The sequence below is a fragment of the Miniopterus schreibersii genome (genome assembly GCF_964146895.1).
Source record: "Miniopterus schreibersii genome assembly, chromosome: 12".
Classification (NCBI taxonomy): domain Eukaryota; kingdom Metazoa; phylum Chordata; class Mammalia; order Chiroptera; family Miniopteridae; genus Miniopterus; species Miniopterus schreibersii.
In genome coordinates this window covers 71,287,434-71,427,970 of record NC_138112.1, presented here as the reverse complement: position 1 = coordinate 71,427,970, position 140,537 = coordinate 71,287,434, and the positions used below count along the sequence as shown (strand labels likewise).

The following is a 140,537-nucleotide window of genomic DNA, read 5'->3' as shown; positions in this document are numbered from 1 at the left end:
AGCGACCGACATCGGAGGCTGACGGAAGGTGACGGTCACGGATCCCACGGTCCATGAAACGGTGTCACGAGCGTCTTTAGCCCAACAAGTTCGACAACTTCAACGGACACGTTTGCGGAAAAATCAAACCTGCGTGTTGCCTCCTGGCTGCAAGGTGGCTGCCACAGCTCCGGGCATCACCTCCACCTTCGGAGTAGAGAGAAAAAGGAAGGACCCTGCTGGTCGTATTTTTAATATCAAGTAAGTTAAAAAAACCAAACCTTCCCCAAAGCTCCCACAACATTTCTGCTTATGGACAGAAATGGGTCCCCTGGCCGCCCCCAGGGGTACGGAGGCTGGGAAGAAGGGTGAGGGGGGGCAGTTCTCTCTTTACTAGAAGGTGGTGGGTCAAAAAGGCCAGCAGTGCCATTGGGTCAGGCAGCCAGCAGGGCCTGGGCCAGCCCAGGAACTCACAGCTCATTTCAGAATCACCCCAGTTGTCTCTTTGTACTTCTCGAGCCTCAGGAAGGGCCCACGGAGCTGCACCACGGTGCTCAGCCCCTCCCCAAAAGCACCCCACACTCCTCTGCCCCCACCCTCACCCCCTCCCTCTCCAAAGCACTTTTCCATCCTGAATCTGCACCCCCAGGAGGACCAACACTGTGATGGCGCCTTCCTGGGGCCCACGAGGAGACTCCCACACGCGAGTTCGCGGGAGCAGAAAAAAACAGGAGAAAAAATCTCTGTGAGGTTGCATTAGGCCAAGATTTTAAAAATACAACCCCAAATGGAAAACATGATAAATTGGATTTCATCAAAATGAAGACACCCTGCTTTTTAAAAAAAATATATCTTTATTGCCCGGCCTGGCGTGGCTCAGGGGTTGAGCGTCGACCTAGGATCCAGGCGACCAGGGTTCGATTCCCGGTCAGGGCACATGCCCGGGTTGCGGGCTTGATCAATGACTCTCTCATCATTGATGTTTCTGTCTCTGTCTCTCCCTCTCCTTTCCTCTCTCTGAAATCAATAAAGATATATTTAAAAATATATTATATATCTTTATTAATTTCAGAGAGAGGGAGAGAGAGAAACATCAATGATGAGTCATTGATAGGCCGCCTCCTGCACACCCCCTGCTGGGGATCGAGCCCTCAACCTGGGCATGTGCCCCGACCGGAATTGAACCCCGATCTCCTGGATCCTAGGTCGACGCTCAACGGCCGAGCCCCGGCCGGCGGGCAGAGACACCTGCTGTTTGAAATACACTAAGAGGGTGAAAAGTGACGTCACAGGCTGGGGAAAACACCTGCAAATCGCTCTCTGATAAGACTTGCGCCGGAATATACGAATACACTTGCACCCGGAACACACGGAGCCAATGCTAAGAAAGTAAACAACCCGATCAAAATGCACAAAAGACTCGAGCAGACACTTTACTCGAGAAAGTCCAGGGATGGCAGGCGAGCCCCTGGAAGGACGCTCGGCGTCCTGTGTCACCAGGAAATGCGAAGTAAAACCGCGACGAGGCGTCGCAGGCACCGTCAGGGCGTCTGCATCGGAGGCCCGCGGTGCCCGGGGTTGGCCAGGACGCGGGACGCTGGGCTCCGTGCCCCGCGGGTGGGAGCGCGGCCACGTCGCCCAGGCTCGGGCATCCCCGGCCTGCGGGGCGCAGTCCTCCCGCTCCCGGGTGTTTACCGAAGAGAAACGAGGGCGTGCGTTTGCGCAAAACCTGCACCCACACAGTCACTTTTATCTGAAACAGCCCAACACCGGGAGCCCTCCAAACGCCCATCGCGGGCGCCCACCCGCAGGCGCAGCGCCGCTGGGCACCGGGAGAGGGAGCTGCGGATGCGGGCACCGCGTAGGTGCACCCCGGGGTCGACACGCGAGCAGGGTGCAGGCGCAGGGAGAGCGCACGCTTAGGACGCTCTGCATAAAAACCCGAGAAAACGCACGCTCGGGGCGGCAGGGAGCAGACGCCTTTCCTCAAAGCAAAACGCCCGCCCCTGAAGGGGCCCGTGCGGAGCAGGGGGCCGATCCCAGTCCCCGCCTGGCCCTCGAGCTGTGTGGCTGTTGTCTAGTCGCTTCCCTTCCCTGGGCCGCGGTTTCCTCCTCTGAGCGGGATGGGGAGAGGCGAGAACCCCGGGCCTGCAGCACTCGGACCCTCTCCGGCTGGACGAACGCAAGGTGCCTTCGGCGTGGGAACAGGCCCAGCGTCCCCCGGGTTCCTGGGCTCAGAGGACCCGGGGCCAGCCCCTATAGCCAGGGGCCAAGCCTGCCTGGGCACTCGGCCTGGCCCGGTGCCAGCGGGACCTGCTGTCCCCCCGACAGGCACGCAGTGTCCCAGCGGTGTGGCTGGGGGCCTGGAAGCCAGCCCCGGAAATAGAAGTAGGTGACCGTCCCCGCTTGCCCCAGCGGGGGGGCTTCCCAGGATGGGGGTTGTCAGTGAAAAAGCCAACCAGGACCGTCGAACGGAGCCACCACCTGCCGTCTCAAAGAGGAGGGTGGGCTGGACTGAGCACGAGGAGGCCGCAGCTCCTAAAAGCGGGGCCTTCTCGTCGGCTTTTCTCTCCCGTCCAAAAATGGTTTCTTTTGGGCTGAACAAAACCCATCGTTGTCATCAATGTGGGGCTTGGGGCCTTCCTCCACGTGAAGCCCCCACTCCGTGGGGACCCTTGAGCAGAACGCTTCCCATGTCTTTAAAATACTGATATTCTAGCCCTGGCCAGTGTTGCTCAGTGGTTAGAGCGTCGGCCTGCGCACCAAAGGGTTTCGGGTTCGCCTCCCGGTCAAGGGCACGTACCTGGGCGGTGTGGTCGCTCCCTGCCCCCCGTCGGGGCACATGTGGGAGGCAAGCGGTCGGTGTTTCCCTCCCTCCCTTCCACTCTCTCCAAAAAGCAATGGAAAAAATATCCTCAGGTGAGGATTTAAAAATATATGAATATTCTTTGACTCGGAGATTCCCTTCCCAGAACCGCCCCCACTGAAGTTACCGGCCATGTGGGAAAACTGAACTTACACTGAAGTGGTTTTTAAAATAGTAAAAAACGGGCAACCGCCTAAATACGCCTCCCTGGGGATGGAACGAACTGAGGGGACACACGTCCCGTGTCCAAAAGGTTCTGGGATACGCTGGCGCCTGGACAAAACCCCCAAACAACGAGTGGTCATTTTCCTGCCAGGACACGGGACGTCTGTACCCGGGAGACGGGGCGAGGGACTGGGCGCCAGGCATCTCCGGAGGCCGGGGCGGCTGTCGGGGGGGTGGCAGTTCTCTCATGCTCCCCTCTGCCGGGGGTGGTTCGGACGAGGCGTTCACATAACCAGTGAAAGCAGCCGCGGCCACTGACGGTTTATAACAGGGGGTCCTTCATAGGGTTGGGATTGGGGCCCCCTGGGGACGTGGTGGCAGCCGCAGATCTCTGTCCCCTGATATTCGGGAGCTGGGTCAGTCCCAGTCTGTTCCCTGGAAGGAGGGGACAATGGAGCCAGATTTGGGTCTGGCAAGACGGGAGCCTTTGTCATCAACCTCGGCAGTCAGCCCTGCCGTGAGTTTCGCCTTCTTGGAAAGGTTCTGGGGGATTCTAGAGACTGAGGGGTTGGAGGTACCGGGAAGGAAGGATGCTTCGGTTTGCAAAATACAGACGCGCAGCTCTTACTGCCTGAGGTTGGTCTGTGGCCTGCATAACTCGGAGGTTCGGGAGTGGACGCGCCATCGTCAGGTACAGCTCGATCCAGGTGCTTAAACAAAGTCCCCTGGGTTGTCTGCCACCGGCACTTTCTCCCTCTGCCCCTCTCTCCCTCTCCTTCTTTCACTTCTCTCTGCGTCTCCTGGTCTGCCATCCTTAGGCTTCCCTTTGCCCACAGGTACCCTTCGTGGGCAATGAAAAATGGCAGCAGGTGACCCCAGGCAGCTTTGTGAGTTGGGAGCCAAATACCAGTGCCCCCCGCTGGGAAGGCTCCAGGGAGACCTCTGTTTGCCCCAGCCTGAGCCACGTGCCCAGCCCTGTGACCGGGGCACACGGGGTTCCAGGAATGCCAGCCCCCTCCGAGCCACATTCGGGGAGAGTGTGCTGCTGGCTTAAAAGGAAGGGAGCCCTGCTCCGCAGAAAACCATGGCGGGGCAGCCAGGTCACGGCGGCCGCGCTCGGCAGGCTGCGTGTCCGCACGGCTCACACGTGCCCAGAGCCTCCCAGCTCCCAGCCCCGGGATGCCCACGCGACCACGGCATCCCCGGGCCGGGCCGCTCTGACCCCCGCCCGGTGCAGAAAGGGGGAGCTTCGTGCCCCTTCACTGGTGAGGAACAGGTTCCGAGGGCCGGGCGTCCCCCAGCTCACCAGGTCGTCGGCGGCAGAACTGGGACTAGCGGTCCGGCTCCCTGAGTTCGGATCTTCGGTGCCCACCACCTGCTCCGGGGCCCAGGCTGTGAGTTCGGATCTTCGGTGCCCACCACCCGCTCCGGGGCCCAGGCTGTGAGGCGTCCACACCGCCCTCCTCAACCCCCCGCCGCCACGAACAACCCACCACCACGGGCGTCGCCACCACCACACTACCCGCACCACCGTCAGCGCTCTCTCCACAACCAGCACCACCCTCACCGTCGGCAACCACCCACCGTCACCACCGGCAGCATCGCCATCCCCACTCTCACCTCTCCCACCACCATTATTTCCACCGTCGCCAAACCCCCACTCCCACCATCCGCCAGGCGGCCCGTCACGGAGCCCTCGTGCCGGGCCGTGGACCCGGCCAGGGCGCCGGGAAGCTGACCGAGGACAACTGGCTGCCTGCGGCTTTCCCGGTGGGCACTCTTTGCCTGGCAGCTCTCCTGGGGCCGGACCCCCGCGCTCCACTCACGGCCCTGCGATGTCTCCCCGAGGTGCTGATCTGATCCCAAAGGCCCCTCTGCCCCAGACACATGTGAGCGTCTCCGGGGGAGAAACACACGTGAGTCACTGGGGATGACATTCTTTGGGATCTGACAAGGTTTCCACTTTGGGAACCTACTAACCATGACTCAGCAGCGATTCGCCCAGGAGCAGGCCGGGGAAGCGGGGGGTGGCCACAGGCACTGCTGAGGCCGCCGGGCGCTGGGGTCGGCGCTTGGGGCTGCGCCTGTCTCCTGTGGAGCCCATCACGGGTCTCAGGCTGAAACTGCAGTGCAGAGAGAGGAAGCTGTGCCCCCCGAGGTCACACAGTGAGTAGCAGGAAGAGGCAGGACTTGAGCCCAAATCCATGTGACTCTAGAGCCCACGGATGTCATTGTCCCGTGCAGTTGCCATGCTGTGACCAGCCTGGGCGTGTGGCTCTGCTGTCGCTCGTGGCCCGGGGAGCCCTGTTCCCAGTGAGGTCTCTCTGGCTCTCACCCACCTTCCTGGGAGAATGGCTCGGTGGTCCTGGGTGGTGCCACGGGGGAAGCCGTCCAAGCCGGCCCTGGGAGCAGCGGCACAGCAGGAGGGAGGCCAGGCTGGGAACTAGATTGACTGAAAGTCATCAGCGTGGAGATGAGAATAGATGAGCTCACACCAAGGCCGTGGAGAGAGAGCCAAAGCCTTCACTCCCCTTGGGGAGGCGAGACAGACAGAAAACAACGCGGAGCCCTAGAGGGGGTAAGTGACTGCGAAGAGCACAGTTTTCAATTCCTCTTCTCAGAGGACTTGGCCCCCAGGCAGAGCTCACCCAGCCTTGTCCCTTTTGATGCACAGCTGCCAACTGCAAGCTCCTCGGGGAGCAGAGAGGGGCCGCGGGGTGCTTCTCTGCCAATCAGCTGCTTTGGGAAAACCACCATCAACAGGGCTTCCCCTGGGTTCCAGGCAGGTGGGTCCTGCTCTCTCCCAGTCTTGCAAAATGTGCTCTGTGATCCTGCTCCATTCTGGAGGCAGCAGGGCCCTGATGGATGCCCCATACCCCTAGGAGGGGAGTAGAGGGAGTGGCAGCTGTGGGGGGCCTGTTGGAATAAGGAATCAGAGGAGGGCTGCTGGGGTGAGAGTGAGGAGCTCCCCATCCAGTGAGCAGGTGGCGATTAATAGTCTTTTTCTGAGCTCTTACCTGGTGCAGGCACTGTGCTGATCTTGTTACATTAATCGCCATAACATCCCCATGAAGTGACAAGCCCTATTTTCCAGGTGACAATGCAGAGACTCCGAGGAGTTTAGTGACTAACACAAGGGTAAGATAGGAACTGGTAGGACTAGGAGTGAAACCCAGGTCTCTATGACTCCAGAGCCCGTGTATTTAGACTGAGGTGTGTGCCCATCTGTTCTTCGAACCTATTTCTTCCAGAGTTATCCTGGTCTCTGCAAAGGATTCATCGTTTTTTCAGTTGCTCCGGATAAACACCTGGGAATCAGGGTGGGTAGGTGGGTGGATGGTGGATGGTTAAATGGATAGACGAATGGACCAATGTGTGGGCAGATGAATGAATGGAAGGGTAAATGGGAGGATAAGTAGAAGGGATGAGGGATGGGTGGATGGATGGATGGATGGTGGGTGAATGGATGATGGATGATGGGTGGGTGGATGGATGGATGGATGGATGGATGATGGATGGATGATGGGTGGATGGTGGATGGATGATGGGTGGATGGACGGATGGATGATAGGTGGATGGATGGATGATGGGTGGATGGATGGATGGATGGATGGATGATAGATGGATGGATGGATGGATGGATGGATGGATGGATGGATGATGGGTGGATGGATGGATGATGGGTGGATGGATGGATGGATGGATGGATGATGGGTGGATGGATGGACGGATGGATGGATGATGGGTGGATGGATGGATGATGGGTGGATGGATGGATGGATGGATGGATGATGGGTGGATGGATGGATGGATGGATGATGGATGGATGGATGATGGGTGGATGGATGGATGGATGGATGGATGATGGATGGATGGATGATGGGTGGATGGATGGATGGATGGATGATGGGTGGATGGATGGATAGATGATGGATGGATGGATGATGGGTGGATGGATGGATGGATGGATGATGGGTGGATGGATGGATGGATGGATGGATGATGGGTGGATGGATGGATGGATGGATGATGGATGGATGGATGAATGGATGGAAGAGTGGGTAGATAATTGGTTGGATGGATAGATGGGTTGATAAGTGGAAGGGTTGATGGGTGGATAGATGGTTGTGTATGGGAAAGGTCCCCACACCTTCTTGTCCCTCTAAAATGATTAGTTTTGAGGCTCCCTTAGTGTCACCCATTGAAGGGTGGCCCTTCTGTGTGCCAGGGAGAGCAGGAGGCCTAGAGGACAGACCCAGCCTCTCCCATCTTATCCAGGCACATTCTTCTTTCCTTTATGATCACTTCCCAATTGGGCCTCACACCCTGGTACCCACTTGAGGGGCTCAGCTTTCCAGGAGGCTCCGCTGAACCAAATCTTCATGATCCTCGCTCACCCACCCACTCCGGAGATGCTGCTGGCTTCGGCCTCCCCCTCCTTAGCTCCCAAATCCAGTCCTCCAGCCGCCCCCCCCTCCCAGCGCAGAGCCAGCCCCGTCACCGCAGCTGTCCACACTACAAAGCCTGACTGTTTGATAAGCTGTGCCAGCTGGAACGGACACTTCCCGTCCGACTGGAGCTTCTGCACGGAGCCCAGGGGCAGCTGTCGGCTGGGGGAGCACAGAGCCGGATCTGGGGCTGCTCCTGGCCTGCACCCTCTCCGGCCCCAGCCCCCTGCAGTGGCTCCATGGGGGGCCTGGAACTGGGGGCTGGCTTTCCCTCTCTGGACCCTCTGAGACCCCATGCTCCAGACCCTTAAAAGACCTGCCCTTTTAGGAGGCACAGGGGCCTGTTTCTATGACAGGGGCTCGGGGCTGGTGGAATGTGGGCCCCTCCCAGGGTGGCACTGTTTTCCTTGGTCATCAGACTCCAGTGACAGGAGCAGGTTCTGAGGGAAGAAGTGAAGGTCAGTCTGTGTAACCGGCAGCAGGGCATGGTCACCACAGCCAGGATGGGCACCGGTGGTGGCCCCGAGGGAGGCAAGAGCAGTGTGCTCTGGCCGAGTCCAGCCTGAGTTCAGCAAGAAGCCACCGCGGCTCTGGAAAACTCTCTGCTGAGAATCTCCAGGGCAGCCGACACAGCCACTCCCCGGGTCCTCTAGCTGGTCACTGGCCACTAGGCACTCATTCCACACGATTTCCTGAGCACCTACTACATTCCAGGCATGAGGACACCAACAGGCCCAGACCCCTGCCCTCACAGCACCTGTGTCCTCAGAGCACAGCCCCCTCTGACTGGGGCCAGTCCTGCCCACTCACCTGGCCCAGACCCAGGCCCGGACCCCAGACCCAGGCCCAATCCAGATCCCAGATCCCAGATCCCAGACCCAGGCCCAGACCCCAGGCCGACCCAGACCCCAGACCGAGACCCTAGGCCCAGACCCCAGACCCAGGACCAGACCCCAGACCAGACCTCAGGACCACACCCCAGAACCAGATCTAGACCCAGAACCCAGAGCCCAGACCCAAGCCCAGGCCCCAGGCCCCAGGCCCCAGGCGCCAGACCCAGGCCCAGATCCCAGGACCAGACCTCAGGACCAGACCCCAAAACCAGATCCAGACCCAGAGCCCAGATCCCAGACCTCAAGCCTAGACCCCAGGCCCATACCCCAGGCCCATACTCCAGACCCCAGGACCAGATCCAGTCCCAGACATAGACCCAGGCCCAGACCCCAGGCCCAGGCCCCAGGCCCAGGCCCAGACACAGGCCCAGCAGAGCCAGCCGCTTTTTCTGGCTTTGATTCCTTTAAAAGTCTCTAATTACATCCTGGGAGAAACAATTAGAGTGAAACTAAGGGGTTTTTTCTCTCTCTCCCACAGGCTGGGCCTGTTTAATAACTTAATTAAATACACAGAATTATAATTATAATGTTAATATTTCCTCTCTGTAAAGCCGGCTCATTCTGCTGGAAGGAGCCTCTCTCGGGAATGGGAGCTTCCCACAGTCCCCAGCGCCTCCCGGGTCCGAGGCTGGCGGCCCACCCTCCCTGCTGGTGCCCCCACCGGGCCCTCCTGCTCCTGGGGCCCAGCAGAGCTGGCAGGAGCCCCAGCGGGGGAAAGCCATGTCCTCCCCATCCCGAGTGTTTACAGTGGAGCTCAAACCGCGATGGAAATTACTCTGAAGCTCCTAATTGCGCATTTCCTTCCTCCAACCATTTTCTTTTGACAGTCGACTTTGAAAACGCTCACCACTTAATTCTCTCCAGGCAGGAGGGGGAGAGAAAGGAGGCTGGTGGAATGGGACCAGCTCCCCTGGAGGGGCCCCCACTTCTCTGGCATCTCCAACGGGGACTCTGGGGTCCCACGCCAGTGAATCTTGCCTCCCCACCTCCCACCCCCACTAGCTGACCTGGAGCAAGTAAACTTTGTCTCCTGGAGTCTCATTTCCTGTCCGTAAAATGTGATTGAGAATATTCACCTTGCAGCCCCGGCCGGTTTGGCTCAGTGGTGAGAGCATCAGCCTGCAGACTGAAGGGTCCCGGGTTCGATTCTGGCCAAGGGCACATACCTCGGTTGCAGGCTCGATCACTGGGATACATGCTGGAGGCAACCAATCGATGTGTCTCTCTCACATCAATCTCTCTCTCTCTCTCTCTCTTCCACTGTCTCTGAAAAGCAACAGAAAAAATATCCTCGTGCGAGGATTTAAAAAAAGAATATTCACCTTACAAAGTGATGGTATGAGATGGGCCAGCATGTAGTAGGTGCTCAGTAAATGCCGGGCTCTTTCCTCTTGGCTCTGTGGAGGAAATGCGGACAGGAGGACCGACTTCCAGCTCTGGTCCCCTCTCCGCACACGGCGCAGGATTGGCTGGGCGGGCTGCCGGCTCACCTGCCAGCTTGGGCCTGGGGCATGGCCCGCCTTCCTGTGACTCGGTTTCCAGGTCCCTAACTAAGAGGAATGATAACAGTGCTACATCCCTGGGTCACCCTGAGGACTGTGGGGCTTCACCCTCTTAGGGGAACAGAGGGAAGCTTAGCCAGTGCTGGCAGCGATCCCTGAGGGTCACTCTGGAGGTGGCTGGACTTGGGGTCCAGTCCTGGGTGTACACGTACTTGGGGAAGTCAGCTGGTTTCACAGGCCCCTGTATCTCTCGCTGTGAAACGGGTGTTAACATGCGGTTGCTGCAAGGTGTGAGGCAGGCAGTGGGCGTGAAGGGCTCAGCAGGGAGCCGTCAGCACTCCTACTCCGAGGCTGGGGCTCCCAGGGGGACTGTCCCAGGGGTGATGAAGGGAGGAGGCTGCAGGGTCAGGAGAGACACTCTGCTGGTGCTGGAGCTACTGCCAAGTGAGCGCCTGGGACATCAGAGTCCCACCCTCCAAAAGACCCTGGCCCCCTCCATCCATGCCTGGGCCCTGGAGCCAAGCAGCCTGGCTTCAGCTCTTACTCGCTGTGTGGCCTTGAGCAAGTCACAGGACCTCTCTGAGCCTCTGTTTCTACCTCTGCAAACTGGTGGTCATAACTGGGTTGCTGGGCCCACTGGTGAGTTCATGCCTGTCAAGTGTTGCCCAGGGCTTGGCACACAGTAGGCACTCAATAAATGTGAGTCTAACATCCTCGGTGTTATCCTCAGTCCTGGAGCTGACGGAGACCCAGCCACCTCCCCAAGCATCATCCCAGACAGAGCTCAGGATGCACTTTCCCTGCCAGGGGTTCCTCTCCCACCCCCACGGCCCGACTCCCATGTCCCAAGTCCCAGCTCTAACATCACCCTCCTTTGGGGGGCTTTCCCCAGGCTCAGGTCCCCAGGGCTGGACCCCATACTCTCCCTCGGGTGTTATGCTTATGCTAATATCCCTTCCTGGGAAGTCACTCTGTCCAGCTCTCTCTCCCTGCCAGGGTCCCAGGGGCCAGACCTTGGCCTGTCCAGCTGGGGCAGGCAGAGTGCCCCCCCCCCCGCCTCCCCACGCTTGGCAACTGCCCGAAGAGATCCCAGGGAGGTGGCCTTAAGAATGAGACATTGTATGAATGGAGGAATGTGTGGTAGGAAGTGACAGTGGTGACTCAGGGTGACTCAGCCTGGAGCCTGCCAGGGGCCCGCTGAGCAGCCATCTGTGGCCACAGCAGCCCTCACCCGCTCACCTTGGGCAGGGGCCAGTTCCCTTTCCCCAGGACCCATCTCCCTGGCTTCATGCCCAGATTCTTGGAGAATGTCAGGGAAGGAGGAAATGGCAGGTGCCTAGGCTGAGCCCAGGAATGAAGCTGGGAGAACCTGTGAGCAGGAGGGGAGAGGGGCTGGGCTGCTGCCCCTTCCCCTGGAGCACCTAGGAACCTCCTCCTGCCTTCCTTAGAAGCACATCTCCTCCGGAAATTCTTCACGTTACAGACAAGGAAACTGAGGCCTGAAGTGGAGATGACCAACCAAGGTCAAGGGGCTGAGAGAGCTGAACAAGGAAGAGGACCCAAGTCTCTGGGTTCCCGCTTAGGTCATCGATCCCCCAGGCTGCAGCCCAGTTGGTGGCGGACATGGGCATCATGCCAGGCAAGACGAAATTCTCCTCGAGACCTGCTAGCCCCACCACGGTCCCTGCCAGAGTCAGCTCACCCTGCCTGCAGTCCCTCCTTGAGATGGACTCAGATGTTTATGTTCTGTCTCAGCCCACCAATCCATCTATCCATACGTCCATCTGTCCACCCATTCCTCCAATGTGAACTCTTCCTTGCAGCCTGGCCATGACCTCAGCATCTGGAACACACACACACACATATCTTGTGTTCATTCATGCCCCATTCTCTACATCTATCGCTCCATTCATCCATCCATTAATCCATCTACCCATTTGTTCACCCACCCATCCATCATCTGTCCATTTGTCCATCCATCATCTATCAACCAACCCATCCATTCATCATCAGCCTATCCATCCACTCATCCATCCATCCACTCATCCATCCATCCACTCATCCATCCATCCACTCATCCATCCATCCATCCTACTATCCACTCATCTATCCATCCATCCACCCATCCATCCACTCATCCATCCATCCATCCATCATCCATCCATCCACTCATCCATCCATCCATCCATCATCCATCCATCCATTCATCCATCCATCCATCCATCATCCATCCATCCACTCATCCATCCATCCACTCATCCATCCATCCACTCATCCATCCATCCATCCATCCACTCATCCATCCATCCATCCATCCATCCATCATCCATCCATCCATCCATCCATCCATCCATCCATCCATCTATCCTTCCATCATCCATCTATCATCCATCCACCATCCATCCATCTATCCATTTATCACTCATCCATCCACATGGTCACCAATTCATTCATCCCCCACGCATTTATCTACCACTTCTCTACCCTCCCTTAAACACACACTTGTCTATCCATGTGTCTTTCCACATACCAATCTGACCATCCATCCATTATTTATTCACCAACCCAAGCTTAGTAACCATTAACAAGGTAGCAGGTCCTGTGGCTTTCCTCTGACCCCCCGTCTTCCATGCCCCACGCCTTCCTCTCCAGCTACCAAACCTTGTCCATCTCCACAGCCCGCATGACTCAGGCCATGGCCCATGACTTTCAGCAGCTCACAGTCTCGAGAGACAGACAGGATGTCTAGACTGGGCCAAACTGTCTCTTCTCCCTTCCTCCCACCTTGTCATCTGTGGAGCCCTTGGTCTTTTTCCTGCCGCTACTGACCTTCATCTGTCACCTGGTTGGGGACTGAGAGGCCCCAAGCTCCTCATTGTCCAACCAGCTGGCTGGGAGAAGGCCTGGGCCCCAGACTCTGGGGCAGCCATGAGCATGAACGAGGCCTGTCACCTTCTGCCTGGCCCAGCCCACCCCTCCCCGTGCTTCTGGGGGCAGTCTGTGGTGCTTGGCTGCAGGGCCTGATTAACTCTGGATGGGCCCGGCACTTGAGATGGCTGGATAAGAGGGAATTCCAGATGGCAGCCCGGCCCCATAAAACCATAATTGGCTGTGTTTTTATCATCATAATAATACCTTTCAGCTTTCGCATTTCAAAGTGCTTCGCTTCCATAAGTGAATTCAGTGCCCACAGCGGCCACGGCTGGAGGGTCAGGAGGGCCTTGGCGAGACCACTGGACTGTCCTCTGGAGCCTCGGTTTCCTCAGCGGCGCAGGGGAGGCCATGCCCACCTGGCGGGTGACAGGAGGTCAAAATGAAACCCATGATTGGGGAACCCATTGCAGTGCCCGTGGGCACATGACACACGAGGCTGCAGTCAGTAGGTGAGGGCAGCAGAGCCAATGGACTGTCCCACCTGCCCCTGAGAAACCCCATCCCCTCGAGTGGTCCAGAAGGTGCCACAGACTGGAGGTTCCATGGTGACATCTGAGAGGGGGGCCGGCTGTCCCACCTGGGCCCTGAGACAGACAAATCGGTCCCCATGGAAGACCAAGTCCTCCGCGGCCAGTGCCAGGCTCCCGTCCTTGCCCCAGCCCATGGGCAGGGTGAGCCAGGAGGCTGGAGAGAGGGACGACACTGGCCATGCAGATGCACAAACTCAGGCTTCCTCAACCCTGCCCCCAGCACCCCCACCCGCCCTGCAAACCTGCAAAGGCCACAGCCACAGTTCCAGGGGCCTGGAAACCCAGGCCGCACATGGGAACCAGGCGGGTCCTGTTTTGTGAATGAAGCATGGCCCAGCTTCCTGCCGGCCTCGCCTGACCACTGTGTAACCTCCGGAGAAGAGCTGACAGAACGGGGAACTTCGACACCTAAGTGTGAGTCAGACAGAAGCAAAACGAGAGAAATCCTTCCTGGGTTTCACCAAGGCCTCGAACTGAGACTTGCCCCGGGGTTGGGACTGCAGACCCGGCCCTGCAGGAGCCCCTCGGCTCCAGTAACCTCGGCCTGTCTGCCACACGGGGGTTCTCAGTCCCCACGTACCCCATTTGGGCAGAGAAGGGCCACCTTCCCTGTGGCCCTGGACAGGGGATGGCTACTGAGGAATCCAGAGGGCCCTCCGCCCTTCATTATTCATCCAGCAAATCTGTGTTGAGCACCTACTATGTGCTGTGACGCAGGGTCCCTGCCCTCAGAGGGCCGACGTTCCCCAGTGGGGAACCGGTTAACACACAAGTAAACCGAATAGAGTTCGGGGGTCCCTGTTTGTGCTACAAAGAAGGGACGATCCTGCTTTTACAGGAGCTGGCAGGAGAACCTCGGCGCAGGTGACATGAAGCCGAGCCCTAAAGGAAGGGACAGAACCCCTCAAAGGGCAGGACGCGCACTCCCGGTGGCAGGAGGGGCTGCCCGGGGCGCAGCTCGGGACGTTCTAGGCTGTGGTGAGAATAACGTAGGACAAGGACAGTGGCCTGCACAGTTCTGTTGGCCTCCGGGGCCAGAGCTCGGGCAGGGTGTCCGGCCAAGCAAAAAGCAAGGTCGCCGAATGCCCGGGGGTTCCCGTCCCACAGACGGTCAGTTCTGGGGGAAGTCGCAGGCTTCTCTCCCTGGGACCTGGCAGGAAACCCCCTCCATCCTCGGGGGGGGGGGCTGCCCACTCAGCTCCGGAGGCCCTGCCAGAGACCCCCCGAGCTTCCTCCTAGCCCGTCCCCTCCCCAGGAAGCATCCCCACCGCCTCCCCCTCCTCGCCCAGGCTCATGGGATCTGCTGCCCCTTTAAAGGGCCCTGAGTCAGAGTGAAGAATGGGACTGACTCACGGGTGAGGGGGTGGTCCCGGGGCTGGCGGGGCGCCAGGGCCGCCGCGGAGGAAGCGTGACCGGCGCTGCCATGTGCGCCCCGCGCGGCAGAAACCGCAGGATGCCATTTGAATTCCACGGAGCGGGGCTGCCCCTCACAATGGGGCATTCAGGGCCCGGGCGGGCCTGCACCCGGGCCAGCTGATGCTGACGTCACCTTCCGCCAGGAGTCTCCCCCCTTGATCAAGGGCTTTAAAAAACTGCACCAGGAAACTAGAGCGAGAGCCAAAGTGGAAGTCTTGGTTTTATTTATAGTGGATAACTTATGTCCACCCTGCTCCAGGGGAGGCCCAGCGGGAGGGTAAAGAGCCCCAAGGAAGGGTGACAGAATGCTCCAAGCCCCGGATAACGTGGCATTCCGGGCCAGCTTAGGTCTCTGTGCCGAGCTCCCTAGCGGCCAAAGCAAGAGGGGGAGAGGGTGGGGCAGCCGCCGCAAGGGAGACCGGCCCTCGGGCCTTAGCCTCGCTTTCTCACCCGAAACGGAGAGACGGGTGCTGAATCCGTGGGGGGCCGCGCGGGACCCCGGCACTGCTCGCGCGGTTTAGAGGCTCTGCTGGCCTAGGGCCTACAGGTGGCACGGCTCCCGCTCCCCACACCCGCGCCTGGCGGGGGGCACTCACGGCCTGCGCACGGCTCCCCCACCACAGTCTCCAGGGGCCACCACCAAGGAGTCAGTCGGCCTGGGGGCGAGCCTGCTTGTCACCCAGGCCTGTAACCAGCTGAGGGGAGGCTGAGGAGGGGCTCGGTCATCTGAGGAATTCCCAGCACCTGGTCGGCGCCTGCGCGCTGTGGCGCTGAAGAAGTTCTCTCGTGAAGACGGGAGGGGGAGAAATCGGGGAGAGGCGGAGGGCCAGGCACGTGCAAGTTGTTGGGCGTCTCTGGGCCTTGGTTTCCTCATCTGTTAAATGGGGATTTTTAGCACCTGCCTCATGGAGTGGTCCTGACAACTGAAGGAGGCTGGGCATGTTCGCAGGAAGCCCCCGTGCGTGAGGATGAAGGTGACAGTGATGGGCATCACCCTCATCACTAAGAAGCTCCTGACATTAGAGGTGGGCATGGTGGCCCCGGCCTGGGCAGTCCTCCTAACTCAGCAGGTGCCCAGAGCCCCGGGACAGGCCCCAGGTGGCGCAGCCACCCCTCCGATCGGGGCACCTGGATCCAGCCCACAGGCTGCTGCCCGCCGGACCCCGTGTTCAGGGCCCCTGGGCACCGGTGAGGAGGCCGGGAGGTGTCAGTGGGCGCTGTGTTCATGCGCAGCCAGGTCATTTCCACCGGAGCCTGTGTCTCCTCGCACCGTGAGCCGGCGGCCTCCTCAGCCTCCGCCTGGAAGGCTGCCCTCTGGGCTGAGCAGTGCTCGGCCCGGAGCTCACACCCTCACAGAAGCCAGCTCCCAGAAACCCCGGGCTTGACTCAGCCCTGGGCTCCGGGACACTGGTGGCCTGCCTGAGGCGTGTCCATGTCCCTGCCTCCCGGCTGCAGCCGCACCACCTGGACCCCCTCCTCTCTCTTCCCCCTGCAGCAGCGGCCGGCACCCTGAGTGGCCCTGTCCCCAGAGACACAGCCGTGTCCTCGCAGGGCGGCCAGGCCGGGAGGGAAAGATGGAGCCGGGACCATCCCTGGACCCCTCCATGGACAAGAGGAGCCAGTCCTTGTCCCCAAGGGGAACAGGCAATAAACAAGAGAACAGACAGTAATGAGCCCAGACGCCTGCTGGCTGCATTCGCTGCTGGGGAGGAGGCAGGCACGGCCCGGGTCAGAGAAGCCCCAGCCCTGGCTCGGGGTGGTCAGTAGGTCCTCACCGAGATGACCTTGAAACTGAGAACCAAAGAGAAGAAGGAGTGGGGGGGGGAGACCACCCAGCGGGAAGGGAACAGCACCTGGGGAGGTGGACCAGCAAGGTCTGGAGGCCAGAGTGGGGACAGTGTGTGAGCAGGCCAGGCCTGCGGGACCTCGTGGTGTTGGACATTGTCCTAAGTGCCAGGGGGGTCACAGGAGTCCTCGCCAGTGCCCTGCTGGGGCTACTCCCATTGACACCTGCCTCAGTGCCCCCACTGCCCCTCCCACCTGCCCCAGTGCCACCTACTGGCTGCTCAAGGAGGCCCAGCAGTGTCCCCATTTTACGGGTGGGGGATTCGAGGCCAACAGAGGCCTGTCTGAGGTCATCCAGCAAGGAAGAGATGGAGCTGGCGTGAGACCTCTGGAGTTCCGACTCGTAGCTCCCCTCTCCTTCTGAGGAGCAGATGGAAAGGGCTGGGCGCCAGGAGATGCCTCATTTCACCCTTATCTGCTCTGACACTGTCGATAGTCCAACAATCCCAGATACTTCCGGTGTCCCTCCACTGACCCAAGACAGTCACACATGAGCCTGGATCTGGTTAACAAAGTTCATTCCCTTAGGCCAATGTCTGCTTCTGTGACCTCACCTCCACTCCCAACAGCCCAGCTGGACCCTGCTGGGAGGAGCAGGGTACTGTAGATATTGGTCCAATTCTCTCCTTCTGCCTCCAACACTTGGTACCATCCACCTGTTGAACCAGTGAAGAGATAATGATGGTGATGATGGTGATTTTGATGATGATGGTGATTTTGATGATGATGGTGATGATGATGGTGATGATGGTGATGATGGTGATGATGGTGATGGTGGTGATGATGGTGATGATGGTGATGGTGGTGATGATGGTGATGATGGTGACCCTGATATTTGTTCATGGTGGTGATGGTGGTGGTGGTGATGGTGATGATGGTGATGAGGGTGACCCTGATGCTCATGGTGGTGATGGTGATGATGGTGATGGTGATTTTGATGATGATGGTGATGATGGTGATGATGGTGATGATGATGATGGTGATGATGGTGATGGTGGTGATGGTGGTGATGGTGGTGATGGTGGTGGTGATGATGGTGATGATGGTGATGGTGGTGATGGTGGTGATGGTGGTGATGGTGGTGATGGTGGTGGTGATGATGGTGATGGTGGTGATGATGGTGATGATGGTGACCCTGATGTTCATGGTGGTGATGGTGGTGGTGGTGATGGTGATGATGGTGATGAGGGTGACCCTGATGCTCATGGTGGTGATGGTGATGATGGTGATGGTGATTTTGATGATGATGGTGATGATGGTGATGATGGTGATGGTGGTGATGGTGGTGATGGTGGTGATGGTGGTGATGGTGGTGGTGATGATGGTGACCCTGATGTTCATGGTGGTGATGGTGGTGGTGGTGATGGTGATGATGGTAATGATGGTGGTGGTGGTGATGATGGTGATGATGATAGTGGTGGTGATGGTGATGGTGATCAAGGTGGGGGGCTTGGGTGCTGGAGAGTCAACAGGTGCTGTGGTGGGTGGGAGCCAAGGTGTGAAGAGAGGAGAGGGGACCATGGTGCCAAACCCCACCTTGCACCAGCTCTCTGGGCCTCCCCTTCCTCACCAGTGAAACAGGACTGATGTTAGCAAGTTGTGGGGTAAAACAGACATGCACTGAGAAATGCTTAGCTCAGGGCCTGGAACTTAGTAGGTGTTTAAGAAACCGTGGGTGGTAATAACATGCTAATATTAATAATAATCATATTATGATTCCTATGCAGATGGCAGAGGTGTCCAGGACAAATCCTGAGCAGAAACAGGCTCTGGCATCTCTTCCTCCCTGGCCAGAGCCCCAAGTGGGACTCTCACCCCCAAGGGGCTACAGAGGCAAGCCTGAGGCCACCCCAGCTCCTGGGGAGACAGTACCCTGCCGACCCACACTGGAGGAGCCCACACACTCACGTTCTCATGAACATTTCAGAGGGGTTTAAGAAGGTATTTCTTAAACAAGAATAAAAGGTAGAATTTTAAAGGTTAAGGGCCTTTCTTGTGTCCAGGTACTGAGGGTGAACTGGACACCTAGTCCTCTGTGGACACCATAAGGAACCAAAATGAACCAAATTGCTGTTTACTTGAGCTCTGCTGTCACAAGGCTCAAAAGTGAAAAACTACCCCAGTCATTCTGGAGTAGTTTGGGGATGCCTGTTGTGTGTCACACCGTGGTCGGGACTGTGGAGCCCCTGGGACCCTGGAATCAAGCAGAGGAGAGAGACCTCAGCACACAGGTTGTTCACAATATGGTGTGGTCCGTGTGAAGCCCAGGAGTGTCCAAGAGGCCGCTGGAACTCTGAGAAGAGAGGGTCAGGCGGGGCAGGAGGCTGTGCTGAGTGCCACGGAGCCACGAGTTTTTCATTCTAGGCAGAGGGAACAGCCTGGGCGAAGGTAAAGAGGCTGGAATGAACTCAGTGCATCAGGGAACCGGAAGCTGCTCAGTGTGACAGGTGACTTCCCTTCGAGAGGGAGCTGGGCTTGCTTCTGGACGGGACACATGTCCCAGCTTCTGCTCCTTCCAAGGCTTACTCAGGTGATTGATTCGTTAACTCAGTGCGCTACTTTCCCAGCAAACTTTGCACACTGTGAGCTGGCAGCCAAATGAGACACCCAAGGGAGAGCCCGAAGGGTGAGAGCAGCAGCCACACAACTGGTGACTGTGGGCCAACCAGGTGTAGAAAGTTTAGTCTTCATAGGTGTCTGAGGCCATCAGGTGGCCCTGGGCAACGGGTGGGACCAACGTGAGTTTTTATCTCAGGACATGTCACAAGCTACTCCAGGCCCTGGAGATAGAAAGTTAAACGGCTGTGTGTCATGATTTTTCCTCGCATAAGGCTTCAGTTTAGATTTCGGAGCAGGGTCAAAGTGTGCAGGGCAGGCATACCAGCCCGGATGCTGCACTCTTGGCAGACATGACCAATCGATGGTAGAATCCTCAACCCAGTACTCAGGCAACTAACTGCTCCTTGGGGATGGTCTGTATCTGGGCCACTCTCCGAAGTGAGATGGACACCCAGCTTCGTCATGAAACCACCAGGGTGTGACCCTCCTTCTTGCCCTCTGGCCAACCCCCCCACACACACACACTCACACACACGTAGGAATATACACAGAGCAAGGCCATGTGCACACAAGTTGTCTGAAGCCGAGTGAAGTGTAAAGCCAGATGCTCTGTCTCAGGGTCTAGGACGATGCCTGCACACGGAAGGTGCTCAATTGTTGCCTGAAGGGTGAAGGAACTTTCTGGGTCCAAGCTGTCTTCGGACCAGTCACCTCGGCCCAGCCTGTCTCTTGGCCGTGTCCCACCTCCGGGACCTTGTTGAGGCCTCCTGGTTCTCACCTCTCCCCGGGCGGGGTGGAGGGCAAGGGACAACTTTCCCAGGAAACAGCGGATGAAGTAGGGCCTGGAATGTTTGCCTGGAGACTTTAAATGACTGTTGAGATAAAGTCCCAGATAAATGCAGAGTGGTGACTGGGGGTGGGAGAGCCAGGCTCACCGAGGGCCCTCTGGCAACCCCCCCATCCCTGCCCCTTCCTCAGGGGAATTAATTGGTATCAAGAGAGGGTTTTAGGAAATGACTGTGTTTAAAAGGTTCCTGCTTAATGTTCCCTTAAATTAGAATGGGTTTCACTTGACCCCGTGTCTGCTGACCCTCACGGAGAGGCGGTCCTTGCCCTCGAGAGTGCCCGTTGACCCAGGAATTCCTGTGTCTCAGTTCTGCTCCATCCTGGGCTCACTTAGCCAAGTTCAAAGGAAAATCTTTTCCACAGCAAAACAACAGCCAGGGCTCAGAGTCACTCCCCTCGGTTCAGCCCCCTCTGTGGGAACCTGGATCAGGGACATTCCTCTGAAGAGAATGTGCATGTGGGGGACAGATGGGTCCCTGCCAAGTCCAGTCACTCAACAGGCTCAGCAGGCAGAGCCTGAGCCCCAGGGAAGACAGACTGCAGGCAGGTCCTGGGGATAGAGACTGGGGTCTGCATGCACCTGCCTCTGGGAGAACTTAGGAGGTGGTCCCTGAGCGGGTGGCTTGGCAAGGTGGCACCTGATGGGAAAGGCCAAGGGCTGGGGGTGCCCAGGGGAAGTGTCTGATTCCACCCAAGGCCGAGCAGAATCTTCCCAGGACAGGTCAGGTCGAAGGCGGGAGCTCGAGTTAGTCTGGACGAGTGGGCTGTGCTGCAGTAACAAATAAAGCCAAACACTGGTGTCTGAACACAGCGGAGCTTTGTTCTTTACTCTATCGGGGTCCAGCGAGGGTCTTCTTGGTGCGTCTCCTCCAGGTGGTGACACAGGGATCCAGGCTGCCTCCAACCATGCGGGGGGAGTGAAGGCTGCGGGGAACTCACACCTGCCCTTGACTGCCTCGGGTCGGGAGGGACCTGGAGAAACTGAAGCCCATGGTCTCAGGAGGTAGCCAGGGAAGTGGGGAAGATCCGGGCCCAGGGAACTGTGCAAAGGGCCGGGAGCAAGAGAGGCGAGGCAACGCCCGAGAAGGCCAGCCCCTGGCAGCCACACCCGAGTTTACGTGAAAGAGAGGGTTTTGGTAAACCCCTGGACAGCCTCAGCGTGGGGGCTGGTGGCCGAAGGAACCGACCTGGGACTAAAGGTTGGAACTTTCAGCCCCACCCCCGATGTCCCAGCACAGGAGGGGGCTGGAGGTCGACTTGTGCCTATGTAACGAAGCCTCCATAAAACCCAGAAGTACCAGGGTCAGGAACTGCCCGGTTGGCACACAGGCGAGGTGTGGGGACAGGGCACCTGGAGAGGGCTGTGTCCCACCACCGCCCCTGGCCCCTTTCATAATAAACCAGGAATCTAATGACTGCCCTGCTTTCCTGAGTCTATGAGCCGTCCCAGCAATTCCGAAACCCCTGGACGGGGTCATGGGAACCTGAGTTATAGCCAGTCAGCCAGGAGCACAGGTGACCGCCTGGACCTGGGACTGGCATCTGGAGGGGGGCAGTCATGTGGGACCGAGCCCTGCACCTGTGGGGTCCGGGCTGACTCCAGGCGGGCAGTGTCAGGACTGGGTACAAGGGTAGGCCACCCAGCTGGTGCCTGGAAAATCCGGGAACTGCTCGGCGTGGAGAAGCCCCCACGTTTGGTGGCCGGATGCGCCGTGGAAGGTGCGGGAGGAGAGGAGGAGCCGAGCGGCTGGGTGGCCAGGATGAAGCGCCGAGAGGGGGAGAGAGCAGGGATTGTCCTGTGCGTCCGACACGAGCCTCACTCTGACCCACTGAGGTCACGGGGAGGCCCCCGAGGAGGGAGCCCTGCAGATGAGGCCTCAGGATGAGGCGGAGCCAGCAGTGTGGGGAGTGGGCAGAGGGGCTGTAACCCTCCCCCGGGGCCGTGGGGGCCTGGGGGGCACACGGTGAGTGTGGCTCTGCCAGGGCCCGAGGGGTGCGCCCAGAGAGGTCGTGAGTGGACAGCAGGTGGAACACGAGTGTCCTGGCCCCGGTTCAGCCGGTGAGCGGGACTCTTCCTCCCGCACATGCGGACTAGCCGGAGTCATGCCTCCCGGGTGTGCGGGGGAAGGGCGGGCGCCGCGGCTACTGGGACGCCTGGTTCCTGCAAACAATCTGGACAAATATTTCCCAGCCCGTCTCTCACATTCCAGCAGGAATAGGACACGGAATGTGGAATGCTCCTCCCCGGGACAGCTGACAAAGACACGGCCTGCCTTTATCTCGACTGGAAGTTTTGCTTTTATTTTATCAAAAACACGTTATCGGGGCTGCTTACAGGAGAAAAATGTGTCACTGGAAATGGGAGCGGGGAGGGCCAGTCAGAAAAAGGAAGGCCCGGGGGAGGAAAGCTGCAGAAAGAGACCGTTTTCCATCGGTTTGGCATCCAGGAACCCCAGCAGCTGTCGCCGAGCACAGGCAGGCCCGCCCAGGCCGCGCGCCTCGGTGAGGGAGCGTCGGTTGTGTCCACAATGCGCGGAAGGTGCTGCGGCTCAGCAGGCAGGCGCCGGTGTGGCCCTTCGCCCTCTATGAGACACGGACGGGTCAGTGGACTCCTCTGACGGCGGCCCACGTGTGGCCGTGGCCTGGGGGCCCTGGTCTTCATTTCATCTGCTCCTTTGGAAATGGGCGCTCATGGGCAGTAGCAGTGCCTCAGTTTCCCCAATTTCAAGTGAAACCCTCACCACCCAGGCCGGGGATCACCGGAAGCAACACAAAATCGGGGGACTGAAGGTGGGTTCCCCCAGCGCCTCGCCCATGCTGGGTGCGCTGGCTCACTGCCTTCTAGCAAAATTCTGCAGAGGTCGGCTCAGGGACCCACTGGCCTGTTTTGCAGATGAGACCCTAGGTCACTGTTCATGGTGGACTCACTGTGATGGGGCACCAGGAATCCTATGGGCGTGGACCTCACTGCGTTCCCATCCCGGCCCCTGGCAGCGCGCCTGGCACAGAGCAGAGGCTCGGCAAAGGTTTGCTGAGTGAATACATTGACTGTGACCAGAGGGAAGTCGCTGCGCCTCTCTGGGTCTCAGGTTCCTACCCTGTGAAGTGAAGATCAGTGTTAACTTAGTAGGATGTTTGCAAAATGCAACACGGACTCGGGGCTCAGGGGACGTGCCCGCGGGCCCCTCCCGCAGGCAGCGGGGCTCCTGCCTCACCTGTAGGTGGCCAAGGCCCCACCTTCCTCCAAGCCCCGGGCGGCAGGTGACTGCAGTGGCTCCAGGCGCCAGCCCTGGGAGCGTGGGAACTTCCTGCCGCCCTGTTTGTCTTGGGCGGCTCAGGAGGGGCCGACACCCTCTGTCAGCTTCAGCGGGATCCTGCCAGGTCGCCCAGAGTGAAAGGGGAGAATTGTTCCCGTGACCTCTGCTTTCCTTGTCAAAGGTGATTTCGGCAAGCCCCCCCCCTCCATCCCTGAAGGCCTTGGTCCCCTGTCCCAAAGGGGCTGGGGGGCCACCTGTGCACCAGAGGGAGCCTTAGCCCAGTGTGTCCCTGCCGGCAGGTGTGAGGTCCCATGTCCATTCCACCCCTGAGCCAGTAGCCATCCAGGGTTCCTTCCCTGTCCCAATAACCCCTGGTCCTCATTCCCTTCTCTGGCCCCTAGGACCCGGCCTAGGAGCCAGCCCAGGGTCAGAGGCTCAGGCACTTTGGGTCAATGAAGTGCCCCAGCCCAGGAGATGCTCCCACCCACCCAGAGCAAGGTGCCCTCTCCTACACCCCCCCCCCGCCCCAGTCTGCCCCTGGGGAGGGCATCTCCAGGGCTGGTCTCGCGGGTAGGCCACAGGTCTCCACACCATCGGAAACGCTCTCTCCCCCAAGAGTCCACTGCTGTGCCTCAGCCTCCTCTCCCCCAGGTCACAGGGCCAGCCCACTGCCTACTGCCTGCCAGCCCGCTCTGGCACAGCCGGTGGCCCCAGGGTGTCGCCTTGGAGAGCTCAGCCGCGAGGTGGCCGCTGCGGGCCACTCGGCTGGGGTTAAGCCCTGGGTGGCGGAGGCTTCCCTTCCGGCTCCGCAGAAGATGTTGGCTCTTAATGATCTTTGTTCTTTCCTTCTGGGGCATGAAATACAGGTTCAGCTCACAACCGGAAAAGCAGCCGGTCAGGGTTCCCAGAGGATGAAATGCCAGCCGCCAGCGGCCATGACATTGGCCCAGAGGCTCTAAACACAGCCCTGGAAGCGGACGGCGCCCGGCTCGGGGCGGAGGCCGAAGGGGAGCGCGGGCCGAGCGGCCAGGCGCGCGCTTCGCTCCTGATTTTCTCTTAAGAGACAGAGAGACGGTGGACTTGAGGAGGGGCAGCCCAGAAGGGCTTTGCTCTTTTAAGTGTGACCTTATCACACGTAAAATTCAAATGGAAACAAAACCCGTGACCTGGGGCACGTCTGGGGGGCGGCGGGATTCACCCCGCTGGGCCCCGGGGGCAGGGGGTTCCGTCTCCGTCTCGCAGAACGGGCTGGGGGAGCCTGACCGGGGCCGCACAGTCCCAGAGAACTTCTGTGACGAGGGAAATGTCTGGATCTGCTCCGTTCCACATGGAGCCACCAGCCGCCAGCCACTGGCATCAAGCACTTGCAACGTGGCTACTGCGACTGAGCAATAGAATGATTATTTTTATTTCATTTTAATTGACTTAGATTTAAGTGGCCATATTTCAATGGTGGCTAGTGGCGACCATACAGGGCAGCACAGTTTTAGGCTTCAGGAGAAGGGACACTGCCCTCCATTAGCAATGTCTGCCAGGGGCACGGGGTGGGCAGGGGAGGCACAAATGCCAAGTCACTGAACGGCCAGGGGATGTGGAGCGAGCTGGGTCACCTGAGGCCTCAGCCATTGCTTCTGGAGCCTGCACAGTCTTAGCATTTAGGAGGACATCTGTGAAGTTTAAGGCCACACCCCTGTCCTTTCGTCTCATGGTCTTTATCTAGATAACTTCAGGTCTCCTAACTGGCTCCTGTCCTTGTGGGATCCATCTCTAATACATTTTCTACACAGCAGCCAGAGGGTCCTTCCAAAACACCAGCCCAACCATGTGCTAGCTACCTGCTCGAAACCCTTAGTGTTGGCTCCCCACCAGGGCACCGGGACCCTCCCTGCCAGGCCTCCGCTCATCCCTGTCATTCCTCTCCAACTCCACTCCAGCGCAGACCCCACGGTGCCGGCTGCTTCCTTTCAGGCTCCACTGCTCAGGGAGCCCCAAAGGCAAGGGCTAGCTCTTGCCCTGTCTTGGTGCCCCCCACACCCAAAGCATGGGGCCTGAAGAGCTCCCACTAGAAGCCTCATGTGATTTCTAGGAATCCTCATGTGTATTTTCTTATTGTGTCCTCAAAATAATAAGACAAGTACCATTATTTCCTTGTTTCACAGATGAGTAAACTGAAGCTCAAAGAGAGGGAGGGTTTGGCCAAGGACAGGAGTCAAAATGACAGACCTGAGACTCAGACCTGGGTAGATGACACTCTCAAGCCTGCTTTCTGCATGGAGCTCTCTGCTGTGCTGGGGATAGAAACCAGGTCATGGGGCTTTTAGTCCAGCATTTCCTTTTCTACTAACTTAATACAAGTTAGGTGAAGAAAGGGAGAGATGGGTAGAGGGAGGGAGGGAGGGATGGAGAGAGGGATGGATGGGTGAGCAGATGAGTGGATGGATGGAGGGTGGATGGATGGATAGAGGGGTGGATGGATGGGCAGATGAGTGGATGGATGGATGGAGGTGCGGATGGATGGATGGATGGATGGATGGATGGATGGATGGATGGATGGATGGATGGATGGATGTGTGGATGGATGGATGGATGGATGGATGGATGGATGGATGGATGGATGGATGGATGGATGGATGGATGGATGGATGGGCAGATGAGTGGATGGATGGATGGAGGGGTGGATGGATGGATGGATGGATGGGCAGATGAGTGGATGGATGGATGGAGGGGTGGATGGATGGATGGATGGATGGGCAGATGAGTGGATGGATGGATGGAGGGGTGGATGGATGGATGGATGGCCAGATGAGTGGATGGGCAGATGAGTGGATGGATGGATAGAGGGACAGATGGGCAGATAAGTAGATGTATGGATAGAGGGATGGATGAATAGAGGGGTGGGTGGATGGGCAGATGAGTGGATGGATAACTGGAGGGGGGATGGCTGGGTTGGTATACAGGTGGGTGGGTGGATGGGTGGATGGATGGATGATGGATGGATGGATGGATGGATGGATGGATGGACAAGTGGATGGATAACTGGAGGGGGATGGCTGGGTTGGTGTACAGGGGGGTGGGGGGGGGTGAATGGATGAATGATATATGGGTGGATGGATGGATGGACGGACGAGTGGATGGATAACTGGTGGGATGGCTGGGTTGGTGTACAGGGGGGTGGGGGGGTGAATGGATGAATGATATATGGGTGGATGGGTGGACGGACGAGTGGATGGATAACAGGGGGGATGGCTGGGTTGGTGTACAGGTGGTGGGGGTTGGGGGGATGACGGACGGACGGATGGAGGCACGCATGCATAAATGAATGAATGAAAGGGCAAGAAAACATGGTAAGAAAGTGAAGCGAAAGGTCACAACTGGAAAAGTGGGTGAGATCACGGTCTACCTTTTTCTTAACCATTCCTCAGGTTTGTCAAAAAAAAAATCAGGTCATGCAAAAAAAAAAAATTCTTTGGGACTTTTGTTCGTGAAGAGATAAAGTAAATGGTAGGCTGTGTGTATCTAGAAAGGCCTGGGCTGTGCCAGGGCCTGCTTCCCTGTCTCCTCCTCCCGGCCACCCCCTCGCTGCTGGCTCAGGGAGCTCCTCCCTAATGCCACTTTCCCATGGGAAGGCCGAGGAACAATGGCAGTTTCTTCTGAATGGAACTCTCCCCTGAGCCAAAAAGCAAACACGGGCAGGCGAGGGAGGGGGGAGCCCGAGGTGGTGCAACGGGCTCGGCGGCAATTACATAACCAGGACATACCTGGGAGAGGCGGTGATCTAGGGGATTTTAGCGGGCAGGGGGGCCGAGGCGGGAGGAGGCCAGCACGCCCAGAGCAGGAATGGCTGTGCAGGGACCTGGCCTCGCTGGGACCTGCAGCCAGGTTTGTCCAGAAGGGAGGAGGGCGGGAGGAAATTCAAGGGTCATTTGCTGAAGGCGTCTTACACTAGCTAGGCCCTTGCATGACTGTTGTTTAATCTTCTAGGGGCAGGTACAGTTATGCTCCCTTTTATAGATAAAAAAGTAGAAATGAGGCACAGAGAGGTGCAGTCCTGAGCCAAAGTCACACAGCGGGCATGGACAGCACTGGGACCGCTAGCCCCAGACTGGCTGCAGGGCTGTGGGTTCACCAAGGGCGCCGGGGCCACCTCGCCTTCTCTCTCCAGCCCTCCCTCCTCGCCTCCCTCCCACCATTAAATCACGTGTCCCTGCATTCTTTCAGCTTTCCTTCTATCCAACCCCCATCGCAGCCCCCCGGGGTTTTCCCTGCCCTCGGTACCTGACCAGAGACATGAGACGGAGCTGCTGCCTCGCAGCCTGTTTCTGAGGACGGCCTGAGAGCGGCATCAGTGTCCAGCTGCAATATGATTTTCAAACTGTGAGTGGGGCCCCGTCTGCGTGCGGGGCCCAGGAGGAGTTTCCAATGGATTTCTTGCTTTATCTGTGAGGCAACTCCCAGGTCAGGAGTGCTCTTCCCTGTGGCAGAAGAAGAGACTGAGGTCCACAGAGGCCCTGGAGCCAAGCCCTGGGACTCAGGGTCAGGGAGGGCTCCATGCGGAGACAGCCCGGGTGGGCTTGGGAGGGGCACCCAGGGGTTCCTGGGCAGAGGTGGGAAGTTTGCAGATGTCATGTGATGCTGGGCAGTAGTGGAAGGATGGGGCCCACCAGACGTGGCGACTGTCAGCCTCGGAGCTCCTGGGCCCAGGGGCCTGGGAGAGCCCCAGGGAAACCGGGCAGAGCCTTGGCCCGCTGAGAACAAGCAGCCCAGAGTAGGGACCTCAGCTCTCAAGCACAGTTAAGTCAGACCGGTTAAGTCACAGTTGAGTGACCTTGGACAGGCACCTCTCCGCTCTGAGGGCCAGCAGCCCCATCCGCCAAGTGAGACCAGTGGAGGGTTCCATAGACGTGTGTCCCTCCAGAGGGGCGGCAAGGAGAGCAGGGACCCCCGCCCGCAGGCGAGGCCTTATGCCTGGACATCCTTGCTGCCTGGGCCATCTGGGGCTCCCAGGTCCATACAGGTTACCCCCCCAGGGGCCGGCACCAGGTGCCAGCCACGTTGTGAAGGAGAGACCTCCACTCCTGCAGCACCCAGGGGCCACCAAGAGCCACGCTGCCATCACCTAAGTTGCCACCCTGCCCCCTCAGGCCAGCGGTGCCATGCAAATAGCGTCCTGTAGTTACCTACTGCGGGGAAGGGACAGGCCGCCTGGTGAGGTGGAGAGAGATGAGCCAGGAGGCCTGGGCTCTGATTCACGGTCCACCCTCTATCGCACCCATCCCGCCCTGGCAGCCGGGCGCTGGCGGGGGCGTGTCGGCAGAGGGGGCAGGGGAGAGCTGCATGCCACGTCCTGGGGGCCCGGGCCTTTGGTTTGCGTGCTTGGGCTGCAGCCTTGGTGGGGGTGGGGTGGGGGTGGGGGAGAGCAGGAGGCCAGGGTTCCCTTGTAGGCAGCGGGAGGCCAGGCCAGGATCACATCTGAGTGGCAAGAGCCCAATGGCCCCCGATGGCCCCAAAGCTCTGCCTGCTGTGGGCACCAGTCAGCCACGCTGGATGGACAGTTGGTCATCTGCACAGGGTGGCAAGTTGCTCAGACACTAGAGGAATAAGCCCTGGGCACAGCTGTCCCTGCAGCAGTCATTTCTCCAGGGCATACACTTTCACTAAGCACCTACTAAGTGCAGAAACCTTCCATGTCGTATCTTTATTTCCAGAACAATCTCAGTGTTCACGTTCTTGTTTTACCCAGGAAGAAACTGAGGCTCAGAGAGATCCATGGCCTACCCAAGACCACACGGCTGGTAGAGTTGGGATTTGAACCCAGGTAAAGGATGCTAGGGAGTTATTTTCCATAAATGTGCTGCCCCGATGCCCCCATGTTTCCATCTACCAGGTAGAGATGGTCATACAATTCAGGTGGTGGCATCACTGGGCTCTGTGACCAGTATGGCAGCCCTTGTGGCATTATTTGTTCATGGATACGTGGGTGGGTCAGTGCAGGGACAGGTAACGGACGGCGGGACAGCCAGACAAATAGATGGATAGATGGTTGGAGAAATGAGTGCCATGGTTATGGGGGGCATGAGACGGTGGGTGGATGGTGAGTGGATGGTGAACGGACAGACCTGGGGAGAGGGAGGGGCCAGGAGGGAGTCGGGGCTCGCTGTTCCCAGCACACCCTGCTTGGGACGCCTGCCCCCCACTGATCAGCCGTCAATCCTGTCCCCCGGGAGGCAACGCACAGGCCCTGGACCTTGTCAATCTGCGGAGCATACGAAGCCCGAGCCGGAGCGTTCCCACGCCGTGCCAGCGCCAAGGAGGGGCCCTGAGCGGCGGGATCCCCGCCTGTCACACGCCCAGGGCCCCAGCCCCTCTACACAGAGGCCCCATGTATTCCCATTGCACCGCTCGGCAAACCGAGCCCCCAAACCCTCATGATCGCCCAGTCACAGCGCACGTGGGGCTGTTTCCCGGGGTCCTCCTCACACATACCTGCCCTCTGCCCACCCTGTGGCCAGGGCAGGGGTCCGCCCCAAACCACAGCATCCTCCTTGGCCGGACTAAGGGCCCGAAATCCCCTGAGGGCTGCTCGAGGCCCAATTTCAGACTCGCTCTTTCCAGCTGGCCAATGGAAAACGCAGACATTTTACAGAGGAAACTGGGCTCAGAGAAGTTAAGTGACTTGCCCAAAGTCACAGAACGAGGAAGGGGAAGAGTTCAGATTCAAACCTAGAACAGTGTCTCGCACGTAGTAGGTGCTAAGTGAATGAATGAACGAATGAATGAATGAGATTACAATGGCCATGCTCTTAACCCCCGCCCTACACCGTCTCGGTCTGGCTGAGAGCCTGAGGGCCTGGCTCTGGCTGAAATGCCTCCAGTGTCCGGGTGCTCACTGCTCTGGGTGTGGCCGTCTCCAGGACCTCTGACCACGGTCACACTCCTCCCCACGCCACCAACCATGGTCCCCAGTGGCAGCTCACGCAGACGAATCCCGTCCTCTCCCCAAGACAGCCCCAGACACGTTCCAAGCTGAGCTCCAGAGTGCCTTGACCCCCCAACCCTTCCCAGATCCCCTTGCACCCCGTCTGGCTCCCCAACTCCAAGCTCTCTGAGCCTCTCCCCTGGCCCTGCCCACACACCTAGCCCTCCCCAGGTCACTGGTCAGCCGTGAGTCACAAACCCTGAAGCTGAGGTCCGGGAAGCCCCTCTCTACCCAGCATCTTACCCTGGCCTCCTCTGGGCACGGTCAGCACTGCTAGGCCCAGGAGTCCTCTCTGACCTCCCACCCCTCTCCCTTGCCTGGCAGGCTGGGGGACCCTCCTGCCCGGGAGTCAGCAGCCTGAGAGAGACCCCCGCCCCTTTTCACTGTAGCTACACTGGCTGGGACGGAGCTCACAGCTCTCGGCGGCCGGGCCATTTACCACCGACCTTCCCACCACGCGGGCACTGGGCTCCCACCTGAGGGAGCAGCCCCCCACCCAGCGGACGGTTCCGGAGCATCCCTGACCCCTGGAGGAAGGAGGAGGCGCCTGACGCGCGGAGCAGGGGCAGAAGCTGGCCCTCCCTCCAGACGAAGCCCACTGGCGAGTCCACGGGCAGGGAAGCAGAGCGAAGCCCACTGGCGAGTCCACGGGCAGGGAAGCAGAGCTCACGCTGTCCAACACGGAGAGCGCGGACGCTCAGGGGCATGACCTCCTTCCACGAGACGCCCGTAGGATTTAAACAGGTTGGGACTCATGGGATGATGCCAAGTTTTTACTTGAGACGGGTCAGAGCCTTTGCTTTGCCCCTGCAAGAGGAGGGACCAGAGTTTCGCAGACCAATTTGACTTTAGAAGTCCTTTTTTCAGAGTATCTCATGGGACCAGCGTTCCCTGGAACCCTCTTTGAGCAACACTGCCAAGTTGCTCCCCAAGCCCTGAATGCTAGGTTCCAGCACTCTGCCCAGTCTGTGTGTGGTCGGGGTCGGAGGACAATGCTTAGGGAGCCCCAGGTTCCAAGCGTGGGCTCCTGGCATCCCCCAGGAAGAGATGCTTGGAGTTGCCCTCTTGTTCTGAGGATCACGGGGCCCCAAAGCCCACGAGGCCACCACCAAGGATGAGTGGGAGCCAGATAGCACCCCTGCTGGGGCCTGGAGGCCCAGCACAAGCCCACAGCCCAGCAGGGCCTGCAGCTCACAGCCTGGGGCAGGAGCTTCAGGGGGCCTCTGAAAGGCCCGCGCAGGTGACTTTGTCCCCTGGGGGAAGGGATCAAGCAGGCAGGGCCCACCCCTGGCCCTCTGAAGGCCTCTGTCCACCCTCCCCTCAATGTCTGCTGTGCTGTCCCCCAGCCAGGAGCCTCCGGCTAGCAGTGGCCCCAGGCTCTGGGAGGGCTGGCTGCCACAGGTTGGCAAATACAGGAGCAACTCGAGGGGCCCGAGCAGCCTGTGAGTGGGCTCCGTGGGCGCCCAGGCGGGCACCGTCTGGCCGGGTTCCCAGCCCCTGGGCCTGCACAGCAGGCTCTTCCTCCTCCCAGCCTGACCCTGAATAGCCTCCGCGTTTCCCCAGCAGGGCCTTTGATCCCGGAGCCTCTTCTGTTCCTTCTGAGCCCTATCTGGCTTCCCATCTGATTTGAGAAGGGCCCTCCACGCCTCTTTCCGCTTGGCGTTTCCCTAATCCTCGCGGCACTGCTTACTTAGGCTCCCTCCTGAGCACCAGCCAACTCCCTCCCATCCCCTTGACCTTCCAGCCTCCTGTCCCTCCCCCTCCTCCATGGCTTGGCCACAGGACAGGGCCCCTCGGGGCCTCCTTGAGTCGGGGTGGACTCCTGGAGCGCACACACATCACTCACCCAGCTGCACTCATTTACCCAGTTGTCGCTGAGTGCCCCTCGGAGCCAGGCACAGGGCCACATCTGAGGTCCCCTCCAGACGCAGAGCTTCTCCCTGGGAGCGGAGACTGACTGAGAAGCAAGTCCCCAGTGTTGCTGGGGCGCCCACAAGGCCTCCCAGGACAGTCACTAAACCCCTCACCCACCAGCTGGAGACAGGCGCGGTTACGCCCACTGGGCAGGTGAGCACTAAGGCAGGGAGTTGCTCGGCTCGCACAGCTGTGAGGCCCAGGACAGGAATTGCTGCCCTTGGGACTGACCTATGGAAGGGCCTTTCACCCTCATCAAGTCATCTGTCCCTGACTGGCGAGAGCCTGGGCCCCAGCCATGAGGACACAGAATTCTGAGGGGAGCCCCCATCGGCAGAGTCAGCCGAGGCCCGTGGTCCCCCCACCAGGCTTCCCAGGAAGAGAAGGGGCCTCTGGAGGTGACGGAATTCACAGAACAACAGATGAGAAGTGGGTGGACAAGGGGATCTAGTCCGTGTGGCCCTGTGGTCCACCCACAAAATGCCAGCATGGGAGTGAGGCTGGCCCCATCTGTTACTGCCACCAGCTCCCTTTGTTGGCTTGATTCGAGCCACCTCCCTGTCCAGGAATCATTGTCCTTGTCTCTAAAAAAGAAGACTGGGTCTCAGTGTGGGCAGAGGAGATGTTCTCTACCCACCAGGTCACCGGTGACATCCCTCCCTCCCCGGTACCCACTGCACGTCCAGGAGTGGGGAAGGCAGAGTAAATATGGCATGTCACTTCTGAGCCAAGGCAATGAAAAGCCCCTGCCCCCCCCCCGCAGGACCCTGAGATAAAAACAGCCTGGTTCAGAGAATTCCTGCGAGCAGGGCAGAGGCCCTGAGAGGCTGCCCATTCACCCCACACCCCCTGTGGGATGAAAATAGATCTTTGCAGCATGAAGCCCTTGAGATTTGGAGGCTCACTTGTTATTGCAGCAAAACCTAGCTTATCCTGACTAACACACCGTAGGCAGCAGATAACGTGAATTAGGCACCATCACGAAGAGCCTGGCACCCAGACAGACATTACTAATCCACCTTGGCACTCTCTCTTCCCACCTCAGCGTGTGCCCCTGGCAGCCCACACCAACGGATCCACGAACCATAAGATGTGTCAGGCTCCTTCTAGCTCACGAATTGCCACTCGGGCAGCTGAATGATTTGATTGGTCCCCTTATTGGCCACCCAGTGGTGGGGCTTGGGAGCGAGGGAAGCTGCCCTGGGGAGGGTCTTACACTCACTGTTCAGGCTTGTCAGACCTGCCCCCTCTCTGCCTGCCCTCTAGGTGGGGCTGCAGAGGCCCCCTCGCCCGGCCCCTGCCGCTGCCCCCTGCCCCCTGCCCCCTGCCCCTGCCCCCTGCCCCCCCCTCGGCTCAGGAAGCCTTGGTGAGTGATTTCGGCGTCGGCGACGTGTTCCTCCCCTCGTACAGTTACTTGTAGAACCAAGTAGCAGCTTGTCCCTCGGAGGACGCTGGGGAGGAGTCAGACTGCCCCACACCTTCTCATTCTTTCCCAGGGTGTGCCCAGCCTCAGGCCCAGGAAAGACGAGTCCCCCTTCCAGAAGGAATGCCGGGCGCCCCCGGGAGCCCTGTCTCAGTGGTCAGCTCCCTCCGGAGCGGACCGGGATGAGGGGAGGGCCGTCCCAGGACGACGGCTCCCCGGCGGGGGAACAGAGTGAACATGACTTTTGACAATGGGGCTTTGATCTGCCTAATGTCACAAGACAGGAGGGGACAGACGCCAGGTCCTGGGTGACTCCCGGTTCCCACAGGAGGTGCCCTGTGCAGGTATTCACACGGGGAAATTCTTGGCAGGCCGGCCCCTGGGTCGGTGCCCATCACAGACACAGAGCGGCAATTAGGTTTGGAGAAGCGGCGGGCGAGGCCTGCTTGGCCCAGGCTCAGCCTCCGGCCTGAAGGCAGCTTTCAAGGGGGGGGGGGGGGGGGGGCGGCTGCCCCAGCGGCAGTGGCGCCCTCCTGGTGTGAACGAGGGTCAGCCTGAGAATTCCTGTGGTCAGGGGCAGCCGGCAGGGCTCAAAGGCCGGGCTGGCACCCCTGACAATGCGCACTCTGTCCCCAGCTGACTGTGACCTTCGCCGCGCTCCGTGAATCGGACGTGCTGCTCCCAGGGGTGGCCAGGCCTCCAGGGTCGGAAGCACTGACGAGGCCAGGCCGTGGGGAGCACTCACAGGAGGCTTTGTGACTCGGGCGCTGTGCTCCCAAGGGCTGCCCCGGGGCTCGGGCCGGGCCAGCAGGGCTGCCAGGGGCCCCTCCTCGGGCTGTCAGGATGCATTATCCCCACCTGTGCTCAACGACAAAGGCCTCACCTGTAGCTCACTCCTGCTCCGAAGTGGAGGACACGCCCGCACCTCCTGCCCGGGCTCAGGTTTCCCTGGAAGGGAGGCCGCAGCAGGATGGACCTCGGGCCCCAAAGATAGCGGGGGTGGGGCGGGGGCAGGGCGGGCCCCTCTGCAGACCCACCTCCGCGGACAGGACATCCTGAGGGTCTTCCTGGCCCGGCCTTCCGGACCACCTACACCAAGAGAGGGTCCAGTGTGGGTCGGCTCCCTCCCGGTCCATTTCTCAGAAGTTCTGCCACCCGGGCCCACTAGGGACAGATCCCCATCCACAGCCTGTGTTGTTCTGCATCTGAGCCTCTCGCACGGTGATGTCAGCTCCACAGTGGCGCAGAGAGTCAGGTATTAACAACAGTGAGTCGAGCCGGTGTGGCTCAGCGGTTGAGCGTCGACCCATGAACCCAGAAGCCACTGGTTTGATTCTGGGTCCGGGCACATGCCCGGGTTGCAGGCTCGATCCCCAGCAGGGGCGGGCAGGAGGCAGCCGATCAATGTTTCTCTCTCGTCGGTTTCTATCTCTCCCTCTCTCTCTAAAATCAGTAAAGACATATTTTAAAAACTCAAATAAATAAATAAACACTGAGACGCATTCGTTGACTCTGTGCCGAGCATCGTGCAAACGCTCCTTCAGTCCGAACAGCCAGCCGTGAGCAGCTGCGGTGGCATCGCCTCCATTTCACGTTCGGGGAAACCGAAGCACACGGCTGGCGCCAGAAAGCTCCAGTTGTGAACCCTCCCGGCCACGTCCAGCACCCACCTCCCTGGGGCAGGGACCCCCGCACCCAGGCCAGGGGACGCTGTTAAATTCCTAAGGAAGTAACTGCTGATACAGGCACCACTTCTAGAGCCCGTCTCCGGGCCCAGCGCGTCCTAAGCGCTCCACGCGTGCCCCTGCTTCCTTTCCCGGTGCCCAGCAAGGACGAGCGGGGTGGCCGTCCCCATCCTACAGACGAAGACAGGGGAGGGCGCCCAGGTGGCTGGCTAAGGGCCGCCAGTCAGTGGGGGGTATGGGTCTCACCCCGCCCTGCTGCCCGGGTCCCGAATGAAGGAGACGGTGGGAAGGGGGGCGCGAGAGGGGTGCTGGGCCTTTGGGAGGCATCTCGGTAAAGAGACCCCCATCCTGCCTGTGACCTTTCACCCCACCCTGCCCCCGCCCCCACTCAGGGAGGTCAGGGCCTGGCTCCAGCCCCGCGCCTCGGACCTGGCCAGATGGGTATTTTTGATGACCCCACTGGGAAACCTCAGCCGCAGGTGGCTTTTCCGGTCCGGGGCAGTGTTTGCAGGGGGGATGGAGGGTAAGCAATGTCCCAGGGGAAGGAGATGCAAGCGCCCGCCACCCCCTGCGCGAGCTGTGTGTGCGCACAGGCGCGAACCCGCGTGTTGTCGGCAGGGAAGCGTTCGGACTCCGGAGAGCGAGCTGTCTGCCCACAGCGGGCCCTTTGTGCCGGCGCAGGGGACAGGGTGGCGGGGAACTTGCATTTCTGAAGCATCCTCTGACTGCGGGTGGCAGACACTACCTGCAGCCCGGCGTCCCCCGCGTCTGGGCCACCCTGTGCGGGCGCTCGGCCAAGGCGAGGGCCCGGGAATGGAATTAATTCACCCGGCGGGGCCCCTCCAGGGTCTGGGAAGCTCTCACCTTCTCCGAGGGCAGAGCGATTCCTCGGGGGCGACCTTACACAACTGGCCTGTCAACAGGCCGCATTCGGGAGCCTGGCGAGGGCTCTGGGCTGTGGCGGTGCCTGTGATTCTCACCCTCCTCGCGGGCAGGAGCACCCCGGCTCCCCGCTGTCCCGAGAAGGCACGAACCACCCGAGGGAGCCCGCACTGCAGCCAGAGCGAACTCGGCGGGGGCCGGCTGCGAGGACGCGTGGAGGCCACACAGCCTGACCCCCGGCCCAGGGCGGTCTGCGTGGGATCAGCACCCGCCCTGCAGAGGGGGCGCCGGGGCGCACGCGGCCTGAGGGCCAGCAAAAAGCAGGGCAGAGATGATGGAGCCCGCAGGGCAGCTGAGGACCTGGGCGAAAGGTGCGGCTGGTGGGCTGGGGCTGGGAAATCAAACAATGACAGATCGGCTCCAGCAAAAGCTACACATAAGGAAAGGGAATCCGGCGTGAGGCTTCTGTGTTCAGTGAGGTACTTCCAACCTCACCAGGTGGGGACCCAGCCCTCGACATCCCAGAGGCTCAACCCAGACCCCCTTGTTTGATCACCTGGCATCTCTATAACAGGCTTCCTATACTATTTGGTAAAAAGAAATGAGCGAGGTCAAATGAGTTGTCAAATCATAAAGACAGAACGGAGGTTTCCTGGGCTGGGGTGAAGGGGAGAAAGCCCTGGGCAGGAGGTGTTGTCATCCCATTTCTCAGGTGTATGAGAAATTTAAAGGTGACATTTCCACTGCCACCCATGAAAGAATAACTGGTGTATGGGACTTACCCTCCTTCATTAAAAAAACAAAACTAGAAAATATATAAATCAACTCTTCCCTGGTATCGAACCATAGGCAGCTCAGGACTGTGATCCTAGAGAACAAAGCTGAGCTCTACAGTCCCCTTGGCTTTCTGCCTGGGGGCAATTTCCAGACCACAGGGCAGGGAAGGGTGTCCAGTCATCTCACTGAGTTGGGGAAACACAGGAGTTCGGCTAGCATTTGGGAGGCAGAGTACTAAAAAGGAAGGAACTAGCCAGAGGAAGAATTCCAGAGATATTCATAGGGTCCCCTTGAATCCTTGGTTGAAAATTAAGGAGCACGTAGGTGTGGGGAAACTGCATGAGGCTGGACAAAACACGACTAGAGGGCTGGGAGCTGAACAACCCCCAGGACTCGCCCGAGGCTGAGACACATGCAAGTTCCTGCCAGCTGGAGACAAGAGACCTTGTTGAATGCCTGCAGCATTCACAGAGACCCAGAGGATCGTGCCTCAGCCATAGAGATAAACTAGTCCTACAGTATAGGCTACTCTAGAAATGAACTAACAGAGCTGAACAACAGACTTCAAAGGGATTAAACTGATTCATGAGGAACTTTACTGCCTTCCAAAACGAACTTTATTCCACTGTAAAAGATAAGAACAACATCTAAACGCAGAACAATGTGGCATACAAAATGCTCAGCATACAATCGAAAATTACTAGACATGCCAACAGGCAGCAAAATGTGACCCATGACCAGGAGAAAAAACAGTCAAAAGAAACAGGCTCAGACATGACAGAAATGACAGAATTAGCACACAATGACTTTAAACATCTAGTATAAATATGTTTAAGAATTGAAAGGAAAGCGTGACCATAATGAGAAATAAATGGAAGATATATGTGTGTATATATACATACACACAAATGGAACTTCTGGAAATGGCAAATACATCTGAAGTGAAAAATTCACCACATAAAATTAATAGCAGATTAAATGCTTCAGAACAAAAGATCAGGGAACTAAAAAGCATAGATTGCCAAAGCCATCTAAACTGAGGTAAAAAGAGGAAGAAGACTGAAAGAAACCCAACTGGACAACATCAAGAGGTCTAATGTTCACATTGATGGAGTCCTAGGCAGAAAAAAGGAAAGAACCATAAAAATATTTGAAGAAATAATCGCTAAAAGCTTTCCAAATTTGATGAAAATTAGAAACACACACACATAAGAAGCTCAATAAGAATCACAGAACTAAAAATAAAATATAAAGCTATAAAAAATTACACAAGAAAATAGAGGAGCTAAATCATTGTAACCTTGGGTTAGGCAAAGATTTCTTTGTATGACACCAAAAGCACAATAAAAAAATTTATATTAAAAAATCTGTAAAAAAGAAATTGACAACTTAGACTTCATCAAAACTAAAAACTCCTGCTCTTTGAAAGATACTGTTTTAAAAATGAAAAAGGCAAGCCATAGATTGGGAGAAAATATTTGCAAATCACATTTCTTATAAAGGACTTGTATCCAAAATATTTAAATAACTCTCAAAACCTAATAATAAGAAAACAAACTACACTGTAAAAAATGAATCAAACATTTGAATAAACATCTCACCAAAGAAGATAAATGGTTGCCAAATAAGCACATGGAAATATGTTCAACATATCAGTCATTGAAGAAAGCATATTAAAACCCCACTGAGTACCACTTATCTCTTGGAATGGCAACAGAATAATGAAATATTTATTTATTTGGGAAAAAAAAATCTGACAATACCAAGTGCCTTGAGGTTGCAGAAGAATTGGAACTCTCACACATCGCTGATGGGAATGCAAAATGGTAAGGCCACTTCAGAAAACAGTTTGGCTGTTTCTTATAAAATTATTCACTTACCAAAATCCTACTGCTAGTTATTTACTCAAGAGAAATGAACACTTATCCTCACCCAAAAACCTGTATGTGAGTGTTTTTGGTGGCTTTATTTAAAATTTCCCCCAAATTGAAAATAAGCCAAGTATTCATCAACTAATCAATGGTTAAACAGGCTGTGGTACATCCATGCAATGGAATACTACTCAGCAAAGAAAATAAATTAAATGTGATACACACACTGAAATATTGATACATATTACGTTAAAGAAAAAAGTCAGACTCAAAAGCCTATGTACTGTATAATTCCATTTACATGAAATTCTGAAAAAGATAAAGCATAGGGGCAAAGGATAAGTCAGTGGTATTATGGACTGAATCGTGCCCTCCCCAAATTCATATGTTGAAGCTCTAACTCCCAATGTGACTGTATTTGGCGTTGGGGCCTTTACAGAAGTGACAAAGGTTAAATGAGCATGGATCCTCTCATGTTGCCTTGTTTCTCCCCTGATCTTTCTTCTAACTGGGGCTGAGAGCTACTCAGGACAAAGACCATGCCTGATCACTGTGTCTCCAGCACCCAGCAGTCAGAACTTGTCCCAGCATTATTTGTGGTTCGGTGAGCATTTATTGGTTAAATGGATGGATGGATGGTGGGTGGGTGGGTGGGTGGGTGGATAGATGGATAGATGGATAGATGGATGGGTGGGTGGGTCAATGGGTGGGTGGATGGATGGATGGATGGATGGATGGATGGATGGATGGATGGATAAGTGGATGGATAAGTGGATGGATAAGTGGATGGATGGATGGACAAGTGGGTGGGCGGGGTAGGTGGGTGGGTGGATGGATAGATGGATAGATGGATGGGTGGGTGGGTCAATGGGTGGGTGGATGGATGGATGGATGGATGGATGGATGGATAGGTGGATGGGTGGGTGGGTCAATGGATGGGTGGGTGGATGAATGGATGTGTGGGTGGGTGACTGGATGGATATATGGATCAACAAATGGATGGCTTTTCCTATATTTCTCCTATATAGTAACTGCTTGGGATTCTTAGAAATCCCAAGCCAAGAGAGACTAAATTCATCTAGAGACACATCCCCAGAAGCTGGCGAGACTTGAGAGCTGTATTAAACCAAGTACAGATTCCAGGGCTGCTGAGAAGAGGTCCTTACTCTCATCATGATCTGCCTCCTGTCAATGATACCTCTCCCCCCCCACAACGTACCCTCCCTTCTTGAACATGGGCAAATGCCTGGGCACACGTGCAGTGGGGACACGCCCATAATGGCACACTGCATGCCTTACACAGCAGGGCATTTGTCATCCTAAAGCAGCCTGAGTGCCCTCAAGCTCAGTAGGAGCTGGTCGACTCCCACTGAGGCCACTAACGCCACACACAGTGGCCCCTCTGGCATCTCGTCCTGGACTGGGCATGGGTGGGGCCTGGAGATCCCTGGGGAAGGGGGGAGGGTATCCCTGAGCCCTGCTCACCAGTTCACCTGCTCACTTGCTCACCTGCTCCTGCCATCTGCTCTGACTCAGATCCCGAAGCCCCGCCCCCACCCTCTCAGCTTCCCTCGACTCCTCTTTCAGCAGAGGCCTCCGTAGGGACCCAAGGTCCCCGCAAACCTTGGGATCAGGGAACTGAATACCTTCGACAGCTTTCGCCCTCTTAGAACATTGGGAGGTGCTCCTCTAAGAGGATCTCTGTGGGAAGCGCCATAATGCAAAACCCGGGCCTCACCCTAGACCCCAAGGGGGGGGGCACAAAGAGCAGGGCTGGGGCCGAGCGGGATCTGGGGTCCTGAGCTTGTCCAATCTGGAGGGCATGTTTGAGAAAAAGAACACCAACTTACAAATACAGTTGAGTCCCAAAACAGTCATTTAGAATGAGAGAGAAATCATAACAAATGACATACTTTAACAAGCTGCCCAAACCATATAATCCGCTTAATTTAAGGCCATGTCTGAAACATCCTTTGCAATTTCCTGCAGAGAGAGGTATCTGTCTGGGCATCTCCTGCCCTTTGTTGCCACTCATGCCCCTGATGACCACAGGGGAGCAGCCAGGCAAGCTCTCTAGGCCCTTGTCACCTCTGGTCCAGGTGGGAAGAGGTGGCCTTGAAGCCTAGACACTGTGGCCCTGAGCAGGAAGCTCCACGAGGTCCACTGGGGCAGGTTGTCCTGGGGCCCAGCCCCTAGCCTAGAAGTGAGACCCAGGGCACGGGGACCTGGAGGGTGTGGCAGAGAAGCTCCTGCTGCATCTTGGAGGGTCCCAGGCAAGTGAGGGTCTTGTACTGGTCTTCAACCTTCATCATCGTCACTGTGTGTCTCCACCCCATGATGGCAGGTCTGCCAGCCGGGTCAGGTCCACGTTTGTGTCCCCTGGTGCATCCCAGGGGTCCACTATGCCAATGAGGGGACACTCATGGATTTAAATGTTTTATGACATTTGACTGGAAACCCCATCGGAGGTGTCCTGCCCTCCTGCTTTGTCTGGACCGATGAAGCGTGTCACTCACGGACACGTGGGTGGTTTCCAGGACTAACCCGAGCCAGCTGAGGGTGGCGGGAGGGGCGGGAGCAGATCGGGTGACCTGCGAGAGGGGACCCGCCCCATCCACCCACCTCCAGGCCGAGGCATGGGGGCAGGAGTCCAGATGGGGCCCCAGCGAGCATCGCACTCGGGTGGTCACACCGCCTTTGATACTCGATCCCCGGCCCAGCAGCTCAGTTTCCCTTTTGCTCCATTTCAGCCGCCCGCCGGGCAGAGGCTGTGAGCGGTTCCCGCCCGCAACCAGGTTGTTCTCGCAGCACCGACGGCCTGGAAAGAAGCCGACCAGAGAGACTCCTTTCCTTTTTAACAATAGGCACAAGCTGTGCACTCCTAGGCAAACCCACCTCCTGTGATTTCTGGAAAATTCACTTTGAGATCAAAAGAGAAAATGTACCCTCTGGTTGGCTGGTGAAGTGAGTCCTGGTCAATCTAAGTTGGTTGTAAAATGGCCCGTGAATTCATTTATTTGGGTAGAGACGGGGGACCTCTTCATGGGAAGCTGGAGTGTCCTCCCCGCGCTGTGTGGGCAGGAGAGCTGGTCTCGGGCCAGAGAGTCCTGCCTCAGCCGCTGGGGGGTGGGCCGGGGGCTCCCCCCTCCTGGGTCTCGGGGTCCTCATCTGTGAAGCGAAACCATTCTCCGTGCTGACCACAGAGGACCTACTTGAGTGATGAATGAGAGAGAGACACACTCTGGGGGCCTGGGAGAACGGGACCTGGGACACACGGCAATTTTGACTCAGAGGAACGTATTGAATCACACTCAGAATTCTGCCTGGATATCGTCAGACTGGATAAGATCGTACATATATATTTGCCATATATAAGAAACCCACTTTCGAGGTAAGTACACAAATAGTTTCAAAGTAGAAAGGTGGAAAAAGATACAGGGGACATTTCACAGCGCTGAAAGGTCAGTGACCCGAGATGCGGCCACCCTAAGCGTGTCCACGCTGAGCGAGGGGTCCCCAAGCCGAACGGACGGGACCCAAGCCAGATATGAACACGTCAACCACTACAGCCGAAGGTTTCAACACCCCTCTAATTTAATGGGGGGGGGGGTGATAGACGGAAAATCAAGAGCACAGACGACTTAAACGACGCTGTCAACCAACTTGACCAAATTATCCTTTTAGGGATGAAAAGGGAAAAGTATGAAATAAAATAGTCACTGGATGGGATGAACAACAGATTAGACACACTAGAAGAAAAGATCGGGGACCTTGAAAACACAGCGGTAGAAAGTATACAAAATGAATACAAAGGAAAAAAGGCTGAAGGAACAGAGTGTCAGTGGCCTGGGGGAGGACACCAAGTGGCCCACTGTGCGTATAATCAGAGGCCCAGGGGCAAGGAAAGAGGCGGGAGTGAGGTAGCTGCTGTCCGAGATGGGGCAACAGTCCCCCACCCTCAGGATCCTCACCCTCGGCAGCTCCCGCCCTGCCCCCTGAACGGGCTGATCTGTGTCACCAACCGGCTATTTCAGGACGGGGCCGTGTGACATCTGAGGCGAGGTCCTCAAGACCTTGTGGCTTCTGCCTGTTCTCCCCTGGGCCAGACCCTCTAGAGAAGGCCGACCACCACATCGTGAGAGCACCCAAGGGTTGTACCTTCCTTAGGCGTGTCCCTTCCCTATCTATCAAATGATTTACTCAATAGATTTATTATTATTGTGAAACCTACATAATTTTATTAACCAATGTCACCCAATAAATTCCATTTAAAAAGTAATAAATAAATAAAAGTCTGTCTCTTGTCAACAGTAGTTGGATCTTGCTTTTTTTTTTTTTCCCCTCAAATTGAGTATTGAATTTAATGGCATATATATATATAATTTTAAATGATTTAAATAGTGTGTCTCCCTGTTTTATTTCTCCCTGTGTTCCTCCTTCCTGCCTTTTATGTTTTGTTCTGTGTTTAATTGGATATCTTTTGGAATTCTGTTTCTCTGTTCCCCTTTATATCTGTTCTCTGACAAGTTATTTCTTCTAAGAAAATCAGAGGTTCAATTACATTTCTAGTCAACAACCATCAGAGGCAGATAACATTTAAAACAGCATCAGCTGCTGAACAGCTGGTGATGCTGCGCTGCCTCCATCCGACTGGCAAGGAGGGAGTCGGAGGGTGTCAGACGTGGACAGCGATGGGGGACGGGGTCCCGGCACATCCGAGTTTGGGGCAGAAAGAACAGAGAGACAGCAGAGGGGCCGTGCAGCTGTTCAGGGGTTTTCCCCGAAGCCCTCTTACATGTCACTGGACACCACTGTGTCACATTGTCACCACATGGGTAAAGGAGGCGGGAAAACATCGTTTTCCAGCTAGATCCCCGACTGCCCAAATCACGGTTCTGACACTAAGAAAAATGGAAGGACTGGGTCTCAGCCACACTCCAGGACGCTCTTTCCATGGGACTAGTCCATGGCCAGAGACCCAAGGTTCAAGGACATTGCTCAAACCACTGACCCTCTTGCCCATGTCCCCATGCTCCGGAGCCACCAGGCTGGGCCTCGGATCCGCGGCAAGTCCAGTGAGTGCAGGCTTCAGGACACTAACTCCCTTTCCCGACACCCACAGGCCCGAGCCTGCTCTGGAGAAACGCCAGGGACGCATCAGGAGCCCCTCGGAGGCCGTGCGATGACCACAGGGTGATGGAATCGTGGGCCGAAGCGAAGAAACCCAGCGTGGGGTGTGCAGAGAAAAAGCTCCAGGTTCTCGGGCCTGGGTTCCAGCCTCTGAGCCTCCACCAGCCACAGGGACTGAAGCCCGTGGACACGGCCCCGTGTGGAGACCACAGTGCGTGTCTACTGTTCTGGCCACAGCACCCAATCACCCCTCTTCTGTGCACCGTGACCCACTTTTCCTCTGGGGAGGGCTCCCTGCACCCGGGGGTCTCCTCTGAGTGTGGGTTCACTGTCCTGGCCAAAGGCAGGGAGGGCAGGGGACCCAGGCTGAGCCCAGCAGAGCCAGGCCTTCGCTTGGTCAGGACCGGGCATGGGGCCCAGTCGCAGCCCTTGAGCCCCCTCTGGGGAAGGACTCCTGCTCCGTCCTGCTAGACTTGAACCCGAGGGGACCTGAGGCGCCAGCTGCTGCCAACATTGTGCAACCACTGGGAGGGGGCCTGGGTGGGTTCCCCAGGGGAGAGGGAGAGAGCGGATCAGGACCCGGGGCCGCGGAGCCCGGAGCAAGGACTCCTCCAAGCAGGACGCCCTGTTCGCTCGCGACACTCTGCAGCCCAATCCGCTCCGAGCTGCATTTTCTGTTTTTCTGCATCTGGAAAACTAGGCTCTTCAACAGCTCGAGGCCAGAAGTCCAGGGAGGTGGGTGCACAATGGCCTGGGCCCAGCCTGCCCCTCTTGGGCCTGCGCTGACCCTGCGTCTCCGCCGCAGCCGGGCCGTCCCCTCCCTGGATCACGACCGCGGTGTGATGGGTTTAATTTATTGTAGGAAACCCTTAAAGGCGCAGGAGCTTTGCAGCGCCCGTGACAATAGGCATAAAGCAGGCATTTAACCCGTCTGAATGGAGGCGAGATTTACTGTCTGGGCCAGACGGGATTTTTGTCCCCAAGTCATCTCGGAGTACATTGGCCACTAAAGATCTCTACAGAAGAAGAAGACGGACAAAGGAAGTAAATTTTAAAAGGAACTTTGTCAAGGAGTTTTAGATGCTCGGCAGATAGAAAGCCGCGGCCCTCGCCGCGGCGACTGTCGGAACCGCCGGGCGGCGCAGATCAGAGGGAGGTGCTAATGAAGTAGTTTAAATGCACGTTTGATGGACCCCGAGAAGGCGGCCGATTTCATACAGGCCTGCAGCAAGGTTACCGAATCAAAGAAGGTGGCTGTCGGATTTGCTGCCGGGACAAGGCCCCATTGTCGGGCCGCCTTTCTCAGCCAGGAAGCGTGTTTTTAACGACGGTGTTTACCAGCGCGGACGTCCTCGCCGGGCAGAGCGGGCCGCGGGATTTATGGCCAGGAACAAGCCTCCGAGCGGCTGAAAGGAAACAGCGCCTACCAGCTGGGGAAGGGCCGGTTGCAGGGCCCCCCGCGCGGGCTGGGCCGCGCCGGGCCCCGCGGGGGGTGCGCGGTGCTGCAGATGGAAGGGGTCTTGCCTTTCGTGACATATCAGAGCTGGAATGAGGCTCCCCTGAGGCCTCCTAGTGGGTTTCAATGTGGCTCGTCTCAGTTCTGTCTCAAGACGATCCAGACTTAGCTGGGCCCCTTCCAGCTAAGCTCACCACAAGCCGATGCCAACGGTGGCTGGCAGAGATGTTGAGAAGCCCGCAGGCACCCAGCTTGGCTGACCTATGGACGTTTGTGAACTGGCATCCCCAGTCCTGAGATGGGGTGTTCTCTCTAAACTTCCATGGGGGCAGCCACCACCCCGAGACCCTCAACCCGTGGCCCAGACTCTTGCACTTGGCCCCCAAGCCCCACACTGTCTGCACGTGCCTGGCCCGCACGTGGCTCCTCTCCCCACAAGCAGACCCTGGGCCAGCATCCTGGCCCTGGACACATCCCCTGCACTCCCGGACGTGCGCCTCCCACCTGTAGCTCCACCAGCAGGCCCCTGCAGGTCGGCCTCTTGCTCCATAATGACTGCTGCTTCCAGGACCACACTTCTGTTCCACCCCCTCTTGTCACCCAACCTCAGTCTGAGCTGTTCCCTCTTCCTAGAATCGTCCTGCTCGAGGTGTGGGCCCCGGCCTGGGAGCGTCTACATCACTGAAGCTTGTGTGATGGGTCGGTTCCCGGGCCCCATCTCCCACCTACTGTATTGGAAGCTCTTGGTCCCCAGGGCTGTTCCAAGCTCTCCAGATGATCCATGTGAGGACTGGCATCTGAGAGCACCTGCCTTTCTCTCCTTTTTCTCTCCTCTCTCTCTCTCTCTCCCCCTCTCTCAAGCTGCAGGCCTACAGAGATACCCAGAGTAAGGAACCAAAGCCTCTGCCAACAGCCAGCGAGGACCTACGGTGAATCGACAGTGAGGGAGTGAGCTTGGAAACAGCTCCTCTGGCCCCAGTCTAGCCTTCAGATGATGCCACGCCCGCAGACCACGTGACGGCAGCCTTGCCACGGACCCTGAGCCAGAACCGCCCAGCTAAGCCCCTCCCAGGTTTTGGACCTTCAGAAACAGAGATAAATGGTCACCACTGTTTGAGGTGCTATGTTTGGGGATGATCTGCTGCAATGGGATGGGCCGCTGGCACAGTCCCTTGGGCACACACTGAGTTTGGATTCTAGGGTCATTTCAACAGTGCAGTGATGTTAACCGTGGCTGGTGCAGCCGTCCTCCCGAGGGCTGCAAACAGAGAGACCTCCTCAGGCTGCTTTACACAGGACGGGCTTCTGTAGGAGGGCACGGGGGCGTCTCTCACACCCCAGGACAGGGCCCTCCGCTGCTCTTCATTCCCCTGTGCCCTGCTTCTTGGTGCACTTGCCAGGTGTGACCCATTTCAATTCTCCTGGTCCAGAGACAATATGATGGACACAGGTAAGGTCAGGTGGCCGTCCGGGCTCCATCTCCAGTGGTGGGGGAGGGGCAGAGGTCAGGTGAAGAACGGGGCACCCAAGTGAGGTTCCAGGAGAGGTGACTGTTCTAAACGAAGGCAGACGAGCTAGAGAGGGACACCCGCCACACGTCCCCACTCAGCACATCCTCTCATCCGGCGGCAAATCTGCAGCAGGAGCAGGAGTGAGGCACCCACGTGGAAAAAGGCAGAAGCTGGGCAGGTTGTTTGCTCTTGCCCGAAGCGCTGGGAGAGCTCTGTTTACAAACCTGCCATCCAGGCTGCTCCTCACCTGCCCGGCTTATCTGATCATTCTCACGGTCCCATCTGACCTGAATCGTGTCCCGTATACTTTGCTTGAGCTCCCCAGGGCCTTGGAGAGAGCAGCGCTCCACGTAGGCAGCCTCCGAACACCTCACATCTCCCACAGGCGGCCCCATTTGCCCCGTGCACCTGAGGGCAGCCTCTGTCTCCATGCGCTGAGAGGACTGCCGTCAAGGGATCTGGCGTCCACGCCAGCTCTGCACCCAGGACGCCTGAGGAACCCACATCAAAGCCCAGTGGCTCCTTCTCTGGCTTGACAATTGCCTGGTAAGGGGAGCGGGTGCCACCCACGGCCCCTTCCTCCAGCTCCATGTCACAGCGTGACTGGTCCTTCGCCATCCCCCGAGGATCCTTGCATTGGTCGCATGGTGGGTCTTTCAGCCTCTAGCCAGGTCTCTCCAATGCATCATCCTTCCTCTGTCCTCAGGTATCCTCTGACCATGTCCCTCCCCTGCTGTCACCCCTGCCCTGGCTCCCCACGGCCCCCAAGGTAAAGCCTAAGCTCCATGCCGTGGTTAGTCATGCCCCAGGGACCCATCCCTGCCGAGGTCTCCAGTTCATCGCTGAACGCTCCCCTCCTTGAATCCCCATCCAGCTCCTGCAAAGCTGGGCTGCCAGCAGCACTCGTGGGCTGCGGGATGCTTCTCCGTCCTTGTCTCAGCAGCTGCTGGCCCCTGTCTCTGGCCCAGAGCGTGCTTCTGCGGCCACGCTCTTCTCTTGGACAATTCCTGCCTGGCCTCCATACACTGCTCTGGGGACGTCACCTCCAGAACGCCTTCCCTGCCCCCTGCTCCACTCCAAGCTAGTGTGGGGACCCCTCCTTCAAGCCCCTGTAGTGCAACTAGGAACATCTTCTCCACGGCATGTACCCCTTTTTTCAAGGTTACCTCTTGGTAAGGAATTAAGCCCATGAGGTTCTTAGTTTCTAGCCTGGACTCTGGCATGTCGTTGACACTTTAACAATGAATCATCGAGCCTAGAGCTGACCACATCTGCACAATCACCTGGTTTAGGACACAGGCCCACTGCAGTCCAGGGGAGGAAAAGGTGACCTTTCCATAAACAGTGCCAGGTTGACCAGGTAGCCAATGTGGGGAAATGAACCTTTACCTCTGCTTTCATCACGCACAATAGTTAGTTTTACCTCCACCTGGCAAAATGAGGCAACTTCCCCCCATATCCTGCCAGAGCAGTGTCCAAAGAACACACACACTCACATACACACACACAAAACAACACACAAAAAACAACCAAAAGAGAGAGTCTAAATATGACCCAGAGTCTCAGAACACAATACAGAAAAGTGCAGGTTTCCATCGACCATCATTCCTTGCACCAGGAATCAGGACTGTCTCCAACCGAGTGGGAAATGACAACCAATAAATGCCAACACTGAGGCGGCAGAGATGTTAGAATCACCAGACAAAAGTTCCAAAGCAGCCGTGATCAGTTGCTTCAATAAGCAGCTATGCCTACACTTGAAACTAATGAAAAGCCCGTCGAAAACCTCCGCAAAAATAGAAGACACAGAAGAACCAAACGGAAATGTTAGGACCGAGAAATACAATAATAACAGAAATTTTAAAAAACCATAGATGGACTCAACAGCAGAAGGAAAGGGGCAGAGGAAAGGGTCGGTGAACCGTAATATAGACGCACAGACGTGGCCGAATCTGAACATCGGAGAGAAGACAGACCGAAAGAAAAACGCCGGAGCCTTAGGGACCATGGAACTAAAACAGAGGGCCAACCTTTGGGCCGGCAGAGTCCCAGAAGGAGGGGAGGAAGGGGGCGAGCCCGGAAACGTCCTGAGAGAAATAATGACCGAAAGCTTCCCGAATCTGGGAAGACAGATGCCAAACGTATAGACTCAAGAAGCAGAGCCAACCCTTCACGGGAGAAACCAAGGAAATCCGCGCCCAGGCACATGCTAACTACACGTTTGAAAACTAAGGACTCTGGGAAGGAGCCAAAGAAAAACTGGGATAACTGAAAGGATCCCTAGACAAATACAGAGCCACAGTCGGAGATGTCGCCACCCCTCTGCCGACAGCGCAGGGAAAGGCCAGGCAGAAAGTCGGCGAGGAAACCGCTCGGCAGCCGCCCAGTCTCATCGATGTTCACGGAACGCTCGGCTCGGAACAGCAGGAAACGCCTTCTCGCCAGCGCCTGTGGCGTGCACCCCGAGGTAAAGCGTGTCCCGCCGTGAAAGGAAACCTCGGCGCGTCTGAAAGAACAGAAGTCACGCGGAGTGTGTTCAGCAACCACGGAGCAATCAAGCTGGAAACCAGTCCCGGGAGCAAATGCAAAAGGATCTCTGGGCGCTTGCGAGCTAACGAGACACTTTCAAAGGACTCCTGGGTCGGGCAGGAGGTCTCGGGGAGCCCGAGAAAGGCTTGGGGCTCAAGAAAGGCGAAAAGGCGACACAGCAGCGTCCGGGGGGCGCAGCGAAAGTGGTGCCGAGAGGGGCGCTGGCTACGGCATGTCTGCCGAGGGCGCGACAGAAAAGGGAAACGGTCCCGGGTCGGGGCTCTGAGCCCCTCCTCAGCCCCAGAGAGCAGCGCAAAAGAAACCCCAAGAAAACGGGAAGAAAGACGTAATAAAGGTAAGAGCAGGAATCGATAAAACCGGTAGCAGAGAACAAATTTCAAAAGCAACGAAACAAAGAGCCGGTTCTTTGAAAATCGCGATAAAATTGACAAAACTCTGAGACCGAGGAAGGAAAGAGAGAGAAGACGCCATAGCCGAGGCCAAGAAGGGCGCCGCGACATCAGTCCCGACCAGCGCGTCGGGGACGGAGCGGGCGCTGCGGTCAGCTCGGCGCGGTCCCGCCGGGCGGCGCAGGGGAACCGCTAATTCCTCGGAAAGCCACAGCTCGCCCCGTACGAAAGTGATCGTCGGAGCGGCCTTATTAAGGAAATTGAATTCGTAATTTAAAAAAACACCCCTTCCAAAATCTCCAGGCCTGGATGACCTCCCCGGAGAATCCTGCCCAATGTTTATAAAAGCAGTCACGCCGATTCTACGCCATCTCGCTCGGAAAACAGAAGAGAACGCCTCCCAACCTAGATGAAAACGGCACACACAAGAAAAGAAAGGAAATTACAGACCAGTTTCCCTCCCAAGCACAGGCACAAAAATCACTTTAAAGCAATTAGCAGAGAGCGTTCAGCAGCGTAGGAAGTGAGTTATCCACCACGACCAAATGGAGTTTATTTCAGGGATGCAACGTTTGTCCAGTACCCAGAAATGAGCCAGCGTAACCCACCACAGTAACAGGCCAGAGAAGAAAACACTCACAATTATAGCAATAGGACTTCTTAATTACAGGCCTAATAAGTGAGCTCAGCAGCACCACTGGGTGCAAGACAAATGTACAGAAATTGATTGTGGTTCTATACGCTGGCAAAAAACATGGGGGCATCAACATTTAAAACATAATACCATTTAAATTGCTCAAAAATAGAGGCAAATCTAACAAAACGTGGACAGGACTTACACGCTAAACACGGCACAGCCCCGTGACAGGCATCGAAGGAGATCTAAACACACGGACGTTCGTACCGTGTCCGCGGACTGGGGGAACCATCGCGATAAAGGTGTCAGTTCTCTCTAAGATGTTGGCCGATTCACAGCAAATTCCTTTCAAAACGCCAATGGGAGTTTTGTAGACAGAGATAAGATTATTCTAAAATTTCTATAGAAAGGAAAACGAATTAGAACATCTACGACAGTTTTGAAAAAGAAGACTGGGGCCCGAGAAACTAGCTGAGCTTATTCCAGGCCTCGCCGTACAGGACAGTCAACACTGTGCGGAGGGACAGACACCCGGGGGAGCGACGCAGCGCCGAGGACCCAGAGAAGGGCCACACTGACGCGCCCCCCTCGTTTCTGACGAAAGTCCAAAAGCAACTCGGTAGAGAGAGGACAGCCTTTATGACGAACGATCCTGGAGCGGCTGAGCTGCCACACGCAGCACATTGAGCCTTGACCCAAGCAGCACACGTTTTACAAAAATTAACTCATAATGGATCATGGAAGACAAGTGAAGCTATAAAACTTTTAGGGGGGGAAAAACACACACAAGAGAAGATCTTTAGGATGTTGCGCTAGGCAAAAAGTCCTCCGCTGGGCACCCAAAGCACGATCCAGAAAAGGAAAACTTGATACACGGGACGTCATCCAAAACACAGAGCTGCTCTGCCGAAGACCCTGTTCAAAACAAGCTATAGGCTGGTTTAAAAAAACAATTTGCGACCTAACTGTCCAACGCGGGACAGGTATGCAGGACGCGTAAGGAACCCTTCAAGCTCAACATTAAGACGCTGACAGTCGAGTTAAAACATGGGCAGGAGACACCAAGAGATGTCTGGCAGAGACTCCCAGGCGACAGAGCACACACAGGAAGATGCTGGACGTTAGCCGTTAAGACACAGATTTAAACCAGCTCAGACGGTCACCACAGGCCCATCAGAACGGCGCAAGGGAAACAGCGGTGAGGCCCGTGCAGGTGGGTGTGTAAAAACACCGCGCCTGGCGCCGAGACGCCAACACTCCACTTCACAAACTAATTTTGAGCGGTGTCTCCGTGAACGCGTGCGACACGGGGGGGGGGGGCAGCCGAGGGCACCGTGGGTCGGGAGAAACGGCCCCAGACCAGGAACTGGCGTGACCCTTAAAACTGGCACCTGTTTCCAGAGAAAAGCGAGCACCCTATAGATTTCCAGGCAAAAACCCCGGCTGAGGACATGGTGGGTGGGGCAGCAAGTGCCCGGGCGCGGGCCCAGCCTCCCCACCTGCAGCGGTGCCCAGGCTGCCGCGGTCCCGGCCTGAACTTGCGAGCTCCTGGGCGGGGCGGGGCGGAGCCGGGGCGGGGAGCCGGGGTGGGCACCCGCGGCAGGGGGCTCCGTGGGAAGGCGAGGGACAGCCAGGCCCCGGTGAACGCCCAGCCGCGCCCCAGGCTGCCCCTCTGCTGGCACGGAGCTGGCAGCTCACGTCTGCGGAACTGCGGCGGGTTCCGAGCGCGGAGATCGTCGCGGCTCAGCCCCGCGCCCGGGGAGCTGCTCCAGGAACCGACTCACGATCGAGCCGATCAGCCCTCCTGGGTCAGTTTATAAAGCGCTTTCAACAACTAAAACTCAGGTTACGGGGAGCCGGTTCCCATTCGCCACAGCTGTGTGGCTTCAGGCAAATCACTTAACCTCTCTGTGCCTCCATGTCTTCCACTGAAAACAATGGGAACTGTGGCAGGGTGACCCGGCACACCGCAGGCGTCAGTCACAGGGTCCCACAGGGTCCGGCCGTGCGGGCTGGTCCCGAACCCACCTCTGCCCCCAGAGCCGGGGTCCGCCCGCAACCAGACCCTGGAGGCCGCTCGTCCAGCCTGGGATGTGATGGACTCCGAAGAATTTTTACGAAAAAAGAGTGTGCACTACCTCAGTGGGAATGCTCTGCATTGACGACGCGCTGAAATGATAGCTTCGGGGCTACACGAGCTAAATCACTCCAGTACGTTTCACGCGTGTGCTCTTCCGTTCCTAACGTGACCGAGAACACCCAGCGTCACCCTCGGGGGCTGTGGTCCTGGAGCACTTCATCTCTGACGTTCTCTCAAACGTGAAACGCCTGTCAAAACTCACCCCCAGGAAAGGGGGTTCGTGTGAGCACCACCTTGTGCCAGAGGGGAAGGGGCACCGCCGCCTCCACAGGTGGGGGAGGAAACGGCCACAGGGGCGGCTCTGCGCCCCGAGCCTCGGGGAGAATCCTGGGGGGTCATCGTGTCCATGCTCCTCATTTTCAGGGTGAGCAAACCGAAGCTCACGGGGGGACTCGTATTGCGGTCTCAGCAACCGTCGTAACTGGAGTGAGGGGTGTGGACGTGGGGCGGGGGCCCCCCAGGACACCGGCCACTCAGCGGGCCGTGGCCATCAGGGCTGAGGCCTCACCGGGGCTGGACGGAGGCGGCTGCTCCCAGGCTCACTCGGGATTCGTTTCCTCGTGGCGGGAGGACTGAGGACCCCGGCCTCTGGGGCTCCCACAGCTCCCCTCCATGGGGGTTCCCCACCAGCCAGCAAGGGGAGCCTCTCGAGTGAGGGTGACCAAGTCTCACATGACATAACGCAGTCACAGAAGGGACATCGCCTCACCTTCACCGCCTCAGGGGCAGCGGGTGACGCGGGGTGTGGACACCAGGAGGCTGGGACCGAGGGACCCACCTGGGGTCTGTCCGCCAGCCTCCCTTCCCTCCTCACCCCCACCCCCACCCCATGCCCACTCCAGTGCCCGCTCCCACCCCCCCGTCCAGGTGAAATCTCACCCCCCCACACACAGCTGGGTTCCGAGTGGGAGCCCACTCGGGTGCTGGCGGTCTTAGGGGACCACGCCCTTTCTGAACCCCACCTCTGTGTGCAGGATGGAGGCCTGGGGGGTTAGTGAGCGATTTCCTGCAGCCACTGCACACGCACACACACACACACGTGTTGGGCACATGTGTGCACCAGATCGGGGGATGGAGTGGAGCACAGGGTCCTGTGTAAACAGAGAAACCCCAAATAAAAAGGCAGCAGAGGGGTGCTCCCGGGGCGGTGGGGCGGCTGAGCCCGAGCCCCCGGTCCCCCTTGCCCCAGCTCCCGGTCCCCTCGCTCCCTGGGGGTAGACCTCTCAGCAGAGACCAAACTGGCCCATCTGATGCCCAAGGGCCCCACTCCATCTCCACCCCCACCCCGGCATCCACAGATCTGTGAACAAGGGTTTCTGGGGGCAATGAGATTAGCCAACGGGGGCTTGGAAAGAACACAAGACTCAGCGCGATTCTGCCAGCAACCTGCCCCTTTCCCGCTCTGTGCCTCAGTTTCCCCATCTGTGCAGAGCCGGAGGCCTGACCTGATGCTCTCTGAGGTCCTACACTCACCAAAAGGGTAAAACATGAAAACAAAGAGCCATGGATGGAGGTTGGTGCTTCCCAGGCTGTGGCTGGGCCCTGGGCCAGGGGACACCCGCCGGACTCTATGGGCAAACAGATGGGGACAGTCAAATGGGCTGCTTGGCACAGGCGGGCCAGATGAGGCTGGGCTGGCTGGCACCAGGCAGGATGGCCCCAGGGTCAACTGGCCAGTGGGGAGCCGTCTGCAGGACAGGGTGTGCTGGGGGCCCAGGCCTCACCCCTGAGGTGCCCCCTCCTCCCCTCCTCTCTCTGGGCTCTCCCTCCAGGAATGAGGGCGTAACCACGGGAGGACCCATGGCCCTGAGTCACCCCACCCGCCAAGCCTCAGGACCAGGGCAGCAAGGCGCTGGCAGCTCATGAGAGGGTGTGGCGGGGGACAGGTCTGTGGAGGCCGCAGGCCACCCACGAACCAGCAGCCTCAGACGACACCCTTGATTCTGCATGGCAGCCTGTCCTCCGCAGCTCCGAGCCCGGGCCAGGAGACGGGGGGCCTCGGGGCATGAGAGCCTGGGCGGGACCAGAAGCAGCTTCTACGCAGGGCCACTCGGGCTCACAGCCTGGGTTCCAGTCCCCGCACCTCTCCTCCCAGCTGCATCATGTCTATCAAGCTATTTCCCTTCCTGAGCCTCGATCTTTCCATCTATAAAATGGGTTGATGACGGAATCCTGCTCCGAGGGACAATGTGAGGGCCGCACAGGATGCGAGATGCAAGAGGCTTTCGCTGAAAGGCCGAAATGGGCTGATAAGAAAAGAAAAGATGATCTGTTCTGTCCTGTTCCTTCCAGAACTGTAACCTGCCTAGACACCGGGAATGACGCCGGGGACGGGGCCACGGCTTCTACTGGAAGGGGGGCCTCGACCTGGGCCCGGCGAGGGGAGCCCACGGTCACCCACCGGGCTCTCAGCCCCAACCCTGTTGCCCCCTCCCAGAGGCTGAGCACGTCCCCAGAATCCAGGCGTCTTTCCTGTTCGGAATGTTTTCATTATTTTCTATGTGATTCCGGGGTAGGAAAGTCACAGATGTAGCTTCGGTGACTCATGAGCCAGCGGCAGAGAAGTGTGTTGGGACTTGAAGGAAGGCGGGCGGAGATTTCCAAAGACTGGGGTGGGTTCCTCTAAACCTCTAGAAGGTTCTCATTTCATAACCAGCTGACATGCACATAAAGCAGTGATATTTTTTCCCAAGGAAATGTCTCTCACATCCAGGGCGAGGCAAGTCACCCCACCAGCGCCTTTGATCCCTGCGCCCGGCTGCCGTCAGCCGCCCCGCTGGGAGGGGAAGGCGCCGTCCCCTCCTGGCGACCAAGGTGTTTGTTTCTGTGGGTTCCTACCAACGAGCCATGGGCTGCTGATTTTCTTGGCCATGTCCAAGACCAAGGGTTGTGCCGGTTAGCCTCGGGGACCCAGGCAGGCCAACAGAATTGGGGTGCCAGGTTCCAAAGACCAAGCCCCGCCCCCTGAGGCCACAGGGACCCACTCACAGTCAGCGACAGCCAATGCCTTGCCCTGACCACAAGCCGGCTGCACGCCAGGCTCCCATGTCTGGGGCATGAGATCCAGTTGCATCACCACAAGGACCCCACAAGTACATATTCTTACGTCCATTCTGCAGATGGGGAAACTGAGGCTTGGAGAAATGAAACTCCACGCCCAATATCTCACTTCTACAAAGTGGGGGAGGCAGGATTTGAACCCATGTGTGTCCGGCTCCAGCATCTGTCCCCTGAACAGCTCTTCTGCCTCCTAACCTAAGCCACCAAGAGCTGTTCAGTGTTAGCTGTGCTCGCGGTCACCACAGGGAGCAGGAGGTGAGGGCGGCCAGCTGCTGAGTGCGAGCACGGCGGGTGGGCCAGTGAGCCAGGGGCTCGCCGTCAACTCACCGACGGCGTTTGCTTGTTTGTGATCCCAGTTGCCCTGAACAGGCAGAGTTCCCAAAACCTTCCAAAGTGCTTTGGGATCTGCCTGAGCCTGAGACAGGGGCTTGTGCAAGTGGCATATTTGGGGGGATCGGGCCTAGAAACAAGGACCATGGAGAGTGAGACAGGGCAGGAGGAGAGTGAGACAGTGAGCTCAGACGAGGCCATGTTATCAAGCTGGTGCCACTGCGGGCACCGGGGGCTGCCACCAGCTGGGGACCTCTGCAAAGCCACGTAGCATGCACCTCCCAAGGACAGAAGAGGGGTTTACCCACCAGCCCTCATCACCTATGGTCCAGGGCGGCCATAGAGGGGCTAACTCCTTCACACCTCTAGGTCTGTCCGTGAGTCAGGGGGGCTCTCAAAGCCACCCAGCAGAGGCCCAGGCAGAAAGGATGGGCACAGGCAGCCAGAGGACGTGCCATCTGCTCCACTGGCACACAGCTGGTTGTCACAGGAAGGGCTGCAGTAAAGAAGTGGGGCATGAGAGGTCAGGGACAGGGCCCATTTGTGCAGTGGCTCATTTAGTGTCAACATGAACCCAGACGTTGGGAACACAGGGATGGGTGTTCCCTGAACTTGTTTCACCTCTTCTCTAGGAAACTCTCCTCTCAGCACTGAAGGCGAGTGGACCCAGCACCTGTAGATGCTCAGCAAATAGATGTGGGAGGGTGGATGGATGGATGGACGGACGGACGGACGGACGGACGGATGGATAGGTGGACGGATGGACGGATGGACGGATGGACGGATGGATGGATAGATGGATGGGCGGGTGGATGGATGGATGGATGGATGGATGGATGGATGGATGGATGGATGGGCGGGTGGATAGGCGGGTGGATGGGTGGATGGATGGGTGGATGGATGGGAGGATGGATGGATGGATGGATGGATGGATGGATGGATGATGGATGGATGGGCGTGGATGGATGGATGGATGGATGGATGGATGGATGGATGGATGCGCATGTGAGTAGATGGATGGGTGGGTGAACAGATGGATGGATGGATGGATGGATGGATGGATGGATGGATGGATGGGGTGAATGGATGGATGGATGGATAGATGGGTGGATGGGTGGTTGGGTGGGTGGATGGATAGATGATGGATGGATGGATGGATGGATGGATGGACAGATGATGGACATGTGGGTGAGTGGATGGATGGGTGGTAAAGCCCAGATTTCTTTTGCTGTCAATAGCCCACCCACCTCTGTGCTGGGAATGGATCCAACAAACAAGATGGGATCCTGAGCCAGTTTGGAGCCAGAAAACCAGCCAAATACCCTGAGACAAGCCTTTGTCAGATACAGGGAGGAGGCTGGGAGGTGGGAGGTGGCTCCTGGCCAGGAGACACAAGCTGTCTCCCAGTGGCCTGGCAGAAAAGCCTCCCAGCTCTGGAGTGTGGGCCAGAGTTTTAATCCTGGCTCCCTTCCCTTCAAGCTGACTGAATGACTCTGGGCAAGTCACTCACCTTCTCTAAGTCATGGTTTCCTAGTATATAAATGAGGACAGTAGGAGGTCCCACCTTTGGCCATCTCTGCTCCAATAGGGACCTCCTAGGGAAAAATTGTCATCATGTAGTGAACCCAAAAGCCCCTTCCCTGGGTGAAGACACTGGGCCTCAGAATGGAGACAGTTCTCCCAGGTCCCAGGCAGGGCTAAGACTTCTGATCACGGTGGTGGAATAGAGCCGTGGCCTGAGCCCGGCAGTGCAGTGGGGACCCCCAGCTGTGGTTCCGGCTGTGACGTGGAATGAATGCTCCAGGACGCACAGTCCGTTCCTTCATAGTCAGGTGTTCACTCACTCAGCGAATCCTTACTGCCCCTGAGCAAACATTCTCACAGCAGGAAAGCCCGTGGCCCCCCCCCCAGGGGCAGCACAGGTGCATGTTAATTAACACGTGCTCGGAGGCACAAAGCCAGGTGATGGGAGTTTGGCTCTGGTCCTCTTGTCACTCTAGGGCCTGGAGCCAGTCACACGGGCAGAGACCACAAGCTGGAGCCAACCCAGTGGCCAGGCTCTCCGGCTGTGGTTGTGCACCGCCTCTCTGAGCCTCAGTTTCCCCATCCATGAAAGGGTAATGGCAGCCCTGTGTCCTGTCCCCTAGGGTGGCTGTGAGGGTTAGAGGAGGGGGAGCCGTCAGCGATGGGAGGACAGACCTACTCTGCTCACAGACTGAGAAGACGCCCACCCATGCCCTTCGGAAAGGACTTTTAGTCCCGTGGAGCATCCGGGGGTCTCTGTGACAAATCGCCACACCCTGGGGGGCTTAAAACAAGAGAAATTTACTCTCTCCGGGTTCTGCAGCCAGAAGTCAAAATTGAGGTGTCAGCAGGGCCATGCTCCCTCAGGAGGCTCTGGGGGAGGGTCCCTCCTGCCGCCTCCAGCTTCTGGGGCTCCAGGTGTCCCTGGGCTTGTGGCCGCGTCGCCTCAATGGTTGCCACATCATCACGTGGCCTCTTCCCCCACGCCTATCTTTCCTCTCTGTCTGTCATAGAGACACTCACTGTATTTAGGGCCCACCCTAATCCGGGATAATCTCATCTCGGGGTCTTGAACTGCAGCCACAAAGACTCCATTTCCAAATAAGTTCACACTCTGAGGTCTTGGGTGGATATGAATCTGTGGGGACAGATTCAACCCAGGACAGACACCCAGGAGGGATGGGCAAGTGGCCTGCTCTGCGTGTCATGAGCCAGGAAGGAAGGGCCCCCTGCTCCCCAGCTGGGCGCTGAGGGACCCCCTGCCCCCCCCATCGCCTCCAGCTCCTCGGCTCCCCCTCCCCGGCTGTGGCCCGCACGCACACCACGCCCGGCACCGCTCTTTCCCGCGACGTGTCTCCAGGAAAGGGAGCGAGGAAGCGGGAGGAAGAGCCAGGGCGGCACCGGTGGAAACCAGGGATGGAAAGGGTGCCAGCTACCCGCCCACGGCGCTGGGGTGCAGCGGCTGCCAGGCCTCGGGATGGGAAATCAAGGCAGGCGTCAGTGTGTCGGGAGCCCCGGGCCAACCCGTAAGGAAGAGCAGGGTTCCTCTGGGCGGGCCTGGGGGTGACGGTCACCCCAGGTGCGAAGCCGCCTGGCAACGTGCTCTGGCCTGGGGTGGGGGATGCAGAGTTCACATCGGGGGACCGGCAGGAGGAGACAGTGGAGGTGACAGCCAGGCTGCTGGGGACAGGACCAGGGCTTGATCCTGGAAAGAGGCTCAGAGCCTCTCACACTTCCCCTCGGCGGCCACAATTGGGGGACAGCTCGAGGGGACTGGGCAGGAGGCCACACCTGCGTGAGCCGGCCGTGCGCTGCTCGCTGTCTGGTGGGAGGGGAGGAAAGACACAGCCCTGGGGGACCACGGTCGTCTGCCGCCGGTGAGGCCCTCGAGCCGCGAGGCAGAAGGTGGGCGCGTGGATCATGTCCTGAAGGCAGCCCTGGCGCAGGGACACGGACGAGTCACTCACGGAGCACAGCCCCACAGAGGCTCCACCCGGACACTTCCTCCAGGAGGGGAGAAATGCCCAAAGGTCCCTTTGTCTCCAAACATTAATGTCTAATTTTAAATTGGGTCGGGGGACGGAGGAGGGGAGAGAGGAAGGCGGGGGTGGGAGCCATCACTGGGCATCATTCATAAGCCACACACTGGGCCCTTCATCGGGCCCAAAACTCACCCTTGTGGCTACGCAAAGATTTATTGAAGCCCCAGCGGGGGCTCATTTATTTTCCTCCAAACCGATTTGAAAAGACCATTTGCATCTGCCCTGGATGAAAAAAAAAAAAAGTGCTTATTTGGCAAACTTTGTTTGAAAAATCTGCTTGTCCTCAGAGAAGTGGCCGCGTGTTTGGTCGGGGAAGGGCCGTGGGGGGGGGCGGGGGCTGCCGCCCGGTGCTTCCCTGTCTGCCACCGGCGGGAGCTCCAGAGCGTGGCCCTGGGCACCCCTCCTCGCACCCGGGGCCCGCTAAGCCTGCCACACGGGGGCCCTTCGCTCCAAGGTCAAGCTCTCCTTGGGGCTTTATCCAGCCCCCTCGGGGTGTCTGCACCCACACAGCTGGGAAATGCAAAAAGAAGGATAAACCTGAGGGGGAACAAATAGACAGTGAGAATTTCAAACATCGGCTAACTTTGAGAAAAGGGAGGACATTCTACCTGCCCTCTCCAGGAAAGAGACATGGCATCCATGAGTAAACTCCGGCCCCTCTTCGCATCCGTAATATACAAAGAGCTTTTATGAATCAATAAGAAAGACACACACGATCATAGGAAAAAAGGTCAAAGATACAACTGGGTGATTCATCAGAGGAAAGTACGGTTTGTAAACACAGGGAGCAAAATGTTTAATTTTACCAACGATCAAAGAAGTGCAGCTTCAAGCAAAGAAGACTAAAATGTGGTTTTGCACCTACTGTGCCAAACTGGCAAAGGCGGAGAAGACGGCAACCGCGGGTGACTGAGATGTGGGCAGAGGCTCAGCCGAGGACCCTGGCGCGGGCCCCTTCCTGAAGAGCGCTGTGGCTGCAGGCACCCCCGGGCACACGCGCTCTTTGACCCCGCAGCTCCTCTTTAAGGGTTTCAAGAAGGGCCCAGAGGTTAGGCCCTGAGCGCCCCGGGCGCCGAGCTTTCTCTAAACCGCCAGCAGAAGGGGACGGCCTCCTCCCTGCCGTCTCCCGTCTCTGGCTTGAGTTCGGCCGGGTGGCAGCCCCGTCACACCCGGCACACCGGTCGCATGCTCCCTCTGCATTCCAGGAAGTCGCGACGTGTGCCTCTCCGGGATGGAGCGTGCCTCCTGCTCCGGTGGCCGCAGGGACATGTGTTAGAATCAGTGGGTGGAAGCCACAGGGAACAGACTGGAGCTGAATGTCCAGGAGGAAGCCAACCAGCCAGGACCCGCCCTGGGAAGTAGCGAGGCCCCTGGCTGGGGGAACACAGACACGGGGGCCCACGGTTTCCCTCAAACACTGTGATTGCTCCTTCGAACAGCCTCACCCAAAGCAAACTCCTCTCCAAGAAGACAGCAGCCCCGCCCAGCTAACCCCTGGAGCAACGAGCTCAGAATATCAGGGCTGGAAGGTCCCACGGGGAACGCCCCGGCTGACAGATGGGGAAACTGAGGGCAGCAGCCTTCCAAGGTCATGCCTGCCCAACCCAGACCTGGGACCTGAGAACCCCAGACCCTCACCAGCTAGTTGACAGGCAAGCCCCGGATGACCAGCTCCTGCCACACCGGGGCCCGTCTGTCAATATGAATGTCGTCCAAGACGCCTGTCCTTTGTGCCAACAAGTCCCCAGTGCCGTGGGGGAGCTGGGGACACAGTGGAGGGCGGTGGGGAGTGACTCAACAGACTCCTGCCCACAGAGAGAAGAGGGGGTGACAGTGGGTAGGAGATGGCCAGGGGAGCAGGATAAGGGTCTGTCCCAGTCAGTAAGTCAGGGAGGGCTTCCCTGAGGAGGGGGTGCAGGGGCAACGTTTGAGAATCAAGAAGGAAGGGTGTGGGCGAGCCAGGCTCTGCGTGGGAGCAGTCCGCTTCCCAGGACCCCGCCCAGCTCGCTTTCCCGAGCTCCTGTGAAGGTCCCTGCGTCTAAGGGAGAACGTCTCTGGTCTCCTAATGACCAACATTCTGACTCTGCCCTGGGCACTGGCGACACCTCAGACCCATTTTACAGATGAGGGGACTGAGGCACCGAGAGGTTTGCAGGGTCACAGCTGTAGGTAAGCGAGGAAATGAGGATTTGTCTGGCTCCAAAGGGTGTTCTCACCACCTAACACCTTCCGATCCTTCCAGGCCTAGAGAAGGGGGCCCCCTCCAGAAAGCCCACCCGGATGTCAGCCATGCAGGCCCCCATGGGTAGCGGGTTGAGAATCACCTGGGGCCCTGGGATGACTCACAGGCACCTTGTCAGTCCTGTTCTAGGCTCTTGACTTTTCCCATTGAAGAAGTGGAGGAATCGTGACCATGGGGACCCAGGAGGGCTGGGGAAACACAGCCGGGGAGCGGAGCAGAGGAAAGGGTTTGTGGAAACGGCTGCACCGTGTCCATGCGGGTCTGACCTCAAACGGGCCTCTGCCACGTACGAGCTGTGTGGCTGTGGGCCAGTTACTCCACCTCTCTGTTTCCTGCGCATCACAGCAGTGCCCCCCTCGCAGGCTCCTGGGCAGCTGCCTGAGCAGGTGCGCGCCAGGCACCCACCTTGGCGGACTTGGCTGCACCAGGAAGCAGCGAGTGAACAGTGCCCTGGACCCCGGCTCCCAGGGCCCAGGCCCAGTCCTGACCTCATGTCTTGGGCCGGTCACTCTGCCCCCGTATCTGTCCCAGGACGTCCCACAAGGTCCTGAGGGAGGCAGGAGGTACCTGCTGGTGCCTTTGATGAGAAGCTCCAAGGCCGGGCACGGCGCCTCCCTCGAGGGCCCAGCTCGTTCCGAGAGCGCCCAAGGCCAGAGCCCTCCCAGCAGGAGGCGACCTCACCCTCGCTCATCCGACCTGCTGCCTCCTCCTGGGGCCAGCAGCTCCCGATGGACAGGTAACACCCGACCCCCCTCCGTGTCCCCAGCCCCTGGCGTGCAGCTGGTGCTTAATAAATGCCTGTCGCCTCTTTTAGCTCAACCGTGCTGCCCCCCGACTCAGCCACGCTGTGAGGTCCAGGCGGGAGGCCAGTGCTCCCACAAAGCAGGACCAGCGCGCCGGGAGCGGCCCAAAGAAAATGCGTCGCCTGCCCCCAGCCCCCGCGACGAGCCAAGGAAAGAGCCCTGAGCTTTGCCTGGTTTCCAGATGCTCACCTGGTCAGGGCTCCCGTCCCCTCGACCCCGCAGCACAGAGAAAGGACCCTCTCAGAGAGATTAACCCAAAAATGAAGGCGGGGGAGAGAGACACAGAGAGAGACACAGAGAGAGACAGAGAGAGAAAGGGAGGGAGGGAGGGAGTTAACTAACCAGAATGAGCTAAACGCCCCTCCCACCAACATGTGTTTCCCTGTGTTATTAAAACACTTTGTCTTTACAACTCAGAAAATTTATAAAAACCGCCCCAGACCCGGCCGTCGCATCAATATTCATGACATCTGTCTTTCCCTAAAAGCACCCTGAATGCAGCCTCCCCGGTAGAAACTGACTCTCCTCCTGCCTGCTCCCTCCTTCCCTCCAAACCAGATTGCGAGACAGATGATTGCATTGTTTCCCCGAATTTCCATCTGAAAACTCCGCTCCGCGTTGGCCACTGGGCGCCCCTATTAAGGCCCGGGCACCATGGGGCCACGTGGGGTGGCAGAGCCTCTGTCTCCCGATCCCCGGGGCCCTTCCATCGGAAGAGGTAAAAGGGCCGGCAGACAAAGGTGCGGGACATAAATTAAGCCCCAGCTTTTTAAGTTCAAACCGAATTTTCTTTATTTTTCCACAGCTGTCAGAGGAGCGGGGGAGAAACCCAGTCAGTAATGAATGTTTAATGTATTAAAAAGGAGGGAAAAACCACAAACCGTCCCCTCCGAGTGTCCCGTCCGCCGACTCGCACTGGGGACATTATTTCGGGCCACTGAACTCTGAGCAAGTCAAGTATGGAGACGTGGCCTGGGGCCAGGGACCCCCCACCGGTGGCTGTCATATCTGCTGAAAGCCCACTTGTCATAGGCGGTCTGGGGCGGGAGAGGGACAAATGTCTCACAGAGCAGGAGACCTGCCAGCAAAGAAGACCACTTGTCCAAGGCCGGCTGGCTGGCACTGGCCCGGCTGGACAGACTGCCAGGCGCAGGGACCCGAGGCCCACCCAGGCCACGCTGTGTCTGGCCACCCCTTCTAGGCCTTTCCTCGAGCTGGGGGCCAGCTGATGGAGCGCAAGGCAGGCCCGGCCTGCAAGAGCTGCAGGTCGGTCACCGGGTAGAGGGCCTATCAACGTCCTGGCTACAGATGGGGAAGCTGAGTGAGTAGGAACAAGGGTCCCTGTCCCTGTGCCTCATGGCACACATGCCTGGGGAAGTGTCTTCCTTCCATGTCTGGGGGGACACCCACAGCCAGCCTGTCCTTACCAACCCTCAACCACTGTGCCCCAAATTGAGCCTTTCTCCCAGCAGAGAGAAAGTCACGGGGACCCAGCACCCCTTTAATCATGCGTGCTCACCCTGCCTCCCTAGCCCCATGGATTCAATGGCCCGGCCTTCACCCCACATCACTGCTCAGGAGGGGGCTCCCTCCCACGTTCCAGGCAATTTCCCAGAGCAGACAGGCCCAGTGTCAATAACTCTTCTACGGAGAGAGCTGACATTTGTCACATGCCAGGGCCGGGCACAGCGTGAACTTACGTCCCTCCACGATCGGAGGAAACCGAGGCTGGCCGGCCCTCAGAGCTGGGCCGGACTCTGACCTCCAGCTTGTATTCCGCTCAGCGAGTCAGACAAATGTGCCCTGAGCGTCTGTGCCCCCGAAGTCGACCCGTCCGCTGCCGCCCAGCAGGTGCCAGGGTGCTGCTCTCCCCCGGCCGCTCCCACCACTGGCTCAGGGCCGAGAGGCTGCCTGGAAGCTGGGCCACCCTCCCTCCCATCAGCAGTCGGAGTGGGGGCTCCGGGGACCCAGACAAGACAGCCTGGGTCCAGGCCTCCCCTATGTGCTGGGTGCTCCCCTCCCCTCGGCATCTTCCCACCTGGGGCTCTTTTCAAACCCGCCTGTCCCCCAGCCCGCCCAGACAGAGGGTGATGGTCCTAAAAGACCCCGGACCCCAGCTCTTCCCCTGGCTAATGTGGGGCCGTGAGTAAATCTCCCTTCTGGGTCTCAGTTTCCCCATTTGTAAAGAAGTTAAATGTCCCCTGTACTGCCCACCCCATAGGGTCATTGCGATTCTAAACGAACAGGGGAAGTCCCTAGAGAATCCTCAAGTGTTACCCAGGGACAGAGCAGCACTGTCCCCACACTGACCCCAGGCACCAAGGAGTGAAGTCCTGCTTCCCTGGGCCGGGCATCGTTCCCTATTCTGGGTGCTCCTAGGGCCCAGCTCACGATGACCCTTCTCTCTGGACCCTCTTGTCTGTGCAGAGGGGTTGTTTCTAATGGCCCTTCCAGCTCTAAAATTCCATTTTTCCTCTATTCCAAACCCCGGGACCCCAAAAGAGCTGCTTGCTGCTGACTGGAGTAAGTTCCCATGGGACTGGGGGCCATGGCTGGCTCCACTCAACTTCTATGATGAGTGAGTCTCACGGTGGCTCGTGCTCTTGGGTTGGTCACCCTCAAATGCCCGGTGGTCTCTGCCGGGTGGTTGGGCCAACAACCCAAAATGGGGGGAGAACACCCCAAAGCAAGACCTCCAAGACCCTGAGGGCGTGCACACTCAGAATCTCGGGGAGCTGCCACCTGGATCGGCCGCGTTCCCAATTCCTGGTCGCAGGTGCCGACCCCGGGGCCTCCCCTGTGTGGTCGACCCCATCTCTTCAAAGCATAGAGGTAGGTAAACGGCTCCGTCACATTCCCAGCCTCCGAGCCAGGGGGTGAGGAAGGGAAGGTCCTCCAGGCGATTAGACCAAAAAAAAGACACGAGCCGTGAAGTCCCACCGATCTGACTGGGGCTGAGGGTGTTTGAGCTGTGTGGCCCAGACATGCCTGTCAGAGGCTCCGGGTCAGATAGCGGCCCCTTTCCCCCGCAGGTTCTTAGGACGGTCACCTGAACAAATGTTTGCAGCACCCCCAGCATCCACTGCAATTGAGATACAGCATTATCACCACCAGGATCTCTCTTTTCCACCCATGTTAGTGGCACCCACGGCACCCACCGCACCCACCACCCTGACAATGCTGTTACGTTTGCCAGCTCTCCAGTTTCGTCCCTCAGAGTGTGACAGGTGTGGACCCCTACAGGATGGGACCTTTGGAAATCGGTTTAATTCTCCCAGGCTACCACCTTGAGACCTGCCGTGGGCTGCACGTGTCCCCCAAGGCTTAGGAGTGGGAGTCCTGACCCCCAGTCCTCGGAGTGTGTCTCTGGAGACAGGGTCTTTCCGGAGGTGACTGAGTTGCAATGAGGCTGTCGGGTGGGCACTGGCCCAGCCTCATTTTAACCTGTGTCTTTCAAGAAGGGGAAATCTGGGCACCCAGACAGACACCAGGGATGCACGTGCGCCGAGGAGGGACCAGGTGGGGTCTGCGAGGGGGTGGCCACCCGCAGGGTAAGGAGAGAGACCTCGGAAGAAACCCCCCCCCCGACACCTTGATCTCAGACGCCAGCCTCCACTGAGCTGAGTCTCGGTGGCTCCGGCCCCAGCCCGTGGTGTGATGTCACGGCAGCCGGAGAAACTAGCGTGATCAGTCCACGTCGGTGCGTGGACGGCTCATACTTTTTCCTGCTGACTAGCGTTTCCTGGTGTGTAGGCACCGCATTTTGGTTAACTAGTCACCTACCGGGGAACATTTTGGTTGTTTCCAGCGTGGGGCTCTTACAAATAAAGCTGCTATGAGTATTCACGGGGAAAATCCCAGCGCAATGCAGACGGGTCCACACATGCGCACACATGCTTACACACACACACGCTTACACATGCACACACACACACACACACACGCGTGAGCACTGGTCCCCGCTCCTCCCTCGGGGGGAGGGACTGCTCATGGTCGCTTCCAGCTTCTGCCGCGGTTTTTCCCCACAGGGCAGGACTTTCAGCAAAGAAAGCTCCAGGCTCGCACAGCATCCTCCTAAGTGGACATTCCTCCTGAAAATCCCCCCTGCGCCCCGAGTCCAGAAAGAATGTCATGTCCATGTCAGGCATTTTCTACGGCAGGTCTGGTGGTCAAATCTGACACTCAGAGTCCCGGTGCATTAGAGGCCGGTCCATGGCCATTGCTTTTCCGAAGGATGTTTCTAGAAGCCGAGGGAGGGCTAGGCTGGGCTGTCAGGACCAAATGGGGCCAACGAAGTCAGCTCCTTGGGTCCTCCCTGGACAACAAGAGGGCCTCCAGCCCCAAGCCTGTCCTGCGCCGGGCTGGGAGAGCCCGGGGAAGGCCCCCGTGTCCCCCACACAATAGCAGCACCTGCCAGGCCGTGCCCTCCCTGGGGAGCCCCCGACCTGCGCCGGGGGCCAGGCGCCTGGCATGAGGCCCCCACCGTTCACCTCCCTCTCTGGGGTTCTTCCTCGGAGTGACAGGGCAGCCCAAGAGGTCGCCTCCAGGGCGCCCACAGGGGGCTCCTGGGCATCTGTCTCAGGCCGTGGGCAGCAGGAGAGGGCCCGGCCCAGGCCTATTGTTTGGGGCCCAGCAGCCACCCGACAGGAGAGGGGCCCATTGTCCCAAGGCAATCTGCCACGCTCCTGCCTCCCCAGATTCTCGGAGAAGAGGGGAGGCCCCCGGGACGCAGCCGGGAGACCTCGGCGAGATTTACCGCCGGCCAGCACCCAGGCCCAGCACGCCTTGGTCCCTCCCACGCTGCGTTCACTTTTAAAATTTGAAAACTAAGACCCATGTCTCCTAAGCCTCACAGTGCCTGTTGACAGTGCCCCAGCTGCTGAGCGGGCCTTTCCTAACTTAAATATGTTTGAACAGAGACGCGGTGAAAGCGCGCCTGCTTTATCCCCCGCGTCCAGGTGGCCCCGGGAAGCGCAGCCCGCGACGTCTCCGGCCAGGGTCAAGGCCCCGTGACGGGAACCGCGAGGCTCTTCCCTTGTAAATGTCTTACCCACGTCATTCTTCAAAATTCCATTGCAGCCAAAAAAACCCCAACAAACCTTAACTCTTCACAAGGGTTGCTAACAAGGGGATCAGCCAATCAAGCACCGCATTTAGCCTCGATAAGCCTCAAATGATATCGACCTGGACGGGCTGGTGCCAAGGCTCCAGGCTCTTGGCCACGGACCTCGTCTAGCGTTTCCAACCAACCAGAAAGTCTGGCAGGAGGAGAGCCGAGGCGGGAGACTCCTACTCACGGCTCGCTGGGCCCGGTGCTGTGTCATCGCGCCCCGGAGGGACGGAGCCCCGGACAAGGCCGCGGCTCCGGGTGCTCCCGTCCCTCCAGCTCCGGCTCGCGTGCGTCCTCGCTGGGCACAGCCAGTGGAGGGGGCAGGCACTTCGTCAACGGCAGTTTCGCCGGAGGCAGAGAGCAAGGGCTCAGCTGCACCCTCTGAATCTCCTCACCTGGGGGCTGCGCAGTAATCGCAGGTGAAGCCCTGGGGGGGCGGCGCCTCCTCACTCCGACCAGAAAGCACCTCTGTGGGGTCCTAGGGGACAGGGCCTGGCTCCCCCCTTCTCCCAGGACAGAGCCCAGGGCCTGCCCAGAGCAGCGCCCCGCGGTTACTAGGAAGAGAGGTTGGGGAAGGCAAGCGGGCAAAACCCACACGCCGCTCACCTGCGTCTGAAGAGAAGGCCCGTCCCACCTGAAGCTCAGCAGCGGAAGGGCCTGTCCCAGTCGGCTGGCCCATGTCCCTGTTGTCAGGCGCAGGTGTCCAGAGACACACAGGCCCCCCGCACTCAGGCTGCTCAGGGCGCCCGCCCAGGTCGCCTAGCGGGCTGCGGGCTGCCTGCGAACAGGGGCCCCTCCCTCCTCACAAGCAGGCCCCACGTGCCCAGGTGCCGGCTCCTCTGGGCCTCGTGGGCCCCTTCCCGGCCCCGAGGCCACTTAGTCTTGCTCTCCTGGTGGCAACAGACAGGGGCTTGCGACCCAGCCCTGACCCATGAGATGTGGGGAAGTCTGCTGGGCTTGGGCGGCGCTCCGGGGAGAGTTTTCTCCCTTACAAATGGGAATGCCGTGGACGGTGCCCCTCCCCTGCTTTGGACATGGTCCTGTAGGAGCAAGATGCTGGTCGAGGCCACCGCCATCTCACAGCCAGAGGAGGTGACCACGCCCCGACTCCACAGGGCTCCGGAGGAGCCGGCCCTGGAGCCCCCTTCCTCCACTCCCTGTTGGCTCCCCCGACACATCTGGGTCTCAGACCCGAAGCCGTCCACAGGCCAAACGACCCACATCAGTGCGCTGAGCTCACTGGCTCTGAGCGAGCTCGCGGCTCAGGGTCCCCGTGGGCCCATCCAGCCGTCTTCCCTGAAGCCACCCAGCCTACGAAGGCACCAACCACGTCCCTGTGTGGGTGGATTGCGGGGCAGCAAAGTGGAAGAAGACAGACTCCAAACTCCTCACTGTACGATTCTTGGACGTGACATTCTGAGAAAGGCAAAGTTATGGAGACAGAAAGCAGCCAGTGGGAGCAGGGACCAGTGGGGGGGACTTTTGGGGCGATGGAATATTCTAGAACGAGTATGGGGGTGGCTCTGGGATTGTGCACCTTTGTCAGGACGCGTTGAACCGCACCCCTGGAAGGAATGACTTGTACTGTGTGCAGATTGCACCTCCGGTAACCTGACTCTGACAGAGCAGGGAAAGGCCCCCTTGGCCTGGGGGTTCCTGGGCCTGGCTGGAGACCTTCTAAGGAGACCAGGTCCTCTCCCCACTGGTGCAGGAATCACCCTGAGGTCAGCAAACTGGTTTTGATCAATGAATCTCTTAGGCTGAACTATCAGCACTACCTCCAAAGTGCAAAAGAGAACAAAGCAAAGATGCTTTCTCGTGAAACCAGGGGCCCTCCCGAGAAACCTCAGGGTCCCCGGAGCTCGCAGGCTAGCGCTGTGCTGAGGGACAGTCCATGCAGCCCACGGTGCTGGGCCAGAGGCCTCACCTGCTGGAAGAGGTGACCTGGGTGCAAGGGGGGCCCACTCAGCCAGACATCGAAGGGAGTTGCCTCCTGGCGACCCTGACAGACAGAGATCACAACTTGAGATGGGGGGGACACCACTGAGCTAGGGGCACAGCCTTGGGCCTGTTTTCAGACCCTCAGCTGCGGTCCAGAGAGGCAGCTATGCATCTGGGCTTCTAGGGCTCACACACTCCTCCCACCCTGCCTGGGACCCCGGGCCCGTCACACAGATCTTTTGTGCCCAGGTCCCCTCGAGTGTGAAATGCAGTGGCACCCACACCTCCCTTGGCTTTTGTGACTGTTAAATGACATAACAAACTAGCACGCGCTGGAGCTCACCAAACATCCAAGCGGCGGCTGGACCCCGACTGTTACCTTGTGGCCAGTGCCGAGGCCGCCCATGGGGTGAGCAAGGGGCCACGCAGGCACCCCCGCCCCGAAGGCCTTCGTCTGGTCTGTGTCGGGGGCCTGCATGTGATTGGCTGTGAAAGTTGAGCTCTGATGCTCTGTGAAGTCTGAGAGCCGTGGTCCCCAAGGCCTCCCCGCCGTCGGCCCAGGACTCCGACCACCCCTCACTAGGGGCCTGGAAACAGGCCTAACGCTCTCCAGGCACAAGGAATCAAAGCCCCTCTGTCGAGCACACATTTTCCGAGCATTTGGGGGGTCTGGGAGGTCCTGGGAGGTGGCAAGGACAGGAGGTTATAATTGGCCCTCCCCTGGGCCAATACTACCTCTTAAGAAGGGGCCGCTCAAAGAGGGTTCAGTTTCCCAGCCTGGCGAGGGCATGTGCTTAATTAAGGTCCATAAAAACGGAGCGGGCAAAGCGAGAGAGCTATTTCATCTTTCACAGTCAATACTGGTATGTGTCTTACCTGGAAAAAGTGGTTTATGCAGAAAGAATTTCCCAAATGGGTTCCATATGCCTGGTTCCCCCGAGCAGGGCCTTCCGCCGGGGCTGGGGCAGGGGCCGGAGCTCCAGCCCCCTCCTCCCAGACACTCAGCCTCAGAGCACACCCTTCGCCGGCTGCCGCTGTTTAAACAGAAGACGTCACGGCCAGTGATATACGGTAGATTCCAAAGATTGTTTCATCAGGGGAAATTGCTCCTGGAGCCAGCTCCGTCTCAGGTGAGCCACAGAGAACTGCTGGGAATTGAACTGTTCAACCCTCTCCAGGGGCCCTGACCCAGAGCGGGCCCCTGGTGCTGATCCTTTATTGCCAATTGCTCTGTGGCAGATCAAGGCCATGAGCACAGGCCCAAGACACTTGGGACCCCAGAGATAAAAGAAGCCAAAGGAGTGTCTGGCTGCATCCCACACACACTGTACAGTTGGTACCACCGAGTCCCAGAGAGAGGACACACCAGTCCAAGACTACAGCTCTGGTAAGCCACAACGAGTGTTGTGTGTTCAGGGTCCCAGCTAAGGGGCAAAACACAGACAGAAGAGGCATAGAAAAGAGAGAGAAAGGGGGGCTGCCCCAAACACCCGCCCCTCCTAATGCATCCAAATGTCACCTTCTCCAAGAGGCCTGCTAGTATGTCCCACCCATCCTGTGGCTCTCTAGCTCTTCCCTCTGCAACATAACTTTATCTTTTTCAGTTCACTTGTTCACTGGCTTTACCCCCCTTAGGGCTGATTCCCAGGACTGCAGAGACCACGTTTGTCTTGCTCACTGTGATAACCCTGTGCCTAAGACAGATTTTAACATATAACAAGTGCTTAATTCATCATCACCATCATTGTCACCACCATTACCACCACCATCATCACTGTCACCACCATCACCACCATTACCATCATCACCACCATCATCATCACTGTCACCACCATCACCATTACCATCACCACCACCACCATCATCACTGTCACCACCATCACCACCATTACCATCATCACATCACCACCATCACCACCATCACCACCATCACCACCATCACCATCATCACCATCATCACCACCATCACCATCATCACCACCATCATCATCACCATCATCACCACCATCATCATCACCATCATCACCATCATCACCACTGTCATGATCACCATCACCACCATCACCACCATCACCACCATCACCATCATCATCACCATCACCATCACCACCATCACCATCACCATCACCATCACCATCATCACCATCATCACCATCATCACCATCATCACCATCATCACCATCATACCATCACCATCATCACCATCATCATCATCACCATCATCACCATCATCATCATCACCATCATCATCATCACCATCACATCAACAACATCACCATCAACATCATCCCCATCACCATCATCATCGTCACCAACATCATAATACCATGACGGTTAACTCACATTGAGTGCCAACCAGGTGCTGTTCCAGGTGCTCTACGTGGATTAATCCATCGCACCTCCCAGCTTTCTGAGGTAGGTCGGTTACTGTCCCATTTCACAGGTGAGGACCATGAGACACAAGGCTTTAGAACTGCCCAGAGTCAGACAGCTCACAAAGGGGAAGGCTGGGCTGCCCCTGAATTGACAGCAACGACCCCTGGGTGGATGGACCAGCCTCCCTGAGGTGAGGACAGCCCTCTGCCTCATGCCTCATTTTGTCTGACAGCACCTGACAAAGCAGGCGTGGTCATTTCCACTCTGCAGAGGAAGAAGCCGGGGCTGGGGGAGGTCTCGCCGCTTGCCCACAGTCACCAAGTTGCTGACCACCTGGGGGCTCAGAGCCTGGACCTCTGACCAGCTGCCCCAGGCTACCCCTCTGTCCCTCAGTCCTCCCCTTGACCTCGTCTCTCTTGCACACACATGGCCCTGACTCCACGCTCCAGGTTCTAACTCTAGCCCTGGCACACCAGGTTTCTCCCTGAAGGGAGATGCCCCACCTATGTGGCAGGTAGACCTTCGGGGCCTCTAGGAGTAAGTCTCCCCACCCACCGTCCATCCTTCATTTTCTGCTGGCTTACGCTCACACGCTACAGACTCAGGGATCACCCAGCAGGACCAACGCTATTGGGAGGAATTCGGGATGACACCCCTAAGGACGCCATGGCTTCAGAATTGGGGGAGAAGACGTAAGGCGAGTATTCAGTGTGGTCCTCACAGAGACGTCCTCAATGAACACCTGGAGGCCTGCGCTGAACGGAACTGAACGCTCTCTCCACCTCTGCACTGCCTCAGTTTCCCCATCTACACAACGTGGTGGGGTTTATACAGCCACACGGCACACACCCCAGGGCTCAGGGCTGGCATAGCTTGGCTTCGGGTCGGTGCTTTTAATTCTCAAACGGTACCAAGACCTCCTTCAGGGATTTGAAACAGAAATATAAGTGAAGGTGTGTGGCGAGGTCTTAAAAACAGGTCCACTCGGTGCCTTTCTTCAGGATTTCCGGGCAGGCCGCCAGCTTCTCCTTCCAATTAAACGCCCCATTTGGCCAGCTGGCGGGCCCCGGGCTGCAAGGGAGAGGTGCCTGCTACCACCGCTGTCTGGATGCAATTTGGGGGGCAGGAGATTTCATAAGCGGGGGCAGGGAACCCGTCTGAGATGTGATCCCAGCAGAAGCACCCTCGTCGGCTCCCCAGAGGGGAAGAGAACCCTCGTATCCGGCCCCACACAGGTTCTCGTGGGAGGACACGCTCCGCTCCGGGAACAGCCAGGGGCTGGCGGCTGGGGGCTGGGGGCTGGGGTCTGGGGGAGGGATGGGTACACCAGGGGATCAAGGAGATGGTGGCCGCTCCAGCGCCAGGCGCCTCTCCCCAGGCCCAAGTCGGGTGACGCTGGAGTGGGCACCGTAACGAGACGATCGGAACAAGTAACACTGCGGAGCTCGCCGGACGCAGAACCCTCCTGGCTGCTTTACGTGGCTGGGCTACAGCCCCGAGGAGAAGGCGCCGCTACGCAGAAGGGGAAACTGAGTCTCAGGGGAACTGAATGAGCCGACCAGTCACAGGCTGCCGGGCAGCAGGGGACCTGGCTCAGGAGGGGAAACGGGTGCCCCCCGGGGCCTGCCTTCAACATGGAGCCCCAGGCTTCTGCCCGGCTGGCGAGCCCCGGGGAGTCCAGAAGCAGCAGCGAGGTGGCGGGACGTGGCCGAGGCGGCCAGCGAGGGAGGCTGTGGGCACTACTGCGCACACACACACGTGCAAGGGCTTGTGGACGTTTGCACATATTTGCACAAGTTGGAAAGAGCCTTTGAAGAAAAAAAAAGTAATGAAATGACTGTGAGCAAAGCCAGGTGCCCGGAAAGGAAGTGGAGGGAAGATGAAAGGCAGGGGCGCCCCCCCAGAAGCTTCCGCGGAGCAGGGGGCCTCCTGATGGCTCCCATTTGTGGAGGCCGGGCGCCGGAGCCGCCGCGACGCGGGCGAGTGGCTGAAGGGACACGTCGAGTGGGGGGCCGGTGACCCGGAGGCCGCTATCTCGGCCGCGATCTGATCACCAGATGGACCCTCTCCCGCTCCCTAAAAAACAGGAAACCCATCTGAAAGGAAGACAAATCGCATCCCCGCCGTCCCCCATCTGCTGAGATTCGCGAACACGGCGGCCGTGGCCCGCTGACTAGCTCTGGGTATTTACGGCCCAGGGTCTGTTATCAGCTGGGCTGTCAAAGGCTGAGCTGGCGGTGCTGACCCCACCGGCTACTTCAATCTGTCACCCTCGGAGGCATGCCCAACTCTTCAGTTCAAGGTGACAGCCATACTATTTCATGTCAGGCCCAAAGAGACCTCTTCCTGTTTTGCAAAGGACTTGTGCCTGCTTTCAAGGCAAATCGGAGACAACTCGGAAATGTCGCCCCCACCCAGATGCGGGCCAAGGGGCCTTTGTGCTCCACTCTCAGCTGGGATTTCACCTCCAAGGCCACGATCTGGATCCGAGGCTGTGGGACACACGCAGCATGGGGCTGAGAACCAGAATGCCCTTCCCTGCCCCACTTTGCCACCAAAGCGCTGCGTGACGTTGGCTAAGTCGCTTGCCCTCTCTGTTCCTCATTTTCTTCAGCTGCACAGCCAGCTCTTCTGTGTTGCGATTTAAAGTGTAAGCTCTTCAGCCTGGCCTCCCAACCCCCCGGCAGCGCTCCAGCTCACCCCGCGCGCACCCTGGTGTGCACAACACACTGCCCCAAAACTGAGTGGCCGAAACAGCGGTTGCCACTGATTATCTCTCGAGGTTCCTGTGGGTTAGGGACTCAGACAGGAACAGTGGGGACAGCCTGTGTCTGCTCCGTGACGCCGTGGCCTCAGCTGGGGGCCGAATCATCTGAGGCTTGTTCTCTCCCACGTCTGCGGGATGAGGCCGGTGGAGGCAGGGGCCACGTGTGTCCTCTCGGGGTGGCTTGGGCTTCCTCACAACATGGAGGATGGGTCTGCAGGACAAGCCCAGAGGCAAAGCGAGACTGCCTTTCATCCGGGCTGGGGAGTCCCGGGGCCTCACTTCTGCTGTAAACGCCACTGGCGGGAGCTACAAGGTCGGCCAGGTCCCCTGCCCAGGAGGGAACAAGCGCCCCCCTCACACTGGACCAAGCGCAGGCCGGGTGGCTGCCGCCCTCTCTAGGAAACGCCGTCTTCCCTGGCACCTTGCTCTGAACTTGGCCCAGGCACATCTCCAGAGCTGTTCCCCAAACCCGGTCTCCCTGTCCCCACAGCATTTCAGGGCAACAGCCGCAGCACCGGCCAGCTGGTGGCTGGCCACCCAGGTGGGACTCTGGGAAGAAACTGGGCCACCTCCAACGGGGTCGGTGGCCTTGGCTCTCCCCGTGGGAAGCCACCCGGACCCCAGGGACCCTGACAGACTGGCAGGCACAGCAGCCCCACAGACAGGGGGACAGCGAGGCCACCACTCGGCTCTGCCCCGTTGCCTCATCCCCCTGTGATAAATGGAGAGATAGGCCGGCTAATTCCTGGGCGCCGCCGGGAAGGACGCCCTGTCGCTGCTAACCTGGGCCCGGACTCCGTATCGGCGGTCACTGCGCAAATCACCAACGACAGGCTTACGTCACCCGCTCGGAGGGCCCTAGCGGGCACTGGTCCTACCGGACCTGCCCACGCGAGATAAAGAGCCTTCTCTTTGCCCCTGCAGCCCGGCCATTCATTTTGCAAACAGGGCCCAGGAAAGTGGTGGGTGCTGGTCAGCCCCCCAGAGCACCAGCTTCACCAGGAGGCAGTAGCCTGGAACATGCCCCACAGGAAGGCCGGCAGCACCCAGCCAGGCGGCCCCGCCCGACCGTGCGACTGCTTCGTGTGGCCCTGCAGGGGGGCCGGAGCCAGAGCCACGAGGAGCCGCCCACGCGAGCAGGATCCCCGCGCTCCGCGCCGGCTGGTTTCGCGGGTCCCTTCCCACGGACCGAGGCTGTGCTGTTCTCGGGCCAGGAGATCCCGAGATGACTGCAAGGTCCCCATCCCAGGCCTCTCAACGATCCCAGGCCAGGCCGCCTGAGGGCTCAGCCCAGGTGTGGGGAGAGGCAGCCCCAACCCCAATTCCCACCTAAGCCGGTGCCAAAATCCGGGGTCAACCCCAGACCCTCGCCTTGGCCATGGAGCTGCCAAGAAGGCTTCACCTGTCCCAGCTCAAAATCCCTCTTCCCCTTGGCCATCCCGAGACCTTCCGCAGCCGGAGCCCGAAAGGCTGCCAAAGGGACCGTTCCAGCTTTTCCGTGGCTCCCCGCTGCCTGCGTGGGGAAGCCCCAGCCCTCTGTGCCCGAGCCCGGCCACCCCTGCCCCGCCCGGCCCCGGGGACCAGCGCAGAGGCAATGGGAACAGGACAGCTCCCGTCTCCCAGAGGCAGCCCCTCTCCTCCACCCCCAAACTGTCGGAAACGGGATAAAACCGTCCACGCCGCTTTACACCAGGCTGTAAGTTACGAAACTCAGTCAAGGTTCTCCTTCTTCCCGGGAGGATAAAACCAGCCGATTCTTCACGAGACAGAAACCGGAACAAAAGCGAAGCCACGTCCTGGCCGCCGGGCCCAGTGGTTAGAGCGTCGGCCTGCGCTCCCAAGGGCCGCAGGTCAAGGGCGCGTCCCCGGGTTGCAGGCCCGATCCCCAGCCCCGACCCCGCTGGGGGTGCATGCAGGAGGCATCGATGTGTCTCTCCCTCCCTCCCTCCCGTCCACTCTCTCTGGAAAGCAATGGGAAAATATCCTCAGGTGACGATTAATTCAAAAAAGAAGCGAAGTGATAACATTGGATTACACTCAGGCGGCAGTGACCCCCTCCCCCAGTGGTCCCGGCTCAGCTCCCCATGTCTCCACCTCCTGTTCCCCAAAAAGGCTCCAAGTTTTCCTGCAGAGCCCAACCTGGCCCAGGAGCCGACCGGCACAGCCTCGGGTTTCTCCACCATCAATAATTAATGGGAGTACATCTGGGGTCAACACGGATGCAGGGAATGACGCCGTGTGGGGCGGGAACCCGGCACCTGGTTGGAAACCTGAGAAAATGAGTGATAGGCCATGGCCAGCACCCGTCGCCCTCCGAGGGCGGGGCGGGCGCGGGGCACAGGGAGGGCTTTCTCTTTTGCGTTTCCGACGGCGGGAAAGCGACTTTGCGGAGGAAGGACAGTCCTTGCGGTCACTGTGGCTCCCTGTCCCAGGAAGGAAAACCCAGTTACAGAGAAGGGCCGCCCGCAGCCCACGGAGCTTCTCGTGACAAAAGCAGCTCTGGAAACGATCAGGAAACATTAAAGAAGCAAAATGCATTTGGCGTCTCTGCCATTTCAGGGCCGGGATCCACTTTGTCCGGGGCCGCCGCAGATAAAGCGTCTGCTCATCCAATTAGGTCGAGGAAAATGGAAAAACCTTAAATCCGCCGTCGAAATAGTTCATTTCTTAGCAAATGCCGTGTGCTGTTAAAAGGGGGGACGGGGTCTGCTTGGTCTTCGAATAAAGGCAATTTAGGGAGGACCTGGAGGCGGGAGCGAGAGATAAAAGCGAAGGCATATTTCGACGTATGAGCTCACTAGCTGATTCCTGCAGAAATGCGGGGGTCCGGAATGAAATCATGGAACTAACCAAGATTGACGTGTTGCAGGACATCGGGGATGACAAGCTGTGTCCCCGGCTTTGTCGGTAATAAGTAATGAGCCCGCCGATAATGCGACCGGAGGCCAGCTGGCGGTCTGTGCGGTGACACACTCACAGACGGCGGCTGGCGAGCCAAATGCGACCCTCCGGCAGGTCTCGTTAATGCCGCAGAGGTGACGGGAGCTGCCGCTCAGGGTTTAGAGAACACGTACCTGCAGCAGTCGAGGAGCCATGTGGTTTGAAACGGGGGAGCTCAGTTGGGTGAAGGGAACGGTCAGGGTGACGGCCATGCAGCCGAGCAGACAGAAAAGTCTGGTGGCGTTTCCATCACGTAGGAAACACACGCCCGGAGCTTTGGATGCGCCCCGTCGGCACCTACGTCTACGATGGGGTCTCGTGAAGAAACGGAAAGGACCCCGATGCTCTGACCGTGCCATTTCTTTACGCGGTGACGAGGGACCTGTGCGCAGCTGGATGACCTCGCCCGGCCCAGGCGAGCGGAGCTCAGGCTGAGCGTGCGGGCTGCTGGCTGGTCATCGAGGAGGCGGGGTGTGGGTGGCACCTGGGGGTGGCCAGAGCAGAAAAGGCCCCGAGTATTTGAGGGAGCTGAGAGGAGGAAGGGGAAAGGGAAGGGCCCTAATTCTTCCCCAGCCGCAGGCCACCTCCCCGCCCATCACCGAGGCTCGCGCTCAGCGCTGGCCAACCATTCGGCGTCGGCCGATCACTCTCGGAGCCCGTGTAGCATGATTTGACATTTTTCATGTTTTCGTACAGAGCAGAATTCTCTTTGGTTTAACTATGTATTTAGAAATGATTTCAAACTTACATAAGAGCCACCCCCCCACGTGCTCACATGTGCACACTCCTGTCTTCCCTCAAAGCCTCACAGTAATGAGGCTCGTCGAGGGCTCAAGGGGGCCCACCCCAGGCCCAGAGGTGCCCTCCCCAGGAGACGCTGTGGACGGTGGCCCCCTTGGCGTCCACGTGGCGTCTCTCAGTGGGGCATTAGAGGAAACTTGCACGCGGGTCTGTCCATCTCTGAGCCCCAGGCAGGGTGAGCACTAACCATCTACCGTGACCTCTGTGTGTCCCCGCCCGCCCCCAGCCCCAGGGCCTGCGCTCTCCTGAGCCCCGTGATCCAGGGCAGACAGTGCAGGCTGAGTCCAGGGCCCCAGCACTCCCAGCTCAGGGCCTCCGGAGGGAGGCCTGCCCGGCCCAGAAGAGCGAGTGCCGTGGGCCCGGGGGAGAGGGGAGCTGGGTCCGGGGGCGCCCACAGGCAGCAGGAGCCCCGGGCCCGCAGGGAGGGACCCGGCGGCAGCGGAGCCGTGACCCGGGCCTGCCGGAGCCTGCTGACCCGGAGCCGGGTGGGAATTCCGTCTCATTGTCTGGAGAATTCTTATCGGCCAAGGCAGACGGCCCTTTTCACAGACATCTGCCAACCCTTGTCCCAGGCTGGGGCTTGGGTTTCCCTGAGAGGCGAAGGCCAGTGTCGGAAGACGGGGCGACACCAGAGGGACAGGCTCTGTTTACACACAGCCGCGCTGGGCGCCGGCTCCCACGGGATCGTGTGTCCATGCACAGGTGGTGGGGTGGGGGGTCCCCGCTCTGCTCACACGGTGCCCGCGGCCACCTTCCTCTCCCCTCCTTTCGCCGTCCCTCCCCTTCCCTCTCCCTTGCCCTCCCTCTCCTCCTCCCCCCTCGTCTTCCAGCCGACCTTCGGGTGCCCCTCCTGCCCCGGGCCTGCCCCGCACAGCAGGGTCCTAGCCGGTCCTGAGACTCCCCTGTGCCCACAGGAAGACTCGGGGCCCCATCGCAACACACAGCAGCGGGCGATGTGCCTGGGGCGGCACGGGCGCTGTGGGAGCCCGTCGGAGGTCCCCTAACCCGGCCTGAGGCCAGGCAGGCTTCCTGGAGGAGATGACATACCCCTCGCACCTGGCATGAGACCGCACACGCGACTGGGGCTCAGTGTATACTGATCACACCCGGAACATCTCTGATCACAGCAAGAGGCCGCGTCACACCCGCCAGCACGGGGAGAATTGGGGGCTGACCAAGTTCTGGAGGAGGCGGGGACCACCTGGAGCACGCCCGCCACTAGTGGGCTGGACGTTGGCGCTGGCACTCTGGAGGGTGGCAAGGTAGTTTCTGATAAAAATAAAATATCTGTGCCACCGCCAGCCGGCGTGGCTCAGTGGTTGAGTGTCGACCGATGAACCAGGAGGTCACGGTTTGATTCCCGGTCAGGGCACATGCCCGGGTTTCAGGCTCGTTCCCCAGTTGGGGCCGTGCAGGAGGCAGCCGATCAGTGACAACTCTCTCATCGCTGATGTTTCTCTCTCTCTCCTTCACCCTGCCTCTCTCTGAAGTCAATAAAAACACTTAAAAATATATATATCAGTACCCTGGGACCCAGCAGCTCCACTCTGAGCATGTATCTGAAAAAAATCAGTGCTTATGGCCATCAAAAGACACGTGCACACATGCGCAGAGGTTTTATTCAACGTCATCAAAACCTGAAAACAGCCCAGATGCCCCCCAACAGTAGAATAGAGAAATAAACCGGGGACCCACCCACGGGACACTGCCCGGCCACAGGACCGAGCGGATGGTGGATACACATGAAAACATGACTGAAGCTGGCAGGCACCGTCCTGAGAGAAGCAGCCAGGCATTTCTTTAAAAGCACAACTGTCCGTCTCCCTTGCGTGATGTTCACGAACAGGCCCCGCTAATCTGTGCGACAGAAATCAGGACGGTGCTTCCCCGGGGTGGGGGTGGGCAGGGGGTCGGCGGCCGGAGGGCCCCACGGGAGCCCTGGGTGCTAGGAAATTCTATACCTCGACCTCTAACTCGATGGTGACATGGACACAGACATGGAGGGATACACTTTAAAATGTGTGCCTTTTACTATATGTAAATTATACCTCGATTTTAAAAATACATTAGAGCAGGGGGTTGGAATCTCCACAACAGCAGGGGAGCACTGGGCCGAGAGTCTAGGGACTTCAGAGTGGATTTGACGATAATGGACGTGGGACAGCGAGACGGTTGGGGGCAAGGGGTGGAGACAGAGGTTCCAGAGAACACGGGGGGTCAGCGGTGAGGGGGGCAGGGGAGAGGCCGGGGGCTCCCGCAAGCTGTGGGGCCCGTGGGCTGCAGGTCCCCGAATGCACTCAGACCGTGGAATCCAGGTTTGGAAATTGATTGCAGCCCTGGCCAGTTTGGCTCCGTGGTTAGAGCGTCTGCAGACTGAAGGGTCCTGGGTTCGATTCCAACCAAAGGCACATGCCTCAGTTGCAGGCTCGGCCCCGGCCCCGGTCGGGGCTCCTGCAGGAGGCAACCAGTCGACGTGTCCCTCGCACATCAATGTTTCTCTCTCCCTCTCTCTGAAAAGCAATGGAAAAAAATATCCTTGGGTGGGAATTGAAAAAAGAAGAAGAAATCGACTGCTGTTTCCCTGGTAAATCCCCAGACGTCCCTCCCTCTCTGGCTCCGGAACACCGTTCGTTCTTGGCACACCTACCGGTGTTCGTGGACTGCGCTTTGGGAAAGAAAAGTCCCTGATGGTGAAGACCACGTGACACAACCGAAACGCAAGGTGACACGAGGGCAATATGCCCGGGAAGAGGCCGGTTGGTCAGCGTCACCTCGTTGACTCTTCCCAGCTCCCGACCGGAGCCCCAGCAAAGGGACTTTACAGAACAGACCCACAGGGACGCCGAGGAGGAAACGGGCGTCTACGGCGACCCGCCTTGAGGGGGTGGGGGGCAGACAGCGAGCGAAACTCGGGCTCAGCAGACTGGCCCAAGAAAGCTGGGTCCCCTTGGTGGCGGCTGAGATACGGCTGAAGCCCAGACCCCACCTCTGGGAGGACACCCCCCGTCTTGGAAGAATCGGTTATCCCCTGGAGAAGGTACTGCTGGAGGGAAGGTCTAAGAATTCTGACATCGGGGGAGCCTCAAAAACCAGCCCCTATCATTCGAAATGAAGCCTGTCGTGGTCAAGCTCCTTTTTTTATTTTTTTAAATAATTTACTGATTTTGAGAGAGGAAGGGAGAGGGAGAGAGGAGGAGAGAGAAACATCGATGCGAGAGAGAAACACTGGTGGGCTGCCTCCTGCACGCCCCTCACCGGAGATCGAGCCCAAAACCCGGGCATGTTCTCTTGACCGGGAATCGAACCGGCAAACTCCTGGTGCAGAGGCCAACACCCAACCAACCGAGCCGCACCGGCCAGGGCAAGCTCCCCTCCTGAACTTCCAGTGAAGTTCCCCACTCATGGCTCGACAGCCCAGCGTCACCAGACATCTGTGAACAGCCTCTAACACAGGAGGCAGAGACCAAAACAACCAACGACAGAAAACCCAACTTGGAGGAAATGGACTGTTGAAGGGGAAGGGGGGATTTAACAACTGTGTCTACAACAAGAAGCCGCCATCAGAGAGATGGGACATCACACCCAAGAACAGGAACAGGGTGCTATCAAAAAGGAACATTTGGAGGAAGGAAAAAAAAAAAAAAAAAAAAGCTCCTAAATTTTAAAATAAAAATCACAGCAGAACTGGTAACTCATAAAAAGGCTTAGAAAATGAAGTTCATCTTCTGCCAGCTCAGTTCAGGGACCCAGTGGAGGCTCCAAGGCTCTGGGGGTGGAGACCCATTGGGAGGGAGGGACCTGGGTCCCTGCATGACCACGTGGAGCAGAGCCTCCACCCAGCCTGCACTGCACCGCCGGGAACCGGAAGAACCCACTGACCGGACTGGGCCACTACAGCTGGGAGTTGATGGTTGCAGCAGTTAATAAACCCTAATTAATAAGGGATAGTTTCATCGGTGGTAAAACTGCAAAGGAACGTCTAAGAAATCCTTCCTGGGAGCGTGTTCTCAAAGCAGAGTAGGTGTGTGTTTAGTTAACATCTGCTGAGCAAATCAGTGAACAGACAAGGCGCTCCCTGACTGTGGTTTCAAAGCCAGGTCTGCACAGGCACATGGCCTGGAGGGGAGCACGGAACGTGCAGGGTTGATCTTTTCGGGTGCAGGGGGTGGGCGTGCCGAGGTCAGGAACATCCCCAAGACCACCCTCACGCCCGACCCCAATTGCAAGTTCGAGGGTCCCCGAGTGCCCCCTCAGGGTCAGTCACGCTGAGAAGCACTCTGACTCGAGGCAGCAGGTCTACTCACACGTGTGGTTTATTACGGCGAGAACACAGGCTGACGCCGGCTGCACCAGGGGAGTCACGGGGGGCGCCAGCTTCTCCCTGCAACACGCACGGAGCGTTGCCACCAGGGAGCCCCCCAGGCCTTGGTGTCCAGAGCTTTCATCAGCTCCATTCCCCGGACACGGCTGACCACCCTCGTGTCGGGCCTCTGTCCCCAGGCCCCCAGATGTGGCTCCCATCACGAATCACAGGGTGAGACTGCGGTCCTGGGTCCTCAAGGACACATTTATCAGGAAGGACATCCCAGGGGCCTAGAGGCCCCTCCCAGAGCCAAGGGTGCAGCAACATGGCAAAGCTGCGGTTTCTCCTGCAGGTCTTCGGGCTTCAAGGTGGGACGTGGGAGAGACAGATGGGGGTTTTCCTCGAGGACCAGGCTTCACCTTCCTCCGCCCCGCCCCTCCCGCCGGGCCTCACCTGGCCTCATCGCCAGGCCCCAGGCTGCCAGGTTCTCCCGCCCGAAGTAACCTGCCCCGGGGTGTGCTCGGGGGAAACCAAGGCGGCTGCCTGCACTTACTCCTCTCCCTCCAGGAGGCAGGAGGGGACCGAGACGGGGTGGCTCTTGGTGGCTGGGACGTGGTCACATCTGTCCTTGTGCCCCCCACCCAGCCCCTCTGGTTCACCCCCATCTCCTCCTGCAAAGATACTTATCAACAATTGGAAGCACAGAAAGTCTTCAAGCAAGACCCATCCCCAGGGTCACTCTCTCCGACGGGGACCCCAGGCGGTGACAGGCAGGCGGGGTGGCCTCGCCGCCCCGCAGCGTGGATGTGGGATGTGACCAGGGCAGCCTGTTCGGTTGGGCGGGGCCTGGCCATCTCTGCCCGCGGCGGACGCCAGGTCCCTCGCTGGCTTCCTCCGCCGCCCGCGGCTCGGTCAGGGCGCCCACGGGGGCCCCCCGGAGGGGCCCCTCGCGCCGGGTGCTCGCGGCCTAGTCCTCCTTGGCTTTGCGCCGCTGCCGCCGGGCCAGTCTGTAGTCGACGTAGGTCCCGAGGCAGGACCACAGGATGAAGCGGAAAAGCAAGATGACCACCAGCAGGACCACGAGAGGGTCGGGGCCCTCGCTCCCCCCAAACCAGGAGGCCATCGGAGGGCGGCGGGCCCTGAGCTCCGGGCCGGGCTCTTCCACGCGCCCGCCCCGCCCGCCCGGCGCCGGGCAGGAGCTCAGGACCGCGGGGCGGCTCCGAGGCCGCGCCCGCTCTCAGCCGGCCCCGTCCCCTCTGCGGCCCTGCAGGCCTCCCCGGCATGTGAGAGGACAGATCGGGACGGCCAGCGGCCTCTGTGGTCAAGAGGCCCGTGCGCCATTCATCCCGAATAAGCCCCTCTCCCGGGCGACAATGGCCGCATTGTCAGAGCCCCGGGCGGTCCCCCTGCCCGCGCCCCGCGCCCGCTCCGCTCCCGCGCCCGCTCCCGGGCTGACGTAATGTGCAAGCGGCCGGCGGCAGCTGCTGGGCGAAGCTGGCCACCTCCCGGCTCTTTCAGCCGCCCACGCCGCTCTTCCGCCCGCCAGACAATCGGGCCCTTTCTCTCCCCAATTAGCTATCACTCCGGAGGCCTCGCTGTCCAGCGGCCCGTCTCTGCAGCAGCCGCAGGCCGGGACGGGGGCAGGGAGGCTCCGCGGGAGACGCACACGGAGAGCGCTGTGCAAACGGGAAGGGAAAGGAAAGAGGGGGAGAAGGTGAGGACGGGGCGCCCCGAGCCTGGCTCAGTGAGCACACGGGCCACCCGATCCCGCCGTGACAGCGAGGGGTCATGAAGTCCGCCGCAAGCCAGCCCAGGAAGACCCCCAGCACCTCCCCGCCAGCGGGCCCGGAGGCCTTGGACAAGACCCAGGGCCCAGGCCGGACGAGACGGTCCTGCAGGGTCCCCTCACGTCCCTCACAGCGACCCTTGTCCCCAAACCAGGTTCCACCGCAGACTCACTAAGTGACCTTGGGCGAGTGACCGTTCAACCGCTCGGGGCCGCGGACTCCTTACTGGACAGTGAGGCGAGCGATGCGTCCGCTTGGAGGTCTGGGGAGAGGGCGAGGGGCAGAGGGTTCACGCTGGTACCAGCAGGGCCTGGGCACGAGTCTCTGCCCTCCACCCCCCCACAGATGAGGCTCTGAGGAAGGTCTGCCCACCCTTCTCTGCCACACACACCCGAGCACACGTGTGCGCACACACAGGGCGCATACGCACCCCTAGACCCGGCCCACTGCCAAGTTCAGCTCCGGCCTCTCAGAGCCAAGTTTTCCACAAGTAAATTCACAGCCTGGGCCCCTCCTCCAACCCCAACCCTACGGTCCCTGAATACAAAGGGGCCCAGTTGGAGCTCGGGGTCCCCACAAGAGGAGCGGAGGTCTCTGGAGGCCCCATCCTGGGAGACCAACCACCTTCTCAGTCGGGAAGTGGTCCAACCCACAGGTACCTGAGCCAGAGAGAACTGAGGGGACCTCCAGGGCTGCGGGCCACCCGAAGCCAGTTCCTGGGCCCCTTTACCCACAAAGTGACAATGTGGTCCTGGCCAGCCTTTCTGGAAGGTTCCCGGGAGTAAACACAAAGGCTCTGACAGCGAGCACACCTAAGATGGGCAGTGGAGCCGATGGCACGCTCACTCGTAGTAGTCATGACCACAGTCCCAACGAGCCCCAGGCCCACGCTAAACTCCCACGGCTCCTCCCCCACGGCCACGGGCCCCCAGCTCAGCCACCGCCCGCTGCCAAAGGCCATCTGGAAGGTGCCCTGGGCCCCGCTTTGCCCCCCGGGCGGCAGTGCCCTTTTCTGTCCACAGAGAGCCCCGGCTGTGGGCCTGGCCAGGTGACCCCACGCATCGGCTGAAGGACTCTCTCGGGTAGCATTTAGCTCTGGGTTTCTCTGCCGAACGCGGAAGCTGGAAGATCAGACACACACAGGAATGTAGACGGTAGGATCCCAGCATGGAGTCAGCGGTCACAGAGCTTCCACGGGGACGTGGCTGCCACGGGGCTGCCACGGTGTCCCGGGGACTCTCCAGCAGGTGCATCTTCCTGGAGACATCCACCTGGCTGTGGGGGGAAGGTGCCCGGGGAAAGCTGCCAGGACCTCGGGGAGGAAGAAGAGGCTGATGCCCAGGCAGGCATGTCACGTACCTGAGAGGCCAGAGTCTCCCGGGGGCGTCCCGGGGGCGCCTGAGGCGCTGGGCGCACGCAGGGCCAATCCCTGTTCTCAGCCACCCACCCCGCAGCTCCTGGCCCTGCAGGTGGGGACAGGGTGGCCTCGGATAAATCTGTTTGCCGAGCTTGAGAAGTCAACAGTGCCCCGTCACGTGACGTCGCGCAAGGAAACTCTCAGGGTGACAGAGGCCCCCCTTCCTGCTCGGACGTCCCCAGGCTCCCGGGAGTCTGCGAGGCCAAGGTCAGCAAGCCCTGCAGGAAAGGAAGCGAATGTCCCCCTGCCCTGGACAAGGTCACGGCTGCTCCCGGGGCTGCCGTCCTCTGAGAAAGGTCGACCTGGCACAGGTGCAGGACCTTAGGTGGATAAGGGGGGGCCTCGCCCACAGGAGAAAATAATGAGGCGATAATAAAAGCACAGCAGGTAGGCCAGCCCCCCGCACTCAGCACCCAGTCTCCGTGGAGTAGGCGCCCGGTGCTCCCCATCGCAGGAAGGAAATGACCCATCGCCCCACAACCAGCAGGGCTGTCACCTGTCTCTGTGCCCCGCCCTCTGGCTCCCCACACAACTCTTCTTGGGGGGCATCCTCAGCTGGGGGAGCCACCCTGGCACATGAGCCCGGGCGCCCAGGGGTTTCACCACCCTCCCAGGCAGCCCTTCACCAAAGACTGACCTCACAGGGGTGATGAGAGCTCTTGCCGGGGTGAGAAAAAACTCAAAAGGCCCAACTCAGGCCCTAGAATTCCCCTCAAGGTCACGGGGTTGTGCCTGAAGCCACACCTCTCCTTGGCTTTTTCCCTCTTTCCTCCTGCCCCCCCTCCCTTCCCCCCCATTGCTCCTGGGCGCACCACCTCTAGGAGCACCTGCCGGAACAAGACCCATGGCAAAGGTGGCAAAGGTGGCAAAGGTGGCAAAGGTGGCAAAGGTGGCAAAGGTGGCAAGCACCCCTGCCCACAGGAGTTGGAATTGGCTATAACTCGCAGAGCTGAGCAGGTGACGGCTCCGACCCTGGGTCGCTGGGGACAGATTGGGGACCTGGGTTACATTCGGGAGTGCAAAGGGCTTGGGACATCTTCCTGCACCCAAATGTCCCACCGATGGAGGAGGGACCTGCCTGCCCTCCCCAGTCATCCCCTAACGAAACGCTCAGCAGACGAGCCCTTCCACAGGTGAGGTTCATGGATGGAGGGCTGGGGACGGAGGCACAGCCTGGTCCCCACCCAGGGCCGGCTCTCGCCAAGGCGACAGCGTCAGAATAGGCCCCCAAGGGCCCCACCCGAGTGCTTGCTCTGTGGACGTCGGGTCTCCGTCAGGGTGTCCCTGCCACGCTCTGGGCCTCAGCTTCCTCATCTGTAAAAGGGGACAACAGCCCCTCCCCATGTCCTGCAGGCAAGGCTGGGGTGAGAGCACTTTGCAGGGGGGACATCACCACTTCAATGCCATGAGGACCCGAGGGGCTTACTGGACTCGAAGGCAGGACTGGCAGCAAGGCTGAGGCCCCTCTCGTGGGTCCCATCCATCCTGTCGCCCTGGCTTTTGGTTGGTTGGTCGGTCGGTTGGTTGGTTGGTCGGTCGGTTGGCTGGCTGGTCGGTCGGTCGGTCGGTCGGTCGGTCGGTCGGTTTGGGGTTTTCTGTCATCGCAGCGTGGACGCCCTATCAGACCTGGAATGTGTTTCTGGGGTTGAGCTCTCACCACCCCCCAGGGCCGACCCGGCCCCTGGCATCCGGAAGGCACTCGGGGAAGGTGTGTGACGCGCAGTGTGCGGAGGCCGGATAAAGGAGGCGCGTGTTTTCATTTGGCCGGATTTGTACAACCGCCGGCTGTCACTGTGCTGAGACTCGGGTTCGCGGGCGTGTTGGCATCTTACTGAAAATCATTACTATTGTTTTCTTTATTTTTAGAGAGAGAGGAAGCGGGGGAGAGAGAGAAACATAGATCTGAGAGCCCAACATCAATCGGCTGCCTCCTGCCCGCCCCTCACCAGGGACTAAGCCCACCACCCGGGCATGTGCCCTGACCCGGATCCAAACCGCAAGCTCTCGGTGCACAGGCTGGCACCCGACCCACTGAGCCCGCCAGCCAGGGCTCTACTGTTTTCTTTCTGCACAAGCAAGTCATCCCGCTGCTACAAAAAAAATAAGCGAATCAACCGTCTCGGGTGTGTGGAGGTTAGAGGCTGACGTCAGCCCCTATTTCTGCAGAGATGGGCGCAGGTTGCTGGGGAAACTGAGGCCCTGCCGCTGGCACCCTGCGGGGGCTTACGGTCAGACTGCCTCCTCTCTGAGCACATTGCGTCTGAAGGCCCAGCAGGCGCGCCTCACACCCGGTCTCCACGGAAGCTGTGCGCGGGGCTGGCGTCCCCGGCATCTCGTGTGCAGCCTTCGTATGCAGATCTTGTGTGTAGACCCCGTGCGGGTTTCTGGGGCATGAAACCAGGTCACTTTCTTCCTGCCGGGTACAGTCGCGGTGTGGAGCGTCCCCCACAGACGGAGGGCCCTGCGGAGGCCCCTGCCTCCCAGGGCTGCGCCCCTCGCGCCCTCCCGCCCCTGCGACGCCCCCTCCGCCCCCCTCTGAGCCGGGCCGGAGCATAAAGCCAGACAGAGGACGCCCTTGAGAAGGACGCCGCCTCCAGCAGCTGAAAGCCGGGGTGCAGCCGCTCGCGGCGACCGGCTAGTCGGGCCGCTGTCAGCCGCAGAATGAAACCCCAAATAAATTAGCCATGTCCGCGCAGCCAGCACAAGGCGGATTAAGGCTCACAAAGGAAACGCCACTGATTCAGCCTACCTTGCCAGAATCCCTAATAGCCCCGCTTCGGGTTCCCACCTCGGGCTGCGGGTTCCCGTCGGGAGGGGACGGAGTGAGCCCCACCCAGCAGGGCGCGGGCACGGTGGGCGCTCGCCGTGTGCCTGCGGCCTCGGCGGGCGGTAAGGAAACGCGCTTTCGGAGCGTTTCCGCAGAGGCCGTGCCCGCCGCGCAGGGAGCACCGTCCCCAAGCCCCAGGCGCAGCTGCGGCGTCCTCGGGCCCGAGCGAGGGAGCTCCCACGCTAGAAGGGACACGCGGGCCAAAGAGGGGAATAGTGACAGTTCCGCGTCACTCTTTGGGGTGCGGGAGGAGCGGCGCCCTGCCCCCTGGCCTCGCCAGCCAAGGGCATCCCGGCAGGGGGTGTCTCCACCACACCCTCATTTCATCTTTCAAGGCAGCAAGGTGAACGGTAGCTGTCACCCTTTGCAAATGCTGACTGTCCTTGAATCCGGCTCCGTCATGTATTCAGCAGCCCTAAAAACAATAGCTTTTAATCAGTGAACCCAGACGGCTTTCAGAGCCCACAGATGCCCTTTGAAGGAGTTAATAGGCAGAGGCTTGTGTGGCCGCGGAGGCACCTTGCAGGCTCTGTGGGGATGTATCGGCTTTGCCTAAAGACCTCGGTGAGAGGGTGAGAGCCGGGCCCTTTCTTCTCTGCAGAGCCGGGGTGGAGAGAGGGGATTTGCTTCGGGCGCTGAGGCTTTTGCAGGAGATAAACCGGCGGGAATTTGAGAGGAGCTGGGAGGAAGGGATGCACGGTCAGTCTGGAAAGGAATGTCGAGATGCTTGAGAAATACACAAAGTAAAGATTTTCCCAGAAATTAAAAAAAGAGAGATGACCTAATGGTATTACTTTTTTTTTTTTTTAATATATAAAAGAAATGTACCGAGTGGAGAGGGGAAAGTCTCAGCAGTCTCCCACGCATGACCTGGCCTCGATTCTCTCGATTTCTGAATGAGAAAGGAAGGCAAGTGGTGGGGACAGGGCCCGGGAGACACCTGTGAGCCTGCCGTGCAAGTGCAGAATAACTCTTTTGAGGTGAGTATGAGGGTCCCTCGGATCAGGCCTTGTGCTGGAGGGTGACAGGTATGAGGGCTTGGTGACACCTGTGGGCTCCTAGAGTTGGACCGTGCCCCATTGCCACCACATGTGTGCCACAGGCATCTCACAAAACCCCTGAGGGACTTGTGTTCAAATGCCTCCCAGAGTCTCCACTGTCACCAGTGGGTGACAGTGTTCAGTTACCAGCAACAAGAAGCCACTCGAGCTAGCTCAGGCGTGTCCCTTGGCTGCGGGCTAGCTCAGGCATACCACCAGGAATGGCTAGCTCGTGGAAGATGAGCTGGAACCCTATCAGGAAGCCCTGCAGCTGGGTCTCCCCTCTCACTCTGAGGCCACACAGCCTCTAAGGCTCAGTGTCCCTCTGCCCAGCTCCTTCCACCCCCTCTTCCTCCCTGCTCCTTGACTTTCTCTGCTCGGTTCTGCCCCACGTGGTTGGGAACAGAGCGAGAGGTAAAGCCCATGGTTGTAGAAGTTCCAGAAGGAGAAGACAGAGTAGGGCAAAGGCTGTATCTGAAGGGAGCATGGCTGGGAATTTTCCAGAGCTGATGAAAGACATCAATCCACAGATTCAGGCATCCCAAAGACTCCAGTGTAGGATGAAGGGCGAGCAACCCCCACCTGGAGATGTCACAGTGAAACTACACGATCCCAAAGAGGAAGGTGTTCCATAGGGTTTTGTTCGAATCGGGTGTGTTAAAATGACAGGCACAGAGACACTGCCTTGAAAGAGGAATTTATACGTCAGCTCCCAGGGAGGAAGGAACAGGTGTCCCGACCACATCGTGCCCTCAGGGGCCACCTGGGGAAGCACCAGGGCTGGTCAGGAGACAGAAGGCGTGAGGGGAAGACATGGGCAAGAGTCTTGATCCCTGTAGTGGGGGGACGTTGTCACAAGCAGATGTCCCCTATTGGGAAGGAAGTGAAACACAGATTTGGGGGGTTTAGAGGGTTTGTGATTTTCACACACCTGTGAAAACACAGTGGTGAGACGGATGCAAATAACTTTGGCCAGTAGTTTGGTCCCTGATTTCAAGATGCCAAATCATCAATTACGGACCATCAAAAACGTTTCTTATAGACAAGAACTTCCCCAAAGCAGTGAGAGAGGCAGAAAAAACCAGGAGAGACCACCTGAGAGCCACAGCCCACGTCTCAACAGCAGCTGGGAAGCAGACGGTGGTAGGACCACGTTTTCAGGGAGCTGGAGTAAAGCGTCTGCCTAGACTTGTATATTCAACCAAAACTGTTTCAATAAGAACCTATGCTGGACCTGCCTCTGGCGGATGTATCTCTGAACGCATGTGCTTGGTTAAAGGGAATTCACATCTCGAACTTCCCGGGAAATATGCCGATTTGTTCCCCAAACCCGTGCAGGGCAGCAGGTCTCCCCTCCAGCAACTGCGTGTGGCTGCCCCGTGGCTCCTTGTCTTCCCCAGCACAAAACTTCAATGTGTTACGGATCTGGCGGTGAGAGATGGTATCTCGTTGTGGTCTTAATTTGCTTTTCTGTGTTTATTTTTCATAGGCTTATCGGTATTTGGGTTCTCTCTCTGGGGAGGGTACAGTGGCGTCTCCCGCCCGCTGGGCTGCATCCTTTCCTTGGTGACTTGTAGGCAACCTTCAGTGCACCGTGTCTTCTATTTCCTGTCTTTCGATTCTTCCACGTCTGGCGCCTCGCTGACCGGAGGGGCTTCTCCTCCCGGGGTGATCCGGTTCCTAGGGGTGGAAAATGACTCTCCCGCCAGCACGCTTCCCCATACAGACCAACCACCCGGAGCGTGATCCCTGAGCACCCCACATCCGACGCGCGCACTCAGGGCCACTGTCCCTGCCCTAACCTCCCAGGGAGGGGCCGGACAACCAGGACAGACCTACGGCCCAGAGACCACTGGAACTACTCAAACTAGCCCCTCCCCAGGCTGCTTGTCCGACCTCGCATGTTCCTTCCCATGGAGACCGCGATAAAGGCTCCTGCCCACGTCTCCCCCACCCCTCTGCCTCCGCACCAACCCCGGAGATTCCCCGGGTGCCCCCCATGGTGTGGTGCGTGCCCTCTCCTGGGACCTGTGAGTCACAATCTATCTTTTCAATGGCCGGCGTCTCCTGGCCCGTCAGCCTCACTGCACCTCCTGGACAATAAAACCTGCATGAAAACGTTCACTCCCTTCGTGCTAATCCTCCGCCAGGTCTCGGCACGGCGCTGTCCCCTCTCGGTTTGGCGGCTGGTCTCTTCACGCTTTTATGGTGTCTTTTGATGAACATAAGCTCTGAACGTAACAGTCAAATCTAGCAATTGCACTAAAGGCCTAACTGAGACAGTAAGGCCAGTAAAATACGTTAAACGCACCAGGACTGGAGGAGACACAACACTGAGACTGTTCCCCACTTACAGCCGCACAGGGGCTCACGTGACAAGTCACACGCCGCTCCTCAAGCTCCTCTCAGGAGGGACAGGCCCCACTTCTGCTCACACACCCCAGACCAAAGCAGGTCCTCTCCACGCCCAGTGCCAACCGGGAGAGTCGCTCCCATAACTGGGCCAGGTCATACCAGCTGCCATCACAGCAGAGGAGCGAGGGCCTCCTGCTGACCTTGAAGACGTGAGCTGCCGGGTTGTGAAAGGAGGTGCCACCTGGCAGGACCTGAGGATGGTGCCCCCAGCTGAGGGCCGGCGAGAAAACGGGGACCTCAGTGTTGCAACTGCACAGAGCTGAAGTCTGCCCACAACCAGGTGAGCCAGAAGCAGGTTCCTCCCTGGAGCTTCCGGTGGAGACCACGTCCCCCGTCTCTCGTGAGGAGCTGAGCCAAGAACCCCGCTGACAAACAGGAGTTGCTTTAAGCCACTGTGCCTGTGGCCATTTGTTACGAGGCACAGACTGACGCAAACCTTGGCGGGGACTTGCAGTCCCACCATGCGCCTGAAATACTTAGAGCCCTACGTATTCATTCGGTGGACAGCACTGGTGACCGCCACAGACCCCACCTCACCCTGTATACAAAAATCCACTCCAGGTGGCTGAACACAAAACGTCAAAGGCGAAACTACACAACGTTTAGAGGACACCATAGAAAACCATTTCTATCTTAACACAGAAAGTACAAACCACACAGGAAAACACTGATCTATGCATTTTTTTTTTTTAGACAAGTAAAAATGATGTTTGCCACCCATAGACTACCAGCGATGATAATCCCAAAGGATATTTAGGCCAAAGAGAGAGATCTACAGAAGGAAGATGTAAAATCACGGGCGAAGCCGCTGCGTAAACCTAAACGCACACCAATTGCATAGAAAGAGAAAAGCAGGTCTAACGAGGGGGCGTTAAAATTCGAAATAAAATATATGACACAATCGCACGTAAGTCGGAAGAGGGGATACACTCTGAAGTCGCGTGTCATTCGGAAGGAGTATAACACACTGGCTGACCTAGACAGTTAAAGTTAACCACGTGAAGGTCATTAGGGTCCCCACTGAGAACAGAAGCTGACTAAGTTCCGAAACAGCAGAAGGGGACCGAGGAGACTGAGAAGAGGTCAGCCTCCCCGGAGCTCAAAAGGGCAGAGCTCAATCCCGGCGCCCGAGGCTCTGCTGAAGGACACGGGACTGCTCGGGCCTTGACCTTGAGACGGCACCCTGCTGAACTTGACCTTGAGGCCACACCCTGCTGAACCTGACGAGGCTTTCGGGGCTGTTTCCTCCTGAGCCTCCTCCGGGAGGCCTCGGCCGACCCCGCGGGGCCGGGGCCTGGCTGCGCTTCGTCCGCAGAGGCCCCGCGCACCGAGCAGGGGCGCCCTAGTCACAGTCTCACCCGCTCGCCTACATTTATTTGTAAGCCCCGAGCCACACGCACAGCCTGTTCCCGGCCATCCGCAGACGTGCGCAGAGCGTTGGAGCTGCGGGACACAGGCCCGGGCGGCTGGGCCAGGCCACTCCCTGCCCCTCGGCTGGCGCCGTGAGCGGGGGTCCTCTCTGTCCCCTCTGTCGTCCAGGCAGGGCCCGCTTTGCATTGGTGGTTTCGGCGTGTGAAACGGTCGCCGCTGCCCCTAGAAGCAGCCCCCTTCCTCCTCGGGCCCCGGCGTGGCACGGTCTCATGTGCAGGGGGGACACCCGGACCCGAGGGCCCGTCCGGACACCACACGTCGAGCCCTCTCCCAGAAGGCACCTGTGACGGCGGGTGACCGGGCGGAAGGCAGCTGAGCGGAAAAAGCTGCAGAAACATGCAACCCCTTGGGGAGACGACAGTCACCGCGCAGCCTGGGAGCCCGGCCACCCCGGCGAGAAGGCCTGCCAGGAGGGAGTCTGCCCTCCCGCCTCCCCCGGAGCCCCCCTCATCTCCAACCCGGGTGATCTGAGGTTATCGGGAGTCGGGCTAAGGTTTCTGAGTAAATCGGCGCTAACGTGCTTGTCGGCGGCCACGGGTGCGGGACAACGGGCTCCCCGGCCAAGCCTCTTGCATAAGGCCCCAAGGATGGCTTTCTGTCTGTCAGGAAACGAGCCCCCGGTCACAATGGACAGTCTATGTGGCCTGGGGTACGTCAGCTCCTAAAATCTCTTTGGGTTTTTGGGGGGGTCGGTTTCTCTCATATCCCTACACCGAGATTTGTTTCAAGAACAGGAGAGGCTCGGAGGAAAGCAAAGGACACCGGGGATTAAGATAACCCTGGCCCAGGCAGCCGCCTCTCCCGTGAGATTTCCTGTTGAGCAAAGGCCTGGCTTCTGGCATGGAAATGACAGCTCAGCCACCTCCCCCCAAAACCACTGCCCTTGTCCCTGAAAGCAGCAGAGCTGGAGGAAAGGACGAGCTCAGGCCGTGCAGCAGGCGCAGAGCCGACCACCTGCGGCCAGTGTTCATGGGTCCTGTTTCCCCCCATTAAACAGATGAGCAGACTGAGGCCTGGAGAAGGGAAATCACCGGGCGGCACGAGCTAGGATAGGATGGAGTCAGGACTGCGGCATCCACAGCCTAGACCACCGAGGCTGTCCTGGGGCAGACCTCGGGGTCACTCAGCTTCCCGGGGAGGGGGAGACCTCAGGGGAACTGACTTGCCCGAGCTCACAAGTTCAGGAGCAGAATCGGGAGGGAAGCAGGTCTCATTGGTCAGCACGCAGCCCTCCGACGAGCCCGAGAACAGGAAACGTGAGGAATGAGGACCGGCCGGCGCCAGAGCCCGAGCCGGGCCTGCCCTCGGGCAGCTCACGGCTGCACCTGGCCAAGGTCACCTCCCAGACCAAGGCCTGTGGCTGCCTGGACACACCCCAAGGTTCCTCCTGAGAGCCACCCTTCCGGCCCAGAGGCAACGGAGGCCAGGGTTCCTCCTCCCCCAGGGGCTGGGGTTTGGAGAAGGGAAGGAGGGGACTCAGGACCTGCCCAGGCCTGTCCAGGGGGGCGGCAGCCCCTGGCAAGGGTGGCCTGCATCCCGAAGCACGGCGGGGCGTCTGCAGGAAGGGGCTAACGTGGGAGGTGGGCTCGCTGAGGGACACTTGCACCCCACCCCAGTTCCGACGGAAAGTTCTGGAAGCAGAAAGCTCTAGCGCTGAGCCCGTCAGCCCCTGGTTTCCAGCTCCGGGGGCAAAGCTTCAGGCCGAGCGCGAGCAGAACCCGCCACCTAGAGGCAGGAATGGCCCCAAGTCCTTGGCCACCCCGGCCCCGCGCTTTCCCAGCCGGTCTGAGCACCTGGGGAGGAGAGCACCTGGCTCTCAGTGACCTCCTGCCCAGACCTCCCGCCCTGGCTGTGCCACCTACGCAGGCAAGTCCCCAGCCACTCTGTGCCTCGGTTTCCTCCTCTGCACGGTGAGGGCTGAAATCCCGTCTACACCCGGTCTCTTCAAGCTGCTCAATGGCGATGACGCAGGAAAGCAGGATGGTGTAGGCCTGGCTGGCCCGCCACGAGCACACCTGTGCCCGGCCTCGGTCCGGAAGTCCAGTGGCTCTGGGCCGTCTCCCATGAGAGGCTGGGCAGCGGTGCCAAGACGTCAAGATGTCCCAGCCTGGCAACCTTTCTGAGCCACCCCTGGGGGCCGGGATACTGCTGGGGCTACATTCGGCTCCCGGGGAGGCCAGGCCGGCCTGGACAAGCCTTTGCCCCGCAGCCTGCCAAGGCCAAGGCCAAGGCCCGCATCTCTGGCAGGCTTAGGGGCTTCCCAGGGGCCTGGATACGTGCCCACCCCAGAGGGAAGGGGCTTCTGGGCAAGAGAAGCAGGGGGACAGCCTCCTGGGCCTCCGTTTAGGACCTGCTGGTACTGAGCTGACCGCAAGGACAAGGACCTCCAGGGACAGAAGGGACTCTGAGCCGGACAGAAGGCCGGATGGACAAGGAAGGAGCCGGCTCTTCTCAAACTCAGAAATTCCCGGCAGGAATGTCCTTGTTTACGATGCCTCCGGTCACCTCCCAGAGGTTCTGAGAGCTGAGCCCAGGGCCAGGGGCAGGCGACGTGGCCCTCGCCACCCCTGGGCTCTGACACAAGACTGACCTTTCTCAGTGACTCCCCGGACAGCCCTCAAGAGCAGACAGCTAGGAGAGGGAAACTGAGGCTCAGCGAGGTCACGTCCCTTCTCAAGGTCACGCAGTCAGGAAATGTGGAGCCAGAACCAGAACCCAAGATGCTCACGCCAGGGCCCATCTCTCCCCTCAACCTCCGCTGTGCGTGGGTGCCGGGCCCGTTCCCCCAAGGAGCCCCCAGACCAGGAGGCACTTTCCTAGGAGAGGGGCCAGTCTTCTCACCTTGAATTAAGACTTCCCTGAGCCTCGGGGACTTTTGCTTTCAAGGGTTCCTTCTTCCATAAAATAATAATTTATAACTGCATTGGAACAAAAGCAAATTAATAGTATATATTGTTACTTTCCTGGGGCTGCCATAGTGAGTTACCACAAACCAGAAATTTATTCTCTCTCAGCCTAGAGGCCTGAGGTCCAAGCTGCAGGTGTCTCGGGGCCGAGCTCCCTCCAAAGGCTCTGGGGAGGGTCCTTCCCGCCTCTTCCAGCTCCCGGGTCTCCAGGTGGCCCTGGGCTTGGAGCCGACCCCGCCAACCTCTGCCTGCATCTTCGCATGGGCTCCTCAGAAGGACGCAGTCATTAGATTACAACCCACTGTCCTCCACTGTGACTTCACCCTAATTCCATCAGCAAAGACCTATTTCCAAATATTGCCGCGTTCTGAGGTTCCAGGTGGCTGTGAATTTTGCAGGGACACTACTCAACCCGGTGCATACATTAAAACATTTTCTTCAACGTGAAAGTTGATGTTTTTATTTTGGTTTTAAAACATTTTTTTGTAAGCCCAGGCACTGCACTGCCTGGAGACGTCACCCTCGTATCCGCCCATCCCTGGCCCTGGCACATTTGCCAGGTGCGTGGAAGGTAGTGGCTGGGCCCTCGGCACTGGGCGGCCCATCTCAGCAGCTGTGAGGGGCGGGCCCGGCCGTGCTTTCTGTCCGGGCCGGTGTCACCTGTCCCTCCGCCCAGCGCTAGGCAGGCAGTAATCTCTCCCGTCCCGGGGTGCCTTCCCACCGGCCCCCCTGCACAAACAGCCCCGCTTGGGCCACCACCCGCTGCCTCCAGGCTCCTGATATGAATGCAGAGGTTAGATTTTTTTGACACCACTTTAATTTTTCAAATAGCAATCAAGTTACCAAGCACATTGGCACCTGGGCCGGGTTCCACCGTGACTTGGCAGGACCTACGAGAGCGGCTGGCAGTGATGGATGCGGTGCCCCTCGGCACACCCCCACCCCGCCCGCCCTCCTCGAGCCGCCAGGCCACCCGTGCCAGCCTGGTGACCACACGCGGCCAGCCCCTGGCAGCTGCGAGGCCTGAGTGCCAAGACTCAGAGAGGGCTTCTCCCAGTGTAGGGCTCTGGGGGGGCAGCTTCCTGGCGCGGCCTCAGGGCCATGGGCAGGGCCTCTCCACCCACGGGGGCTGGACTGGGCTGTGCCACGCGGTTTCCCACCCACCCAGCCTCACCCTTCCTTGGCCCCATCGCCAAAACAAATCACTTAGAAGATAGAAAGTAAGCAGTGCTGCAGAGACGGGGCAGGGTCTCTGGAATGGTCAGGGTCCCTGGGGAAGGTCAGTCCAAGGTCATGCAGAGGAAAATAAAAGGCAATTCCAGGCAGCTCTACCCAGGGAGACCACTATTAGGTGCCGTCTGTATGCAAGCCACTCTCGGTGCTGCTGAGCCTCCCAGGAAGGACTTGGTTCCTAATCTGTACCCGTCACTGGTGCAGGGTGGAGAGACTCAGAGCCTCCAGACAGACCCAAAGAGGGGATGAGACCAGTTCAGAGATCCAGACTCAGGCCCAGGGGTGTGCCCTTCTCAACCCCCCATGGCCGGTCCAGCCATCTCCAAAGGGCCAAATTCCCTCTCCTGCCTGCCTCCCTTCCATAAAGCCTGGTGACCCCATCTTATTACCTCTCCAATGTCCCCAAAACTCTGTCTTCCAACAGATGAGCATCTCAGGTGAGCCAGGGGCCACACAGGCCAGAGGGAAGAGCACCTGGACAGGTAAGGGGTGGACACAGATGCCATCTGGACCAGCACCATCAATGTGGCAGCCCCTGGCCACATGTGGCCATTGAACACCAGTGGAGCCCACACCCGGCACCAGGCTCGGTGCAAAGCCTGAGCTCCCAGCACCCTGATAGGGCCCACTGCTCCCCTCTCAGGGCTCAGAGAGATTAAGTAACCCGCCTGGGGTCACACAGTAAGCAGTCAGAACCTCTCATCCAGCCTTGCATTTCAGGTGAAACCTTGCAGCATCTGGGGTCATAAAGCCAGGGTTCAAATCCCCACTGGAGCCCAACCTGACTCATGGGGAGTGTCCTTGAAGACTGTGGGGAACTTTGGGGGGTTTAAACTAGCAGTGATTCAGGGGCCCCAGCTCTGCTCTCTGCCCCCAATGAATCCGCCCCCCCGCCTGTGTAGATGGGGCCACACAGAAGAGCCCATGGGCAGGCAGGGCACTGGGCCACCATTTCTGTAAACTCTGGTGTCCCTGGCAGGGAGGTGACTTGACTTGCCCAGGTCACTGAGCCAGCAGGAGCAGATGGGCAGGACCAGCTGTCCTGGCCCCTATGTCCCACCCCACCGTGGCATGGAAGAGATTCAAGGACAACCTCCAAGGGACACCCAGAGACACCCGGCATCGTTCCTGAGGTCACAGGTGCGGGGACATGCTGTCTCCATGGAGAGGCCCAGGGAGAGCGAAGGATGCTTCTCGGGGACCCAGAGCCTCCCGCTCAGCACAGAGATCTGCCCGGTCATCTCGGAGGCCCCGCCACAGGGCGTGGGTGCTGGCTTGCAGGACGCATAGCAGAGCAGTGAGTCAGCTGGAGCCCAGCAGGCCGGCCAGGCTGCAGGCGGGGCAGGCGTGAGGGCAAGCCGTCCATGCAGAACCGAGCCGGGAATGGCGGCCTGGAACCAGCCCTCGGGCCTCGTCCGGCCCGCCCGCCGTGAGCCGGGCACGGGGAGGCACCCAGGCCAGGAGGGAAGGCACTTGCCCAAGGTCGCTCGAGGACTCGAGGCCGGGGCTCTGGGCTCCCCGCACAGTGCTCTCTGCCGGCAGCATGGCCACCCCTGCACGTGAAACATCGTTTACCTGCCCAGGAGGCCGGCTGTTCCAGGCAGTGTCACGGTGGATGCTGCATGACAGGCCTCAGAGGAACCTGGTTCCAGACCCGGCCTGGCTCTGCCTCAACCAGGCTGTGTGACCCAGGCGGCCACGTCCATGTCTGAGCCTCAGTTTCCCCATCTGGGAAATGGGAAAATAATTCTACCTTCCTGACCAAGCACATTCTGATCAAATGAGCATCAGAGCGCCCACTGTGTTCCTGGCACCCTGTAGGGCTTTGCAAATCGCTCAAATCATGGATTTGGATGAGTGTGGAAACTGCACAGAGATGCCAGCTCACCCGAGATCACATCCTGAGGAAGTGACATAGCGCCACAGGCTGGACCCATGTGGCCCGTGGACTCACCTGCCCACCTGCCCCGTGAGAGGTTCCCGGGAGAGTGAATCCACAGGGGCTGGATCTCACCCGAGGGCTCTGTGGAGCGGGGCTGGAAGCAGACCCAGGGACTCACTTCCAGATGGGAGGCGGGCACCGAGGTGGAGCGCCTGGGGATTCTAGAGTCACAGAGACAGGGGTTCGAATCGCAGCTGGGCCCTCACCGGGCAAGTCCCTGCACCTACCCAAGCCTCAGTCTCCTCATCCGGAAAGTGGGGGACGGTGCCCGTATCACAGGGTTGGGGCGAGGCTTCCGGGGGAGCTGAAACACACCTGGCACACGGGAGGCTCTCCAAAGTGACCGCTATTATCACCATGGCAACAATAGCTGTGACCTACACCCAGGGGGGTACGATCTGAAGAACTTTCCTATGGGAGCAATGCACACAGCTGCACACATGCAGGTGCACGAGCAGACACACCTGCACACACCTGCACATCACACCTGTACAAACCCACACACAAACACATGTACACACATGTGCACATGCATGGACAATGTGTGCACCACATGCCTATGCCACACACATGCTCACCTGCCCACATAAACACACATGCCGGGGGGCAGGGACTCGGGGACTGTCTGGCGGGTCCCTGAGTGAAGGGGGAGCCAAGAGCCAACACGACAAGGAATCTCTATTATTAGCTTTAGTCTGAGTAGGACCCGCAGCCCAGAGAGGGCTCGAGCTGTGCCTCGCGCTCCCGGTCTTAGGGAGGTCTGGCCCTGCCGCCTCCACGTGCCCAAGTCCACAGGTGCTCCCCAGGTCGTCTGTCCCGAGATATAGCCGGGCTCTGAAAACTAAAGTGCCTGCCGGGTTAGCGGGTGGCAATTATAAAAAGGCCGTTGGGTTCCTATTCCCCGAGCGCGATGGAGCTCACGCGTCCCTTACTCATGCCACCCCCCCCCCCCATGGCCAGAGCTTGGGCACTGAGGCCAGGCCGGGAGGTTGGGCGGACGCCGGCGCCTCGGGCTGCACCTGCCTGCCCCGAGAGGCGCGGCAGTCACATGGCCGAGGTGCCAGGCTGGTGAGACCGCCCTCCCGCCCCTGGCACCGCTGCCCACTGCAGACGCCCGGCCTGAGTCGGTGCCAGCAGCTTTCGGGGCTGTCATGCGGCCCAGCTGCTGGCGGCCAGCCGGTCAAGGGCCCTGCCCGCCCTCTCCCCTGGCACACCCCTGCCCCGGAGGAATGCGCGCGAGCCTTTCATTCCTGCGAGGGGAAAGCGCTCTCTCTGCAGAATTCTCCCCCGGCTCCCCTCGTGTTCCCTGGAACCACGTGACCTCCCAGGCAGCCCCTCTCTCCAGAGGGATCTAAGTCCTGGACGGCAGCTGTGACCTTGACATTCCTCCCCCCACGCCTCAGGCTGTTCATCTGCAAAGTGGGCACAATTCAAGGGCTGTGCTGAGGGCCTCACGGGGAGACCGTGCTCTTGGTCATCCACGGGCTCAAGTGTTCACCTTTCAAGGGGACTGTTACCGATGACGCCTGGTGACGGGCATCCACCGGGACTCGGGCCTGCTGGGAGGTTTGTCAGGCTCTCATTAAATAAGATAATGCACGTAAGTAAGATAGCGGACTTGCCCAGCCACCCGGGACACGCACTCGATAAACACAAGCGGCGGCACTCCCATTTCTCCGCATCTCGGCCGCGTGCCCGGCGGTTCCAGGGTCCAGTCCGTCACAGCTTCCTCCAGTGTCACCTGGAGGTGAGCCTCGAGGGGCAGGCCTTGCACAAAGCCAGGGTCCCTGACCAGCCCCCTCCTTCTCCGCGGAGGGACCCGTCGGGCCCGCGGGTCAGGCCTCTGTCTGGCATTTGGTCTCCTCCCGGAAGTTGGGTGCTGACCACAGGCCTGTCGCGGCACCATGGCTCCCTGGCGGAGACCCCATTTCCCAGTGCACGGGTCTGTGAGAGGGGCTGTGGGTGCCCGAGGGGCTGGAGGCCATGAGAAACCCCGCAGGTTTTGCTGTGGTCACAGAGTGGCTGAGGGACGGCCTGGTCTGAGGCCCGGGAAGGGCCCACCGCATCGCCAAGGGCAGCTCCTAGGGAGGCCCCGAGGCGGCCCCATGTGAAAAGTGGGGGCAGAGCCCCCCATCACCCAACAGACAGATGGGAATTTGGCACCTGACGCAGGTCCTTCATTCCACGGGGGGGGGGGTGCCCCGTGCACCGGAGCCTGAGGACAGGTCTCTGCACCCCCCACCCCATGCATGCGCCTGCCCCCTCGTCCTCAATTCTCAGAGGCTCTTAGACATTTATCCTGAGACAGAAAGTTCCAAGTTCAAGGTGACTGATGAAATTTGCCATTCAGAAGCGTCCCATGGGGGCCCCGGTGCCCAAAAGAAGAGGCCGGGAGGTGGGGCTGAGGCCACAGGAGGAGACCGCACAGGCCCTGAGCGGGGACGTGGGGCCATGGAGCACTTGTCCTGGCAGGACGTGCAGGGTGGTTGGGAGCTTGCACACAGTAGGCACTTTTTTTAATGCCTTGCAACTACCTTCGGATTCTGCAAGGAAAGGATGTTTCTAGGAGGTTGGTAGGAAATTCGGTGAATGCAAAAGCCGAGCATCTGATTATGAGTGCGGCCTTCCCAACTCCCGCCCTGCCTGAGAAGCCCCTTCGGGAGACTTCCGACCCAACCGAAAGCTGCACTTGGTCAGGGTCATTTGCAGGAAGAGACCATCGAAGACGCTGGGGGACAAGCAGACAGAGGCCCGGGGGCTGAGCCACTGAGAGGAGACCAGGCCTGTTGTCGGCCAGGACACAACGTGTCCCAGTGGACGACCAGAATCTGATCGTGTGTGGCATCCCAGGGACGGACACCCACAGCCTTGGGGCGACGCAGGGTGGGTGGGTCATGGGGCAGTGGGACCCACGGAAATGATATGGGCCCAAGGGAGCCGAGGGCCCAGCGAGGGCTGGCCACGGCACCGGGGGAATTTGCCATGCCCGCAGCAGAGGTGGCCACCCGGCCATGGCCCAGCAGGCAGGCGGAATCAGCATGCCGGGCAGCGCCATCTGGGCCAGAATTCGGAATGCCACACGTAGCAAACAGTTAATAATCAACTGCTCACCCCTGTCCAACAGACCCGGAGCTAACAGGGCTATAAAATGTGTAAAATACCAGCCCCTGACCAGACTAGACATGACAGCCAGGGAGTGGGCATTCCTCGGTTTCCCCTTTCCGTAACCTTGCTCCAGAAGCAAGCCCGTGGGAAAGAAAGTTTCCCTCGATAGGCCATTTATCTGGAAGACTCCCACGCACCACTCACGCCTCCCCTTCCAGGGCCGGGACCCCTGTCCCCTCGAAGCCACGCGGAGGGGACACATTTCTTTCCCAGGTTGCATATTTGTGGGGAAAGCCTGGAGTTTTCCAGCAGAGTGTGTCTTTCTGTCCCTCGAAGGGACGCAGAAGGGGCTGGGATCAACCACCCAGTCCCTCCTCCCGGCCTCCGGCCATCCTGCCCTGACACCTGGGGAGAGGGCTTTCACGGGAGCTGCTGACTTTGGCCAATTTATATGCTAATTCCAGAAATGATTCTTCCTGTATTAAATAAAAGCTGAGGAATGTTCCAAAGGTCTGAACAGATTGTACCATTAACAGACAGGGGAAGCCTGCGCCCGGAGCGTGTGAACCCGCTCGCAGCACACACTCGCCTAATTTTAGGCCCACGTGCTCCTTCAGCTGACTCGGCCAGAATGAAACTGCTTCGGCCTCCAAAGCCTCCAAGTGCCCATCTCGACCTTGAGGTCCCCTTTCCAGGAACCTCCTGAGGAAGCAAAGATTGCAGAACAAAAGTGGAGGGGTCAGCGTTGAGCCTGCGCCCCTGGAGTGCCTGACAGACTCCAAGCGTGTCGGCATCATCGCTCGCTCCCGATCCTGAGCCTCCCACTCACAACCTCCCACACCCGACACACACACGCACACCCCAGGCCCCTTCCTCCTCTCCTCGGACGCGCCCCTTGCAACCGTCCACACTCAGAATCCGCCTTCTCCCACCCAGAGGCTGTGGTCCCTGAAAACCCCAACATTGCCATTTGTGTCCCCGCGTGCCCTTCTGTGGCCGGGCCCTCACGGAGCCACACAGCTTGACCACTCTGTGGACCAGGAGCTGTGGCCTCTGCACAGCCCCGAGCGGGAAGACAGTGAGAGCGAGGCCGGGCCCCACTGGGGGCTGGGAGCTCGGCGGCTCAGAGAATCGCCCAGAGGCACCTTCCCACGAGGCCTCCCTGGGCAGCGGGCCTGGGCGGCAGGGCCTGTGGCCTCGGGGGACTGGACAGTGTGGTTTCGCACCATGGATCCGGATCAACTGGAAATGCAGTGGCCCGCACTGGGTGTACCGGGCCAGGCGGGCAGGGCTGCTTCAAAGACCCGGGAGCAGGGCCAGGGGGCCAGTTCACACAGCCATGGCTGAGCCGAGCACGGTCACTCATGCCCCCCGCCCGTCAGCCCCCAGCCCCCAGGCCCGCAAGCAGACGGGGCTTCGACCACCGGCCCCAGGCCCGTTGAGCAGGCCAGGCCTCTCTGCGCCAGATATTCATCTGCGCCTCCTGATAGTGATCGATGGAGGCGACTTGGCATGCGGCCTGGCGGCCCTCCAGGCCCACCTCCAGGCACAGGAAAGACCAGGATGGCAAAAGTGATCCTTGGCAAGGGACCGCACATTGTCCCACAGCTGTGGGAAAGTGCTCAGTGTGCAAACATTTCCTTAGAGCACACCACGAGGAAGCGCTCACGCTGGCCTCATTAAAGATATCAGGCCAGCGAACTGGACAAAAATAACCGGCCCGTCCGCTTCCCAGACTTGAGGCCTGGATGAGTGGCCTCGTGGAGCATCGCTGCGCCCAAGCGGGTGGGGCAGGGGTTCTCCGCTGGTGTGGGGTCACATGCCCTCCAGGTTGGCAGGGGGTGGAAGCCAGCGCCCCCTCCCTCCTTGAGTGCACCGGGCACTCATGAGGGCTCCGGCTGGCAGAGCTGGGAGTAGGCTTCGGGCAGCAGGGGCCTCCGGGGCCACCACGCAGGAATGCAGGGACCTGGCTCATGTTCTGAACCTGCCATATGGCCCTGCGTCCTGGGACCCAGGCTGGTAGCCAAGCAAAAGCCTGGGGCTGGGTCCTCAGCCCTCCGGGCCTTGCATAAAACCATTTGTCAAAGGTGTTTCCCAAAGGCTTTCTCCAAGGAGCTGCCCTTGGAAAAGCTGGCTTGGGCTGGAGCCAGGCGGCAACATCGGGGGGCTTTTGGCAAAAGCGCCAGCCGTCCTGAGATCAAAAGTCCTCCCTCGGTGTCCCTGCATCTCTGTGCCAGGTGAGCCAGCCGAGGGGCACCAGGGGCTGAGCACCGGAGGGGCTGTCCTACCCAGATGGTGACATGGGTGGGGGGCTGACCACAGGTGTGCCGGCTGATCCATGGAACCCCCGTCACAAAAGCCCCATGGCAGGGCCCTCAGACAGGAGCCCCCCCGCCCCAGGACACTGTCCTGCTTGTCCAGGGATCATGAGCTGTTGGAGAGCGAGGCCAGGATGGAAAGCCAGCGGGACAGGGGCCCTGCCAGCTGCCATGGTGTCAGCATCTAGAAGGGAAGACAGTGAGGCACGAGGGAGTCCCATGAAACGGACAGAAAGTTACTTCCCCTCCTTGGGACCCGTTTCTGGAATGAGGGGGGCTGGGTGCAAATAAATGCATTCTCCTCATTGTGGGCCTTGGGGACCCAGCTGCCACGCTGCCCAGCTTGCCTTCTCGCTGTAGACAAACCTAGTGGTGGTTCTATGGGCGTGGACGCTGCATGGCCCCAGGTCTGAGCAGCCGGCACCCGAGACACTCTGGGATGTCGCTTCTGCCGGAGCCCTGCATTCCCCAACTTCACCCTGCAGCCGGTCTAGGACCAATTTTGTCTCCAGGTGTGGCTGACAGTCACCCAGGTCTGTCTTGATGGCACCCACCGCTACTAATGGCAATGAAACCTCTTTTGGAACCGAAGTCTCTAGGGGCAAGACTCTCCTCGACCGTCCCCAAGGCGCCGGGACCCAGAGCCTCAAGCTGGGAGCCTGGTCTGCTCTGAGAACGGGCCCTGCGGCCAGGCACCGGGGACTCGTCTCTCACTGTCCTCAGTGCAGGCCAACGGGGGGCGTGGGGGAAACTCCTGAAATCTCACCCCGCAGATGAGGCGACCGAGGCGCAGACAGCGGGCGGTGGGGCCGGGACCCTCGGCCTGAAGATGCTGCTCCTGGTCTCACACCAACCACCCCCTGCCCCCTCCATTTGCTCCAGAGAATCAGCCTCTGACATCAGGGTGGCGGAGGCACCAGCATGCCCACCTTACAGATGCAGACACTGAGGCCCGGTGGGTTCCACATACACCCAAACAGCTACCAAATGGCAAGGCCAGGGGTGGGCCCCAAATCGGACACCGAAGTCCATCCTGCCACTGTCCCCCAACTCCTGCAACCCCTTCTAGCACGTGGCCCCTAGAAGCCACGGGTTCAGATCGCCACATAAAGCCAGGAGAGCTGCCCACCCACGGGCGCGCCTGAGAGAGAAACGCCTCTTCCGGGGAGGATCCAGGTCCACCCGGGGCCTCAGAGCGGGATCTTACTTGGAATCAGGGTCTTCACAGGTGTAATGAAGATGAGGTCACACTGGGTTAGGGTGGGCCCTAAATCTAGTGACAAGTGTCCTTATAAAACATGCAGAGGAGGAGGCCATGTGACCGCGAAGGCAGAGACGCGGTCCCTGCCAAGGACACCTAGAGCCCCCAAAGCTGGCGGAGGCGGGAAGGAGCCTTCCCCGGGGCTGTCGGGGGGAGCGCGGCCCTGGGACACCTCGATCTTGGACGTCTGGCTCCAGACCGTGAGAAACTCTTGTTTAAGCCCCCAGTTCATGGTTCTATGGAACGCGCCCCCAGGGTGCCGGTGCGACACCCGTGTTCTGTGGGGAGGCCCACGCTGGCCGGCTCCCACCCTACCACAGGAGCTCCTGTTCCCACCACCTCGTCATCGGTCAACTGGAATGTGGATGGATTTTGTTCAGGAAAAAAAAAAAAAAGATTCCAGAACTCTCCGCCCAGGAGCACAGGCCCCAGAGCCTGGGAGGGTGGCCACAGTGGGGCACACTCTGCCCCCAGGCAGCCACACACGGCCCTCCCACCCGCAGGAGCCCTTCTCTACCCTCTGCCAGCTTCACTCCCCAACCCGTCCCGTCCCCGCAGTGTCCCCTGGGCAGTCCCCTCCCCTGGGCCATCCACGCGACAGGCAGAGCAGGGATCCTGACCTGCCTACCTCCACACGGCCACAGTCACTGCCTCCTAGTTATGCAGCTAAACTCTGCGCCAACCCAACGGAGAGCAGGCCCTCAGGCCGAATTCCCCGAACACATTCTTTGCATCTCAGAAAAAACGCCAAAGGCATCTGATCAGCTTTGGCATCTGATCAGCATGAGGCTGTTTCCCAGGGAGGGGCCCTCTGCTGGGCCTGAGAAACCTCCCGCAAGCCCCACACCCAAGATTTCCCACCGGAGCGGAGCCCCGGGTGCCAGGCCCGCCCCCTGCCTGCGGCTGCCTGTTTCCTGCAGGCCGGCACACATGCCACCTTAGACACCTCGGGTGGTGACAAGATCCCCCTTGTTGAGCTAAAATACTGTGTCTGTCATCGCTGGAGGGGCTCAGCCCCGGACAGTCCCCCAGATCTGGTCCAAGGGCGTGTCAAACGCTTTGGCTTCTGGAAGCGGCCAGCCCAGGCCTACACCGGGGGAGGGGTGTTCATGCTGCCGGGAAGGGGGTCCAGGATGTCCTGAGCCTCAGCCCCCTCCTCTGAAAGAGGAACGAGAACCCAGGGGTGTGTGGGGACACACGGACACACACAGAGGCAGCAGAAGCCGGGGTCCATCTGATGCCAGCCCAGCACCCAGAGGTCTATTTGGCCATTTTTCCAAGAATGTGGGCTTAGGGGCCCCCAGAGCCCCCGGGGCCGGGGAGGGCCGTCGCCACCCTGCCCCCCAGGCGGTCCGCTGGCTCGGTGGGAGAGGCCAGCTACCGCGCTGTGACCGTCACACTGCCCCCCCAGCAGGCCCCGCTGCCCTCCGTCCCACAGCTGACAACTCAGCACACGTTCCCTACGGGCCGGGCACAGGTCGCCGCCACCACGGGTCCCCCCGCGTCCATCTGACCAGGCACAACAGCGATGAGTGAGCGAGGGCCAGCGGAAGCAGAGGCCGCCCGGGCCGCGGGGAGCTCCCAGCGCAGGCCTTGGGGTCCAGGGAGGTGGGGGAGGAGACACCTTCGCAGATCGGGGGGGGGGGGGGGGGGGGGAGACAGTCCAGGCTGGGGTACCTGCCCCCCTCTCCCAGCAGGACCTCCTGAGACGCCTGCTCTGGAGCTCTGCTGCCCTCTGCCGACCGGCCCTGGTACTGCGAGTGTGCCAGGCAGCCGCTCTCCAGGTGTGTGCCCTACCTGCCTTGCCTCTGGATGCCAGGGCCTCTGCCACGGGGCCCTCACCTGTATGCAAATCACCGCTGGGCCCCCAGCCCACTGACAGCAGGGGCGCATAAAGAACCTGCATTTCCTGTCACTGGAGCTGGCTCTGTGGTGCCTGGTGAATGGACAAGGTGCCCACTTCAGGCCCACGGGACGACCTCGTCAGCTGGGGCCAGTGCAGGCATCAAAGCCGCCCTCGGGTGCCGGGTCTGCACACAGGCTGCTCCCCTGGTGCACACCTCCTCCAGGTGGGGGATGAGAGGCTCAGAAGGTGCCACCTCACCCCTGAAACAAGGGCCCCAGCACCTGTGTGCAGACCTGGAGGGGGCGATGCCCAGCAGGGAGAAAAGCCGGCCCCCACCCTCACAGTGCCTGCCAGGTGCCAGGAGGACAGTGGCACAGGGGGGCTGTCACAGCATCACCCGGGAGCTGATCAGGAACAAGCTCCTCCCTCTGCCCCGTGTCCAGGCTCAGGGGACAACAGCCTCACGAGGAACTGCCCAGCACTGCTCAGTGCTTCAACTTGCGTTGACCCCCTTAATGTCCCGAAACCCCATGAGGTCACTTCCACCCCTTCTTCCTCCCCAGGAAGCTAAGGCCAGCAGAGAGAAGGGGCCCAGCCACAGGGCCCATCCCCAAAGACCAGGACCTGCCTGCAAGGTGCCCCAAGGTTGAACCTCGCATCTGAGGCAGGAACACAGCCCAGGGGCTGGCACATCAGCTTTCTAAGCGACATTCTTCCAGCCACCCACCCACCTCCTTTCACCAGCAAGGTCATGGCAGGCGGGGCCCAGACCCTGCTGAGGACTCCGGGTACCCTGGGCCACTTAGGGTTGTTGCTAAGATGGGAGAAAGTCACAAGGAGCCCGGCCTGCCCCCCAGAAGCACACCTGGTCACACCTGTCACCCACCACCTTCTGTGGTGACACACGGCCCACCAGGACTGTAATGACCTTCCCCCGTGCGGAAGGGCAACCCTGCGAGTTACAGCTAACGCTGCAGCATTTGCTCGGCAAATATTTATCTCAGGCACAGGGAGCCTGCGCTGACGTGCGGTCAGATGACACCGGAGAGAAAAGGCCCAGCCAGGAGGAGTGAGCCCTGCCATTACCAGCTGTGTGGCCTTGAGAAAGTTACCCGACCTCTCTGTGCCTCAGTTTCTCCATCTATAAGTGCTGCCATGGCCAGTGGCTTCTATAGGATGAAGCAAGTCAATACCCTGCAGAGAGCAAGCACCCAAAAAATGAGGCTTCTATTATTACTAATTACTACCGGCATATTATTTACTCAAGAACACCTTCAAAAGAAAGAAAATGAGAATTTCTGCCCTCGCTGCTGCGCGACTAGAACAGGCTTTTATATCCTTCACTCCGTGGGCCCCACGATGAGCCTTCAAAACAGGCGCCTGACAAAACCAAGGCTGGGGACACCGCTGTGGATCCTGGCCAGCTTGCCTGGAGACCTGTCCCAGCCCTGCCAGCACACCTCCACCAGGAAGTCCACCGGGCCTGCCGGGCCCTGGTATAGGCCAGGGGGGCAGCCCACTGCCTCCTCCAGTAGAAACCTTTTCCCTTTTCCCAAAGGCTGCCGGGAAGCTCCCGGCTGGCCTGCAGCAGCAGTGGGTCCCCTGGTGCACATGCAGCCTCCTCCTGCCCCAGCGTTTTCTGTTTTGTCCCACTTCCCCTCCGAACCTGGCATAGAGCAGCCCCCACATATATCTGGGGGCCAAGGGCTCCAGCCTGATGTAACACATCTGTCCTAGATTCTTTCACGTGGATATTCACTGAGCACCAGCTGCACACAGCGCGCCCAGGCCCGGGACAGAGGGAGGGCCGGAAACACCCCACTGCTGCGCAGAGCGGGGCGAGGGGGCAGCAGAGAGAACACGGACTGCGGCTGGGGGAGGCAGCCAGACCCCACGGAGGCCGGGGCCCCATCTCTGCCCTTGGTGTCCTTGCCCCCTACCCCCACCGCCCGCTGGCCTAATGCATGCAGCTGGAGACGGTCCCCTCACTGTGGATTCTGCGTCGGTGGCTCCTACCCACCTACAGTCTGTGAGGAAAACTAAAGGCCGAGGGGTGGGTAAGGCAGGTCTGGCTCACCTGCCAACAGGTGTTGCCAGGGCCCGAAAGCGGATTAGCCAACTGCTGTGGGTCCCGGGCAGCAGCGGGCACCCAGGCCCCGCAGGTGTGGACCCACAGCCCTGGTGTGGGTCCGATTGTGTTACCAGAAGAATAGCTCGGCCCCCAGCGCAGTCGCAGGGCTGGGGAGACCGCCGCCCGCAGCATCTGGGGCCACTCTGATGTGAGGGTGCCTCGAGCCCCACGCCCCCTTCTGTAATTTTTACGAGCAGTGCGGTGCGCCTGCCTTCCACTCTTCTTTTAAAGCAAGGAATTGTTCTAACCTTTTAATATGAACCAACAATTATCTCCGAGGCAGGAAACCAAACCCTGGCCGTCCCGGAGAAAAGACAAGCTCCCTCCCTGCTGTGCTGAGCTGAGGAGACCACATGAAAGGCCAACCGCACCGGGGCTGCGCCGAGGTTCCAGCGACAGATTGGGCCCCGGGCCTGGCCCCCGCCCAGCTGCCAGGGCCTGGACTGCATGTGGGAGGGAGCCCGGAGGGGACCTCGGTGGCCCTGCCTCTCCCATGACGCCACTGGGCCCCCATGCGCGGGGACTGGCAGAAACCCCATGCGCAGACACTGACTGGTGGCACCATCCACTGCCACCGTCCACTGACCTCACCCATGCAAAGCCAAGGCTCCAGCGACTCCTCACGCCCACCCCCAGTGTGCTCCCTGCATCCCAGGTCTCCCCCAACAGTCCGCACAATTCTCCACACACATAACCCAAAGCTCCTGACCCCACGTCCCCGCCAGCTGTCACCTGCACTTGACCACACGCCTTTGCAGGAAATTCTTTGGAGGAGCTGCCCAAGCTCCTTGTCTTCAGTTCCTTGCCTCCTGTCCTCTCCTTCTATATTTTAATATTTGGCATGTACAGAAAGACACGTGTAACATACACCTACATTATGAAGTTCTTAACACGGTGACCGTGACCTCGCACGGCCAAGAATGAGAACATCACCCAGGCCGTGCGCCCACCGCATCGCCCACGGGTCCTTGTCCCAGTGAGACTGTGGCTGAGCTGAACTTGGGCGCACTGTCCCCGCCTCCCCAAGAGGTGGCCACCCTGCGGGATGATAGCTCACGTCCCCTCACACTGTAAGCAAGCATATTGCCGACTGCGCACGCCCTTCCGGCAGACTGTTTAACTTGGGTTTTGAATTTTATATAAATACTTAAATTTCCTCCACGTGCATCTACATGTCCCACAACGGGGCCTCCCTTTGCACGTCACTAATTACTGGTGAGGTTGCCTGTGTTTTCACATAATTGCGGGACTCGTCGGCTTCTCTGTGAAAAGCCTGGTCAAGCCCCTTTTTTCGGTTGGTGTGTCTCTTTCTTGCTTATTTGTAGGAGCTCTTTACACGGTCCAGACATAGGTCCTTACTCAGCTATACCTGCTGTGAGTAATTTCCCCAGGCTGCGGCTTGCCTGTCTGCGGTATCTTTTAAAGACAGTTCTTATCTTAAGTGGATTCAGTTTATCAATATTCCCTTTTCTATACCTAATCCGTCAAGGGCTTTCACATCTGCCATTTACACTTAAGACCATAGGGACCCTCCTGCCTCCGCTCCCATCCAGGCGGTGATCCCAGCCAGACCTGGTGTCCTTGACCTCTGCCACTGTACTAGGCGGCTACACCGATCACCTGTCCCTGATGCCAGGTCAGAGCATGGAAGGGTGGCCAGAGCCACGACAGCCACAGAAAACCACGGGGACCCATCAGGGCTGCAGGGCTGAGAGCACACGCTCTTCTCAAGTGGACCTTCTTCAGGGAAGCATGGTGGTCCGAGCAACTGAGTGCCTGGGGGGGGACATGAGCCCTGCAGACAGGCCACCCCAGGGACCCCGACCCCCTCGCCAGCAGCCGTGCCCAAGTTCAGCTCAGCCACAGTCTCACTGGAACAAGGGCTCAGAGGCCGACACCAGTGAAACCGACAGCGGGAATCCCCAGACCCGCGAGCCCCGTCCACAGTCAGGAGGCACCAGAGTGACCGCTCCAGCGTCAGCTACCCACCCAGGGCCGGAGCCAGCCTCCAGCCAGCACTGTCTCCCTGGGCCCAGCACAGGTCATCCAGAATTACCCGCTCAGGACAGTGAGCGTCGGGGGCGCTTCTCTGCGCACAAGACAGGAAACGGGGCAGGTGGACCCAAGGTGCCGGCGCTGGCACCTGCACGGGACGTCCCACCCAGAGGTGCCCGATGGCACCAGGCTCGCTGTGGGTGGACAAGCCTGCAGCCCAAACTGAGGCAGGGTCCCAGCCACAGAGACAAGCAGCCTCTGCTGGCCTGGGAAAAGCAATGAGCGGTCGTCCCAGGGTGACAGTCCCGCGCATGGCAAATGAAGCCAGCGGAGCCCGATCCTGCCACTAGGTGGTGCTGCGACCTGGGGTGGAAACTGTCGGATGACAGCGGCGGTCCAGGGAGCCTGACCCTGGTCCGAGACAGCGGGGCCGGCAGGGCCAGGTGGACGTCGGCTGCTCCACCCCAACCTGCCTTCCAGAAAGGCGGCCTGCAGACCAGGCAGCTCCAGGAGTCCCCTCACAACCCCAAAGGTCCCCAAGCCTGAGGGATGTCAGGTAAACGTCCAGGATTTCAGATCAACTCCAGGATCAGAAAGTACATGTATGGACACAAAAAACACCACCAGGGTTTCCAAACCCTGAGCACTAGGGTTTGTGATATTTTAAACAGAAGAACCTGAGACCCCTTCCCAGGACGCGGCCAGCACCTGCGTCCTCATGGCCCCCGCAGGGCCCACAGCAGACATCACTAACGCACCCCAGCGTTCATTTCCATGCAGATTCCAGTCCCCAGGAGCTACCGCCAATCGCTGAGCTGGCAGTTCACGTGAGAAAACCACTTGTCGTCCAGATCTGTGGTGGATCAAGTGGCCACGTGGCCTGCCACACTGCTCACCCCCGCCCCCGGCACCCTCTGCCACACCGAGGACACAGAGTAGGGCCACCACTGGCTTATACAAGCCTCTGTGCAAATTAGGAAAAAGTGCCCTGGCCTCGGGGGAACAGCCCAGGCCAGGACGCACCTTGTCAGCACAGGACCTAAACACCCCTCTGGCAGCCCAGTCCCCGAGGCGCAGGCCGAGCTGTGTCAGCGGAAGGACGACAACCTCATTTCTTACAAGACTCACTGATAATTGGCATTCTGACCCGTAAGGAAACACACCCAATCACGTTCCTACAAGCCAGACAGGAATAAAACAGTCAAGACTCACTTGGTGTAAAACCACCGGGATCCCACTCAGTGGCCCGGAGGGCTGCCGGCTGGCCTGTGCGGGCCCCGCGGGGGCCTCTGGTCCCTGAAGGCCGCCGGCAGCAAAGGCACCACGGAAATCACAGGGCAGAGGGGAAGCCACTGCCTCCTGCTTTTCAGACCGTCTCAAAAGGTCCCTTTAGAGTCGCCCTCTTTCCGTACTTAGACAAGTAACAGCAGCTCACGTAAGAAAGTGGCGTGGCGTGGCGTGGCGTGGCGTGGCGTGGCGCGGCGTGGCGCGGCGTGGATGTTGCCAGAGCACCGGCCGCGCTGAGACGCTGCAGGCAGACGCTGCCGTGGTTCTGCTCGCAGACCCAGGGGCCTCAGCTCTGTGACAGCCTCGGTGGGCGGAGTGGCTCTGTCCGAGGGAATGTCTCTCCTCCAGCCGCAGCTGCCTCTCCCCAGGACCCGCTTCGGTCCCCAGGCCACACTGCTGTCACCGCCCCAGCCAAGAAGGCACCTGATGTCACCTGCACAGCTGCAGGTGGGGATGGTGTTGCAGCTTCGCCATCAGCTCCTCCTCTGTGGGCTCCTCCAGGACCTCCCTGCGGAGTCGGGGAGAAGGTACACAGGGGCTCTGGAGCACAGACAAAGGCCCTGCCTGGGCCGCTCAGAAAGAGCTCGGGGCAAGCCCTGTCCACGCTCCAGGTAGGAGAACCTCAGGGACACGTGCACAGAGACACATGGCAAGGACTGGGGACCAGGCTCAGCCATTTTCAGGACGTTTGTATGAAGCTCTTAAAAGCCGAGGGGGGACGCTGGCACTGGACAGAAAACAGCTGTGACAAGGCAGCCAATGCCCATGAGGGAGGCCAGGCGCCTGGATCGGAACCATCCCCTTCCTGTATCAGGGGAGAAACAGTTTCCACAGAGAGCAAAGAGGTAGGTTTCCTGGGGCCACCTGCCCACATCCACCAACAGAAGCACCCGAGGACTACCAGGACCTGCAGGATGTTTCCTTAAACACGCTCGATGGAGAACAGGACAGAGTTCAGGTGGCAAGAGCAGTGGAAGCAACGGACCCTGACCCTGGACCCACACCCCAGCTCGAGCTCCGCAGGAGGGAGGCCAGGTGCCCCAGGCTTGTGGGGAATGTCACTGTTACAAAAGACGCCTGCCCATCGCCTCCCTGCCTCTCCCTCCCTCCTCGCCCAGGGGTGAGCACAGGCCCTTCCCGTTCACACACCTGAACAAGAGATCCACAGTGGTTGTCTCGTGGGTGGCCCCCAGGTCCCCGGAGAGGGACTGCAGGTTGCCTCGGCGGTCCCACTTGTGAAGAAAGTTCTGGTAGGAGGGAGAGGGATGGAAGGAGGCCCGTGGGTATCAGCTCTGCATGAAACCAGCCTCGCTCCCACACTACCCCAGCCTGGTATCCACTGCAGGGAGAGGGAAAGCTCAGGTCCAGGGCCAGCAAGGCCACCATCTCCTGCAAGAGCCACATGCCCGAGCCACTCTCCCACAGCCCTCCTCCAACCGCCTCCAGTCCTGGGCTGGGGGCCCAAGGACACACACAGGCCAAACGTCAGGGGTGTCCCTAGGCCCTCCTGGCAGCCAGGCAAGCTGGCCGAGCCCCTAGGGAAAGACAGAGCCTGGGCTCAGGAACCGCCCAAACCTGGCGCAGACTCTCCCACCTAGGTCCAGGCAGGCGGGCGGGAGTCTCCGTACCTCCAGAATCAGAGCCAGAAACAGGTTGACCCAGATGACAGACGACACCAGCCACCACAGCACAAAATAGATCTTCGACCACCTGCGGGAGACACGGAGGAGGCTCGCCCAGGGCCCAACCATGAGCACAGCGAGATCATCCAAGAAATGCAGACCCCCCTGCAAGGCCGTGACAGCTCTCGCAATGTCCTCCCTGGTAATCCCGTGACGGCATCCCCATTTTAGAGACAACCAAACTGAAGCCTAGAAACAGTCAACAGGTTGCCCAAGGCAGCCGGGCCAGCAAGAGGAGCAGCCAGGGCTGGAACCAAGACCATGCCCGGGCTGGGGTGAGCTCCAGCTAAACTCCTCCCCTCAGCTACCCCTCAGGCTCCCCTCCCCTCCACTCAACTAGCCCCCCAGACTCCCCTCCCCTCCACTCAGCTACCCCCCCAGACTCTCCTCCACTCAGCTACACCCCCCAGGCTCCCCTCCCCTCCGCTACCCCCCTAGACTCCCCTCCACTCAGCTACACCCCCTAGGCTCCCCTCCCCTCCACTCAGCTACCCTCCCCGCTCTCCCCCAGGTATGCAAGGATCACCCCCAAGGAGTTCCCGGGGCCTCTGTACCTCCCGCGCCCCCCCAGCCGTGGCAGGAGGTGTGACCCAGAGTCACGGCAGGAGTAAAGGACAGAAGGGCAGAGAGCCCGGGCCTGGGTCACTCACGGGCTGGAGTAGCGCTGATAGGCGTCCAGGAACACCTGCCAATTGTTCACGACCATCACGTTCCACAGCGTGATCAGGGCGGCCTGCGGGCAGCGGACACGGTCCAGGAGGGTGCGGGGGGCCAGGGGCCAGGGGCAGGGGTCCCAGGGAGCAAGGAAAGGGGCTCACCGCAAAGTCATCAAAGTTGTTGGCCCAGTACTCCAGCTGCTCGTAGCTGCCGCAGGGTGCTGAACAGTTGTCAGGGGCCAGGCTGGGGACACAGCGCTGGGTCAGGGGCGGGGCTTGGACGGGCACACCAGGTGCGCCAGGTGCCCCCACACCGCCTCAGCCCCTGCCCAGGGAGCAGCCCTCTGGGGGCCCCGGAGAAACAGGCAAAAGAAGAAATGCCCGACCTCCGACCTCCGGAGGTCCCGTGAGGGCAGCGGGGAGGGGAGAGCTGTGGGCACCGGGGAAACTACTCCCAGACCATGCCAGCGGGGAGCCTCCGAGCTCCAGGGCGGCGCTGCACTGGCCCCCTCTGCCAGCACAGGGCCGCAGGCGAGCGGGAAGGCTGCGCTGGGCAGACCTGGGGACACTCAGCACAGACCTAGGCCAGGGCGTCTCAGAGGGGCGGGGGAGCGCGGGGAGGGGGCAGCAAGGAAGAAAGGGAAAGAGCGGGGGGCCCCAGCCTGGGGAGCTGACCCACAGGGCTGCCGAGACCTCACAGCTGCCCCCCCCCCCCCCAGCGCTCCATCGGCACCTGCAGGCCCCGCCTCACCTGCGGTTTCCAGGAGGAATCACGATGACGCCCCGGAACAGGTTGATGCCCACGATGGCGAACACGTAGTAGACCACCTGCGGGCACCGGCGGGCAGCCTAGCTCAGCCCGCCCTGCGAGGGGCCGCCTGGCGCTGCTGCCCACCCCCAGGAACCCTGGGGCTCTACCCCCAGGCACCCCTTCCTGGCCACCGAACGGCCCCAGAGGCACAGGACAACACAGAGGAGAGGAGGGAGGAGCCACTGCTGGGGGAGCCCCAAAGATAAACTGTGGCCCGGAGAGGCCAAGGCAGCCGAGGCTGTGTGCCCTCCTGCAGGACAGGGGTGGCAGGCAGAGGGACAAGGGCTCCGCTGACGACAGGGCCAGAAGCTGGTCCCAGGAAGGGTGGGGAAGGCCAGGCCTCCCCAGGAGGAAGGCCCACCATGCTTCCCGTGTCCACCAGGGGGCGACCCAGAAGCACAGGGCAGCCTCGGAGGGGGGCTGCGCTGGGCTGGTTCCTAACTGCCAGGGGGCCGGGAGAGGGGCTCACATCCTGGGCTAACGCAGCCCCTTCCGGGCCTCAGTTTCCCCCGATGTGCAAATAGGGGTCTGGGTGGGGGGCAGTGCCTGATGCAAGATTCTATTTCTAGCCCCAGAGACAAGCCCAGGGCACCAGGGCTCCCCTCCCAGGTGGCTCCCACCTCCCATGATGTCATTCAGAATAAAGGACAAAGGCCACCAGCGGCATCATCCTCGTCATTGTCACCAATGACGGAGTCTCCTATGCCTGAAGCAGCACCTGGGCCCCACCTACTCACACCCCCACCAGGCTGGGCCGTGGGCGGAGCCGACAGCACCTCAGGGGAAGATGGGCCCTAGGGTGGGGGTGGGGAGGAATCACCTTTCCAAGTTCCTGAAAGCCCCCTGAGAAAGAAGAGCTGGCCACAACCTCATCTGGGGTCCCTGGTGCCCAGCTCCTGGTGAGTGTCCCCCCCAACCCGCTCAGGCAGCTGGACTCACCACCAGGATCCCGCCGAAAGCCCGCATGTTTCTGATGATGCCCAGGATGGTGCTGGCCACCACAGCCATCAGCTGAGGACGGAGAGAGCAGAGCCGGTTCCTCCTGGTCTCACTGAGGTGGTGCTGACCCTGCCCACCACCCGCCCTTTGAAAGGCAGGTGAATTAGCACCAACACACACACCTGTACACACACCCCACAGCCACCCCTACACACCCACAAAACCAAACACACCTGTACACAGGGCAGTACATACACACAGCTGTACACACACACACCCACACACACTCACTCACTCCCACACATCCAGACACCGCGTCCACCCAGCCTTGGGTCTGAGTTCCAAGTCCCCGTGGTGAAGCCCCATGCAGGGCAGACCACACTGCCCCCCAGCCCTGCGGCCAGGTCAGCCTCGCTGGGCTGGAGGCTCCCAGGTCTGCGAGCGGGGGCCTCAGAGATGCAGCCAGGAACCCCGGCCACAGGGCTGCTCCCAACCCACACGCCTGAGGCCCGCTCCCCACCTGATGCATTAGAACATCATAGCTGCCAGCAGGTGGAAACCAGTGTGTGTGTGCATGTTTGCGTATAACTGTGTGTATATATGTACACGTGTGTATGTGCTTATGTGATTGTGTGCATGTGACTGCATGCATGTGTGCATGTGTGTGTATAAGACTGTGTGTCTGTACACATGTGGCTGTACATGTGTGTTCGTGTGTGCACATGTGTGCACACGTGACTACATGTGTGTACACTTGTGCACACGTGTATACATAACTGCATATATGGCTGTGTATATACATAGGCATGTGTGTGCACAATTGAGAGGGGCGTGTATATGCAGTTTGTGTGTATACATAGTTGTGTGTGTACACTGTACATGTGACTACATGTGTGTTGTGTGTGGTTGTTAGTTACATGCACATGCATTTCTGGGTGTGTGCATGTATGTAATTATGTCTGTAATGATGTGTGTTTGATTACATCTGTTATATGTGTATACTTCTATGTGTGTAGCTATATGTTGTCTGTATGTGTAGCTTATTACAGGCGTGTAATCATGTGGATTGTGATCACGTGTGCATATGTATAACTCATGTGCTTATGCATGTGTTCGCATGTGTATGTATGATCACATGTGCACAGTGTGACATGCAGAGGCTTCGGGGCAGTAGCACCACCTGCACCTAGGACCCTGAGCTGCCCTCAGATGGGACAAATGACAGCTCGGCGGGAAGCAGGGGTGTGCCCAGGGGACGGACCTGGCACCCAGGAAGGGGCCTGGTGTTCTCGAGGTCTCTTCTAAAAAGTTCCTAGAGAAACCAAGGGAGTAGCAAACTCTGCCTTGTGCTGGGCAGGGCTGGGCCCCTCCCCTCAGGGTGATGTCACTCTGGTTCCCCAAAGGGTGATGTCACCATGGTGGGAACATCAGAGAAATCGAGGCTCGAAGACGGTCCTGGAGGTGTGAGCGCTACAGTCAAGCTTACTCTGCCCTCGTTACCAGGAGCCTCTAAGGAGCCCAACCAAAGGCCCTTCAGACACCTCAGGACACGGGAACACTATGTCCCAAGGGCTCCATCCTGCCCCTCGCACATGCCAGGGGCTGAGGAGCTGAAAGTTCCCCCGACAACTGCCCAGGGCTTCACCCCGTCCGACAGCACTCGCCCGGCGCCCTCACCACCCAGCCAGGTGCAGGGGGGCACCGCCGGGTCTGGTCCCCGCCCAGGCTCGCCCGCTCCCTGGAACAAGGAGCAGCGGAGCGGACAGCGGGGACGTGAGGGGGGCGGGGGGGGCCCCACAGACCTTCATGCTGGGGATGATGCGCAGGAACCGGAACACGATCAGCATGTTCGCCAGGCAGACCATGTCCCACAGCGACAGCAGGCCCTGCACCTCCGGCTTCCTGCAGAGGCAGAGGGGTCGGCAGGGGCCCAGACGCGGCCGCGGGGAGGCAGTGCGCACACGGTGAAGGGCAGAGGAGGGCAGACACGGAGAGCGGGGAGCGGAGTGGAGACCCTGCCGTGACCAAGGCGCAGAGCCTGGAGGCCCGCGCCCAACGCCCGGGCAGAGTGGGCACAGACCGTCCCAGCACGGCCCACGTGGCGGTGGGCCAGCTGGCCCCCCGTCTTACACGGACACCACCAAGGTGCCGGACCCTGGATGCCCAGCCCAGGTCCCAGCAAAACTGGGAGGCTTGGCCCGACTCCATCACTCACCCCCTAACCCACATCCACATATCCTACCCCCAGCCCCTTCCCCTTCCTTTGACCCTATCTCCTGCTCCCTGACCTTGTCCTATCACCTGACCCCATCCCTTGACTGTCTCCTGATACAACCCTGTCCCGACTCTACCCTAACCCCTAACCGCGTATCTCCTGACCCCTGACCACTTCCTCCAATCCCATCTCCTGACTCCTGTCTCCTGATCCCTGATCCTTTCCCTTGTCCACCAACCCCTGACCTTACCCCTGACCCTTAACCGCATGTCCCATCCCCTGATCTCCGCCCTCTAAACCTGCCCCGACCCCCATCCATCCCTTGCTGTCCCTCATGGCCTCGCCATGCTCTCATTTCTATTTAAATTTAAACCCATTCCTCACCCAGAATGTCAGCCCCACAATTCTCAGACAAAAGTGCAGTTTACACACAGGAGAGCTGGCCCTGCAGAAGCCCGGCCAGCCGAGCAGCATCACCCCCGACCAGCATGTGCTCACAGCAGACCCAGCGCCTCGGCCACCAAGGACAGTGCCAGCCCCACCTGTCTTCCCGAGACAAACCCTTCCCAGCAGCTGCCACACGGCTGACCCTAAACAGCAAGTCCTTGAGGCGCACTCCCGACCTCGAGCTATTCCCAGCTGCTTGGTCCAACACAGACACCCACAGACCGGGGCTGCCTGAGGGCCCCAGGCCGGCACGTGAACTAGCTGGGGCAGCTGTGATCTGGGCAGCAAGACCTGTGGCTGCTACAAGCTGCAAGGCAAGCTGCCCTGGGACCCTTGCCCCAATATCTGCCCCTCTGTGTGCCCAGAGCCAGGGGTGTTGGGGCTCAAACAGCAGCGTGAGAGCGGCAAGCCCCAGGCCCTCCCGTCACCTTACAGGGGGCCTAAAGTCTCTGGCTTCCAAGCCAGAGAGGGATGCAGCTCCACTCCAGTGCCCACAGGTCACCCAGCCCTGAGCTGGGGCCTCTGCTCCACCCCCAGTTCACCTGGGCCACATGTCCACCATCCTGGGCGCTGGGCCCCCTGCATCGTGGGGGCACCCTGACTGAGAGCGTCCTGCCACACTCGGGGAATTACACCCTGAAGGCGAGTTAGGAATATCAGAGAGGCCCTCAGAGGGCGGGGGCAGAGTCCCGATCAGCCCGCTTTCCTAGCCACGGGGTCTCGCCCCTGAGCCCCAGCAGCCCGAGCAAGCGAGTGAGTGAGCAGGCCCGGCTGCGGGCGGGGGCGGGGGACACCCTTCCCGGGGCGCCAGCTGGGCGTGGTTGCTGTAGCCGCCCTCGGTCCTTCAGTCACATACCAGCCTGGGTGTGGGAATCGGTACACAGCCAGAGTTGAGATCTCCAAAACCTTTAATTGCAAAAGAGAAGGAGGCATCGCTACAGCAACGCTAACCTGGCGGCGTTTCAGTGGGTTATAAAGCTGCCTAGTGTGTTCTCCCCACAAGGGGCTTCGGGGAGAAACGAGAGCTCAGTTCTTGTCCCCACAGGTTGGTTCCAAATGCCGGGACTTCCTGAGGCTGAAAAGACACTCCGGTCTTAGGAATCGGGGCCACACTTGAGGGACAAGCAAAAGGCTGGCGTAGTCCTGAGCGCGGGAGGAGCTACTTGGTCAAAGACGGGCTGAAGGCCTTTCTCGAATGATCTCCGTTCCTGTCCCGAGGGGCCCGCAACTCTCATGTCACATGCCACACTGACCGCTGCTGTCACTCACGGGCACAGCCCCCACCCCCACCCGCTGGCTCTGGAGAAGAGATGGGACACGCCCCCAGGGCACTTAGGTGTCTGAGACACCCCTCCTGCCCGCCCTCCACCCACGTCAAGGTCTCACTGTCCTTAGTGGCCTTAGAGGCTGTGCCCGGGGCTGGGGTGGCCGATGAGGGATGCAGGTTCCACCCAGGCCTCCTGGAGGGGTCAGGAGAGGCGGGGACCCTACCACGCTCAGACACTGCAGAAACTCCTGTACCCCCATCGGCCACCCGCCAAGCAGCTCGCTGGGGAAAGCCAGGCCCTCGAGGCCAGAGCCCCGTCCTGCGCCCTCAGGTCCTCGGGCCGCCTGACATGGAACACAGCGCAAAGCCAGTGCAAGGGCGCACCACCCACCCAGAATGGCGGCTGGGCCTCAGGCCTTACCAGCAGGACGACGGTGAGGATGCCGTCGAACAGGTTGCTGGGGTAGGACAGGTACCCCAGCAGGCCCAGTGCGAACACCTTGAGCAGCATCTCCGCCAGGTAGTACAGGACAAAGACACAGTTGAGGACCTGAAAGGGGCCAACAGGTACCCAGTGTTCAGTCCCAGCGCCACTGGCCTCCAACCTCACCCGCGGGCCGTCCGGTCCACTGAGCCCTCACTGCCCCCTTGGGTCTTTTTCTCTACAGGACCCTCCCTCCGCCGTCCGCCCCGCAAGCTGACTACCCCGCGCTCGCGGGGGCCTCTGCCCCTGGCTCCCTGCCCTGCACCAGCCTCGGCCGGCCTCCCCTCCCACAACCTGTTACCCCCAACTCTGGGGACCCCGTGACAGAGCTGGTCACTCGGCCCTGGAACAGCCCTGCCTCCCAGCAGACCTGGAGCCCCACATTCTCCTCCGTCAGCCCAGCAGAGGCCGGACTGCTGAGCGGCCTCAGAGCTCACCCCCAGGATGAAGTCGTCGCGGTTTTGGGGCAGGATATCGGCGTCCAGCACCAGGAACACCTGCAGAGCAGAGGGAGGTGCTCGCCAGCGGGCCCAGCGCCGGGCCTCGCGCAAGGCTGGGGGCGCCGCTGGGAGGCTGGCAGGGGGCGGGCACCTCCGGGGCCCCTTCAGGGCACATCCGCACTCACACAAATGGACACGAGGTTCGCGAGGACAATGAAGTTCCCCAGGTAGTCAAAGCAGCGGTGGCCGAAGAGGAGCTGGGCGGTCCGCAGAAACGGGGACCGGTACTCTGGAGGCGGCGGGTGCTAGAGGGACGCGCACGCTCAGAGACGCGGCCAGCAACGGCTGCGGCCACGGGGAGCCCGGCAAGGCCCGTGCCCCCGTATGCCAAGGCCCCACGTTCCCCCAGCTGACCTCCTGCCCCAGGCTACCCGCCCAAGGAACCACCTCAAACCCAGAAAGGGCTTCACGCACGAAGGTCTTATGACAGCAGCAGAGGGGCGGCCTGAACAGCCCCGACCCGCAAGGAAACCGAGAGGAAACGCTCCGCAGCCCTCAGGTGCGGGCAAAGCGCTGACCACGACGTGAAGCGTTACGTGGAAAGCGTGTGTAAGTTACATGCTGACGACTGAAAACAGCGCAGCACAAAAGAAGGCCGGAGACGGGCGGGAGCGGAAGCGATGGGGACAGTTCGGCAGTAACGGGATGGGGGACGCAGGGGCGCAGGCCGACCTCCGCGGGGCTCGGAGGGACCGCAAACGGAGCCCCCCGGGTGCCCGGGTGCGCAGGACAGCCGTGAGGAGCGCGAGGGCCCGCGCCGTCCCGCACCCCGGCCACCGACTGCACGGGCTACTTCACTCACAGGCAAGCCAACGCAACGCCCAGCCCCGGCTGGTGGGGCTCAGTGGCTGGAGCGTCGGCCCTCACACCAAAGGGTCTCGGGTTCGATTCCAGGTCAAGGGCACGTACCTGGGCTGCAGGTTTAATCCCCGGCCCCAAGCTGGGCGAGTGCAGGAGGCAACCAATCGGTGTGTCTCTCACATCGATGTTTCTCTCTCTCCCCCTCCCTTCCTGCCACCCCCTCTGAAAATCAATGGAAAAAAAATGTCCTCGGGTGAGAATTAACCGGAAAAAAAAAAAAAAAGAAACACCCACAGCTCCTGACAACAGTCCCATCTCCGGGGCTCTCTGCGGCCACCGTTTCGGGGAGGCCATTACGTTCTCACGAGCGTGGACGGACCTGGAGGACACTGCAGAGCAAGAGTCACGTCGCCTCACACAGACGTCAAAAAAAAGTGTTTCTGCAGGTGCGTATATGTTCCCGCAACTGCAGGGGACACACTGAGACTCAGGCTGACAGAGGCTCTTCTGGGCAGGACCCAACCGGCCGTGCTGCTCAACCGATCCCCTCGGCCCGATTCTGCCTGCGACGCCCGCTCTGCCACGGCGGGGAGCATGGGGTCAGGCTTCCTCACTAGGGGACACTGGGGGGGACACGCAGGAGGGCGAGCTGGCCGGCTCTGTCCCAGCCACACACCCTGGCATCTGCCTGCCCCTGCGATCGGCATTTTGCGGAACAGGTGTCATGAAGCCAAGGCGAGCACAGCTCCGCGGACCTCTAGGACCCAAACTCCGACCTCACACCACAGTTGTAGTCCCAGGGTGCTGGGGAAGACGGAACATCCCGTGGGCCACAGTGGGAAGGCTGTGGCATCTGTCACAGCAACTGAGCTGAGTGGACAATGACACAGCTGTGCGGAGTCCAGCCGGACTCTGCCCACATCCCCGTTTTCTCGGGGCCGAGCAGCTGCAGCAGCAGGCCTTGCCCTAGCCCCCAAACTGCCCGAGAGCCTCGGCTGTCTCGCCACAACGCCGCCCACACCCCAGAAACCCACTACATAAAACGCAGGCGGGAGGGGTCCTTCTGGACACGGCGCTGAGCTGGACACCAAGGCCCACCCGGTGGCCTTACAATCAGCGTCGGGATAAAAGACCAAGGGGTCAGACAAACTCAGAGCCTCCCAAGGAAGGGCACAGGGGAAGAGAGTGAGGGTTTGTATGGAGACAGAGAAAACCACCTGGAAGGTGCCTCTGCAGATTTCATGAGTTCATCCCAACCTCCCCAGCTTCCAACAGCCAACCATCTCAGCTCCCATGACCATCTCGGGGCCAGAATCCTAGGCAGGCCAGTCCTGGTGCTGGTCACTAAGGCACCCAGGTGGGCAACCCCTCGGACACCGCTAACTTCCCCACTAACCCTGGGAAGCCCTGGCCTGGGCAGGGGGCTCTCGCCTGGCCCCAGTTACCTCTTTAGTCAGACTCTTGTCAAACTCGTTGAAAAGTTTCTGGAACTCGTCAGCTGAGAGCAGGCCGTCACCATAGGAACGCACCTTCTGCAGAGCAGGGAGGCACTGGTCAGCGGGCCAGCCAGGGCCCAGGACAAGGAGAGCCCAGAGGAGAAGGGGGAGCCACCTCCCTCCCCGGGCTGGCCCAGCCCTGGCTACTCTGAAATGACGCCCCTGCCCTGAAGAGGGGCTGCTGGCCCACATGACCACCGGGCAGGGCCCAGAAGCACAGGCTGGGAGGCCGGGGGGCTAATACCTCCATGACGGCCTGCTTGCGGGTGCTGTCCACCTGGACTTTCCGAAGCACCTGCAGGAGGTCCTGGGCCTTCACCCCAACTCTGTGGAAAAAAGACACCCACGCCCCAGTGAGCCCAGTAGCTCAGTGACAGGGGCAGCCGACCTCTGGCCTGAACTGTGCAGACCTGGGTGATGGTGAGGCCTCCAAAGGAGAAGCCGATGGCGGAGGAGGCACAGCCATCCCATCTCTAAAATCCTGGAGACACTGTCAGCCAGGAGCAGGGCGCTCAGGAGCAGCCCGACTGGAGCCTTACATGCTAACAATGCCTCCAAACCAGGGCTCAGTGGAGACATGGCCTAGGTAGGTCCCTCTGTTCCCGATACCCAACTTAGGGCACAGGGGTGTGGGGTGGGAAGGGAAGGGCATGGTGGGTGTGCAGGCAGAGCCACTGGGCCCCTCGCAGCCCAGGCACTCGGGGTCATGAGGATGAATGTGCTAACTCAGAGGCAGGAACGAGGGGAGCCCTGGCGCTCGAGGGACGCACCCTAACCAACTAATGAACACCGCGGCCCCCACAGCAGCAGCCCCACCTCCCAGGGAGCCCGGCACTCACCCCCGAGAGGGCGCCTCTCCCCCTGCTGTGCTGGAGAGGACCTCGTAGGCCGCCCGGGTCCCCAGCCTCTTCCGGAACAGTGAGGCCTGGACAGATTTCTGCAAGGAGGGGGCCTCTGAGTGGCTGCTCAGCCCACCCGGGACAGCACAGCAGCCTCTGAGGGCGCCCTGCACCCACAGCCTGGGAGCCGCCCCTCACCCTGTCGGCATCAAAGGAGCCCTCAGACGCCAAGGATGGATTCTGCAGGAAGGAGCCGACGGCCCCCGGCTGCCTCCTTCACCAAGGCCTGTGTTCCCCCCCCGACCCCCCGTGTCTGGGGTCCCCAGCTCTCCCACAGAGGGCTCGGGGTCAGCTGCCCTGGAAGCTGCAATCTTTTGTACCTTCCCTCGGGGGGGGGCAAAGGAAGGGCCTGGGTGGCCCTGGGGACGGTATCTGACAGGTGGGGACCAGGAGGGCGCAGGATGTGACACAGCTCCAGCTCGTCCACAAGAGGGAGACAGAGAGCAGTGCAGAGACCACAGTGGCCCCCACGGGGGCCTGGCGGCCCTCGCACACCAGGGGCTCGGGAGACCTCGGCGCGGGGCCTGGGGGCGCAGCAGCCTGGCTCACCAGCAGGTAGCCCCGGAACTGATTGTAGATGATGGCCGTCAGCAGGTTCATCAGGAATAAGCTTCCTTCGGGAAGAAAACGCCCCGGTCAGTGGGGAGCAGCGGCTCTGGGGGCCTAGGGCTGGGGCGGCACCCAAAGGCGCAGAGGATCACACGGCACAGCAAACCCCGGGGAACCAGCAAAAGGGGCCCGGGCAACCTCGAGCAGGGGTGGGGCCTGGGCACCTCACCACCACCCCCCCCCCCCCCCCGCCGCCTCCCTGTCCTGATCCCCAGCCGTGGGCGCTGAGGACAGTGGTCCAAGTGAGGGCGGGGGCCACAGGGTCACAGGGTCGGGCAGCACACCTACCCCTGACCGTTTGGGATCCTGTCACAGGGGACACTCTCACCCCGGGACCCCTGCAGACCCGCCGGGACTCACCGATCAGGGTAAAGACGATGAAGAAGATGGCGTAGGCCCGGTTCTTGGAATACGCGGGAACCATGACTGAGGAAGGGATTGGAGAAACAAACTCGCTCACGGCCCGGCTCTGGCCCCGTTCCCGCCGTGACCACACCCTCCGCCTTCTCCGCAGAGAGGGCTCTGCTTTGGGCGAGCTGGGAGGCCTGCTGGTCCAAACTCCGACCCTCACGCCTCTGCTGACACACTCCTGGTGACGGGGAGCTCACTACCTTTTGAGGATGCTCAGCCCTTATGCTGAGCTGAATCTGCCTCCCTGCGACCCCCTCACATACACAGAATGAAAGTCTGGCTCTCCCTGGGTGACCCGCTAGGACTCTCGGGACATGTGGGAACAGCGCTCAGGGTCCGGCTGCACAGCTCTCGGGACAGCAGCCAAAGGCTCCCCTCCTAGGAAGGTCTCTAAGTCTGGTGACCATCCCGAGCCCAAGGTGAAAAAACCGGCCCAGGAGGCCAGGCTACAGCCGAGCCGGAGCACATACAGGCCCCTCGGCAACCCGAAGGGAGCACCATGGTCACCGAAGACCCCAGGCCTCACCCGTATGGCCGCTGGGCCGCACCCCACAGCTGGGAAAACGGTTGGGCCCCAAAGGAGGCTACCAGGGGGGCCCCCTGAACACCCCACCATGCGTCACCTCGTAGGGAACAGTTTTTAGCTTCTCAGAGGAGTCAGGAGAGACGGGCAAAGAGGAGACAGGGAACAGAGCTAGAAGGAGGGAGCGAGAAAGTAAACGAAAAGAAAAAAGCAGAAAATATGGAAAACCAGGAAAGGGGGAAAAGGGGGGAAAGAAAAACAAGAAAGGAAGGGGGGTGCAAGGCTACCCTGCGAGTCCGCCTGCTGCGCAGCGCCCTCGGCCAGCAGGGACCAACCTCCCCCACCCGCTGGCTCGCCGCAGCGCCCGCCCAGCCCCGCTCACCCACCGTCGGGGTTGTTGGCCGTCGTCAGCAGCACCAGGAGTGAGGTCAGGGCTTCCGGCAGGTTTCGGAAGTAGGTCAGCCTCTCCCTGTCCTGCCCGTCGCCCTGCTGGGAGCAGATGGGGAGGCTCTGAGGAGCCAAGCAGGCCCGCTTCCCACCAGCTAGGGCCGCAGGCTGCCAGAGCTCCAGGCCCGGCCCAGCCAGGTGGGGACGCCCACCGTGGGCTCCGCCGCTGACCCCCGCCCCCCCTGCATCTCCCCGTTTCCCAGCAGGCTCTGAACTCAAGGCTGGATGGCACCGAACTCAAGGCCTCCAGGCCTGAGAGCCAGCGCCCAGGGAAGCCACACACCCGCACCGACACCAGGCCTGCTTGGAACCGTGCAGAAAGCTCTGGGGCGGCCCAGCTGACAGCGTCAGGGCTCAGCATCCAGGAGACCACACGCAGGTGCCAACCGGAGAGCTTTCAGAGAAAGCTCTGAGGCCAGCCGGGCGGGAGGAGCGGAGGCCATGCTTCAGGGCCCCCACCAGGCTTCCAAAGAGGGCAGAGAGGAGCTGGAACTGCAGCGGCCTTACTGGGACGGTCCCCGCTCTCCCCCCTCAGGGGCCTCACCTGCCCTAGAGTCTGTGTGGGACTCACTGGACTCAGACACGTGTGGCGCTCACAGCTGTGGCTTCGCACAGCCACGGACAGGAGGCACCGTGCCTGGGCTCTCTCATTCTGTCTGAGGTGAGGATCCCACCCATTCCTGACCTGTGCTCTGGGTTAGGCTGGAGAGGGCCTGAGGGGGCTGGGGACAAGGAACCCACAGAGGCAGGCCACTGTCACCCTCTCTCCTGAACTCCGGAAGGAAGCCGGACCCACGCCACGACCAACACACACAGCCCTCTACCCACAGCCACGCAGCCACTCTCCTGAGCCCAGGCCCCTCCGTGAGCAGAAAACAAAACCAGCAAAGGAGCCAATCCTTCTGGGCACCTCGGGACACTCATGTTCCCAGGTCAGAGGCCACCCCACGTGTCCTGGGGTCTGGGAGACAGCAGCAAGGGAGACGCCACTGGACGGTTCCTGGAGCCTGAGAGTCAGCTGGTCCCACCCAGATACACACACAGCGGCTCTTCCCACCCGGGGGAGAAGGCACAGTCCTCACCCTTCTCTCGTGGGCAGCACAGCACCAACCCCCAGACACTGTCACAATCTAAGAAAGTCCAGCCCTGGCCAGGTTCCCAGGACAGAAACGCAGGATAGCCCAGCCCGCGTGGCTCAGCGGTTGAGCATCGACCTAGGATCCAGGAGGTCACAGTTTGATTCCTGGTCAGGGCACATGCCCAGGTTGTGGGCTCGATCCCCAGTCGGGGGCGTGCAGGAGGCAGCCGATCAATGACTCTCTCATCATGGATGTTTCTCTCTCCCTCCCCCTTCCTCTCTCTGAATAAAGACATATTTTTAAAAAAGAAAACAAAAACATAGGACAGCTCCAGAGCTGAGGAGGGCAGCGACCCTGGCCAGGAAGTGAGGACAGACGGACCACAGATGTGCAGGGTGGGGTGGGGGCCAAGGCAGGCGCTGACGGCCGGCCGAGTGACCGGTGGCAGGCACCTCCACAAAGCAACAAGCTGCCTGGGGCCAGAAGCAGTGAGGGGCTGGAGGAGAGGGGACGCAGGAGGGGAGGGCAAAGCCCACGCTGGAGAAGAGGGCTGTGGTGAGAAGTATCTGCTAGACAGACAGGCAGACAGGTGCTGCGACGGGGACAGGTGGTGGGCCATCCAGATGACTCCAAGTGTCAATCTGAGGGGCCCGTCTAGGAGGGGTACAGAGAAAGCCCAGTCGGTGCCTGGGGGGGAGCCAAGCAGAGGCAGAGCTACCCGAGCCCAGGAGGCCCGGCAGACGGTGCCCTGAAGGGGAGCAGTGGGACACCACGGCCATTTGAAGACAGACACCTGGACTGGATGGCAGGTGGGCCACCACGGGCCCTGCTGTGAGGTGGGCAGGGGTCCTCCTCTCCGTCAGCCCAGGAACTACCCAGCGGAGTTCCCACGAGGTGGACTAACAGAGGGCCCGCCCGTCCATCACCCGCGCGGGGCGGAGCGGCTGAGGTGGGTACCTTCTCGCCCGTGAAGAGCAGCATCCCGAACATGGTGAAGACGCACAGGTGCAGCGCCAGCAGCAGCCCGACGCTGGAAGGACAGACGCGGGCGCTCAGCACTGGGCAGACCCCACAGGCCAAGCAGGATGGGGGTGCAGAGGCCTGGCCGCCCAGGGAGCTCCCTGCAGCCGGCCCCTGGGGCAGGTCCCCTCCTCCGCCCCACAGCCTGCCAAGCACCCGGCGTGGGGTCCTGCCCTAACCGAGCCTCTTTCTTTGGCAGAGACAATCTACAACCCAGGGGCACATCCCGGGCGGTCCAAGGACCCCAGGGACCCTGAGGCGAAAACCTACTGCCATCCACCTGGGGCTGGGCAGTAAGGGGTCAGCCACGTGAGCCACAGGGTAGGGGACTGAGGGGCAGGAGGACAAGTGGGGACAGGGGGGCACCCACAGGACTCAGCAGCCCTCAGCTGCACAGGGCCACTGAGGGGCTGCCAGGACCAAGGGTGAGAGCGCAGAAGATGGGGAGGGAGCCAGAGGGACAAAGCACCCAGCGGGGCTCCCCAGGTGCCCGCCCAGCCTGCGAGCGGCACGGCCCACCTGGCCATCTCGGGCAGCGACCAGCGGATGCACTTGAGCATCTTCTTCATCATGGAGGAGTTCTGCAGCAGGAAGAACGGCCGCAGCAGCCTGCGGAGCCGCAGCGGCTGGGAGAGAGGGGACACTGAGCGCCGGCCGGCCCTCAGGGTCCCCACACCTCACACCTGCCAGGGCAGGTGGGCCAACGGCAGAGCCCCTGCGCTGCGAGCCCCCTTGGGCTCCTGGTCACAGCCCTGGCTTAGACTCAGCCGTCCCGCTGTCCCGGACCCCCAGCCCGGCAGACACTCTGTCCCTCCCAGAGAGCAGCCTGCACTGGGCTCTGGCAGTGGGAGCTGTCCCACCCTCTGGGGGCTATGCTATGCCCCTCTTCCCCCCCCCTTTTTTCTGCTCTGGCCTCACCCTCCCTCAGAGAAGCAAGCTGCATGGGAAGTCTGCACCCTCCCCGTGCGCACACATGCAGGCGCACACACTACACACACGCACCCACATGCACACACGTCCTCTCCTTCCCCTCATCCCACGTGTCAGAACCAAAGGGCCCCCCCGCCCCCTCCCAAGGACTCCCTCAGGCTCCCTTCTCCCTCCTCCACCATCAGCACACCTTCCGCTGCAAAAATGACACTCGCCCTTCACTTATCCCATGTGTCATCCCAGCCAATCAGTCCCCCTGTCCAGGGAGCTGGACCTACCCGTGGTGACCTCCAGGCCTCGGAGCCCAAGGTGGCCACCTCGCTCCCATCTCCAGGAGGCCACACACAAAGTGGCCACAGGGGCAGGGACAGAGGCCACTACTGAGGACCTGCCCTGCCAGACGCAGAGCCCAGGCCCGCGCCCATGCGGCCCCTGGTGGGTGGGTGACTGCACCGGCCCTTCTCCGTGCAGGGCACTGATCTGTCCACTCTGGAAGGACAGGTGTGCGGGCTGTGGCTCCGCCTGCCCTGAGCAGAGGCCTCTCCCAGGACCCCCATCCAAGCCTCAGGACCAACACCCCTTCAGACCAGGGCAGAGCTCACAGCTCTCGCCCACCTCACCGTGGCCCGTTGCCCAAAGCAGCTGCCCTGTGGGAGGGCCCCACATCCTCAGGAGGCCCAGCAACGCAGGGCGAAAAGGTATTGCAACACCTCTACTCCCTACCCCCCAACCCCAACTCCGGGCCTGCGGTCAGGAAATGTCGTTTCTAGAGGGGACACTTCCACCTGGGAGGCACCATAACTGTTCATGAAAAGGGCCGGCTGCCGGCGGGGTAAACGGTTCCCTTTCCAGGGACAGACTGGGGTGCTGCTGCCCAGAGGGGCAGGGACATCTGTGTCAGGGATCCCCCTGGCACGTCCAGTAAAAAAACTGTCAGAAAAATGCAGTAATCAAAAAGGCAGGATCACCCGGCCAGCGTGGCTCAGTGGTTGAGCACTGACCCAAGAACCTGGAGGTCATGGTTCGATTCCTGGTCAGGGCACATGCCCGGGTTACAAGCTCAACTCCCAATGGGGGGCATGCAGGAGGCAACCAATCGATGTTTCTCTCTCACCACTGATGTTTCTATCTCCCTCTCCCTCTCCCGTCCTCTCTCTAAAATCAATAAAAACCTTCATGAAATCAAAAAACACCTTCATGTAACGGGTGGCTCATTAGTCACTCAGACCTTAGTATGAATTACACTAATCATCATATTCCAGTCGCCCCCACAACGCGGGGTGATATTTTTTAAAAAAGGCAGGACCCCAAAGGACTCAGGCTCCTCAGGAATGAATGTGGGTCTCCCCACCAGATGAAGAGCCCAGACAAGCTGGGGAGCAGGAGGAAGTTATAAACTTCTGTTAGGACCCACCCACGACCAGCAACAACATAGACACATCTTTGTACGTATTACCCAATCTGCCTCCTCCTGATATCACATGAGGATGGGGGGGGCTCACAATTTAGGCTTGAAGTGACAATGTCTGAGTGGCCGATAAGATGGATGCAGTGACTGTCACTCAGAAATGGAGCCAGAGGCTGGGCTGGTCTTGGTCTCTGTTCCCTTTCGTGGTGGGGTAGGGGTGGGGGGTGGGGGCACTTCCTTTGTGGGAAGGAGGGCGCCACCCTACCAGGGAAAATTGTGAGCTGTGGGGGCTCCCGCAGGGAAGTGGGAGGGGGTGTGTGGGTGCTGGGACCCGCCACTGACGTTTCTCCTCCATCAGCTGCTCCCCACTCCTTTCTGCCCGTGGGGGCGCTGGAGGGAGCCCGGAGGCAGGAGGAGGGGCATGGGGCCTTTCTGCTCACCTGCTGTTCCTTCAGTGCCCGGGGCTGCCAGCCTCCCCGTTGTCGGTGCTCCCAGAACCCACCTCACCAAGCCTCTGGGCAGCACCAGCACCTGCCGGGCAGTGCCCCGTCCCCAGAGGTCAGAGGGCAGGTCCCAGCTCTGGGGGCCTGGGGGGAGGGTGCTTCCTGCAGTTCTCTGAGTTCCGCTGGGTCCCCTTTCTACTCTTTCGGTTACTCAACGCCTGCTTAAGTCCCTACATTAAATTCCCTCCAAAAAGCACCTGGTGGGCATCTGGGCCATTGTCCCTGACCAGCCCTGATGGACACAGATGTCCCCAAACCAACTTTTCCCAGCTCTGTTCTACCGAATCACAGGGCAGGCAGTGCTCCTGGGTGTTCTGAAGGGAACCCAAGAGGCTGCAGTCAGACCGGCGGGGCCACCTTCTCACCCGGGTTTTCTACTGTCTGGGTCACAGAGCCCCGGGGGTGGGGCTGGGGTGAGGCGCTGGAGTGGTGCTTTCATGGGGGACCCAGGCAGTCAAGGAATCAGCTTAAAGGAGTGGGGCAGGAATCGGGAGTCCTGGAACATGCTCCCAGGTCCTCGTGCCTTCCCCAGGCCTCAGGGTCATTGCAGGTGGGAACAGGATTCCCCGGCAATGGGTGACTGACAGCTCTGCAGGGTGGGCAGAGCTCGGCGAGTGAACTGGATGGTTGCAGGACCTCAGGACCCCTGCCCACCATTCACCTGGGCAGGTATACCTTGTGGCCTGCCCAGAGCTCCCCGCTCCCGCCTCAGAGCCACCTCCCCACCTACCTCCTGGCAGACGAGACTCAGCGACACAATCCAGTCCATGAGAGACGCAACCAGCACCACAAGGTAGGCCAGCAGCCAGAGGCTCCTCCGGAACTGGGACCACCCAACCAGGTAGCTCTGCAAGCAAGACGGGGGGGGGGTGAGCATCGGGAGGGCAGACGACCACACAGACGCCAGCCCTGCAGCCAGCCGAGGCCGTCAGCAGTCAGAGCACAGAGCACCTCAGCAAGCAGCATGGACTCCACACGACCCGAGGAGCAGGAAGCTGAGCTCCCTTCCAGCCCCCTAGTGACCCTGGGCACTAGTGACCTCAGGCAGCTAGTGACCTTGAGCTTGGCACTTAGCAGCTCGGGTGCTGGTTTCCTCATTGGTAACACGGTCCCTGCCCGCTCTGCCCGTCCAACCACCAATTCAGCTTGTGCAGCAAAATGCAAAGGCCCAGGACTCATTGTAGGAAAGACTCAGAAACAGAACAGATACTGGCGGGGGGCCTCCTCGGCTTCACCTCCCAGCAAGGTGGCCTGAGGCTGTCCCCAGTTCTGCCCTCACCTAACTGCCATTTCCCACCATCACTGGGGCCTTCAGAGGTCATGGGGTGCAGATGTAAGTGTGCACTCTGTCACCTTTGAAATTTCCCAACCATCCTGACCATTCAAAAAATGCTAATGAGCACTTCTCACAGTTTCAGTTCCAGTTTTAAAACCCCCGAGCCCTCCTAACCACATAATGGGCAGAAAAGAAGAAATAAGACGCTGCCCAGGGCCCTCAGTCACACACGCACCCACGCCACTCTTGGTCAGCACCCAGAGCTGACCCGCCCTTCCCTCAGGACTGCCCATCACGCCAGAGGCACCTCGTGACCCGGAGCCCGGGGCGGGGGGCAGGGAGGGGCCGCACTGCGGACCCAGACCAGAGCTCTGGATCCTCGTTGGACAGAAGTAACAGTGTTTCTCTACTTTCGGGGCGGGAGGGTGAGCGGGGATCTCTCCCCACAGCCAGACCCTCAGCCAGTCCCACAGGCCTGCAAGGCTGTGACCCTTGATGGCTTCACCGAGCCTCGGTTTTCACTCTGCGAGGGACACAGCCTCTGCTCTGAGGCCCAGAATTCTCTAAGAAACTGAGGTCTCCGTTCAGGGCGTTAGAGTGCGCAGGCAGGAGGAAAGGCAGATAGAAGAAAAGGCGTTAAAAACAAATCAGAGCCCGGCCGGGTGGCTCGGCTGGTTGGAGCGTGATCCAGCACAAAGGTGTCAGGTTCCGGTCGGGGTGCGTACGGGAAGCAACTGATGGACGGTTCTCTCACATCCATGTCTCTCCCCCCCCCCCCCAAATCAATTTTTTAAAAAATCCTCAGGTGGGAATGAAAAACAAGTAATAAATAAATCAGAAAAGCAGCAGGCGGGCGGGGCGCCGGTCCGGCCTCCGCCCCTGCCAGCGCCCCCTCACCTTCACGGAGAGGTCGGCGGCGAAGCCCAGCAGGCAGAGGGCCTCCACGCTCTCCGTGAGGCCGCAGGGCGGGTTCCAGGGCTCCTCGCGGTAACGGATATCAGAGGTGCTGGTGAACGAAGAGGGCGTCTCGATAAAAGCCAAGGACAGGATCAAGAAAATGATGAAGCTCAAACTCCTGGAGCGGGGACAGGAAACGGTTAGAACATGAGAACCAGCCACACTCTGGGCCAAAAACCCCCTGGGCAAGCAGAGCCCCCGGGGCGCAGCAGGACAGCCACCGAGGGCCTGCCGGGTAGAACCACACTTCCTGCCCTGCGGCCACTCCTATGTGGTCAGATAACACTAATCGCGTCAAAACAATTGCCACAGGGACCGGAGTGTTCTGGAAAGGAACCCCCACCGAGAAGCCCCTCTGTCTACAGGCCGGCTCCTTTCCAATGAGGAGGGCAGACAGCACCTTCTCCCCTCGGGGACAGGAGCCTGCCTGGACCGAGACCAGCCTCCCCCACCCAGCAGGGCTTTGGGAACCCCCCACCCCGCACGTGTGCGGTCTCACCACTGCCACGCGGCCGAGTAGTACCATCGGTACAGCCACATCGACCTGGCGTCCATGCGGTGGTTGATGGAGCGATACTGGAAGTGAAGGGTCACAGAGGGGAGCATCAGTGGGGGTCACAGCCAGCACAGCACAGCCGGCCACATGCAGGCCCAAGGCCGGGAAACGGGCTGTGGGTCGCAGGGTGAGCTTCAACTCAGCATGCGGGCAAGTGCTCCACCATGACCCAGCAAGGCCACATCATGCCCAGCTGTCAGGTTTGCCAGGCAGATGGAGTGCCCCGGGGCCAGCCTCCCAGCCAAGTAGCTCCGCCAAAGGGACACTGGTTTTCTGAATGCACAGCTGTGCCTTGTGCGCCTGCAGGGCTCTCTCCCCTGTGCAAGGCCCACACCCTGTCCCCACTTCAACAGCATCACCCCCAGGATGCCCCCAGCCTACAGGTGGGGCACTGCTCACTTCCATACTCTATCTCCCTGTTTGAGCCTGCGTGTCATTTGTAGGTGGGGGATGGTCCTGCTATCTCTGGGCATCTTTCACAGGACCTGGGATGGGGCGGCAGGCGAGAGGTCTCCTGCATGTGGCAAGTCAATAAAGCAAATGACTGGGGTCTCAGAAGAAGAAATCCCAGGGCCCACTTTTAGGGAGGCCATGTCCAGAGGCTGGGCCATCAATGGTTACAAGGGCCTACCAACCCTGGCCTTGGCCCCAGGACGGCGAGGATTCAAGGGGCCATCAGGGCAGCCATCACCCAGTCCTCACAGCCCCAGACAAGCCCAGGCCCAGCCACCGGGAGCAGGCACTGCCCACCTGGATCGCGTCTTCGATAAAGATCACGGCCTGCTCAAAGCACAGGTCCCGCACAGCCGTGGCACCTGGGAGAAAGAACAAAGATGTTGGGTGAAGAAGGGTCACATGGCACTTGCCGCTGCGGGATGACTGAGGTCAAGGAAAGAACTGGCCTCGTTCTGTCCCAAGGCTCAGGAACCAGGTGTCTGTCACCCTGCTGCGGGTCTGCACCTGCCCAGAAGGCGACCCCGCTCAGCACTGTGCCCCACATGACAGGCAGGGTCTGAACAGGTAAAGTGGCTTTTCAACGTGTGCAAAGTACTCTGGCTCCCACCCCACATGACCAAGTCCCCGGGAAAGAAACAGAATCTGGGCATGGAGAGATCAAAGGATACAGCTTCTCAGACAAGAAGCGACAGGCAGCCAGGGACCAGGCTCGCTCCAGGCCCAGGATGGGGGTGCAGCTGAAGGTGCCCAGGCCCAGGCCCAGGCCCTGGCAAGCCATCACCGGCCAAGAGTAGTGGGCACTCTGGGAACTGTCCAGGGCCCACCCAACACTCTCTCCTGGCTTTTGGTTGCTAGTCTGTAAAATTCTGGGTGTGGCCACCTGAGCTCACCTGGCCCTCGGCCCTCCCTTGGGGCACCAAATCTCAGGAAGGCCCATCCTGCCAGGCTCTGCAGCCCAATGCCAGCCTCCCTTTCACAGCCCACAGCAGCCAGAGGGCTCTGTCATAAACCCTCCTGAGCACACCACAGCTTCCTGTGGGTCCCCGCAGCTCCAGGAGAAAGGCTCCCCACAAGCCTGGAACTTGGGCCTCCTCTCCTGTTGTTTCCTCCACCCTGTGCCCTCCATGCCACGCACCCTGAACTTGGCTCCACCAAAGCCAAGCTCTCCAAGGCCTCCATGCCCTTGCCCAGGCTGTGAGCCCTCCCAGGAGCACTGTCTTCCACCTTGGGGGTCCAGGGTCTCATCGCCCTGGGTGGCAATCACCTGTCAGCACCCCTGGCACTCCTGGCCACAGCAGGAAGGAGTGTCGAGGTGGAATAGAGCACTGAGGACAACAGGGACCCCAGCACCACATCCCATCTCAGTGCCGGGACCTGCACTGATGGCGGTTCCCCTCCCACAGCTCCCAGGCTGGCCGGCCCTGTGCAGTGGGCATTCCCTGGGCTCCCTCATTCCTCAATGCCCCTCAGGGCAGCACCTATAGCTACACCCCTTTTATCGAGACTCAGAAAGGTTAGGCAACCTGCTGACGTCACACATCCAGAAAGTCACCCAGACCTCCAGACACGAAGTCCGTGCCCCCCAAATGCCATCATATGTCCCTGCCCAGGGCTCTGCGGGGCCTGGCAGGGGCTGGATGGAGAACTTTCCAGGGGCAGTCTCTGAGATGGGCAGTCAGGCGGCCACCTCGGCCTCTTAAGTTTAGTCATCTCTCCTTTTCAAGACCGGCCACTGATATTCCACGGATGGGCACACACCACAGGCCTCCCCCCCACCCCCGGACAGAAGAGGGTGAGCCGAGAGAGGGAAAGTGGCCCCGGCAGCACCAGATCCCAGAGCTATGACCTTGGACAGGTCCCAGAGGCCGTCTGGGTCTCAGTTTCCTCCTCTGTAAAATGAGGCCGAGGCCCTTCAGGGACGGATGGACTCCAACCTCCCAGCCCTCCTCCCTCCCTGGGCATTCGGGGCAAACAGGAAGGCCGGGAGGGAGCTGCAGAGGGCAAAGGGAGGAAGCTGCCGGGGTCTACCCTACCCCAAACCCAAGGGGACCGGCCCCAGGGAGCCTCCTGGGACCAGGAACCAGGAGGGAGAGCAAAGGGACTCGCAAGTCACCCTGCGCTGGGCTCGAATCCCACCTGGGCCACTTCTTGGCTGTGTGACCTTGGGTAGGGGGACGCCCCTCTCTGTGCCTGTTTCCCCAGAAAGAACCAGGGTGCTGGGGGGATGGAACTGCTGCCTGCTGGGGGTCCCCGCGGCGACCCACGGGCAGGACGTGGTCCGGTCCCCGCCGGGCACTCCGAGGGGGGCGCCCCGGGACCCCGGAGCCGGGGTGCGCGAAGCCGCGACGCCCCCTCCGCCCGGCTGGTCCCGGCCACGCGGGTCCCGCGGCCGCTGACCCGCCGCCGGCGTCCCCGCTCCGCGCCCGGCGGGGGTCCCAGCGCGGCGCCCCGCGCTCGAGGAGGGGCTGGGCCTCGGCGGCGGGGCGCGCCCGCGGGGACCCCGCGCACCACCCCCGGCCCGGCCCCGGCCCCGCCCAGGCCGCCGCTCACCGGGGCCGACGTGGACGCTGCGGCAGGCGGGGGAGCCCGCGGGGCAGTCGCGCCCGCTGCCGCCGCGGGCGCGGCTCAGAAGGGGCTCGGACTCAGCCATGGGGCCGCCGGGACCCCGCCGCTGCTCCGGGGGGAGCGCCGAGCTCCACTGCGCAGGCGCGGTGTCCGGGCGCCCCGAGCTCGGGCGGAGCCCGAACCGCACTGTGACGTAGGGAGCGTCCTTCGCTACCGGCCAATGAGGACGGAGCTCGCGCGCGCGTGGGCGGGGCCCCTGGAAGCCCCGCCCCTCAGGGAGCCGGGCTCCGCTTCCTTCCACCTGGGAGGGGCCCTGGGGACCCTCTAGCGCCCGGGGCGGAGGGGGGGGAAATGCGTGCTCCTCGGGGGACCCGGCCGTGCAGCGTCACCGGGTTTGGGGCGTCCTTAGAAATGCAAATTCCTGGGCCCTCTCAGACCTGCTGAATCCGCCGCTCTGCGGGCAGGGCCTAGGAATCTGTTTTGCATGTGTGTTGGGTATGTGGGGGTGACCGCAAAGGACACCTCCCGAAATGGAACGCTGATCGTGGAATTTGGAGGACTACGGGCAATTCGGGGTGGAGTTTAAGAGACAAGCGACACACTTGAAGAAATGGTCACAACATATATAAGAGCGTTTGCAGCCTTTAGAAAGACATAGAGCTTGATATAGAAAGAGCTTGATATAGAAAGAGCTTGATATTGCAAGACATAGAAAGAGCTTGTTTTCTATTCCTGCCCTGACGTCACCACAGACCTGGCTTAGAAAGACTCCCATTTATTATCTCTCAGTCCCAGGGGTCAGAAGTCCAGAGCAGCTGCCAGGTGCTCCTCTCAGGGCTTCAAGAGGCCTGAGTCAAGGTGTCAGCGCCTGGAGCCGGGTCAAGCAGGCAGCTGGCAGGATTCACTACAGCAGGGCTAAGACTGAGGTCCCCACTGCTGAGCGTTGGCCAGGGGACATCCTCAGCTCTAGAGACCACTACATTTCTCCGCCCGTGGCCCCCTCCATCATCAAAGCCAGCAGCAGCGCACTGGGTCCTTCTCATGCTCCAAATGAGATGCTCCAAAATACCACCGGATGCCTCGTCTCTCTGGCTTTCCCAGCGGCCACATCTCTTTGCTTCCAAGGGCTCATGCAATTACACTGAGCACCTCGGAGAATCCAGGATCATCTCCTTACAGCACTTAAGATCAGCTCATTAGTAATTTTCATTACATCTGCAAAATCCATTTTGCCTCTGACCTATCGTAACCACAGGCCTGATGCCAGCGGGTGAAGGTCCTGGAGCCAAAATGTTGCCTCTCGTCGAGCTCAGAAAAGTCAGTTTATAAAAAATAAAAAATAAAAAGATTAAATTCTCTGTAGATAAGAAAGGGGCAAAGAACGTGAACCAGAAGTTCAAATAAGAAAAAATATCCGTGATGAACGTGTGACACAAAACTCCGCCTCCTTAGGAGAGATGCTGATTAGAATAACAATGAAATCGGGAAGCACGGCAGTGGGCTAATGTTTGAAAGATGGTACAGCTCTGAGGAGAGTGTGGCTATCCCGAGAGGGTACAAAGAAGTCACAGGCTGTGCTCATGGGTTTGATTTTTTTTTTTTTTAACATCTTAAAACTTGACAAAGTATTTTTATTCAGAAAAAAAGGAAATAATACGTGCATGCAGCTCTTAGCAAAATTGGCCCATCCCCAAGGACTTGTCTTATTGCAATTGAAGAATTCCCTTGATATCTGGGTACAAACTCACAAAGGCCCGAGCGGGATATGGCACTGCAGGCACTTACAGCTACTTCGCAGGGTTGGTGTCGAGGCTGGTGTAAGTACAGGGGGCTCACAGG

The 140,537-nt window shown here is 59.7% G+C and overlaps 2 protein-coding genes across 4 annotated transcripts; both read right to left on the bottom strand.

Moving 5' to 3' along the window:
• Positions 1-82,803: 82,803 nt before the first annotated feature.
• On the bottom strand, positions 82,804-84,193 carry SMIM38 (small integral membrane protein 38). The gene has a single exon (XM_081154250.1). It carries the CDS (start codon positions 83,941-83,943, stop codon positions 83,788-83,790), a length of 156 nt encoding a protein of 51 aa, XP_081010376.1. The 5' UTR covers positions 83,944-84,193; the 3' UTR covers positions 82,804-83,787.
• Positions 84,194-113,591: 29,398 nt separating this feature from the next.
• Positions 113,592-138,859, bottom strand: TPCN2 (two pore segment channel 2). Of its 3 annotated transcripts, none has more exons than XM_081154593.1 (25): positions 138,684-138,859; positions 136,428-136,492; positions 135,621-135,697; positions 135,062-135,239; positions 133,619-133,735; positions 130,567-130,673; positions 129,985-130,057; positions 127,888-127,990; positions 126,928-126,993; positions 126,508-126,572; positions 125,899-125,996; positions 125,304-125,385; positions 125,009-125,095; positions 122,888-123,007; positions 122,700-122,759; positions 122,200-122,328; positions 121,368-121,417; positions 119,652-119,751; positions 117,850-117,921; positions 116,851-116,927; positions 116,262-116,343; positions 116,094-116,176; positions 115,390-115,471; positions 114,911-115,008; positions 113,592-114,269 (listed from the first exon to the last, which is right to left on the bottom strand). In XM_081154593.1, exons 1-25 carry the CDS (start codon positions 138,781-138,783, stop codon positions 114,191-114,193), a joined length of 2,250 nt encoding a protein of 749 aa, XP_081010719.1. In that variant the 5' UTR covers positions 138,784-138,859; the 3' UTR covers positions 113,592-114,190. The 3 variants fall into 3 exon arrangements, with proteins under 3 accessions (XP_081010719.1, XP_081010720.1, XP_081010721.1); XM_081154594.1 differs by having other exon boundaries at positions 127,888-127,987; positions 138,684-138,839; XM_081154595.1 differs by lacking the exons at positions 136,428-136,492; positions 138,684-138,859 and adding an exon at positions 136,077-136,167.
• Between the last annotated feature and the right edge of the window lie 1,678 nt (positions 138,860-140,537).

What these genes read in the sequence shown, in the direction of transcription:
- SMIM38 (XM_081154250.1), bottom strand. Translation starts at nt 83,943, where the DNA reads ATGGCCTCCTGGTTTGGGGGGAGCGAGGGCCCCGACCCTCTCGTGGTC.
- TPCN2 (XM_081154593.1), bottom strand. Translation starts at nt 138,783, where the DNA reads ATGGCTGAGTCCGAGCCCCTTCTGAGCCGCGCCCGCGGCGGCAGCGGG. An exon ending in TTATCGAAGACGCGATCCAG is followed by an intron (nt 135,698 to 136,427) that starts GTGGGCAGTGCC and finishes CTTCACTTCCAG; the next exon opens with TATCGCTCCATCAACCACCG. An exon ending in TCGCTGCCCGAGATGGCCAG is followed by an intron (nt 130,058 to 130,566) that starts GTGGGCCGTGCC and finishes CTGTCCTTCCAG; the next exon opens with CGTCGGGCTGCTGCTGGCGC.